This window comes from Andrographis paniculata, unplaced genomic scaffold (assembly GCF_009805555.1).
Source record: "Andrographis paniculata isolate CXL003 unplaced genomic scaffold, ASM980555v1 Contig65END, whole genome shotgun sequence".
Classification (NCBI taxonomy): domain Eukaryota; kingdom Viridiplantae; phylum Streptophyta; class Magnoliopsida; order Lamiales; family Acanthaceae; genus Andrographis; species Andrographis paniculata.
Window position 1 is genome coordinate 5,340,477 of NW_026137601.1, and position 144,179 is coordinate 5,484,655.

At 34.4% G+C, this 144,179-nt stretch overlaps 8 protein-coding genes and 1 long non-coding RNA gene across 18 annotated transcripts; 4 read left to right on the forward strand and 5 right to left on the reverse strand.

Moving 5' to 3' along the window:
• Positions 1-3,193: 3,193 nt before the first annotated feature.
• Positions 3,194-10,262, reverse strand: LOC127262413 (F-box/kelch-repeat protein At1g57790-like). The gene is made up of 2 exons (XM_051291079.1): positions 10,066-10,262; positions 3,194-4,364 (listed from the first exon to the last, which is right to left on the reverse strand). The coding sequence occupies exons 1-2, from the start codon at positions 10,260-10,262 to the stop codon at positions 3,194-3,196; spliced, it is 1,368 nt and encodes a 455-aa protein (XP_051147036.1).
• Positions 10,263-22,034: 11,772 nt separating this feature from the next.
• Positions 22,035-22,943, forward strand: LOC127262414 (F-box/kelch-repeat protein At1g57790-like). Its single transcript, XM_051291080.1, has one exon. The coding sequence runs from the start codon at positions 22,035-22,037 to the stop codon at positions 22,941-22,943; it is 909 nt and encodes a 302-aa protein (XP_051147037.1).
• An 8,601-nt stretch (positions 22,944-31,544) lies between these two features.
• On the forward strand, positions 31,545-32,066 carry LOC127262415 (F-box/kelch-repeat protein At1g57790-like). Its single transcript, XM_051291082.1, has one exon. It carries the CDS (start codon positions 31,545-31,547, stop codon positions 32,064-32,066), a length of 522 nt encoding a protein of 173 aa, XP_051147039.1.
• A 163-nt stretch (positions 32,067-32,229) lies between these two features.
• Positions 32,230-37,397, reverse strand: LOC127262017 (uncharacterized). 2 transcript variants are annotated; one of them, XM_051290488.1, is made up of 5 exons: positions 37,332-37,397; positions 37,042-37,116; positions 36,911-36,942; positions 34,754-34,825; positions 32,230-32,561 (listed from the first exon to the last, which is right to left on the reverse strand). In XM_051290488.1, the coding sequence occupies exons 2-5, from the start codon at positions 37,092-37,094 to the stop codon at positions 32,413-32,415; spliced, it is 306 nt and encodes a 101-aa protein (XP_051146445.1). In that variant the 5' UTR covers positions 37,095-37,116; positions 37,332-37,397; the 3' UTR covers positions 32,230-32,412. The 2 variants fall into 2 exon arrangements, 1 of the variants encoding a protein (XP_051146445.1); XR_007841050.1 differs by lacking the exons at positions 32,230-32,561; positions 34,754-34,825 and adding an exon at positions 34,989-35,184.
• Positions 37,398-39,649: 2,252 nt separating this feature from the next.
• LOC127262416 (uncharacterized) lies at positions 39,650-41,246 on the forward strand. The gene is made up of 3 exons (XM_051291083.1): positions 39,650-39,975; positions 40,083-40,171; positions 40,267-41,246. The coding sequence occupies exons 1-3, from the start codon at positions 39,650-39,652 to the stop codon at positions 41,244-41,246; spliced, it is 1,395 nt and encodes a 464-aa protein (XP_051147040.1).
• Positions 41,247-52,267: 11,021 nt separating this feature from the next.
• LOC127262016 (uncharacterized) lies at positions 52,268-58,168 on the reverse strand. Of its 2 annotated transcripts, XM_051290486.1 has the most exons (4): positions 58,125-58,168; positions 53,891-54,893; positions 53,367-53,448; positions 52,268-53,193 (listed from the first exon to the last, which is right to left on the reverse strand). In XM_051290486.1, exons 2-4 carry the CDS (start codon positions 53,911-53,913, stop codon positions 52,903-52,905), a joined length of 396 nt encoding a protein of 131 aa, XP_051146443.1. In that variant the 5' UTR covers positions 53,914-54,893; positions 58,125-58,168; the 3' UTR covers positions 52,268-52,902. The 2 variants fall into 2 exon arrangements, with proteins under 2 accessions (XP_051146443.1, XP_051146444.1); XM_051290487.1 differs by lacking the exon at positions 58,125-58,168 and having other exon boundaries at positions 53,891-55,076.
• Positions 58,169-65,419: 7,251 nt separating this feature from the next.
• LOC127262293 (uncharacterized) lies at positions 65,420-71,826 on the reverse strand. 8 transcript variants are annotated; one of them, XR_007841113.1, is made up of 6 exons: positions 71,281-71,826; positions 70,573-70,754; positions 69,957-70,444; positions 66,649-67,057; positions 66,061-66,306; positions 65,420-65,796 (listed from the first exon to the last, which is right to left on the reverse strand). It is a non-coding gene; the product is annotated as an uncharacterized LOC127262293 (long non-coding RNA). The 8 variants fall into 8 exon arrangements; XR_007841112.1 differs by having other exon boundaries at positions 65,420-66,306; XR_007841115.1 differs by lacking the exons at positions 65,420-65,796; positions 66,061-66,306 and having other exon boundaries at positions 67,057-67,180.
• Positions 71,827-98,075: 26,249 nt separating this feature from the next.
• Positions 98,076-100,899, forward strand: LOC127262514 (uncharacterized). Its single transcript, XM_051291228.1, has 3 exons — positions 98,076-98,698; positions 100,153-100,266; positions 100,354-100,899. Exons 1-3 carry the CDS (start codon positions 98,603-98,605, stop codon positions 100,504-100,506), a joined length of 363 nt encoding a protein of 120 aa, XP_051147185.1. The 5' UTR covers positions 98,076-98,602; the 3' UTR covers positions 100,507-100,899.
• Positions 100,900-105,520: 4,621 nt separating this feature from the next.
• On the reverse strand, positions 105,521-109,985 carry LOC127262417 (F-box protein At3g56470-like). The gene is made up of 3 exons (XM_051291084.1): positions 109,783-109,985; positions 108,307-108,844; positions 105,521-105,645 (listed from the first exon to the last, which is right to left on the reverse strand). Exons 2-3 carry the CDS (start codon positions 108,704-108,706, stop codon positions 105,521-105,523), a joined length of 525 nt encoding a protein of 174 aa, XP_051147041.1. The 5' UTR covers positions 108,707-108,844; positions 109,783-109,985.
• Between the last annotated feature and the right edge of the window lie 34,194 nt (positions 109,986-144,179).

The window sequence follows — 144,179 nt, forward strand, 5'->3', positions numbered from 1 at the left end:
TTTGTAACGAGATTTTTTCGTTCCTAAATTCTCTTTTTCCGTTACTAATGATATTAGAGACGGAATTAGAGATGGAATTACGTTAGCTACGTGAACTTTAGGAATGGAATTCCGTTACAAATATACTATTTTTTTTGTAGCGTGTATACAATAATATTGTTTGTTTTTATAATATTCTAAGCATAAAGTTTATATTTAGAAAATATTACAAACATATTTCAGTATATTGTTTTATTACTCCAGGGGTGACCCATCGTCAAATTACCACAGAGTAAGCAAGCTTAACCTCTTATTCAACCTCAGGGATATTTCATCCTCCCTGAATCGTATCACTATTCAACTCCAGGGTATTACACATACATTAAAATTTCTCAAAAAATAATTTAGTTTTGTAATATTTTGTTTGGTTTTGATTTGAGATATTTTATTTTATTTTATATTTTTTTGTGTTTGAATTTTAGTTTAAATAATATTTTGATATGATATTTTGGAAATAAAAATAGTTTTTATATATATTTTTTAAATCAAGAACATAACAAATTCAAATCAAAGGCAAACCAATCCTTATCTTTATTCTTTCTAATTTAGTTTCAGGTTTTTCTTATGCAATTATTGCGTATCAAATAAATTCTATAGTAAAAACAAATAAAAAAAAAATACCATAAATATGTTTTATCTCTTGATTTCAAGCACATTGAAATATATCTTATAAACAACAAATATCAAAATATAATTTGAGTACAACAAAAATCGAAAATTGACAAAACCTTAGCACCAGAATTGTATTCGACAAATGCCAAAAAGCACACAAATAAGACAATCAAAGCGCAGAGCAATGCACTCGAAAAACACAATAAAGGTACAAATCAAAGTGAGGAATTTCTTCAAAAAATTTCCCCAAAAGGAGAAAAATAACAGAAAACAAGTAATAACTTAAAACATGTAAATAAATTCATTACAGTATCACCCTTCAATTCCCCAAAATTGATTGCAAGATCTCATATGGAAGCTTGAATTCCCCATCTGGCATGCCTTCTCGACTTGGAACAATATTTTTGCTCTTGGACAGCCACAGAAAATCGGCAAGAATTGAATTATACAAATAGACAAGAATGAAAAGGATAATAATACTACTTGATGAAGAAGATAGCGAAAAGGCAACACAAGAAAATAAGAATAGCAAGTATAATTTAGACATTAAACAGTTAACTTTTGGTGTACAAGATGAATCAGTTTTACAATCCATGTTGAAGACTAAATTTTTTATTACTAATAGTATGATCTAATATCATATTGAATTTTTTTAGTACAGTAATAATATATAATTTGATATTTTCAGTATATATTAAATAATATTAGTATTTTAATATTCGGTATATCAGTAATATACAAATAATTCTATATATTGGTACCAAAATTATTATTTTAATTTTTAGTATTTGGGTATGAAATGATATATATCGATATTGTACCAAAATTTCGGTATGATATTAATATATACATTTATTATACAGATTGTTCAGTATACGAATTTTCGCAAAAAAATTCTTAGCCCCCCTTTATTCGAGTTATCCGGTACAATAGAAAACTAAGTTTTATATTATGAGAAAATTACTAACACAACAAGTATATTTGGTGCATATAATTAGAATTATAACAGTAATAATACAAATTAAATATTTGATGTGATTTTTAAATCAATCTTAATATCTATTTAATAAAAAGTTTCGAATGATATTTTTAAGAATAAATAATAAATACAAAAAATCCAACCCAAAATCTATGTAGAAGGCTAATAATTTTTAGACATCTTTTACCATTAAATTTCATAATCATACTCACAATCTAGTGATATTAGCAGGGGTAATTTAAAAGAAAAAATTTTAATTTATTTGCAATTCAAACTTTTAGTACTGAAGAAATAAAATCTTAAATATATTATAACTATATATCTCTCTTGATTTCAAGCATCTCGAAATACATATCCAATAAACAACAAAAATTACAATATGATTTAATAACAGTAAAAACTTAAAAATGATAAAAAAAAAATTAAAGACCCGAATAACACTCGAAAAATACCTGGAAGCACACAAAAAAAACTCGATCAAGCCGATAGTTGCTTTATATATCACCGAGATAAGATATATACCTTTACATGCATGCCATATTAATTGTCCCTACATAAAAGGAAAATTCCAAATGTTCGTAGGTCATAAGCATTTCATTATGTGATATAGAAGTTGTGTAGTAGTGCATGTCGGTCGCATATTTTATACTTACATGTCGCACATATAGTTCATGAAGCCGTATCAACGGTGGCCATCTCAAGATTTAATTTGCATTGATCAACATTTGTTAGGTCATTTTGTTTCTGAACCTGATCCATTATTTTCAATATAATACTTGCAGGAACTATGGAATAAAGCCTCATCATCGGAAAATTTCCCCCAAGTTCAAATAGACAGGCCGAAAAGTGGGATCTTCCAGTTGATCTTCTGGAACGGATCCTCTCGCATCTAAGCCTGGTAGACAACCCGGGGGAAGTCTGTCCGAGCAGCCAGCAATCACCTCGGGATCATGGATTACTCATGGATGGATGAAATAAACAAGTTCTACGAGCCGCTTAAGCGAAAGTTGCAAACATAAACTTGAAAAGTTAAAAGTATATTTTGGGTTTTGTCGTTGTTTCGATAATTGTATTTGAATATGTTTAAGATCAAGAAATATAGGATGTTGTATGATACATTTTTTTTTTTTTTACTATATAATATATATCAGCACATTAACTTTTGTTGATTTATAAGATAATTTGTTTCTATTTTCTATTTTTGTCCGTCTTACGTAACTTTGTTATTTTGTTTTTAGAAATATAATTATACGACTTTAATCGCATTGTAATTAAATTTTATAATTTTTTTAATATTAATTAAACTATTTAGTTATGCTAATCTTAATCTACAATTATTTTTACTATACAATAATTGGTTTTCTGATACATTTTTTTTAATTACTTACACATCATATTTTAATTAAATTCACGTGTCTACAGTAGCACACCCAAATTTCATGGGATGGAGGGATTAGTAAATAATCAAAGCATAGGTGTATATAATGACAGAAAATAACATAATAGAACTTAAAATAAAATCTCATGAACTAAAATTTTAAGCAAAGCATATGTCGTTGCGTCCTAAGCAACGAGCTCCGTTCCAAAGGCTTTTAGATGCATCCGCCCGAATGCTGCCGCAACATCCCGATTCATACGGGCAACGTCGTCTCTTTCTTCCATCACCGGAACCTCACGATCGCCAATGTCCATCCATACGTCGTCGTAATAATATTCCGTCTTCCACCTGTCCAACTTTTGCATTTTCCTATAGAATTTCTTGAGTTTCATGGAATAGACAAGACAGTGCCTCCCATCATCCACACACTCCGGGAAATAAATGCAGTTTCTCATCGGATTGGGGAGTTCATCCCGGACGAGGGATGTCGTGGTGCTCGCAAAAAAGGTTGCGCCATCTAAGTGCTTTACCCTCTTCCATGTGCAGCTGATCCCATCCGATTTGTAGACGATGGGTTTCGCCACACCCCAAATGCGCACTAGAAAGAATTCGCTTCCGTACTCTGCCATGTAGAAGCTTTTCCCCCACCCATAAGAGGGGACAGATTGGGCGCATCCGAGGGGCTCGTATGGGAGAGCTCTCCAACTACATTTTACGGGATCAAACTCGCCCATATAGCCATGGATGTTCATACAATAGAACTTCCCGTTGCGAACCACGACATTTATCCAAGTGGAGGTTATGGATCGATGTCTTTTGTTATCATACTCGACAAAGGTCCACAGCATATCCCCCGGGCGCCAAATAAGGACATCGGGAGAACCAGGCAAGGAGGTAATGGGCAGCAAGAATACAGCGCAGTTAGGCGACATTGGCGGGGCTGAGAAAGCAGCCATATCGATCAGAACAGTAGGTAGGATCGTTGGGAGTTCAACAACCTCATCTGATTGAGGATTGTAGAAATTCATCGCGCGGGCAGCATTGTGATAAAACAACATCCAACCGTCCTTCGCGTAACTGACTATGCCTTTAGGTCGATTAGGAATGATGACCACTTTTGTCAGGCAGCGAGAGAGGTCGCAGATGTCAAAGAACTCATCGTACGCTTGGACGTTCACATTCATCGGAGGTCGGTTTGTCTTTTTGAGAGACTTTGCTATGTCTCGCCATTTTCGACATACACAGCTAGCTCGAGCTCTGTCCCCAGAGCATAACAAGGACATGATTTGTTCTACAAGCTCTCCAGGAAGGTCTAATTCCAACTTCTCTGGTTTCTGGACAGTTTTGGATGACGATCTGAAATTGGAACAATCAAACCAGAGTGAGTTACAGATCTTGCACAACAAATGATGAGTCAAAATCAACTCCATAGAAATAAAATGCTCAGATCGACATTAACGAAGAATAATTAAACAAAGAAAAACCAATCGATCTACTAAGACGAAGCAGATCCAAACCCTAGGCAGCTTTCAAATGTGCAAAGACAACAACTGCACACCGAATCCGACAAAGTAAATTCAAACAATTAACAATCAACCACAGCTAAAGAGGAGAACATATAAACTGCAGCTAGTGATCTGAATCAAGTACTAATTAATTTACGAAATGAAGAAACCATACGCTTTCATGGATCGATTGCTCCTCCTTTCAGACATGATTGCGAGATGAGATGAACTGAGCAGCGGAAAGCACAAAGCGATTTCAGTTTCACCGAGGAAGACAGATTCTATACAACTCTCTCTGGTCGGAACAGGACGTCGCGCCTCCTTCCATATATATGGAGACTTCTGGAAATGCTACCCAGTGACCGGTGCATTACACCGGGTTCTCTCCACACAGACATTTTTGTTTTCTTTTAATAATGATAATTTAACATAATAACAAAAGGTAGGGTTTTTAATAAATAATACTAGCAATTTATTTAATTACTTGCCATTTATTTCAAAGGGCTTTGTAATTACAGGTAACTTACTTACTGTCTATATTTGGTTTCAAAATTTTGCATTTAAATTGTAGTTACACTAATATATTATTCTTTAAAAGATTATGATAAAATAATATTAACAATTAAATATGTAAATTACATAATTAACTTGTTTTTATTTATATATGTGCGAATGCTTAAAACAAATAATAATATTAGTATAAAAAACATACGGTGTATATATTCTATTTAGGGTTTAGTGTGTTTATAATTTATTTTTGTTTATTTAAATATTTTGTATTAACTCCGCCATTGAAATCTTCCATTTGAATTTTAAAATCATTACCATATTGTCTTTTAAAATTTTCCACAAATAATTGTACTATACACTCAATGTGGTGAATAAATGGAAACAATAGATACTCAATTGGAATTCATCCAATTTTATGTCTTACATTTTATTTTAAATGAAAATTTGTTGTATACTAGGTTAGTAAGGTCATCTTTATTGGCATGTAGTTTTTCAAAAAGGGATTGGTTATATTTTAGTCAATTAGAGTCTTCTAGAAGATTAATGATTTGGTAGGTTTAGATAACTATTTGATTTTATCCATAGGTTGTATTGTTTTTATTACAGTCTATCGAGTGGTGTTAGGAGTTCTGTTTTTGATTATATCTTGAAAATTCAAATTTATTAATGGAAGATCTCGACTACATCTTATTATGGTCACTTCTGGAAAATTCAAATTTGTTCAATTGTATCTTGCGTTTGGGAGGTGTGTTAAAAAATATATATTATATTTATGGTAGTCATCCGATTTAAAGAGATCCCTTGCCTTATTTATCCCCAATTTCTTCAGCAAAATCATCTTCTTCTTCTTTGAAATTATGCTTGAAATTGTATGCCATCGGATTACCTTGCTAGTGTTTGATCCAACTAATATTCAGCTAGTCTTGTAGTTCATTAATCACGTTAGTTTTCAGCAATAAAGATGACATATTTGATCAAATATTCTTTTAGATACATTCGCTCTTAAATTTGCTTGTGTATAGGTAAGGTTGTCGTCTTCGGCACGTGGTGTGTCCTAGTTAATGCTCATGTGTCTATACGTAAGCTCACATGGCTTCCAGATATACCTCATATAATAATTTCACTAGCATGATCCATCTTGGATAATGCCATTTCAAGGCACAGATTCCTCAACTTGCTGTATCACAAACTTCGTTTCTCGAGGTTCCTACTATTCCGGAGTTACGACTAAATATTCTTCTAGTTCATTTAATACATGGATGCCATCTTTATAAAGGTAAAGTCGATAGTTGTGAAGGAATAATGGTAAAGTCTAGTTGCTTTATATGATACTGAGGTAAGATAACTTTACATGTATGCACTGCATTTATCTGATCATATTAATTGTCTCTACATAGAAGGAATGTGCCAAATGTTCCTAGGTCAAAAGCATTCCATTAATTATATTATAAAGAAGTCGTGTATTATTTTATCTTCATCGTATATTTTATACATACATGTCCACACATAACGGCGGCCATCTCAAGATTGATTAAATTTGCATATTTGTCAATCAATATTTGTTAGTTCATTTTGTTTTCTCAATCTCATTATTATTTTCAATATAATACTGGCAGAATCTCTGGAAAAAGAATAAAAAAAAAAGTGACAAATCGAGTCTCAAGATTGAGATTATTCCCAAAAGGCCAAGTAAATAGGCTGAAGAGTCGGATGTTCCAGTTGAACTGCAAGAACGCATCCTCTCACGGCTAAGTCTCGCAAACAACCTCCAGGCATCCGGCGTCTACCAAAGATGAATGGTTGTGGCCAAGTATTTCCGAGTAGCCAACAATTAACCACCTTTGGATTATGTACGACTCATGAATGAATGATGTAAAGAGTTCTATGACCCACTTAAGAGTAAGTTGCATTACCTCTTGCTACATTGGATATAGTACATACTGCAATGACACTTTGTTAAAATTTTAACATATTCTTGGTATGACTTGTGATATATTTTGTATATTTAAATATAATTTATTGTATAGATCTAATGTGAAATTACAATAGGAAAGAATATATATGGAGGACTTAAGTATTCCGCGATCCATCTTCAGGTGTCTAAAAAATTGACATTTCCAATGAAAAAGATATATTTTCAATTGTATCTTTTCTGAAATGGAACTTCTGTATTTCTATAAATAGAGGAATGTCTCATACTACAAATTTATAGTCTCTTCACCTTCAGTTCTTTTGTTCTTGATTTTATTGCTTGAAATTAACATTGAATCTTTGTATTATTTCAATACAAATTTTGTGAAAGCAGAGGCAAAAAAAGGTTAGAAATATTATATTCGAAAAGTGAACTTACACGGTATAAAAATTGCCCAGACTAGAACTGCCAAGTGAAATAGCTGCCTTTTTAGCCCCCTACCGAACACTCCTGCATTGTTATTGTACTAAGGCAACTTCATCCCCAATGGATCACAATCAGCACATATTGCCCAAAAATTGAGGCTGCATAGACCAATAATCATTTCGAAAACTTTGAACCATTTGTCACTAGCAGTTTGAATCAATGGACTTCTTTGCAACAGACGTTACAATTCTGAAAATGGTGTCTGGTCCGTCCTCCCCTACCAAAGACCTGAATGCATAAGGGCAAACCGGCTCGACATAGGCGAGCGGGCAATGTACATGGTGCAGCGTGGAGGCGGTGTTTATATAATGTATTTGTTGTGTGCTTTCGGGTGTTTGTCGAATGCAATTCAGTTGTTCAGGTTTTGTCATTTTTCGGTTTTTCTTGTACTCAAAGTATGTTTTGATTTTTGTTGTACTCAAATTAGGTTTTGATTTTTGTTGTTTATAAGATATATTTCAATGTGCTTGAAATTAAGAGATAGAACATAGTTATGGTATTTTTTATTTCTTTTTACTATATAATTTATTTGATAAAAAATTGAAAAAATTGCATAATAAAAATTTGAAACTAAATTAAAAAGAATAAAGATAAAGATTGGTTTGCTTTTGATTTAAATTTTTCATGTTATTGATTTAAAATGTATATATAAATTATTTTTATTTTCAAAATATTATATCAAAATATTATTTAAACCAAAAAAAAAAAATTCTCAAATCAAAACCAAACAAAATATTACAATGGTTTTTAAAAAAAACTATTATTTTTGAAAAATTATAATGTATGTAATAAAACAATATACTGAAATATGTTTGTAATATTTTCTTAATATATAATTGATCACTACAAGAAATTATCAATTTTGTAACGAAATTTTTTCGTTCTTAAATTCATCTTTTCCGTTACTTGAAATTTAAAAATAGAATTCCGTTACAAATATATTATTATTTTTTTTTTCAGTGGATGCTTAGAATATTATAAAAGCAAATAATATTATTATATACATAAAAATTACAATATAGAAAATTATTACATATCTGAGAAAATTATTACAAATACAATTTTTATTTTTTATTATTTATCTCCAGTATCATGTAATATTTTCAAAATATAAAATAATACTTCTTTACTTGTTTCATATTCAATTTTTAGACAACAACTTTTACTACTATTATTTTTAAAATTTTATTACCATATGAATTATAGTAGGAGTAATATAATTATTATGAATTCTATGTATTATTAATTTTTTAATTATATGTATTCTTAAAAGTCCTGTGAAATTAAGGTTGCACGTGTCAGTGTCTTTATAGAAGTACATAAGCCTCTCTGCTCATACCTGTGTTTGAAAACAGCAAATCTTTTGCTGTCCTCACGTTCGGTCCCATCGCAGCAGCAGCAGCGGCGCTCCATTTTCTCTCTCCTTTTCACAGGTACTCAGCTCTATACACTTCTCCGGCAATCATGCATGTTGAGCTGATGAAAATTCTGAGATTGTAAGTTTTCTTCATTTTATTGTTTTGATTTTTCATTTTTTGAGGCGATTTTTGGTTTTTTGTTTCTTTATGGCTTTTTTCTCCAGTTTGGCGATTTCAGTTGGAGTTTCTTCTGGCATTTAGTTGTGCTGTTTTTGTTGTGATTCAATGTTGTTTATGCTTTAGACGTAGAGGTTGATTATCCTTGGATTTCTTTTTTTTTTCCTGGTTAGGGTTTTGGGTTTCGATTGTGATGCATCTGCAGGTTGTTTTCTTTTGTTGATTCTAATACTTGTTGGGTGTGGATGTTAATTTGAGTTCACCATAGAACTCATTTTTTGTGCTTGTTCAGGGAAGCTTGATTTTCCACAATTCTATTCAGCAAAATCATAATCTTCTTCTATGCAATTATGTTTGAAATGTATGGCATTAATGGATGAGCTGCATTCATCAATTGGAAGGTTGATTTCAATGTAGATTAAAAATGGTTTTGATATATGCTAATTTAGTCCTATTATATTTCAGAATACAGTTTTTGTTTTGGAAAATAACGATGTTTATATGTCTTAGGGCTTTTTTTTTTTTTTCATCAACTTGAAACACTCGCTTTTCCCGCAAGAAAAGGATTTCCAATCTTTGATCCACCCAATCAACTAGTCTTGTAGTTCATAAGTATTCATGTTAGTTTTACAACGGTATAACGGTTCTATTTTTTTTTTCTTGTTTACGATGTTATAACGGTTGAGATGACATATGTGATCGAAATTCTTTTAGATACGTGTCCTATTTAATGTGCTTGTGCTACAAGGTATAGTTGTTGTCTTTCGCACGTGGCCGTGTCCTAGGTAGTTGTGAAGGATAACGAGAAAGTTGCTTTACATATTAGAAGATAAATAAGATCACTTTACATATATGCTCGTGTTTATCAGATCATATTAATTCTCCACGTAGATTGGAAGTGCCAAAATATTCGCAGGTCATAAGAGTTCCATTTTATGATAAAGCATGCAGTGTATTAGTGCATTTAGGCCGCATAAATTGTACATGTACGTCCCACATTTAATTTTCTTATTTATGGTCTGACATTTGTTAGTTCTTTTTGTTTCTCAGTCTAATCAATTAATTATTTTCAATATAATATTTGCAGGATCTCTGGGAAAAAAAGTAACGAATCGAGCCTCAGAATCGAGGATTTTCCGAGGAGGCCAAATAAAAAGGCCGAAGAGTCGGATATTCCAGTCGAACTTCTGGAAAACATCCTCACGCGCTTAAGCCTGGTAGACAACGTCCGGGCATCCGGTGTCTGCCACAGATGGATGGCTGTGGCAAAGTCTGTCCGAGTATCCAACAAGCACCCTTGGATCATGTACCACTCGTGGATGGATCATGTACCACTCGTGGATGTATAAAACAAACGAGTTATACGACCCGCTTGAGCGCAAGTCGAATTACCTACGGCTGTCCGGGATAAAGTACAGACTCGTCTGTTACTGCAACGACAGTTGGCTGTTGCTCTACAGCCATGTACGCCTTTCGCTTACATTCTACAGCCCGTACACTCAGAAGGCCGTTGAATTGCCGCCAATGGATTTTCCGAGTAAATTAGCCGCCTTTTCAGCCGCGCCGAACACTCCCGGCTGCATTGTGATTGCACTAATGCAGCTTCAGCGTCATGTGATCGCATTCAGCACATATCGCCCCGGGGATGCCGCATGGACTGTCAACCATTTCGAGAACCCGGAAACCGTTCATCAGCAGCAATCCGAATCAATGGACTTTTTGCAACGGACGCTTCTACTGCCTTAGCCAAAGCGGCCAATTGGGATGTTACGATACCGATAATAGTGCCTGGTCCGTCGTCCCTGTCAAACGACCCGAGTGCGTAAGGGCGAACCCGCTTGACATAGGCGAGCAGGCGATGCACATGGCAGAGCATGCCGGGGATATTTATTTGATATACGCTTACCCGTTTCTTAACCCTTTTGTACATAAGCTCGACAGCGCTGCAAACGAGCAGGTGGAGATCGAAGACCTCGGCGGCCTGACCATTTTTGCTAACTATATGACCTCGTTTGTTCGGACAGATATGATAGGTATAATGAGAAATAGTATTTATTTCTCGAAGGTGACTTTTTACGGGAAGCGCCAAGTTATATATTCCCTTACGCAAAAGCAATTCTTCCCCGGACAAGAAGGCTACAATCTATGCAACGAGAAGCCGTATGAGAACATATGGATCGATGCCCCCGACGACCTCTCTGAATTGATTAATTTTGTAGTTATATTTGTTGTTTCTAATGTTGAAGGAATTGAAGGGTGATATCGTGAAAGATTTATTTACTCTGTTTAACTTGTTACTTATTTCGTAAAAAAATTCTCTTTTTGGAAAATTTATAAAGAAATTCCTCGCTGCGATGTGTGCCTTTACTGTGTTTTTCGAGTTCATTGTTTCGCGCCGTGATTGAGTTTTTTGTAAGCTTTTAGGTATGTTTCGAGTGTAAATCTAAGTGTTCAGTTTTTATGATTTTTAGGCTTTTGTTGTTTATAACATGTATTTGGATATGCTTGGAATTAAGAAATGGAGCATGTTGTATGGTATTTTTCATTTCTATCTAACTGTAGTATCTTTAAGATTTTATTTTTTCAGTAATAAAATTTTGAATTGCAAAATAAATTAAAATTTTGTTCTTCAAAATTACCCGTGCTAAAATCACGAGACATTGGGTGCGTTTGGCAATTAGTTGACAGCTTTTAGCTGTTAGCTGTTAGATGATTCAATTAGCTGGTTTGACTAGCTCATTCAATTAGCGATTTGTATTAAAGTGTTTGGTAAAACAACTTTTTGACATTAATTGTTTATACATAAATCACCATTAAGGACATTGACATGTTATTTTTTTAAATATTTATTATGACAATTTTGTTATTAATTATTGAAAATTATAAAAATAATATATAATATTTATTTTTATTATTATTATTTAGATCTGAGAAAATTATTTTTACTAAAAAATAATAATTTATTATTGAAATTATGTAAAATATAAAATAATAAATCTTTCGTATATATATTTTTATTATGTTAATTATTATTTTAATATATATAAATAAATTAATAACCTTTGTTTTTTCTATTTGATTTAGTTTTAAAAAATTATATATTTTACAAATAAAATAATTTATATCTAATAATTAATAATAATTTTAAATTTACAAAAATAAAAATATAATTTAATAAATTAAATATATTAAAAATAATTAATAAATACTGCTATAAAAATATATTTATATGTAAAAAATAAATAATTAGGTTTTAAGGATAAATAAGGAATAAGCAAAATTAAAATGAAAAAGCTCTTTCAAAACGCTGGATAGACGAGCTTTTTAGAAATTAGCTTTTTGGCTCTTTCAAAAAGCTAATTTACCAAACATCTAAATTAGTTTTTTAACTGGTCAAACAGTTAAAAACTGTTCAATAAGCTAAAAGCTCTTCAAAACGTATTTCCCAAACACTCTCTTTGAGTATGATTATGGAATTTGATGGTCCAAAATGTCCAAAATAATTATTGGCCTTCTACAAAGATAATGGGTCGGATTTTGTGTTTATTATTTATTTATTTATTTTAAAAAATATCATTCGAAATTTTTTATTAAACATATATTAAAATTTGATTTAAAAATAACTGAACAATTTAACGTTAGTTTAATTAATTAATTAATCATATTTAAATTTTGATTATTTTTTAATTATCTTATATAATTGAACTAACCTTACATTGTGGCCCATTTTTCTCCCCCATTTTTCTCCCATGAAGTCTATCACATTCAAAATATATGTGAGAAGTGGTAGAAAAATCGCAATGGACGGTTTTTCTTTTAATTATAAATACTCTGACATAAAGTTACTAAACCTACTCTCAGAAAATCAGAATACATCATCGCTTTTTTGAGAGGCAGGGTTTGGCAACATCATCCTAGGGTTACAAGATCTTGCAATATCTTCACACGGTTCCAAAGTTTGGAAATATCTTCCAAAGGGTTCCAAAATTTGGCAACAGGTTCCAATCTACTGTTCTTGAAGAAGAAGATCTTAAGAACAAATTTAATTTTTAGCAATGGTTAAAGAAAATCAGAATACACCATCGTTGTTTGAGAGCTAGGGTTTGTAACATTATCCTAGGGCTACAGGATATTGCAATATCTTCACAGCTTCCAAAGTTTGGCAACATCTTCCCAAGGATTCCAGAGTTGGCAACAGGTTCCAATCTACTGTTCTTGAAGAAGAAGATCCCAAGAACAAATTTAATTTTTAGCAGGCTGGAGGTTTGTTTAAATTACGTTATTTGCTTCCGCTAATATATTTGATTAGATGTTTATCTTCTAACATTTGGTATTAGAGACATTTTTGCCTCTGTCTTGCTTTGAATTTTCTTCTCATCAAATTCTTGATCAAGATTCGCTTTAATTTATTATTTGAAAATATTTTGTTTTTTGCGATATTTTTTTGATCAAGATCCGATCCTTCAATTTGAGAAAATTTCATTCTGTTTTTAGGAAAATTGTGAATTTTATTTTGAAATTAATTTATACAAAATATTAAATTACTAAATTTTTCCTGCGTTCGACAGAGTGTTCAGATTCTTCTGTAATGTCTTCTGTGCACATCATATATGCGTTAATTTATATGCGTAATTAATTACCTTGAGGAAACTTTTTCGTGTTGAGTATTCAGATATTTTATTTACCAATGGATCTGAACTACATTGGTGTGAATTTTCATTATTGCTTGTCGATTTATCATAACCGACTTCCACTGCGTTTGCATTAATCGAACTCATTACTGCTTTATTTGTGCAATTTTTTTTTCTTGAAAGAAGTAATTTTTGAATTCGAAACCAAATTAAGATGCATGAATTGACATATTTGGAATGAACGTTGTCCGAGATTCAATCTGTTTTATCTTTAATGACTGATCTTGATCCACTTATTGGGATAGCAATGAGAATAAAATATATGTGGGTTTCTTGTGTGCAGTTATGTATAACTTATGTAAATAATTTTAAATTTATGTAGATTGTGCTACGATAATGATTGTGCTCAAAGAGTTATGGATTATTATTGCTATTAATTTTAATTTGGATAAAATTTATCTCATTGGTTATGAATCTTGAAACCCATACATATGTGTATTTTAGATATTATTATTATTTAATAATATATGGAATCTAATGAAATAAGACATGCATATGTTTGGTTATAGCTAATTTGGTCATAGCTATTGTCTGTCTGACTGTCTGTCCACTTTTGATTATGTGTAACTATTCTTGAAATCAGATTAAGATATGAGCGGCTGCCATTTATTTATTATCGTAATTTCTGGAAATATTTTATGGAATTAGAATTATTCTAATATATTTTAGATATAATTTGCTCCCATTGAAAATTTTATTTGTATTGAAAACATATGATTAAATTGATTATTTAAGTATAAAATTATATGTGTGTGAATAAGGGTACAACTATGACGTACAATCTTGGGTGTTTATTTATTCATTTATACATCTATTTTGTGTAAATCAATTTATTAAATATGCATCCATATTCATGAGTGTACAATTATAGTTGGAATCGCACGTCCATATACGGCAGCTCTTAGTTTAGTTTGTTTATTTAATTTTGGTCAAAATAATTTTGCAATTTGGCAATATATAATATTTATATGCAATTATGACTATGAATTTGCAATTCATGGGATCAGTTTATGGAATCATGCAGATCAATTTATTTGATATTTGTATCAATATAGTGTTTTGATTTAATCAGTTGATTTATAAACATAATTGTGAATTCATTTTGATCCGCTTAATGATCTAGTTAAATTTGAGATACATAGCATGTATTTTTTACTGCATGCATTTGTTCAAATTCGACTATAAATATTCATTATATTAAATTTATAGTCTCTTTGGGTGACATATTTTTTCTGTGTGATTCCGCTGCATTTAGTATTTTATGGACTATTTGATTATTTTGATGAGTACATAAATTAACTGTTGTTATAGCTTTCATATGTATTGGACATACATAGTTTATTTTAAGGTGAATTTAATTAGCAATAAAGAGTATAATGTATTTTATGAATTGGTTGAAATTGTAGTGTTGCCAAAGTAGCATCTGCTGTGTAGATCGATTTATTTTATATGTTAGAAGGTTGTGTATGTAATTTATAAGGCTGCTGATTGACCCAAAGACAAGTCAGCGATTAAGTAGTTACATGCATATTTAATGACATTGAATGTGGCGATGATAATTTGGTTATTTGTCTGTGAACAATAGATTGTCCATAGATGGAGTATTGTTCGACACACTACTTTATTGTTAACTTTCGATTGTCAAAACAAATTTGTCGCTCACGAGTCAGTAATTTGTCCAAAGACAATTGCTGATGTTGCTCGATAACTTGTAATAAGATTGCTAATTTATTTTATAAATTCACATACGGAGCACTCAATAGCTTAAGACGTGTACTTCAGATTGCATGTCTATGATGTTTGTGATTTATTTTGAATTTTATTTAATTGGGGAATAGCCACAACATCCTCGATTAATTAAACATTTTATTCATGATTTATTTGAAATCACATTAATAGACATCGATTGTAATTATCATGTACAATGTAATGAGATCTACCCACAGGAGTCTTGTTATATTTATATGAGTAATTAGGATAAAATATCAAATTGTATTTCTTAATCTACCCACGGGAGTTAATAAAAAGAACACAATTTGATAGTTTTATTGTTAGGTTTTGTTTGAATCTAATTGAGTAAAACTTTAGCCCACAAACAAATTTTAAGTCTTTAGATTCATGTCTTAATATATTTACATTGGTAGAACATGTAGTTTACTTGTCTCGTTTATTGATGAGCATGTATATTTAATCTTGGAGCGTTTAATCCTATGAATTTCTCTGAGATTAAGTGTGATGTACACGAATTGACTGGTGATAATTACGAAAGCTGGAAGGAAAGGATCCTCTTTCATTTAGGCTGGATGGACATTGATCATGCCAGTCATTCAGTTCTCCACCATGAGATTCACGGGTGTGAGGAGTGTGCGCGAGCACATAATGCGGATGCGGGATATTATCCTACAACACACATAAAGATAAATGATCTATCAATGAATTGATGACCATGAGTGTTCAAGAGGATGAGAGACTATTGATGAAGGAAGGTGAGAAAATTTAGTCTGTAAGCTTAATAAATCCATATATAGATTGAAGCAAGCCTCCCGCCAATGGCATTTGAAATTTCATGATGTTATCTCTCCATTCGGCTTTGAAGAAAACCTCATGGATTACTATATATACCAGAAGGTTAGTGGGAGTTGTATTTGCTTCCTTGTGTTGTACGTGGGTGATATTTTGCTTGCAACTAATGATAAAGGGATGTTATATGAGGTACCTTCAAGGTACAAAGGATTTCATGCTCATGTATAGACAAACTGATGTCTTGGAAGTGATTGGCTACTCCGATTCGGACTACGCTGGCTGCATTGATACTCAGAAATCCACATCGGGTTATGTGTTCATGTTGACTGGTGGAGCTATCTCTTGGAGAAGTGCGACGCAGCCTATCACTGTTACTTCCACTATGGAGGTTGAGTTTGTTTCATGTTTCGAGGCTAGCTCACATGGTGTATTGTTGAGTTTGTTTCATATCCGAGCTTAGAGTCGTTGACGCTATTTCTAGACCGATTAAGTTGTACTGTGACAACTCTGTTGCGGTGTTTATGGCTAAAAAAAAATAAGAGTGGGAGTTGAAGTAAACACATCGACATCAAGTATTTAGCCTTAAGATAACGTGTTAAGGAAAATAATGTGGTCATTGAACACATTAGTGCAAAGTTGATGCTTGTTGATCCCTTGACTAAAGGCATGCCACTAAAGAATTTCAGGGATCATGTAGCAAGTATGAGTCTTGATTCTACAATGCAGTTTATTTGCGCACGTTGTTATTTGAGACTCTTATTCAGTTTGATATTTTCTCGCGTTATTGTGTACATATTTGTTTATTATTGAGAAAACTCGCTTAAGTTTAACCCGGAATAAATATAAGATTTATTCATTAAGTTGTGAATTTAGTTTGAGATGCTTGGCATATCGTGATACATGGAAGGTAGCATTCGTTTATAGAAGACCTACTGCCATGATTCGTATGTAAAGTTTCTCATTATGTTGTGATGGTTTGAATGGGCCAAGTAGAAGAATGTTAGTTTAATTAATTAATTAATCATATTTAAATTTTGATTATTTTTTAATTATCTTATATAATTGAACTAACCTTAAATTGTGGTCCACTTTTCTCTCATTAATTCTATCACATTCAAAATATACGTGACAAGTGGTAGAAAAATCGTGATGGACGGTTTTTCTTTTAATTATAAATACTCTCACATACGGATTACTAAACCTACTCTCAGAAAATCAGAATACACCATCGTTGTTTAAGAGTCAGGGTTTGGTAACATCATCCTAGGGTTACAGGATCTTGCAATATTTTCGCATGGTTCCAAAGTTTGACAACATCTTCACAAGGGTTCCAGAGTTTGGCAATAGGTTCCAATCTACTATTCTTGAAGAAGAAGATCTAAGAATAAATTTAATTTTTAGCAATGGCCGGAGAAAATGAGAATACACTATCGCTGTTTGAGAGCTAGAGTTTGGCAACATCATCTTAGGGGTTACAGGATCTTGCAATATCTTTACATGGTTCCAGAGTTTGGCAACATCTTCCCAAGGTTCCAGAGTTTGGCAACAGGTTCCAATGACTGGAAGTTTGTTTAAATTACCTTATTCGCTTCCGCTAAATGTTTATTTTCTAACATTTAAATGTTTAATTTTTTATATAATTCTATCATAAAATATTTTTTGAAAAGAATAATATATTACTATAACTAAAATATGAAATGAAATTTTTTTTAAATAAATATATATAAATAATAAAATTACCCATATTATAGTATTACAAAATCGTATGAAATAAATACATGGCAACTAAATCAAATTATCTGTATTATTTATTAAAAAAACCCTAACTTTTCAATGTTATTCCGCTAAATTATAATTATTTAAAAAAAAAAAAGGTGTGGAGTGAACCCGGTGTAATGCACCGGTCATTTCCAGAACTCGCTATATAAGTGGAAGGAAGCGCTAACATCACTCTGATCTGTCTTCATCGCTGAAATCGGTTCCGTGTTTTCCGCTGCTCAGCTCACCTAATCTCATCTCGCAATCATGTCTGGAAGGAGAAGCAATCGGTCGATGAAAGTGTATGGTTTCTTCATTTCGTAAATTAATTAGTACTTGATTCAGATCAGTAACTGCACTTTACCTGTAATTGATTGTTAATTGTTTGAACTTAATTTGTTGGATTCGGTGTGCTGTTGTTGCCTTTGCACATTTGAAAGCTGAGTAGGGTTTGGATTCGTTGGAAATAAGGAGTTGTGGAAGAGAATTATAGTAGAGAGAAATTTTATTTAAAAGAAACGTTGATGCTTTCTTATTTTTCAAATGCGCATACTACATGGGTATTTATGGAAAAATTATTTGTAGTAGGTAAAATTTATTAATACATTGAGAATAATAAAAGTTTGTTCTTGAATCTTCACTGCCTTGAGAATTGGTGCGTTGGAATCCTTATTCTTTTTATTTTGGGATTGCAAATTATATTTAACACCCCATCTTAATTTGTAATTCCAATATATTTCTTGAACGGTTGAAACTTTTCTTCGGTGACTACCTTCGTGAGTGCATCGGCAAGCTGTGCTGTGATTGCAAGAACAACTCTTATTATTTCCATTCTAGCTACAGGTGCAAATGTCTCCGTAAAATCCACTCCAGACTGTTGATACCCCTTTGCCACAAGTCGTGCTTTGTACTGTTGTATAGTTCCATCTTCATTGAACTTGGTCCTGAAGACCCATTTCAATCCAATCGCTTCTTTTCTTCGGGAAGATCCACCAACTTCCATGTTTGATTCTTTTCAATACTTTTCATTTCATCGTCCATCGCATTTTTCCACACTTTGTCTTTCATAGCTTCTTCAAAAGATTGTGGCTCGCATGCAAATAACGCAACATTAGATGAGTTATAAATTTCATCTAAAGAACGATACCTGCGTGGTTCTTCATCCGAATCCGATTCTTCTTGCTGAGAGTTACTGTTTGATGAATCAGTAATTCTTTGGGACGATTGTTGTGGAAGAAGTGGGTCGAGCTCAATGAAGGTTTCTGTTGTTTCTTCTTTATCCCATTTCCATGTCGCGGTTTCATCAAAGACAACATCTCTTGATAGTACCAATTCCTTTGTTGATGGATTGAATAAGCGATATCCCTTTGATTCGTCGCTATATCCGATGAAGATAAGTTTTTCTCCTTTTCCATCGAACTTCTCCCTATTCTTGGATGGAATTAAAGCGTAGGCAATGCAGCCAAAAACTTTCAATTGATTTACAACGGGTTTCTTATTGTGCCATGCTACGTACGGTGTCTTGTCTCGCACAGCTTTCGTTGGAGATAAATTCAGAATATGCACAGCGGTGTGAACAGCTTCTGCCCAGAATTCATTCAGGAGATTTTTTTCAGTAAGCATGCTTCGCGCCATTTCTTCAATCGTCCGGCTTTTCCTTTCTGCTACACCATTTTGTTGTGGTGTGTGTCGGACTGTGAGCTGCCTTTTTATCCCTTCTTTTCTACAAAACTCCATGAATGGCTTGAAGATGAATTCTCCTCCTCTATCAGTTCTTAAGCACTTTATTGCAAAGCCACTTTGTTTTTCAGAAAGTGCTTTAAAGTGCATAAACCTTTGAAATGCTTCCGACTTATGCTCTAGGATGTACACCCACATCATTCTCGTAAAGTCATCAACAAATAAAAGAAAGTACCTTTTATTTCCCAATGACGGTGTTCTTGTTGGACTACAAATATCTGCTTGCACAATTTCAAGAGGTGTACATGCTCTCCCTGCAACTTTCGGAAATGGGAGCCAATGCATTTTTCCATATATACATCCTTCACAAAATTTTTCATAATTTCTGATTTTTGGAAGACCGACAACCATGTCCTTCTGCTGTAGAAGCTGCAAGCCTTTGAAATTGAGATGTCCATATCTCAAATGCCAAAGGTAAGTGTCATCCTCGGCAGCAGTCTTCAATGCAAAATGCGACTCCATTTTGAGAGGAAAAAGATTGTTAGCCGTCATCTCCACCTGTGCTACACAGTCTCCATAATTTTTGTCGAAAATTTCACACCTTCCATTGTCAAAAATCAGCTTGTATCCATTTCTCATCATTTGCCCAACACTCAAAAGATTTTGTGATATATTGGGCGAGAAATTTACATCATGGATGAATTTGTCACCTTTTTTGGTTTGAATGGCAACAATTCCTTTTCCTTCAATCATCACCTTCTTTCCATCACCGAGCTTAACATGTGAGGAGTAGCTTCTATCAATTTCATGGAAATCTTCTTGATTTCCAGATAGATGGTTGTTGCAGCCGCTGTCCAAGTACCACTTCGCGGCTGATTTTGTACTATCTGATCGGGAGATAAATAGCTTACATGATTCATCCCCTGCTGAGAAGTGTGTCTCTTTCTGCTCTTCTCCTTGTTTGTTCTTTTGTTTATGCCAACAATCTTTGTTGGCATGGTTTGGCACCTTGCATGTCTTGCATCTCCACCAACAATTTCTTGATTCGTGGCCTTTTCTATTGCATACGTAACACTCTACATCTGATTTTTCAAATTCACCTTTCCCTCTACCCCTGTTCTGAAATTTTCGGCCTCGCCCTCTCCCGGGTGCTTGACCGAAGGAATATCCCCCTCTTCCTTGTTGCAATGAATTCTTGAAAATGTGTGTCTTTACTTGAAAAGCCTGTTCTAATGGTTGGTTGTTGTAGTTGCTCATTCTTTGCTCATAGGCTTCCAAGGTTCCCATAAGTTCGAATTGAGTGAGTGTCCTGAGATTTTTCGTCTCAATGATGACAACAATGATGTGCTCAAATTTCTGCGGCAAACTTCTCAGAATCTTCTACACTACTTATTTTTCTGCAACTTCCTCTCCGCAACTTTTAATTTGATTGATTATTTCAGCGACTCTTGAGAAGAAATCGCGTACCATTTCATTTTCCTTCATAGACAATGTTTCAAATTGTCTCCACAAAGATTGCAGCTTTCTGGTAATCACATTTTCTGATCCTTGAAACTCTGTTTTCAGAATCTCCCAAGCTGCTTTTGCTTTCTTAATGCCAAAAATTCTGGGGTAGATAGGTTTACCAACAGCTCGCTGGATAAACGCTGTCGCATTTCTCTTCACATTTTCCTTATAATTTCTCTTTCATTTCTTCTGTCCAATCTTCGGTTGTTGCATCTGGTGGTTCTTCATAACCATCTTCTACAACATCCCACAAATCTTGTGAGATGAAAATGGTCTCCATCTGCGAACTCCAGTAATCGAAATGTTCTCCATTGAAAATGGGAATTTGGGCACCGGTATAATTGAAAACTGAATTTGACGATGAAGTCATCTTTTTTTTTTTAATAATAAAACCTAATGCTCTGATACCAAATTTGTTGGAAATAAGGAGTTGTGGAAGAGAATTACAGTAGAGAGAAATTTTATTTGAAAGAAACGTTGATGCTTTCTTATTTTTCAAATGCACATACTACATGGATATTTATAGGAAAATTATTTGTAGCAGGTAAAATTTATTAATACATTGAGAATGGTAAAAGTCTGATCTTGAATCTTCACTACCTTGAGAATTGGTGCGTTGGAATCCTTATTCTTTTTATTTTGGGATTGCAAATTATATTTACCAGGATCTGCTTCGGCTTAATAGATCGATTGGTTTTTGTTTTTGTTTAATTATTCTTTGTTAAGGTTGATCACAGCATCAGTTGTGTTTGAATTGTTCCAATTCAATTAATTTCAAAATCATTAATGTCGTTGATTTCTATGGAATTGATTTTGACTCATAATTTGTTGTGCAAGATCTGTAAATTCTCACTCTGGTTTGATTCTCACAAACGAGAAAACCTGGAATTAGACCTTCCTGCAGAGCTTTTAGAATAATCATGTCCTCGTTATGCTCTGGCGACAGAGCTCGAGCTAGTGGCGTATGTCGAAAATGGCGAGACATAGAAACGTCTCTCAAAAAGACGAACCCGCTTCCGATGAATGTGCGCGTTCGAGAGAACAATGACTTGGTTCATATCTGCGACCTTACCCGCTGCCTCTCAAAGAGGATCATCTTTCCAATTCGACCTCATGGCGTAGTCCGTTACGCCAAGGACGGTTGGATGTTGTTCCACGATGACGATACCCACGCGATGAATTTCTACAATCCTCAATCAACTGAGGTTGTTGAGCTCCCAAAGATACTATCTGATGATCTGGTCGATATGGCCGCGTTCTCAGCCCCGCCAACGTCGCCAAACTGCACCGTATTCTTGCTGCTCCTTACCTTCCGGGATGAGTCTCCGGATGTCCTTATTTGGCGCCCGGGCGATATGGTGTGGATCATTGTCGAGTATTGCAAAAGACATCGATCCATCACCTCCACTTGGGTAAATGCCGTGGTGCGCAACGGGTACTTCTACTGTATGAACATCGACGGCTATACCGGCGAGTTTGATCTAGTAAAATGTAGTTGGAAAGCTCTCCCATACGAGCCCCTTGGATGCGCTCGATCTGTGCCGCTTTACGGGTGGAGGAAAAGCGTGTTCATGGCAGACTATGACGGCAAATTCTTTCTAGTGCGCACTTATGGCGTGGCGCAACCCATAGTCTACAAGTCGGATGGGATCACCTGCACATGGAAGAGGGTGAAGCACTTAGATGGCGCAACCTTTTTTGCGAGCACCACGACATCCCTCATCCGGGATGATCTCCCCGACGCGATGAAAAATTGCATTTATATCCCGCAGCATTCGGGCGGATGCATCTACAAGCATTTGGAACGGAGATCCTCGTTTAGGAAGTAAAATTTTTTAGTTTATGGGATTTTATTTTCAATTTTATTATGTAATTTTGTGCGATTATATTTACTTATGCTTTGATTATTTAGTTAATGTGCTAATATAAACTATGTAGAAAAAAAATGAAAAATATCATACAACATCCTATCTCTCTTTTTTTTTTTTGAATAATACAAAAATTTGCAGTCGTTGCCGAAAGTGCGCAGTGGGTAAATTCTCGTCCAAACCTAATAGCCTGCGACGTCCTCTATCTTGATTTCAAGCACAATGAAATACAATTATAGTAAAAACAAAAACCAAAATGTAATTTAAGAACAATGGGAACCGAAAAACAATAGAAAGCAAGCACCAAAATTGCACTCGACAAACACCCCAAAGCACCGGAAAAACACAATCAAGACGTAAACAAACGCACACCCAAAACACCATCAAAGGCAGAAACTGAATTGAGCTATTTCTTGCAAAATTTTCCAAAAAAATAAAGTAAAGTGTCATGAAATAAACAACTTAAAAATACATAAATAAATCATCACCCCATCAATTAATTCCTCCAATGTAAAAAATTAACAAATATGACTGCAAAATTCCCCAATTCATAATACTACATACGTCTCATCTGATTAAATTTCTAAACAAATATCATATCAAATAATTATGTATTCTCACAAAAATCAAATCAAATGCTAATTTAATCTCTATATTGTTCTTAAAAAATCCAACTGTGTGTTTGTTCTGTGAAATGGTTGGAAAAAAAAAAATTTATGCGAGGAATATAAAATTTTGTAATTAATAAAAAATATGAATGTGTACAGTGTATTAACTCTTTTGGAAAACGTGTGTGAGAAAAAAAATAAAAAGAACACACTCTACTCCAAAATTATGATAACATCTATTAAGAATAATGAATGAAAATAATATTCCTACAGATTCTCATTACTGAAATTGCATATAAGATCGAATAATTCCCCCCTATCTCGTACTGACATCCTTAAATGTGTTGTGCTTCACAACAATCAACACATCAATTAGGCCATATATAAAAATTTAAATTTTAATGCAAGAACATAATAAATATTAAGCTCCTAAGAAATTAAAAGTAATGTAATATTAATGTCGCAACTTTCTCGATGTGAATAATAATTCATACTTCAAGATCCAATTTCAAACACTAGACTTTGATTGTAGAATGAAATATAGACCGATTCAGTCCTATCACAAAACTTAAATCCCGAATATAAAATCAAAGTAGCAATTATCTCCTAATGGAATTTCCTATTTCTCGATGTGAATAATAATTCATACTTCAAGATCCAATTCCCAACACTAGACTTTGATAGTAGAATGAAATATACACCGATTCAGTCCTATCACAAAACTTAAATCCCGAATATAAAATCAAAGTAGCAATTATCTCCTAATGGAATTTCCTATTTCTCGATGTGAATAATAATTCATACTTCAAGATCCAATTCCCAACACTAGACTTTGATTGTAGAATGAAATATACACCGATTCAGTCCTATCACAAAACTTAAATCCCGAATATAAAATCAAAGTAGCAATTATCTCCTAATGGAATTTCCTATTTCTCGATGTGAATAATAATTCATACTTCAAGACCAATTCCCAACACTAGACTTTGATTGTAGAATGAAATATACACCGATTCAGTCCTATCACAAAACTTAAATCCCGAATATAAAATCAAAGTAGCAATTATCTCCTAATGGAATTTCCTATTCTAAGGCAAGAAAGAAGCATATCAACAAAGGGTGAAGGTAACTACTGCTGCATTCAGATTGACGATTTTTTTGGATTCAAAGTTTATTCCTCTTCTGATCCCGCCAATCGATCCGCTTTATTTTCCTCTTCACATGGCATCTCTAATTTTCCAACCCCATCACAAAGGCTGTAGGTATTGTTGCAGGGGCTGTCCACGCCAAGCCCAGATTTAATTTATTATCTGTCCACGCCACCTTTAATTTTTTGTTTTTTGTTTTTCTGCGACCTTCAATTTTGTTTTCCAATATGAAACATACAACCAAAACCTCATGATAAAAAAACGAACTAGAAAGAAAATAATTTGGTGACACAATCAGAATTAGTGGTTTAAGTTTGGAGGCTGCTAGGCTAGGTATTTACACACACATAAAATAATAATTATTTATAGGTCAAACGGTGTCCGATGGGCTAGATGTACAAAATTCCTCTAAACTTCAGCTTGAGGCTTCACAACACAACAATTATAGCTTAGGAAATGATCATGTATCTAACAAGTACCATTAGTTCCTAAGGTCAAGCTTTGTTCCAAACGCTTCATGGTGCATCCGCGCAAACGACAACCACAATTTCCGATTCATTTTGGACAATCTCTTCCCTCTCTTTCATCTCTGGATCTTCACTGATGTCCATCCAGATGTCTGGGCAAGTTCTTCTAACCACATAAGACGGATGGCGCTGCAATTTCTTATAGCACATATTCAATTTCATAGATATACTTTGCAGTGCCTTTCATTATCCACAATTTTTCTGGGAAATACACACAATTCTTCATGACATGCGGGAGATCATCCCGGATGAGTGATGTGACGGTGCTTTTGAAGAATGTTGCACCGCCTAAATTTAACCTTGTACCATCGTGAGCTAACTTCATCCAACTTGTAGATGTTGAGAAACCGGTAGCCACTAGTTTGCGCTAGAAAGAAGTTGCCTTTGTACTCTGCCATGAACATGTAATAATCCCAACAAACCTTGTTCATATGCCGAATGGATTTGAGGCGCTTGCAGGAGCGAGCTCTCCAAGTCCGTCTCACCGGATCAAAAATTCCGATATCACCAAATATGTTGAAACTGTAGAAAATTCCATCGCGAACCACAATACTCTTCCATGTGTAGCTGCAGGATGGATTTTCATCTCGGTTGTCACCAACAATTTTCCAGGTGGAACTGATGGATGGGTGTTCATATTCGTATTTGAAATATGTCCACGCCATATCTCCCGGGCGCCAAGTAATAGCATTGACACAAGCCTCGGTTCTGGAACTGTGAAGTAGGAATACCACACAGTTTGGCGAGGTTGGAGGAGCAGTGAATGCAGCTCTACAGAAATTCAAATCTATCTTTGGGAGCTCAATCCAGTCAGCAGAATGAGGGTTATAGAAATTCATGGCCCCGATATCCGAATCGTGGAAAAGCATCCAACCATCCTTGGGGTAACTAACATCACCACCAGGTAGATTTGGATGTGGGGTAATGTGTGAGCGACAAGAAGCAAGGTCGCAGACAAGAAAGTTCTTATAGATATTATTGAAATAAAGAAACTTGGGAGGGCGGTGGATCCTTTTGACATAATATGCAACGTCCCGCCACTTTCTAGATACAGTACTTGCTCGTGCTCTACCCTTAGAGCTTAACAAGGACAGGATCTGTTCTAAAACATCGGAAGGAAGGTCCAACTCTTGTTTTCGCGGCATCCTAATCCGCTTGCTGGCATTGCTGCAAGATCTGAAATTAAACAAATGATCCAAGAGTGAGAATGTACAGAGAAACTAGCATAAATTAGCTAAGCGCAATATGTGACAAGTCAAAATTGATTCCATTGAGCATGAAAACAATGAGTACAAACACTTTGACAACCACGGGATAAAGATGTTTCATTTCTTATCGTAATCAATTCATGCTATTTTTAGAGGTTGGCAACCATTTTACAACTGTTTGGATCAAAATTAAATGATAATGCTTTGGAAAACTAGGAGCTTCAACCCGAAAGGCATCTTCCGATAATACATTCTTTATTAAAATGGTAAATATAATAGCAGACAATCACATTGTTACAGTGATCTTGAATTAAAAGTCTTATTTATTGATCATACTACTCAACTCATCTACCAGGACAACAAAATGGAAAATGCCGTATAAGACAACAGCAAAAATTGACCGACACGCGCGTAAAAGGTAACACATATTAAAGCAAATTGTTCGCTCACAAATATCAACTTTACCAACCAATTATAAATATACTAGAAGAGTACTAATTGTCTTGATCGTAACCAATCCCCTTTAAGAACAAAGATACTGAATCCGAGACCTAGAGGATAACAAGTTTTCATTCCATATAAAAGCTAAGGAAGAAAAATAGATGTTTAACTCCAATTAACTATCCTATTATTTCTTTTTAATCTTTCACTCATTGAAAAGTCCAATATGATAATGATTTTGACAAGTCCATTGGAAGACTTCAATTGGGAAATTAATTAAAGATTTCAATTAAGGACAATTGATGCTCAAATCGTAATACAAAATGATTAAACAAACTGATCAATCAGTCCTAAACCCTTATGTGGGTTTAAAATGTGGAAATCCATCAGCACCTCGCCGAATCAAACAAATTTGAACACAAATAAAACTGAGACAGACCATCAGGCAGATCCCAAAACAATTATAAAAAGGAATACAAAGCTTAGGATTTCGACAGATCCCCAAACCCTATTTGGTTCACACCATGAGGCAGTAATTCAAACCCTAACTAATTCGTTGAAGGATCAATATAATCAACCACACAAAAGAATAAAGAAACTGCAGTTACTGAATGAGTTTACAGAAGGAAGAAACCATACGCTTCGGACTTAGACAGATTCTCGTTTGTTGCAGTCATGATTAAGGCTGAGCAGTGGCGAGAGAACAGAAAAGACCGACAGTAAGAAATCCTTTCAAAAGGGCGACCCGATTACTTCTCTTCCTTATATATATATAGATATTGGGCCTTCTCGCAGAAATGCTGTAAGTTATGTATGTTATGTCAACTATATGAATAGCAGGGTAAGACAATGACTTGATAGAACTTCCAATCGCGAAACACTGTCCATATATTTTATTTGACCCTTTACGCATTAGGTATCAGGAAATAAGTACGAGGATAATAAGAAGTTTTCACTCAATTGTTATAGGCGTTAACAATAAGTATTAATATTTGGAAAAAAAGAATGATCACTTTCTTATACACGAGAAGAAAGAAACCGTAAAGGCCAAGCGTTGCCTAGGTACATAATCCGGGAGTTTTCAAGAGTTTTGAATTAAAATTAATAACCAATTCTCTAGGTTATTCAAATTCAAATCTTAAGAAATTGAATTTGATAAACTCAATTAAAATAATAATTTTCATTTTAATTTGAATAAATCCAACAGCTTATTCTGCGATCTATTTTCCCAGTTTTTGACATCAGGAAAGCTTGTCCGAGCACGTACTCCACGCGACCCGTCCCAGACTCGTCTTAACCTTGACATCCCTTGGCCTAAGAATAATTTCCGACTATACCAAAATAACCAACATTCATCCCCCATTTTGGTGTAACCCTTGAATTATTCATAAAATTAATCAAACTCATCAAACAAACGCATAAATGAAAATATCCGAACGATTGAATTTTCATATTAGTACCTAACAACACATTTATTCGAGAATCAAGGTATCACAAGGGATTGGACCTATCAACTCATAAGAATACATGCTTGTAATGTACACAAGTGTTTACAAATCCTAACATTAATCTTGACACTTTCCAGCCCTGTGTCCCTATCCTTCACAAGCACATCGACATCAAAGTTCTTAAATGTCTTGAAACGGCAAAACTACGTACTTGTATAGGCGATTTCTTTAAATCTTGCTCCTGCAATGCAATTTTTTAAAGAAATCATTGAGAGAATAATTCTCAACTTAACCTTCTTACAGGATTGAACGTTTACCTTGGGATGATTATTTAAGAAACGTTCCAATCAACTAAAGATAAGCTTTCCACATTGAATTCAACTTCTAACATCGTATTAGAAGGGAATTGGGTGTCTCGTCCTTAGATGAATTTAATGGACTTTAATCCCATCCCGACAGATGACTTGTGCACAAGTTCTCTAGCTAATCCTTTCGTCAAGTGATCAGCTAAATTTTGTTGTGAACGAACATATTCTACCGAAATCACACCATTATTAAGAAGTTCACGAATCATGCTATGTCTCACGCCTATATGTCGAGACTTTCCGTTATAGATTACACTATAAGCTTTTGCCATTGTTGCTGAACTATCGCAGCATATAGAATTGGGTGAGACCGGTTTTGGCCACAATGGAATCTCATGAACCAAGTTATGAAACCATTCATCTTCCTTTCCGGCCGCGGCCAAAGCAATAAATTCAGATTCCATTGTCGAACTAGTTATATAAGTTTGCTTCTTTGATGCCCAACAAATAGCAGCACCTCCAAGCAAAAATACCCACCCATTCGTAGATGAGTGATCCTCTATATGATTTATCCAACTAGCATCCGAGTATCCCTCAATGATCGGAGGAAACCCACTATACGACAAACAATAATTTATTGTGGATTTCAAATATTTAAACACTCTTCTAAGTGCTTACCAATGGTGTGTACTTGGCTTACTTGTAAATCGACTTAGCCTTCCAATGACATAAGCAACATCTGGTCTCGTGCTTATCATTGCGTACATCAAAGAACCTATGGCTCTTGAGTACTCGAGTTGGCACATCGATTCTTCAGTATTTGGCATAAGTTTTGCACTTTGATCAAATGGGGTATTAACTGGATTACAATTCTCGGTGTGAAACCTTTTAAGAATTTTTTCAACATAATGCGATTGCGTAATTACAATCCCGACATATTCTCTCTTGATTTTAATCCCAAGAATCACATATGCCTCCCCATATCCTTCATTGCAAACTTGGAAGACAAAAAATCTTTTGTTTCATCAACATGACTTTGATCTGTCCCAAAGATCAACAAGTCATCCACATACAAACATATTATAACACCTTCGCCGGCATTATTAAACCTATTGTAAACACACTTGTCCGATTGATTTAAAACAAAACCATTGGACAACACAATTTCATCAAACTTTTGATGCCATTGTTTTGGAGCATATTTTAAACCATATAAAGACTTAATGAGTTTATATACCTTATTTTCGTTTCCCGACTCGATGAATCCCTCCGGCTGCTTCTTGTAAAGAGGACACGTATCTAAAAGAATTTCGATCACATATGTCATCTCAACCATTATAACATCATAAACAAGAAAAAATAAGAACAGTTATACCGTTGTAAAATTAACATGAATATTTATGAACTACAAGACTAGTTGATTGGGTGGATCAAAGATTGGAAACCCTTTTTTTGCGCAAAAGCGAGTGTTTCAAGTTGATTAAAAAAAAAAAAAACCCTAAGACATATAAACATCGTTATTTCAAAAAAGAAAACTGTATTCTGAAATATAATAGGAATAAATTAGCATATATCAAAACCATTTTTAATCTACATCGAAATCAACCTTCCAATTGATGAATGCAGCTCATCCATTAATGCCATACATTTCAAACATAATTGCATAGAAGAAGATTATGATTTTGCTGAATAGAATTGTGGAAAATCAAGGTTCGCTGAAGCAGCACAAAAATTGAGTTCTATGGTGAACTCAAATTGACATCCACACCCAACCAACAAGAATTACAATCAACAAACGAAAACAACCTGCAGATGCACCAGAAATGAAACCCAAAACCCTAACCAAGAAAACAACAAAAAGAAATCGAAGGATAATCAACCTCTACGCCTAAAGCATAAACAACAATGAATCACAACAAAAAGAGCACAAGTAGCTGCACGAAGAAACTCCAATTAAAATCGCCAGAAAATTTGAAAAATCAAAACAATAAAATGAAGAAACCTTACAATCTCAGAATTTTCATCAGCTCAACATGCATGATTTCCCTTTTGAAATAAAAGTTTTGGCAACATCATATGAAATAAATAAATGGCAACTAAATCAAATTACCTGTATTATTTATTAAAAAACCATAACTTTTCAATGTTATTCTTCTAAATTATAATTATTTTAAAAAAAAAAAGTGTGGAGTGAACCCGGTGTAATACACTGGTCATTTCCAGAACTCGCTATATAAGTGGAAGGAAGCGCTAACATCACTCTAATCTGTCTTCATCGCTGAAAACGTTTCGTGTTTATTTTCCGCTGTTCAGCTCATCTCATCTCATCTCGCAATCATGTCTGGAAGGAGAAGCAATCGGTCGATGAAAGCTTATCATTTCTTCATTTCGTAAATTAATTAGTACTTGATTCAGATCAGTAACTGCACTTTACCTGTAATTGATTGTTAATTGTTTGAATTTAATTTGCTGGATTCTGTGTGCTGTTGTTGCCTTTGCACATTTGGAAGCTGAGTAGGGTTTGGATCTGCTTTGGCTTAATAGATCGATTGGTTTTTTTTTGTTTAATTATTCTTTGTTAAGGTCGATCAGAGCATCAGTTGTGTTTGAATTGTTCCAATTCAATTAATTTCAAAATTATTAATGTTCTTGATTTCTATGAAATTGATTTTGACTCATCATTTGGTGTGCAAGATCTGTAAATTCTCACTCTGGTTTGATTCTCACAAACGAAAAAAGCTGAAATTAGACCTTCGTGCAGAGCTTTTAGAAAAAATCATATCCTAGTTATGCTCTGGGGACAGAGCTCGAGCTAGCGGCGTATGTTGAAAATCACGAGACATAGCAAAGTCTCTCAAAAAGACAAAACGGCCTCCGATGAATGTGCGCATTCCAGAGAACAATGACTTGGTTCATATCTGCGACCTTTCCCGCTGCCTCTCAAATAGGATCATCTTTCCAAATCGACCTCACGGCGTAGTCCGTTACGCCAAGGACGGTTGGATGTTGTTCCACGATGACGATACCCACGCGATGAATTTCTACAATCCTCAATCGACTGAGGTTGTTGAGCTCCCAAAGATACTATCTGATGATCTGGTCGATATGGCCGCGTTCTCAGCCCCGCCAACGTCGCCAAACTGCACTGTATTCTTGCTGCTCATTACCTTCCCGGATAATTCTCCCGATGTCCTTATTTGGGGTCCGGGCGATATGGTGTGGACCATTGTCGAGTATAGCAAAATACATCGATCCATCACATCCACTTGGGTAAATGTTGTGGTTCGCAACGGGAGCTTCTACTGTATAAACATCGATGGCTATACTGGCGAGTTTGATCCGGTAAAATGCAGTTGGAGAGCTCTCCCATACGAGCCCCTTGGATGCGCTCGATGTTAGAAATTAAATTCACAAAGATCGGGAATATGAAAAACAAATCTGAACGATTTCTTTGATTAAAAGAAACAGATTGATACACTTGTTTGATAATCATACAACCATGTGCATACAATACATCCTACAAGAACAATGAATACAATCTTATAATTATAATAGACACGACTTTCAACACTAACAGAAACAATTTTAAATTTGAATTATAAATAGACATAACTAATTAGGAAATTAATAGAATAAATAATAACAAATTATAATATATAACTAATTATATAATCAATCAAATGCATAATCAGAATTACACCCAACACTCTCCCCCTTAATTCTGCTTCATATGCTCCCGATGTCGTTATTTGGCGCCCGGGCGATATGGACTGCACGAACCATCCTCATAGTATCTGTATAATTTGCAGAGAACCAATTTGGAAAACTGCAACAAATTGTTGCAGTCTTTGCAGAAATTGATAATTAAGTATTCATCCTTGTTGTCCCAAAAAACTGCAACAATTTTCGGCAGCAATTGATAAATAATACTTCTTATTGTCACAGGAAACTGCAACAAAATTAAATTTGTATAAATAGTTCGACTGCATTCTTACATTTTTCTGGTAATGGAGAGAGTATCTATCGTTCTTATTAGAATTGATCAATGATGAGCGTTAACTTTGAAAATATATATGTATTTGAGAGTAGCGAATCTTGAATTTTCATGTATTTTTTATTTGAAATAAAAAATTAATACACTTTAAATCTAAACTACTATCTAAATAAAAACAAAATAAAAAATTAAAGGAATACATCCCAATAATTTTCCGATATATGTAAAATAAGAGGAGTAATTAAAATAAATTATTTTTTATGTGTCAATATAATTGGTTTTTTCATATAAGATTATCAAATTAAGACAAATATTGAACTTGATGTTAAAAAATAAAAAATTGTTGAATAATACAGAGATAAGTCTGAAACATAAGTAGAAGATTTTTGACAATATTCAGTCTCATATTTTAATTCCAAAAAATCAAAGCCTGGCCATATTTCCTAAACCTGTCTCATTTCTTTCTTTCTTTTTGTTTTTTTAGTATCTTTGAAAAATATTCTTATTTCATTATTTAGTAAATAATTATACCATTTATTATATTTTTATTACTATAAAAATATTTCAATCAAAACCTCCCATACATAGAAACCAATGCCTAAAAATTTCGAGCACAAATTTGAGAGGAGGGAGTAAAATAGTGCATCCCATCACTATTTTCAGCTGAAATCAATCCCAAGAAAGGACACACTCCACCACATATAACACAAGAAGTAATGCCAACTTGCCAAGGATGACAGTTCGGATCGAATTCCACAAGAATAAGTAACAAGAATATTGTAGATTTGGATAGAGTAAGGGATGGATGACTATATATATATCTATATTAATGGAGATAAACTGGACTATCTTGAATTGAGAGGTAGTCGAGAAGGCAACACGAGAGATCAAGCTCACGTATCACAATCCTCTAAACAAGCTGACAATACAAGCTAAGGCAAGAATAGTTCCAGTACTATTCGAGAGGCCACGACTTGTTTCAAATAATTCGAAACAACTCGATTTGAGGATATGAAGCTGTAACCGAATCACTCAAGATTACACTTCAAAAATGCACAAGAATCGCTCTTGAAAAAAAACCAGTTTATAAAATCTCTTTGTGGAATGAATAATCTTACAATGATAATCATAGGTCCTTTTATAGAGGAACCATGGAAATTTAAAAACAAGAAAGTACACTCATATAGACCTAGCTTAGTTTTGAAAGCAGTTTTCCACTCATCTCCTTCTCTCATTCTTATCTGATGGTAACCACTTTAAGATCAATTTTTGTAAAAAGAGCAGCACCCTGAAGTTCATCAAGCATATCATCTAATCTAGGAATAGGATGTCTATACTGATGGAGCGGTCGTAGACGAACTTGCCATGGAATTTATGTCTGCCTCTTGTATGGAGCTTTGAGTTCCCGCTGATTTTGAGACATTCTCCATAGCCATCATTTCTTGAACATGGTTTTTTTGTATCACTTCCTGATCCGTGTGGGCTTCTTGGGGGGTAAGGGGAGTCAAAGTGATCTTTTTGCCCTCATGTGTGAGCGTAAAAGTATTTTCCTTCCCAAAGTAGGTGACATTGCGATCAAATTGCCAAGGCCGTCCAAGTAGTATGTGGCAAGCCTGCATTGGCACAACATCGCATACAACCTGGTCCATATAACCACGAATTCGGAAGGTTACCTCAACTTGTTGAAGCATCACATTCAAGTTTAAATGTTAGTTCAAAGTTCGGGAGTTTAAGAATTGGGGCATGAGTTAACAAATATTTCAGCTTGTCGAAGGCTTGTTGTGGTTTATTTTGATCGTCGTTGTAGAGTTCAGCAGTGGCATCCATTTGAAGTTTGGCACACTTTGTTATTGCCAATTGAAATTTACGGGCTCGGCTCCTAGTGATTGGTCCAGGAGGAATTATGATTGGGTCCGATTCCGTCATGATGGTCACATCAAGAAGCCAAGGAGTCATAAAAGCTACTCAAAATAGGGCATAAATTCAGCTGTGTATCCTGTCGATATCGATATCGTCGACTACTAATCGAAGAGATGTGTTCGACTTATAATAGAATCTATGCATTATATCGATACTAATAAGCTTAAAATACCTCCATGGATGAACCACTTTACGCGATCATCTTTGAAGCCACCAAAGTCGTCTGCAAGATCATTCAGGCTTTCTGCAACGAGTGAATTAAATGAGCGACTGCAACACCCCGGTTGGCTCAAACCAGAGCGTTACCGCCACGCCACACTGGAAGGCTCGTTCATCAACCAACGAGTCCTACGTTGTGGCGCTAAGGCTAATATAACCATTACAAAACAATTATTTAGATATTTAGAATTAAAGTGTACCGGTTTATCATTTAAATAAATAAAGTTCGAATAGAAAACATAAATTAGAAATAGTTCAAAAGGCATTAGTCTTTAAACATAATCGTTGAATTTCAAAACATTTTAGAAGGTAAAGTAGTTCTAATTCCCCCGATGAATCATATGACGTGAATGCATCATTTAGGCATAACGGAAGTATGATCACCTACAAGATCGTAAGAAAAGTGTCAACACACGGTTGAGTAAGCGCAATTAATCGAAGATAAATTAATACGGTATAATGCCACAAAATCATTTGAAGAAGATAGTCGAATAAGAGGACACGTATCACATAAGGGAAACTCACACATACGAGTCTTTTAGCGCCTTCGTTATGTCTCCTTTTCATTCTCAAATAATAGTGATGAGCACATCACGAAAAAAAAAAAAAACTCCACTAGGCCTTAATCAGGGCCGGCTCGACCCGGTTTTCCAATCTTATTACTTCGTTTGATACGTCACATAGTTTCACATAACAACCATAGGGTCCGAACCCTCAAGGAAAACTCCACAATGTGTAAATAAGGGTTCGAAATCCAAAGTACACGTAAATCAATTTATTATTAGTTTGCAAGGGGTGTCATACGGCCCACAACCCTCTAGTCTCCAATATAACATATCAAGAGGGGATTGTACGCAATCCATCCCTCCATCACGGATGACGGTCTAAAGACTTTCATCGAATGACGGGCACCTCGGAATCACCCAAAAGGGGAACCCGCCATCTCGATCACTCGACTTAGCCCATTCGAAATCTAGTTCAAGGTTAGCTAGTTATCCTAAAATACCGATATACTCTCACATGTTTGCAAGGCACAGAGGTGGAAGGCTATGCCTTATCATCCAAACAATCGACGAGTTGATCGGACTCGACGGGTAGTTTCAATTACCAATTTGACCAAATACTCAACATGCTCTTAGGCAAATTTCAAAAAGAGTGTTTTGAACTCATAATATTCCAATTGTCAACATTTAACCATGCAAAAATAGGATATTAGACCCAACAAGTTCGTTATAATCTCACTTTATTTCGCGAAATAAACATTCGAAAAATATGTCAATCGCAATAGGCATAGTCTAACTCCAAAAATCATAATATTTAAATATAATCGTAAATCTTTTTCCAAAAATTATAACTAGGTTAGGGCAAAATTAGGGTTTCAACCCTATCCCATAAATTTTACGATTTTCAATTTAAAATCCACTAATAATCTTCACATAAGCATTATAATTAACTTTCTAGAAGAAATTGTCAAAACTTAACACTTTTAGGGTAAACCCATTTGGCAATAATATTGAAAAAGATATCAATAGAGGGGTCAGGGATTAGAACATATCAATTTATCTAAGATTAATCCCACTTATTTTTTTTATTAAACATAAAATACTTAGGCCTTTATTAATTATCTTACCCTACTTGGCCCAATTTTAATTTTTTACTTATAATTTAAACTCAACTTTTTAATTTATTACACTAAAAGACCAAAATAAATTATGCTCAAAATAAAAATTTTCCGACTCTGACAAACTTCCGGCAATTATTTTATGAGTAGCTAGCTCAGTTTTCTCTCAACCAATTTTCAGGAAAGTTTTAAAGTAGGCAAAAAATTTTCATTCCACAGATAACCTAAAAGCAGAGTATTTATCACCCAAACCTGGTCCTCTTAAATTTTAGCTTCAGAAAAAAAATGTTCATAGAAAATGATATGGCCGAAAGGCAAAGCAATTAGTTTGCCTGTGCAGCAAACATGCTGATAGACTAGCAATTCAAAGCGATAATCCGAAATTAAATCCATGCCTAAATCCGCCCATGGATACATACAATGAAAACTAAACCTACACGAAGAATATGAATTAACAAAATAAAATTAGAGAAATAGCAAAGTACATACCCTTTTTATCCCATATCTGTAATGGCTTGCTCCTGAAGAATGAAAAATCATATTTTAAACTCAAGCTCGCATTAACTAAACATACAAATTAGTGGCACGCCCAAGCATATTAACATGATAAAATTGCTTACCCAAGGCTATATAAAATTGAAAGAAACCCAGATTGAAATGTATTCTTAAACATTAATCCAGAGGAGAATTCAGCACTGCAATAAAGTTGAAAAAAACAAAAAACTGGGTAACTCGTAGCATTAAAATCTGAACGTACACAAATATATCTAACTTTAATTCGCCTTTGTTCTCGAACAATGACTTTTACTCTTCGTAGGCTTCTCGACGGCAAAATACATCAAATTCTATTAATTAAACCATCACTACGCTTCCGAAATACCGAAACAAAGAGCGATCGAGAATAACTTACCTGGAAAACCCTACTAATCAAAGAGAAACGGAGAAAAACGAACTCGGGGAATCGCAGTCTCTTCAAATCACAATTTGCTAATAAAGAGACATCGAACCCTAAATTACAAATAAATCCTCTACAACTTTCGTACATTATATTTCAACCCCTAAACTTAGATTTATTGTCCCTTCGATTCAATTGACACTAGTAAAATTTATAAAATCATATACTCCATATGTCCCAAAACTATAGTCTTTTGGCACGAGATTTAAAAAATATTGATATTATATTAATAACTGATAAAAAGTAAAGATAAATGACTTTTTTGTCCTTGTGAGTATATTAGTGTAAAAAATAGTGGCAATTCTGTAATAGTAATGAAAAAGTAAAATAGTTTTACGGTGAAATGAGATTATTGTTTTGAGAATGACAAAAATGATAAATAGGACTAATGTATTACGATGGAGAGAGTAATATATAACATTATAGGAGTATTTAAAATTTTTTTATTTCTATTTATTATTAATAGATTAATATTTTTATTTATATTTAAAATTTTATATTTCGAAAAAATTGTTAATCTTAATTATAAATAAATAAATATTATTTGAAATTGTTATTTTTTTTATTTATTTGTATCATTTAAAATTTTATTTTTTATAAAATAATATTTATATTATATATATTTTATTGGTAAATATTATTTTTTGAAATATTTAAAAACCACTACAAGAAAATATCATTTTTGTAACAAAATTTTTTTGTCGCTAAATCAACTTTTTCCGTTACTAATGACATTAGAAACGGAATTAGGAATGGAATTACGTTAGCTACGTGAACTTTAGAGACGGAATTCCGTTATAAATATATTATTTTTTTGTAGTGCACATAGGGCGTGTTTGACAATTAGTTGATAGTTGTTAGCTGTTAGATGATTCAATTAGCTGATAGCTATTAGCTGATTCAATTAACTGGTTTGACTATCTAATTCGATTAGCTGTTTGTATTAAAATGTTTGGTAAAACAACTGTTTGATATTAGCTGTTTCTACGTAAAATGACAATTGAGGACATTTCTATTTTATTCTTGTTTCTAATATATTCAATTATGTTCTTTTGAGTTTGGAATGTTTAAAATTTGTTGTTATTAGTTATTGAAAATTGTAAAAGTGTTATAAAACTATTTATTTTTATTACAATTAGATTTAAAAAATAATATATTTTTATTAAAATATATAAATAGTTTTTTTTATTGAAAATGATGGAAAATATAAAATAATAAATTTTTCATGTATACATTTATTATGTTAGTTATCGATTAGTTCATTATAATTATAATTTTCAATAAATTTAATTTATTTAATTTATTTTTAGTATAAAATTTATATAATGTAATTTTAATAAAAAAATAAATTTTTAATATTTATATTTTTTATTTTATGTTGATTTTAATAAATTTATATATTTTAAAATTAAAATAATTTTTATATAAAAATTAATTATTTTAAATTTATAAAAGTAAAACTATAATATAATAAAATATTCTAATATAATTAATAAATAATCAAAATATATTTATTTGTGTAAAATGTATAATAAATTTTTAAGGGTATATAAGGAATAAAAAAATTTTTACAGAAAAAGCTATTTCAAAACGCTGAGTAAGTTAGCTTTTCAGAAATTAGCTTTTTGGGTCCAAAAAGCTATTCCAAAAAGCTAATTTACCAAACACCTAAATTAGCTTTTTGACTGGTCAAACAGCTCTAAAAACTGTTCAATAAGTTAAAAGCTCTTCAAAAAGCTATTTGTCAAACACCCTCGTAGTCTAAATTTATTTCAAAACTTGTCAAGTTATGGAAAGAGAAGAGAAGTAGGGAATTAAGAAGATTGAAGACGATGGTAATAAATTGGGTTAGGTTATAATGGACCTATTTCTTTCGTTGTTGTATTTTATTTGGTTGGTTTAGGTTTATTTTTCTTGGGCCAGTCCATTAGGTTGTCAGAGTTTGTTAGAGGTAGATTCTTTGTATATATCGTCTTCTTCCATTTTCCAGTAGTTGTATTTTCCATTTTCTTCATAGTATCAAAGCACAGGGGCATTGGGATTACTGCTCTGTGATTAAAGGATTATTATTTCTCTTTATCTGATTGGGAGTTCTCAACCTTGAATCATGTCAACTGATTCTTCCGCCTCTGATGTATAGAGCTCGAATGTAGCGGCTCTAGTGGTAACATCTATGGCACATTTGGAGTTTTCATCCATCTGATCAACCTGGTATAAGCTTGATTACTAACCAGCTCAATGATACTAACTACCTACTGTGGAGTAGGGGGATAATGCGTGCCCTGATTGCAAAAGGAAAAGAAGGTTTTATCACGGGTGAAATCTCTAAGCCAAATGATGCAACTTCAGCCATTGTTTGGAGAAAGACTGACAATATGATACTTCAATGGATCCTCAACTCTATTACATCTCAATTGACCGATGTTTTTGGGTATGTGAGCACCAATTATGAACTGTGGGAACTACTGAAAGAGAGATACGGCCAGTGCAACGGTCCCCTAATCTACCGTCTTCAAAGGGAAATCTCTGGCTTATCTCAAGGTGGACTGAGCTTGGCTACCTACTTCACAAAATTGAAGAAACTAAAGAATGAACTAAGGTGCTTGGCTCCCATGCCTGAGACCAAAAATGAGATGATGAATACATCAACAAACAAGACATCATTGATTACTTGATGGGGTTAAATGACTCTTATGATGCTGTAAGGAGTCAAATTCTGATGATGGACCCCCTCTCATCTCTCAACAAAGTGTATGGAATACTATCAAGTGTAGAAAAGCAACAAGAAATACATGGTATGCTTCATGAAACACATCCCACTATATTGAAGTTACAGATAAGAGAAAGATTAACAAAAGAAGCATAATTTGTGAGCATTGCAAAAAGACAGGTCACAACAAGGATACATGTTTCAAGCTAAATAGAACACCTGACTGGTATAAGGCCATACAAGAAAGGAGAAAGAGGGAAATGAAGGGAGCTTACACTGTCACAGACCAACAGGCTGCAATGCAAGTTGCTGATGGCAGTGGTTCTTCTGTCTCCAATCCATTGCTATCCACTGATTCCCTAGCTGAGTTAATCCATAGAGAAATTCAAAAGGCCTTTATGAAGGCCAAAACTCCACTTGATCATTTGAACATGCTTGAGGTGGAGCATGTTGGTAAGGAGTTTGTGAATCTTTATACAGATTTTGATGATAAATGCTTATGGATTCTTGACTCAGGTGCTACATGTCATGTGAGCAATAACTTATCTCTTTTTAAACACTTAAAACTCTTGAATAAGCCAGCTAAGATTCACTTACCTAATGGAACAACTCAGCTTGCAACACACACAGGGAGTATACAGCCAAATCAGTCAATTACTCTTTATGATGTTTATTATATCCCTGACTTCAAATACTGTTTGATCTCAATTCATAAGATGTGCCTGGACTCTGATCTATGTGTGAACTTTGTGGCTAATTCTTGTTCTATTCAGGACCAGACAAGTAGATGTGAGATTGGAAAGGGGAGACTAAAAGGGCATCTCTATTACTTGTGGTTAAATCCCTCACTGAAAGTTATGGCTGCTGATGAAGAAGTTTCCTGGCACTTCAGGTTAGGTCATCCATCCAATAAAGTGTTACAACAATTATCCAAACCTGTTTCTCCTAATGCGCCTTGTGATGCTTGTCATTATGCAAAGCAAAAAAAACTCTCATTCAATAAAAGTACTTCTTATGCCGACTCTTGTTTTGAGTTGATTCATGTTGACATATGGGGTCCTTATAGTCAGGCATCTTTGAATGGTAGTAGATACTTCTTAACAATTGTGGATGACCATAGCATAAGCACTTGGACTTATTTGATGAAACTGAAATCATAGGCTCCAATCATACTTTCAGTCTTCATTAAACTTGTTCAGACTCAATACAAAACCAAGGTCAAAATCATAAGGACGGATAATAGAGCAGAGTTTTTGAGCCATAACTTCCAGAATTTGATACAGGAAAATGGAATTCTACATCAGAGATCTTGTCCTTATAGGCCACAACAAAATGGAAGAGTTGAGAGAAAAAATTATCACATCTTGACAGTAATGAGGTCTCTGCTATTTCACTTGGGACTTTCTGCTATATTTTGGGGAGAAGCTCTTCTTGTAGCAACTTACATTATAAATTTGCTTCCTACTCCTGTCATTAACTGGAAATCTCCTTATGAGGTACTCCACGGATTCACTGCTAACTTGGAAAATTTAAGAGTGTTTGGATGCTTATGTTATGCATCAAACAATGATCCTTCAAAGACAAAGCTTGACAAAAGAGCTGTTAAGGGCATCTTTGTAGGATATGAACGGGGCACAAAGGGATATAAGGTGTTTGACCTAGATCCAAACAAAATACTAATTATAAAGGATGTTGTCTTCTATGAGCATATATTTCTAGGTTTCACACATCAATCATCATCGCACTCTTATGCACAACAAACTGATGTGCTTTCTAGCCCAGTGAGGTTATTTGAAGATGATCAAGTAAGAAGAATGAACTTTTCAAGTCCTGCAAATTCTACTGCTGATCCAACTATTGAAAAAGTGAGGTATGAGGTCATCTCAGAGTCTGTTGTTCCCCCTGAACCCTCACTCTCATCCAAAGATGTTGTTGGTCATGAATCCTCACTCTCATCCAAAGATGTCACTTCTGGATCTGCTAAAACAACGACTGAAGACAGTGTACCTGCTACCCTTGAGATGGAAGGGAGACAACCAAGAATCACAAGAAAGCCATGCTGGATGAAAGATTATGTGTGTGCTCATGACACACTTGAAAATGCAACAGAAGAGCCCCTCACTTTCTTAGAGGCAGCTAAGAAACAAGAATGGATTGAAGCTATGGATGAAGAAATAAAGGCATTAGAGGCGAATGAGACATGGGAATTAACCTACCTTCCTGAAGGTATGAAAGCAATAGGGAGCAAATGGGTATTCAGAATTAACATGAATAAGGATGGCTCTATAAATAGATACAAAGCAAGATTGGTGGCAAAAGGTTACTTGCAAGTGCATGGAATTGAGTATGATAATTGCTTTGCACCAGTGACTAAAAGCGTCACTGTAAGGCTTGTACTTGCCATAGCTGTCTCAAAATGATGGATTGTTCAACAAGTGGATATCAACAATGCATTTCTTCATGGTACATTGGACGAAGAATTGTATCTTAAACCTCCACTCGGCTAACACACCAAACCAGGGCAGGTCTGCAAGTTGAGGAAATCTCTCTATTGGCTCAAATAGGCTCCTCGTGTATGGTATACAACACTTACTAAGAAAGTACTCCAGTTTGGATTTGAGCAGTCCACTCATGATCATTGTTTATTCATTAAGCATGTTGGGACTGACCTACTGAATTTAATAACATATGTGGATGACATATTGTTGACAGGCTCATCTCCTAATCTCATTCAGAAAGCAAAAATATTTTTACATGAGGCCTTTACAATTAAGGACTTGGGAGAGGCACACTTCTTTCATGGCATAGAATTCAAACATCGAAAGAATGGTTTGGCCTTATCTCAGAGACAATACATATTTGACATATTGGAGGACATGAAAATGGTAGATGCAAAATCAGTGTCCACTCCTCTGCCAGCTGGATTGAAGCTATCATTGGAAGATGATGATGAACTCAAAGAGCCTTCTCAGTATAGAAGGCTTATAGGAAGACTACTTTATTTGAATTTTTCCAGACCTGATGTTGCATTTGCAACACAACAGTTGAGCCAATTCATGGACAAACCTACATCATCACACTGGAAAGCTGTTCTCCACCTACTTCGATATCTTAGAGGAACAATGAATCATGGTCTTGTGTTTGATGCAAATTCCTCACTTCAGCTAGAAGCTTATTGTGATGCATATTGGGGCACTTGCTCGGACTCTTGAAAGTCTATAACTGGGTACTGCATATTTATTGGATCCAATCCCATCTCTTGGAAAGCAAAAAAGCAGCCTACTGTAAGTATCTCCTCAACTGAAGCTGAGTATAGAAGCATGTGTACCACAACATGTGAACTCCTTTGGATCTCGAACATCCTCGGTGCCTTAAAGGTGACTGTTTCATTGTCAATTCCTCTTCATTGTGACAACTAATCAACTCTTCACATTGCAAAAAATCCTATATTTCATGAGAGAACCAAACATATTGAAATAGCATGTCACTTGGTTCGATGCCATTTTCTTAGAGGTTTCATTACATTGGTGCATGTACGAAGCAAGCTCTATATTGTTGATATATTTACAAAAGCTCTACCTGGACCATTATTCAAAAACCTTCGTACCAAGTTGTGCATGGACACGCTCGGTTCGAGGGGAGGGTGTCAAGTTATGGAAAGAGAAGAGAATCAGAGAATTAAGAAGATTGAAGATGATGGTGATAAATTGGGTTATGTTATAATGGGCCTATTTCTTTTGTTGATGTATTTTATTTGGTTGGTTTAGGTTTATTTTTCTTGGGCCAGCCCATTAGGTTGTCAGAGTTTGTTAGAGGTAGATTCTTTGTATATATCTTCTTTTTCCTCAGTTAATCAACTGTAAGATATACAGTAGTTGTATTTTCCATTTTCTTCAAAACTTGCTCCACCACGTATAAGAAATAACATTTGGATTTAGACACGGGAATTTATGTACATAGAATTAAGTAAAAATTAGGTGATGTGACGAGAGAAAAAATATATATTTATTTTTTATTTAAATTGTGTGATGGAATAAAATGTATATTAATTATTTTCTATTTTGAAAATATTGCAGAATATGTGAGATATACCAAAATAAAAAATATTGCAAAGTATGTGGAATGGAGAGTGTAATATATATGAATTATTATTTTAAAACTAAAACAATATTACTCAAATGATGAAATAATATCTTAATTCAATATTAGTAACAAATTAAATTTAATTACCTTATATACTGTATTACCAGTGAAAGAAGTAATTTCAACCGAGACTAAGGGTATTTTATATGACATATTCAAATAGATATGATGGGGATAACGAGGGAAAAAAAGAAAAAAAAAAACTACCTCCGTCCGACTCTAAGGGTCTGATTTACTTTTTGCGTGTTGATATTTGAATATTAATTATTATATCAAGACATAGTACAAATTAAGAAAAAATTAAAAGTGTCTTATAATACAGATAGAAAATGACGTTTGTACAAAAAAATTATATTTTTAATGTTAAGTATAGAGGCGGACGGAGGGAGCATTTATTTTTCGAAAGTGATATACTAATGAAAAGCGCCTATCGTATATTTCCTTACTCGGAAAAGATTCTTCCCCTGAAGGGACGACTACAATCTTTGCAAAGATGAGCCTTATGAGAATATCTGGATTGAAAGGGCTTGGAGTTATGGATTTTTTTTTTTTAAGAAAAAAAAAAAAATTAGTATTTGATTTTATTTTCATGATAATACATAATTATGTGATATGGTATTTTTTGAGAAAATTAAGCATGAGAGGTATGTAGTGTTTTAAGTTGTGGAATTTTGTAGTAATATTTGTTGGTTTTTACGTTGGAGGAATTAATTCAAAGGTGATGATTTATCAATGTATTTTTAAGTTATTTATTTCATGGCATTTTCACTTTTTGGAAAATTCTCGAAGAAATAGCTCACTTCAATTTGTACCTTTGATCGTGTGTTAATTTCGTGTGTGTTGCTATGTGTCTTAATTGTGTATCGGGTGCTTTTAGGAGTTTGTCGAATGCAATTTTGGTGCTTGCTTTCTACTATTTTTTGGTTTCTATCGTTCTCAAATTATGTTTCATTTTTTTTGTTGTTTCTAGAATTGTATTTGAATGTGTTCGAAATCAAAAGACAAAGGATGTGGTATAAAATATTTTAATTTTTTACTATATAATTTATATCAATACATTACCTTTCAGTGATTTATAAAATAATAGTAAATAATCAAATATGAGTAAACATCATCGCACAAAATTACATAATAAAATTGAAAATAAATTCTCATAAATTAAAATTTTACTTCCTAAGCAATGAACTCCGTTCCAAATGCTTCTAGATGCTTCTGCCCCCTTCTAAGCAATGAACTCTGATTCATACGGGCAATGCCGTCCCTTTCTTCCGTCACTGGAACCTCACTACCGTCGATGTCCATCCATGCGCCACCTAGAAATTCCATCTTCGACCGCTCCAACTTTTGCGTTTTCCTATAGAACTTCTTGAGTTTCATGGAATAGATGAGACAATGCCTCCCATCGTCCACACGCTCCGGGAAGTAAATGCAGTTCTTTATCCCATCGGGGAGATCATCCCGGATGAGGGATGTCGTGGTACTCGTGAAAAAGGTTGCGCCGTCTAAGTGCTTCACCCTCTTCCATGTGCAGCTGATCCCATCCGACTTGTAGACTATGGGTTGCACCACGCCATAAGTGTGCATTAGAAAGAATTCGCCGTCATACTCTGCCATGAACACGCTTTTCCTACACCCGTAAGACGGGACAGATCGACCTTATCCAAGGGGCTTGTATGGGAGAGCTCTCCACCTACATTTTACCGGATCAAACTTGCCGATATAGCCATCGATGTTCATACAGTAGAAGTTCCTGTTGCGAACCACGACATTTATCCAAGTGGAGGTGATGGATCGATGTCTTTTGCTATACTCGACAATGGTTCACACCATATCTATATGTATATTTTTTATATTATATAAAATGTTATTTTCTAAAAAATAATATTTATGTTAACTATATTTTGTTAAAATATAAATTTTAATATAGCTCCATGTATATTTTAAATTTATTTTTTCAGTCAATGCATCACAAGACTAATACTACAAAATTACATAATAAAATTGAAAATCAAACCCATGATCTAACATTTTCCCAAAAGATATGCCTTTACTCCTAACCAACGAGCTTTGATCCAAATGCTTTAATATGCATCCGCTCGAATGCTGCCGCCACATTCCTATCCATACGGTCAGTGTTACGTATTGTATTGTGTTGTTTGTTAGGGATATTTTTTGAAATAAAAGGAGTTTCATGGTGACATCTTTCGTATCAATTTTTTTTGTTACGAACTAATTTCGTTACACAAGTCCTCTGACATTAGTTCTACTTTCGCAGCACATAAAATAAGGATTATAAAAATTAGATAACAATTTGTCTTATTATATTAAAAAAATTTATTTAATATTTATTTGTATAAAATTTGTGTAATTTAGTTCTTTATTTAGAATCAAATACAGGCAAACGGGTGTTTTATATAAATAGGGGGTGTTCTAGGCAAGGAAGGGGGTGTTTGACGCAATAAATAAAATATGGGGGATTTTGTGAATTTTACTAAAAACACAAAGGGAGTGTTATAAAATTTATGTTTAAAACAAAAAAGAGAAAAAAATAAGTAACCAAAAAATGGTGTAAAAGAAGGGGAATGACTAATGGATGCCATTTATTTATGCGCATTCTCGATCACACTATCCGGCAATCGCATATCATGAATGATTTTGTTGGATTTATGCGCATTCTCAATGTTGTTTCCCTATGAAATAATTAATGATGCGGCCCTTTAAAATTTAAACTTTTAGATAAGATGATCGTTTAACACTTAACACAACATATAAATAACCAAATTCTTAAACTCAAGAAAATAAAAGAAAAATAATAGTTGAAGTTTAAGACAAGTAATGTTACACAACCATTATCTACAATAATCAATATCTCAAGAACATGACAGGACCTTCAGGGGCATCAATCCAAAAGTTGTGAAGCAGTTTAGATAAGGTATTAAGTAAAATGTCGTTTATTATTTATATATCTTTAATTTTAAAAAGTTTAATTAACTCAAAGTTACATTAACTAGCAAAAACCAAAAAAAAAAACAATGAATGCATCCCAATGTTTCTTCTCAAATTGTTGGTCTGTTCTTTACATTTCCATTGCAGCAGCAGTACCCCAAATTTCCTCTCTATTTTGCAGCTAATCAGCCTTCGACAGTACTTAGGAAATCATGCATGTGCCATAAATCATCCAAGCACTAGAAATTAAATGGTTAGTCCAAATCAATTCCATAGAAATCGAAATTAATGATTTTGAAATAGCAGCTGATGCCCAAACTGTAACACAGAAAAATTATAGAACCAAAAACCCATGGATCTATTAAGACGAGGCAGATCCAAACCCCACGCTGCTTTCAAATGAGCAAAGGCGACAACAGCGAAACAAATCGAACAAATTACACAACAATCAAATTTACTAAATTTGTATAAAACATTGATTGTAAGCATATAGTAGCAAAAGAAATTTATGTTGGACAAATCATATTGCTTTGAAATTTTCTGACAATTTAGGATGAAATTAAACAAGTGAATCCATAGCTGCTATTCTTTAAGTGTGTATTAAGTAAAACCATGAACATAGCATAATAGTCAACAAATTACTCTTACAACTTCAGCTGTTATTGCCTCTGTTTACTTTGCCATGACTTCTTGTGTGGTCGACCGTAGAATTGATGCACCTAGAGAGAGGGGTTGGAAAAAAAAAAGTTTAAAATCCTATGGTGTTAAAGAAGTACTATAGAAAAACGATGCAACTTCCAAGTAAGAGTATTAGATATCGCCGGAAAATTTGGATGGACATCAATTATTTATTAAAAATAATTATGCAGATTCTTTTGAATTTTATTTAGGAGGGGCTAGAAATAAATTCGCTATTGAATAGAATTCTTTGTTGATAAATGATTTATTGAAGCGAATACAAAAAATATATTTTACTTAAAAGGGTATTAAAGTGAATATGAAAAACCCTTCTTTATTAAAAAAAGGAACATTTAGTTTGTCTAAAAGACAAAGAATCATTATATTCATAACATCATTCTATTTGCATCGTAGGGGCATGTGAACGCAATGCTCTAGATAACATCATTCACTCAATATAGTTAGCTTACCTTTGTAAAGCACCATGCAATTGTACTTGTTCTTCTATTTTACATAAATACTTTTTTTTTTTTTTTATTTTGAGATTAATATTGTAGCATATAGAATATTTAGTTAACTATCCATATATTTAACATCATGATGATCGATGTTTTTTGTATAAAAAGTGTCGTACCTCTTGATTTATAATAGTAAATTCATGAGGTTTCGGTTGTATATTTCATGTTGGAAATAAAATTGAATGTTGCAAAAAAAAAAAAAAAAATTAAAGGTGGCGTGGTCAAGGTGATTTACACAATCAATAACCCCGTTGGAGCATCGGAGTTGAAGAGGAGTAAACAGCTTGCACCATAGCTGTAGCAAGTAGAAATTGAAATATATATATACGTATCTATACATATAATATATAAATAAATAAGTAAAGATAAATTAAAGCAGGGCTTGGCTTGAACAGCTCCTGCAACAAATACCTACAACTTGGAGATGCAATGTGAAGAGGAAAACAAAGCAGATCGATTGGTGGGATCAGGAGAGGAATAAACTTCGAATCCAAAAAATCATCGTTCTTAAAGCAGTAGTTACCTTCACCCCTCTCTATTATTTTTTGCCGTAGATTAGGGAATTTCATTCAAAGATTGCTACTTTCATTTTAGATTAGGAATTTAAATTTTGCTATCTATCTATATTTCATCCCGCAATCAAAGTCGAGAGTTGGAGATTGGATAAGTATGAAATTGTTATTCACACCTACGAAGTTGAGATATTAATTTGACAGTAGTATTGATCTCTAAGAGCTTAATATTTATTATGTTCATGAATAAAATTAAAAAAAAAAAAAGTATTCAAGTTTGATATGCAATTTCACTAATGAAAATCTATCTGAAGATTATTTTTATTCATTAATCTTAATATAAGTTACCATAATCTTGGAAAATAGAAAACTCAATTAAGAATTTATATGCTTGAATAAGAGTAATATTGAATTGATGATGTCTTCAATAAGAATTTAGATTAGAAATACTCATGGTCTAGTTTTAAATGTTTCTAATGTGTATTAAATTGTTGCATACATCAACTATTTAAAAATTTTAATTCAATTTGGATAGAATGATAAAATTGGTTGGATCAAATTCATAACTTTATTTTCTATGTTCTCAAGTTACAGATGAAATATTGATTATCGTTTGAACTACTTTCCTACAAGGTCTTCTGGTATGATTTAACCAACCAAAGTAAATTGCAAGCTATTATATCAGCGGGCCAGGTTGTCATAACATCAAAAATAAAAATAATAATAGAGCGAGGAGAGGAAATATAACAAGATACCATTTCCGCTTAAAGGCCCATTATATATATATATATATATATATATAAACGGAAAAGAAGTAATCGGGTGGTCCTCTTGAAAAGAATTCTTACTGTCGGTGTTTTCTGTTCTTGTGTTCACTGCTCCGCAAACCCGCCGTAATCATGACTGAAACAAACGTTTTGTCGAAATCCAAAGTGTACGGTCTCTTCATTCTGTAAACTCATTCACCTCAGTAACTGCAGTTTCGTTATTTTTCGTGTGGTTGATTGTTGCTTCAACGAATTAATTAGGGTTTGAATTACAACCTGATAGTGTGAAACCAAATAGGGTTTGGTGTGCTAGAACTTCAAGCCTTGTATTTATATATATATTGTTTGGGGATCTGCCTGATGGTTTATCTGAATTTCGTTATGTTTGATTTGGCGAGGTGCTACTGGCATTACACATTTAAAATCCACATTAGGGTTTGGGACTGCCTCACTAATTTATCTGTTTGTTTATTCAATTTGGGCATCAATTGTCTTTGAACCCCTCAAATGAGGATCTTTAATTATTTTCCCAATTGAAAGGAAAGAATAAAAGAAAATAATAGATACTCTCTCCAACTTCAAGCATGTATTTTTATTCCTTGTCTTTTATGTGAATAGAAAACTTGTTATGCTCAAGGTCTCAGTTGCAGTATATGTCCGTATATGTGTTTATTGATTTTAAGATAATTTTGTATTGATTTTAAGATAATTTTTTGTGGCCGAATTTCATTTTTCTGGTAATGGGACTTACAGTTTTTTACCTCCTATTAAGAAAGGCAAAAGATGAAGGAAGACACAGATTGGTCTTTATAAGAATGTGAATGGAGAAAAAATGATTGGTCTAATGTATTCTGAGAAGTAGACAATTAGGTAATTTTTCAAAACAAATTTGGTCTATTTAACCAAAGTTTGGATTCTCTCACGCCAATTTATATTAGCAATATTTATCCATCCAATATATTTGATACTCTATTTAGAAATTATAATTTTTTTAGCAGATAAATGAAAATTATGATTCTACTCTTAAAAGAAATACTAAAAAGTAGATGGACCATGTGTTTGATCCAACAGCCATGTACAATCCACACAATCAGCTCAAACCGCCAATATAGACTAACAAAATCCATACATCAAATGCAAGTTTTAGAATTTCAATCAAGCCATTGGGGTTCCGGTAGCCACCACGTTGAGAAATATTTGGCAATATGATGACTTATCTAATTATAAATTTCTAAGGGATGGGATCATATGCTGATTTGAAAATGAAATCGCTGAAATTAATCTCCAACTCTAATCTTAAATTTAATCTTTTTAATTAAATAAATAATCTAATAATTAAGGGCCATGATTAAATTCAGCCATGCTGAATTAGAATTTTCAGCATAGTATCCCTATTGAATTTCTAATATCTAATGTACACTATAAAATGCTAATCTTAGATGACACAATATTTTGTAAGTTTAGAGTAGAATATCAACTTATTAAAATAAAATATGAAACATTACTATCACAATATAAAATACCAAGATGTTAACTTTAAGTTCCAAAATATAATTATTAATATCTAATTAACACTATTAAGTTCTCAAAATCAAGAAAATTAGATATAAAATGAACAAAATAAATTTCGATAAAAAGAGAAATAAACATACAAAATAACCTTACATATACTTACCAACTACCGGAGTGATGGTGGGTGGAGAAAATAGAGGCAAATAGAACAAGAAGGGGAAAAAATGCACCAACAACCTAGGGGTTTTTGTCGGTTTTTAAATTCAAGTTGGGTTTGGCGACCACAACCCTGGCCTTCTCTGACGGTTAGACGAGCTTTCTTGTGATACTGGTGCACTGCAAGGAGGCCAGTGCGCCCTGAAAACCTTGATTATGGTCTAAAATAATTCTAGCATACTAATACTATATATTGCTTATGGTCACCACAAAGAATATTTTGAGTGTAAGATTAACTGCTAGAACATGAGCACCGTATACAACCAACAACAACATCCTCTAGAATAAATATGAAGTGAACATATTAAGTCTACCAACATCATATGCACAATTGAACTCTACTATGGTGGAACATCAATTGCCATGACCAGAACCAGAAGCACCACCCAGATTTTCAATATCGGCGGTGATGAGAGGCTTTTTATGTGGTTCGATCTAGTTTTCTCATAACTCATCGTTGCCGAAGGGTGAGCAACAAAGTGGGATCTGCAATGGAAGGAAAGAGAATGTGATAAAAGACATATTTCTACGATGAACAAGCTACATGTATTTATTTCAGCTTATAATTTCACAAAAAGACGAAACAAACAGAACATGATCACATGCGGTGATAAAGAAACTCCTGCCACATTTAATGGAACACTTGATGAATAAGAATTGTCTTCAATTACTATTACCTTGACACACTAATGGTCAAGCCAAATTGATGCATGCTATTCTAATTTACCAAATAATTAAATGTATAGGTATTAGTTAAGGAGCTTTAGTCATTAAATTCAAATCGACATATTTTGCTAACTTGTAGATTTTAATGCTGCTAGTAATTCCTGAATCAGAAATTAATTTTATATCATATTTACTAATGCCAATTGAAAACCTTCTTCAGGAAAGGAACTAACATGTTCATGAGATACTGTGATAAACAAACTCCGGCCACAATCAATGGCACACTTGAACTAAAAATTTTTTCAGTCATATATTTCCTTGACACACTAATGGCTAAGCTAAATTTAAGCACGCACTTCTAATTTTCCGAATAATTACATGTATTGGACAAAATCATACAATTCTATTTCTTGACGAAATCCTGGGCGCTGCTATAATGGGCCCATCTACAATATCAGCAAATTGGCTTCCATCAGGACAAAGTAAGGCTGTACTAATCATTCCTTTACCGCCTCTTTGAATCCCATCTTTCTATAAGATCTTTCATGTCCCACACAAGCATTGTCCATTTTTGGGTTTTTAAAATTTCCATTGCTATTCAGATCCATAGCTGCACAGCCCCCCGTCCTTATAGGTAACGTCGATCATGCATACTTTTTATCACCACACTTGTAGGATGAAAAGATGACATAATCCCACAGCATCAAGCCCTTTTCCTTCGCAAATCCATCCCAGCTTCGAGTGAGCTCTGGCTGCTTTTCCAACAGCAGTACAGGAACTTCCAGGATCTCCCGGAACAGTCGAAGAATACAATCAGCAAACAATCACCAAACCTTGCAGTGTAAGACCCATTTCTGATCATGCCAAGGAGAGCTTGGGTGCTGAACTGGCTCTGGAAGTTTGGCTCCTTGAGAATGGTGGCCATCCACAGGATGTTCGGGTGGATTTGTCTGCTGTGGAGTCGAATGGCGACACTATCATATGCCATAGCGGCTTCATTTTCGGATCTAGAGGTTCATAGCTGGATACGCTGATGATCAGCATATATCTGTGCGCCCCAGTGCCCATTGACTTGGCACGCCACACCTTTGAATTTGGAAGCTGAGGCCATTGCAGGATGGGAACTGCTGCCGGAGTCAGATATGTCACCTGTAGACGAGATTTTTGCTGTAGTGTTGGAAAAGTGGCTCTCAAAATCAATTACTAGTGTTGAAAAACTTGGGCATTTAAATGCTGTTACACTAACTACAGAATCAGTAACTAATTTAATTGCGACTTTAGTGATACAAATTGAACACATTCTTTCAATAAAAGTAAATAACCTGTATTGAAGTGGCAACCATCATGGGACCTTCTATAATACCACCAAATGGAGTTCCGCATTGATAGAATGTGAAACAGACCCTACACACACGTAAAAAAAAAAAAAAAAATTATAATTAAGGATAGATGACCAACTAGAAAACCATGTTCCTAATCAAAAGATACCAATAATTTATACTTGAAGCGTAAATGTTTAGTTATACTTAAAGAAAGTAAAATTTATAGCATGGCGTGGAATTGGCCATATAACTGATAAAACATTATTCCAAAATTGAATATAAGTGCAACAACAAAAAGAAGTAATGCCAAGGGCAAATAGTTGAATACTTGAGTACAATGTCAGTCCAAATGAAACATTTTCTTTAAAAGGACAGATGGATGAACAAAATACAGATGCACATACCCAAAAACTAAAATAAATATATAAAATCCAAGAAACTACAGGTAACAAACCAAAGGTAACCTCCTACCAATAAAAAGAAATAAAAAAAATATCAATATAGATGTAAGTAAATTAAGAAACCTCAAATGTTGTGCGTTTGCCATGTTGCCATGTTGCACAGGTAAGTTTCCACTACTTGTTATCACAAAAACGACGCCAAGTTTGTTGTCATAACATCAATTATTTTTCTTAATACATCCTGAACCAATAAATTCACTACATTACAAATGTGTTAACAATTAAAAAACAATTTAACACACAAATCTGTTAGCAAGAGTGAGGAACACCTACACTTCAATCTCTACTATTAGAGAAAAACCACATCGGTGTACACAGACAACGAAATGAATGAGTAATCGCTAAGGTCACACAGGACCACAAACTAAGTAAATCAACACACGAATAACCAAGGAAAGCAACGTCTTCCCACAGGAACGCATCCAACACTTCACAGTCAATCATAAACCAACGGAAATCAAGGAAATAAGGAACGATACAACCAGATTTGGAGTGAACCAGAGGTATGTATCACACCAGTTGCTTTCCATAAGCCTTGTACACCGGAAATTCAAGGTACATCACATCAACTCACTGGATCAGATTAGTAGCCTGCGAACAGAAGAGAAGTGACAGAAACTCTAACAATAACATGTATAAGTGATGTATTAGCAAAGATGAAGTGAAGAAAGATTGATACGAAGATCGATTAGAGTACGAACGAATGATGGATGCGTAATGAAGCGATTCGAGTAATCGCGGGTAGATTGTGCACAAGTGAGAACAGTGTATGGATTAGAAGTAAAGAGCGATGGGTGTAAGGTGCTTTGTGTGTGATGGCGAGTGTATGAAAGAGGATGATGGCGACTGCGATAAGTGCACTGTGAAGCAGTGTCTGGAAGAAGAGGGCAGCGGGTGGGGGTGCAGCGGCGTGAAGTGAGAATGAAGAAGATGAACTCTATTTGCCCTAAGGGGCTGGTATAAATGTATATATGTATATATTCTCACAATAGGCTGGCCCAAAAAGTGTATGGCCCAAGCATCAATTTTAACACCCTCCCTCACTTGAAGGGCCATCCTTAGCAACCTGAAACAAGTCAAGTAGAATGTTAAATTTGCATAGATGAGCAATTGAATGACTTCCTAAACTCTTAGTTAACATATCTGCACGTTGATTCCCAAAGGGAACAAACTTTGTAGATATTACTCCATTTACTATATAATCCCTAACCAAATGACAATCAACCTCAATGTGTTTTGTATGTTCGTGAAAAATAGGATTTGCAGCAATTTAGAGTGCAACTGTATTGTCATAAAATAAGTTAGCAAGTTTATCAAGAGAAACATGTAAGTCCTTTAAAATACCAAGGATCCAAACAATTTCAGAACAAATAGTAGCCATGGCACGATATTCAGATTCAACTGACGAGCGACTCACAGTCGACTGCTTCTTGCTTTTGAAAGAGATCAAAGAATCTCCAAGAAATATGCAGAAACCTGTTACAGACTTTATTGAAATGGGACATGAAGCCCAATCAGAATCGCAGTAGGCAGAGACATGCAGTTTTTGAGAATTTGAAAAAAGTAAACCTTGACCTGGGAACCTTTTAAGTATTTCATAACTTTAAGAGTAGCAGCAAGGTGGAATCGTTTAGGTTTATGCATGAACTGACTTAAAACTTGAATAGAAAATGCTATGTCAGGACAAGTCATAGTAAGATATATCAATTTTCCAACAAGTTGTTGATAAACAGCAGGGTCAGACAAAAACTTATTGCTTTTAGTCACAGTATTATCAAGTTTCAAGTTTTGTTTCATTGGAACAAGGGCTGATTTGCACCCCAAAACACCATATTCTGCAAGCAGCTCCAGGGTGTATTTTCTCTGACTAAACACAAGGCCCTTACTACACTCAATTTCCTCTATTCCTAAAAAGTATTGAACTAAACCAAGATCCTTAATTTTGAATCTATCATGCAAGAATTGTTTAAATAGATAAATAGCGCCTATATCATCCCCTATGATTAATATCATCTACATATACAAGTGCAACAGTGATAAGACCATTTACAGGTTTAATGAACAGAGAATAATCATGAAGAGATGAGTAAAACCAAACTCTATCATTGCTGTTTTCACTTTTTCATTCCATTGGCGATGGGCTTGCTTTAATCCATAAAGAGACTTTTTTCAAGAGACAGACATTGTTCTTAAACAAGTCAGGATACCCTTCTGGAGGTACCATATAAACTGTCTCATTAAGATCTCCATGTAGAAAAGCATTATTAGCATCTAGTTGAAAGATTTTCCACCCCCGACAGATAGCCAAAGAGACAACACAACAAACTGTAACCATTTTAACTATAGGTTAAAATGTTTCATGAAAATCAAGACTCTCTCCCTGGCTATAACCTTTGGCAACAAGGCGTGCCTTGTATCATTCAACACTGCCATATGAATTATATTTTATTTTGAAAACCCACTTACAGCCAATAGGTTTTCTATTACTTGGTAAATCTGAAAGAATCCAAGTATTGTTCTCAAGTAAGGCTCGCATTTCAAGATCCATGGTTTTCTTCCATTTTGGATCTTGTAGGGCTTCACTCACATAATGTGGTTCAATCGATTTATCAAGATTAGCAAGGAAACATGTGATTGTTGAAGAGATTAACTTTGGGTTTTGATAGACCATGGTTATTGGATATCTCACACTAGCGTGTCCAAGAGACACTTCATAGTCTCTCAAATAGGTTGGAAGCTTAGAGACTCCATTAGACTTGCGCCTGCTTTATATTGCCTCAGAAGAGAGAGTGTTTGTGTCTGGTATGTGTTAGTCCTCACCAGAACCATCTGTGTTGCTGTCCAATGTTGCAGATTGTTGTGAGTCCAAGTGAGAGTCTTGGTCATCAACAACAGGTGCCATCAATGGACTGCCTTCACATGGTTGAAGAATATCATCATAGGCACTAGTAGGGGGTGCTGGAGTACAGTTTTCAAACTGCAGAGGTGAAACTAGAGGAGTATCCTTGAAAGAAAAAATGGACTCATGGAATTTGACATTACAAGATATAAAAACAGTATTTGACTCAAGATCCAACACCTTGTATCCTTTTCTATTTTGAGCATAACCAACAAAACAACATCTAATAACGCGTGCTTGAAACTTATCGGTGGGATTTACTATTGTTGCATAACACAAGCAACCAAACACTTTTAGCCTAGACAAATTAGGCTTGCACCGATGAATTAACTCAAAAGGTGTTTTACCACCTATAAGAGAGGTAAGCATTCTGTTTATCAAATAAACAGCAATAAGAACAACATCTCCCCACATAAACAAAGGGCAATTACTGTGGAACATAGGAGCACGAGAAACATTGAGAATGTGATGGTGTTTTCTCTCAACAATTCCATTTTGTTGAGGGGTATACACACAAGATTTTTGGTGAATAATTTCTAGAGAGGAGAACAGAGAGGACATGGAGCTATTTAAAAACTCAGTCCCATTATCAGAGCGAAAATATTTTGTTGTTTTTCCAAACTGAGTTTTTATGATAGACAAACTCTGTGATACAACCACTCACATCAGATTTAGCAGCAAGTAAGTACACCCACACAACGCGAAAAAAATCATCCACAAGTGTTAGAAAGTATTTGAAGCCTCCTCTAGACTCAACTCGATATGGTCCCCACACATCTCCATGAACGAGATCAAAGATTGAAGTGGACTTATGATCACTAAGAGGAAATGGTGTCCTAGTTTGCTTGGCTAGGTGACAAACATCTCAGACAACACTTTTCTTACAAAAGAACTTGAGGTCAGATTCTAAGAGACTTAGATTAGCATCAGAGGGATGCCCTAAACAAAGATGCCAAAGATCATATTGATCAAAAGAATTTACACTACAGGATTTGTAAGAGGATGACACTTCTACAGGTAATCTATAGAGACCATTATTGAGCTTGGCAAAGATCAGACTTGAGCCATCAATAGTACTGTGGATGGTGTAGCCATTCTTAAAGAAAGAAACAGAAAGTATTCCAAGGGAAACAAGCTTTCCTATTGACAACAGATTGAGAGTGAACTCTGGAACAACCAAAATATTTTCAAGAACAATGTTATTCCTAAATTGGAATTTCCCACATTCAATAACCCTAACAGTCTTTCCAGTAGGTAAGGTAACAAGCAGAGGACCACTTGAAAGCTTTCTAACTTCAGAGAGGATATTTCTTTCAGCTACCATATAATTAGTAGCCCCTGATTCTAAAATCTACTCACAGCACATAAATGAATTACAAGAAAAAGTTGAGGATATACCTGCCATATTGAGCAGTGAGCTATCTTCTCCCTTTTTTTCATGAAGTAACCTAATCAATTCATCACAGATATCTGGAGTTAGCGAAACATTAGCTGATGAATTCTCAGTACCAACAGTTAAAAATTGGCTAGATAAAAAAATTGCAGAATTAGCCACATGTTTATTTTGTCTAGGAATTTGTTTTCTATCAGGATAGCCAATTAATTGGTAGCATCTCTCAACTAGGTGACCTGAACGACCACAGTGAGAACATTTCAGATTTGAATTTTTTTCATTTGATCTGATTGTTTTCTTAACAACAAAAGCACATGTTTTTTTAGGTGTTTCTGTGATTGCACATATTTTTTTGTGTGACTCTTCTTGTGAAACTATGTTATAAGCCTTAGACACAAAAGGGGAAGGGTCCATAGCAAGTATTGTGCTCCTAACAACATTATATTTATCATTTAAACCCATTAGGAACTGCACAAGTCGTTGAGTTTGTTCATATTTATCTAGGGAATACTTGGCAGTACACATGCATATGTCAACAGCCTTAACAGAAGCTACACGATGCCAAAAAACTCTCATATTTGAATAGTATGCACTTACACTGTCATTTCCTTGAGCACAATTACATAGTTCTTTCAATAGAGCATATACATTGGCTGCATTACTCTTTCCATATGTTTTCTTAATTTCCGTCCACATATATGAGGCTTTGGTACGAAAAACAAGAGTTCTATAGATGGATTTATTTACATAACTTAATATCCAAGACATGATCATAGCATTACACATGCTCCACCTTTTAGACAATTCAAGATCAGTAGGCATAGGCACATTACCTTCAACAAAGTCCAACTTATTCTTTCCTAATAAGGCTATAGTCATCGCTCTATCCGAAATTATATAGTTCTCACTACCGGTAAGTACACATGAAACCAAGGATGCACTAGATGAATCTGAAGTAGGAAGGTAAAGAGGATCAAAGTAATTTGGACTCACTATATGAGGAACATTAGATAAACCTGAAGTTTGAGCAGAAGTCTCACCCATAGTGACTAGAGTGAAAGAAGAAACATACCAGTTACAATGGTCAGCTACGACCTCTTATAGAGACCTGCCATTTACTTTTACACCTGGAATTTCCTAAACACTTAGAAGGAAGATGAGACTTACAGAACTCTTGTTGAGATCATACAGTACCTACAAAGACAACGAGAAGTGTGTTAGACAGCTCTGATACCATGTTAACAACTAAAAAACAATTTAACACACAAATCTGTTAGCAAGAGTGAGGAACACCTACACTTCAATATCTACTATTAGAGAAAAACCACATCGGTGTACACAGACAACGATAATGAATGAGTAATCGCTAAGGTCACACAGGACCACAAACTAAGTAAATCAACACACGAATCAACAAGGAAAGCAACGTCTTCCCACATGAACGCATCCAACACTTCACAGTCAATCATAAACCAACGGAAATCAAGGAAATAAGGAACGATACAACTAGATTTGGAGTGAACCATAGGTATGTATCACACCAGTTGCTTTCCATAAGCCTTGTACACCGGAACTTAAAGGTACATCACATCAACTCAATGGATCAGATTAGTAGCCTGCGAAGAGAAGATAAGTGATAGAAACTCTAACAATAATATGTATAAGTGATGTATTAGCAAAGATGAAGTGAAGGAAGATCGATACGGAGATCGATTAGAGTACGAACGAATGATGGATGCGTAATGAAGCAATTTGAGTAATCGGGTGTAGATTGTGCACAAGTGAGAACAGTGTATGGATTAGAAGTGAAGAGCGATGGATGTAAGGTGCTTTGTGTGTGATGGCGAGTGTATGAAAGAGGATGATGGCAACTGCGATAAGTGCACTGTGAAGCAGTGTATGGAAGAAGAGGGCAGCGGGTGTAGTGGCGTGAACTGAGAATGAAGAAGATGAACTCTATTTGCCCTAAGGGGCTGGTATATATATATATATGTATATATTCTCACAATGGGCTCGCCCAAAAGTGTATGCCCCAAGTATCAATTTTAATAAAATGGAAGTGATAGGAATGAAGTATAGTTTAACCGATATAGAAAGATAAATATGTTAAGCACGATCATCGTCAAAGCAAACAATGAATGTAGTTCATTTATGTAAGTACATACTAAATGAGCATCACGATTTATAGCAAGTGCAATGATCTACAGTTTCACGATGCGTGGCACAATATTATCCGATACATATATAAAGGCTTATAATGCAAGAAAATCGTACAAAAGTAAATAATAACACTTAAAACACATGCAATCTCAAAAGTTGAGAATATGAAATTATCAGTATCTTGAAATATATAACCTCTCTTCGTGACAATAGTCATTTTGAAGTTTCCGAAACCGGAAGAACCTGCAAGCACAATTTGTCGGGATTAGTGTTTTAAGTTGGATCAATAGTCATTTTGGGTGACGGTCACGTGCGTTTTTCTGGCACCAGAGGGCAAAAATAATGTTCGGAGTACACATAATGTCCTGAATTGCGAAAGTGGAAAAAAAATGTTCGAAAATGATAATTGGACCTACATATAGGGCATTTTTTGCAATTTTTTTTAAATAAGTGTTCATTTATTTCAGTATTGCATCGGAGCTATCGATTGAAATCGCATTCCGGCAACTGTAATAGGTCGTGAAGTAAGAATTTATCTCAACCGTCATGGTGTTCAATCACAAAATATTTTGGCTGCTTGCAACTTTGATTTGCAGTTTATATATGTGCTTAGTGGGTGGGAAGACTCAATACATGACTCAAAACTTTTAAATGATGCATTATCAAGAAGAAATGGACTTCAAGTGCCTCAAGGTAACATAGTTATTAGGGAAAATTGTAAAAAATGCCCTGTATGTAGGTCCAGTTATCATTTCCGAACACTTTTTTTCCACTTTCGCAATTTAGGACATTATGTGTACTCCAGACATTATTTTTTCCCTCCAGCGCCGGAAAAACGCACGTGACCGTCACGTCCGCCTTCGTGGCATGGCCGACGCAAACGTGGACGACGCCATTGCTGTGTTGTAGTCCGCGTGGTCGTCGGACAGGTGACGTGGAATTATCTTCTTTTTAATTTCACAAATTAGGACATTATGTGTACTATAAGTATTATTTTTGCCATTTGGTTCCGAAAAAACAATTTGTTCTAGGGTCGTTGGATAACTTACGCGGAATTATTTTTTTAAATAAATTATAACTTTTAAAAATTTTAATTTGGCCCGATTGGACCAAATTGCAAATAACCAACTGGACCAAATTGAAATAAAAAAAACTTAGAACAATTTTTTTTTCGGCACCAAAGGGCAAAAATAATACCCGACGTATACATAATGTCCTAATTGCGAAAGTAAAAGAACAATAATTCCACGTTACCTGTCCGACAACCACGCGGACGACAACATAGCAACGGCAGCGTCCACGTATGCGTTGGCCATGCCACGAAGACGCACGTGACAGTCACGTGCGTTTTTTCGGCGTCGAAGGGCAAAAATAATGTCCGGTGTACACATAATGTCCTAAATTGCGAATGTGAGAAAAAAATGTTCGAAAATGATAATTTGACCTACATATAGGGCAGTTTTTGCAATTTTTCCCTAATTTTTATTATATTTATATATTTTTTAAAATAGTGACAAGCTAACTATTTTTTACTATTAATTTTTAGGTATATATTTTCTTGTGGATTGTGGATTTGCTAACCTGCGTCAATTTTTAGCTCCATAAAGTGGTGTTCGATATTATTTAAAAGATTTTGGTGGTCAACATCGTCATCCTAGAAATGCAAGTGAACTATTCAATCTTCATAATGCATCATTAAGAAATTTGATTGAGAGAATTTTCGGTATTTTTAAATTGCTATTTACATTTTCTAAAATCTCCCCTCCATTCCCATTTCAAACATGCAAAGTTAGTGTTGGCTTGTGATGGATTACATAATTTTCATGGAAAGAATGCCGATCTGATGATTTTCCAGTCGAATATGAAGATCAAGATTCTCCTTGATGTAGAAGATGAAAATTTAGAATTTTTTTTGTCAAAGTGAACTACAACACAGAACATAAGCTAATGCATGGAGAATAACTATTGCTAATACTATGTAAGAAATGAGACGGGGTAAAATGGTGAGGAAAATATAGATGGTGAGAATGAAGATGAAACTAATGAATAATTTAATGTATTTTTCTGACTACTGTATTTTTTGTATTTTTATTTTATTATTTGAATATTTTTTATTTACAAATGTGTTTTATATAAATTATATATATATCAATAAAAATGATTATTCCACAATCATATGAAATCTATATAAATTCATTAACAATCCAATCAAATATATAAAAATCCATTTAATTAATAAATAAAATTCATCAAACTCTGCGTAGACTATGTAGATTTTCTAAATCTACACAAATCCATAAACTTTTTAAAATCCAATAAATTTCTATAAAATCTCAAATGAATACACACACCTTAGACTAAATGTTTTACTGCTTTTCCTTGACTTAAAATCCAACCTGAAAAATCATCGGTATAAAAGAGTATAAATTGTATTATAAGAAAAATTGGGCTAGAGTTGATCAGCTTGTGCACTATGCGAGTCCCTGAGGGACATTGAAAGTGGAAGAAGCGGCATTATCGAGCTTTTTTATTTGAAATTTTCTAATTTTAAGCCAAAGTGGATATTTTTTATTTTTTGGCTTGGAATTAAGCTCATTTAATCTTTTACATTACCTTTTTTTTTTTTTTTTTTTTTTTTTATGTGAGTTATAGGGAATTGTATAGAAAAGATAATAATAATGAATGTGTATAATTTATTAATATTTTTGGAAAAACGACCTAATTGTTTTACGGCTTTTCCTGACTTAAAATCCGACCTAAAAATTCGTCAGTATAAAAGACTAAATGTATTATAAGAAAATTTGCGGTATTTATATCCTGTCTTATATAGAAATATATGTGGTATGGATTATATAATGTCCTTCAATCTCCCTATATTGTGTTATATAAAATTATATAATATGTTATGTTACATATTGTATTAATATTTATTTTGTGCATTATATATTGTGTTGTATATAGCTATTTATTGTGCTATTGTGCCGAAATTAGAATATGTTATGCTATATATAATTATATAATATTCTATCAAAATATATACCGATTGGATCAAATTAGAATCATACTAATTTGACACCATCACTACGGTAATCGATGCTTAATAAAAATTATACTTTTTTGGTAGGTTGGTGAATTGGTTGGTAAGTATAATGATATATATTAGCAAGTTTATGGAATATGTCATTAATTAATATAGTAAAATTAGGTGAATTAGGTTAAATATTTTGGAATTTTTATACTATTTAACTGTTTTTTTTTTCAAATATCACATTAAATACTTTTTACTGCTGTTGAACTTAGTTCTCAAGCAAGATGGTAGTGTTTTCTACTATGTTGTAAGTCACGCCTACTACTACTACTATTATTATTATTATTATAATTATTATTATTATTATTATTATTATTATTATTGTTGTTGTTGTTGCTGTTATTATTGTTGTTGTTGTGTTGTCGTTGTTTTCGTCGTTGTCGTTGTTGTACGTCAATAGTTATTTTAATATTGTATGTAATCCAATATTTATATGGTGAATAAAATAGGCCAACAGCAACTCGTGGAGCACAAAAGTTACCGGGAATAACTCACATATATGGACGAAACCAAGAAGGGGCTTGGAGGTGCACTTGACCCGAAGCCTAGAAAAAAAATATATAAATTTTAATGTAGAAAGTAAAATTTTTAAATTTAATTTATGAATTTTGCCCCATCTTTCTCTTCTCAATTCATATTTAGTATTTTATTTTACTTTTTATTTTATTATCTTAAATTTATAATAATCTATAACATTTTTAATTATAAATAAATTATATCAAAATACAGTTTTTTTTTCATTTAAATAATATTTTTATTGATATAATTTTAAAAGTATATGATATAAATTATATTCTCTCGATAAAAATTAATATTCAATACTAAATATTATTTTTTAGAATACAATCTCCATAATTCATATAAAAATATACTTCAAAGTAAAATAACAAACAAAAGCACCTACAACGTTTTATGTAAAATATTAATCTTGTACCGTCTTTTCTTTTTTTCATCCATTTTTTTTATCACCCCCTTATATTGTCAAATGGTATCAAAGATGCTAAGATGACATCCAATTCGTGGAAGTGAACTGACGAACAAGTTCTTACAATTTTTTTCCAACCACAAAAGTTATTTTGGTTCAAATAAAAAATGACTGTTCACTTCATGATTAGAAATAAGATGAATCAGACTCATGACCGTTCACTTCGATCAATCCCATGCTCCTCGCAAAATTTGTTGAAGGCATTTGAAGTGAATTCCCTCGTTGATCTGTTCTCATTGCTTTGATTTTTAGGTCTGCGTTGTTCTCAACTAAAGCCTTGAACCTTTAGAATGCATCAAATGCTTTGGATTTTTCCTTCAAGAAATAAACCTATGTCTTGCGACTATAATCATCAATCAACAGCAAAAAAAAATTCTTGTTACCGAATAATGCTGGAGTGATAGGACCACAAATGTCTGTGTACGCCAATTGCAAAGGCTTCGTGGCACGACTTCCAGATTCCTTTGGGTAACAATTCCGAAATTGTTTTCCCAAAATACAACCTTCACATAATTGATTTGGATGATTTATCGAAGGTAAACCTTATGCCATTTTCTCCAATGTCATTATCTTCAGCCCGTAAAAATTCAAGTGGCCAAATCGTTGATGCCAAAGCCACGAAGGATCTTCAATAGACATGTTCATGCACTTAACGTGATCTGGATAAATGTTAAGTTCGAACATTATGTTGTTTGTCAACGGAACCTTTGCAACTAGCTTTCCATTTCCATTTCTCATTACCAGCCTATTGCCCTACATATGAAACTCATATCCTTTTTTCAATAATTGGCCCATGCTTAAAATGTTGGACTTCAAGTCTGGTACATAATAGACGTGAGATATAAACTCATGTTCTTGATTCTTCAATTTGATTAGAATATCACATTTCCCTATAATTGGCACCTTTGAACTATCTCCAAAAAGAAATATTTCCTTTCACAAATTCATCAAGATTGGAGAACAAGGATTTGTTTCCAGTCATGTGATTGCTAGCGCCGGAGTCAACAAACCAAGTCTCTTGCGTTTTTTCTGATTCACCTTTGCAAGACAATAGCAATGTGGATTCCTCTTCTTCTTTAGTAGCCTCCATTTGGTTCACCTTTTCAACTCTATTTGAGTTAAATTTGTAATCTACTGCAAAGTGTCCAAAATTTTGGCAGTTGTAGCATTGGATGTTATTCTTCCATCCGCAACCTCCATGAAAACGACCCCGTCTTCCTCGTCCTCGAATTCTTTGTTCATGTGAGTCCATTTTAGCTCTACCACCATGGTTTGCCTTCATTCTTCCTCGTTCAAAACCGCGGCCATGACCATGACTTCGTCCTCCTCCTCTGCCTCTTCCTCTGTTGTTTCTGAATTGCTCATTCTCATGTTGTAGTGATAATTTCAATTGCAGCACCTGGACAAACGGCTCTTCTTGTCGTTTGATTCTTTCCTCATGGGCCTGTAATGACCCCAAAAGATGATCAATAGACAAGTCTTACAAATCCTTTGATTCCTCAATTGCAGTAACGACATAATCAAAATTTGGATCCAATGATCTGAGAGTTTTCTCATTCACTCGAACATCATCGATGGTTTCGCCATATCTCTTCATCTGAGTGACGATGGCAAGGACTTGGTTCACATAGTCTCCAACACTTTCAGAACCCTTCATTCTCAATGATTCGAATTCTCCCCTCAATGTTTGTAATCGAACTTTGATTACCTTATCTTTTCGTTGACAAGGATTTTGAAGAATCTCCCAGGCTTCCTTCGTCGTGCTTGCCAATGAAACCTTTTCGAAGATGTTGTCCTTCAGACATATGTGAATGAGGGAGAGAGCCATCTGGTCCTTTTTCTTTATTCTGTTGTGTGCATTTCTTTGTGCTACTGTCATCCCTTACGTAGTTGCAGATGAATCATAGCCTCTGTCAACAATATCCTACACTTCTTGCGATCCAATGCTTTCATCCTGATGGACCAATGGTCATAATTTTCTTGAGTTAGTTTTGGGTTTTGAAATGGTAGAGTGCTATTCATTTTGATGCTTTTGTGGCAGTGGTGGTGGTGGTGGCTTTGATACCACTTTGTTGGATTTGGAAGAAGAAAAAATTCCAATAACTGACGGGGGAGTGGATAATTCAAAAACTTGTCTTCTCACTCCAATAACACTAATACACAGACATTATAAATAGCAGTTACAAAGCAACCAAACAGTCCCTTAACACATAACTCAAACATTGAGAAACTAAACGCACAACACACAATAATTAATACATAATTTAATGAGAATTTTAACTCAAGTTTATATTACCAACATAAGCTTGCCTTCTCAATCCAGGCATTGCTTTATCGGTGGGAGTACTTTCCAGTTTTATGCATTGTCCTTCACAACTTCATTTTGGTGCTGCAGAAAAGTGTTACGCTATGTAGCTGGAACAATCTTGGATTATGGTATAGCCATGCATCCAATTTCAAGTTGATCGGTTATACGAACAACGATTGGGCAGGTTGCTTGGAGGACAGAAGAAGTAAGAAGTTGGAGTTCATAGAAGCAAGAATCGACAGCACTTTCAATGTCTGAAGCTAAATACATAGCAGCGATAACGTCAGCTTGTCAAGCAGTTTGGTTACATCGTATTCTTGCAGATTTTGTTCAAAATCTGAACCAACTGAGATCTTTTGTGACCACAACGTAGCGATTTCCATGCGAAGAATCCAGCCTACCACCGAAGGACAAAGCACATTGATATTCGATTACATTTTATTCGAGATATTGTGTCAAGGAATTTAATAGCAAGTCACTCCCTCGAGACAAGCATGTTGACTTCCGGTCGAAGCTTGCACTACAAGAAAAAATCATTTTTGTAACAAAACTTTTTTGTCTGTAAATCTACTTTTTCCGTTGCTAATGACATTAGAGACGGAATTAGGAATGAAATTACGTTAGCTACGTGAACATTAGGGACGAAATTCCGTTATAAATATATTATTTTTTTGTAGTGTTGGTGTTTGTACTTCTGAATCAAGGGTGAGTATTAAGATATGATTCAAAATTAATAAGGATATAGTTTTATAATTATTATTTACTATATTTAGTTTTAGAAAGTGGATTTTATTAATATCTATTCCATATTTATTTTTGGATCCTAATTTCAGTAAATTAAGACATATTTTCATTGAATAAAATTAGATTTGAAGCTTATCCAAGAACAGCCCTGCACGCTCCTCTCTCTGCTCTACTTTTTCTTCATCGTCTTCAGTGTGGTCTTGTAGCAATTTTTCTTGTGATTCGCAACAATCATTCCATTTATCTAGTGGATTTATCCTCGCTTGCGGTTTTTCTATATTTGTTTTTCCACAAAAGTACATTACTTTTTTTCTTATCTTGCAACTTTTTTATGCTTCAATTGTTTTCGATCCACTTCTGCAATTTTTTTAGCACGCTTTTTAGGCTAAAAAATCCTATCACCCAAAAATCTGATTAAGAAAGTTTCTTTTGCAAGAACAGCAAGAAAGACGCATGCAGTGACTAAGGGTTTACAATGATTTTTGGATAATGTCAATTGAAAATAAAAATGTACTCCCTCCTCCATCCATGATTTCCCATTTTCATCTGATGAAATCAATATATTTATTTTTTTTATTAGTAATTGTGGCCAAGTTGGTATGACCCCCAAGACTATGGGTTCAAACACCATGATGCCTTTGATCAGTCAAGCCTATAGCACAGGATTTTTCTAAAAAAGGAAAAAAAAATTGTTAAAATTTTCTTTAATAATCATCGAATCGTTTATACTACAAAATCCACACAAATCACATAAGCAAGAAAATAAAGAGTTCATCAAATACTTATTTTTTATTTTTTTATATTATACTATAAATCAATTTTATATTCAAAATATCACATAAACACTATTTATATCACATCATACAACTATTTAGATTCAAATTTTTTTACGATTCAAAATTCAAACCTAAACGAAACTAAAATGGCCAAGTTTAGCAAAAGATGTTGTGAATTTATATTTAGTTACTAAAGTTGCTATGTAAATAATATCTATATATCTATAACAATCAGAAGAGTGCATAGCCATTAATGTTGTGTCAAAATAATCTTTGGTTAAAACAATTTTCATTCGTCAAGTTTGCCATTGATTGTGGTAGGAGTTTATTTATCACCTATATGTGATCGCGTTGTGTCTCTTTCTTCTTTCTGGTACGTAGTTCTGTTCTCCATTCTCTATATTTGTCAAATACTACTCTGAAACAAATATATGTAGCCAGCTCACTAGAAGTTTATCTTTTTTCACATTCTATTTCCTTCAATTGCATATCGAACTTTGTTGCTCGTCCGACATGTAAAGCATATATGGAGGGAAAATTTGGCACTCTGATAACTTGTTGTAAATTGAGAGTGTTATAGTTGAGTTGTTGGTAAACTTAAAATGTTCTCCTTATATTCATTCTGGAGGACAAAGTTGTTTGTTTTATACGACGCTAATGTTCGATGATGCTAACAAAATCATGATCACATCTCCGGTCTAAAATTAACATTCTAGAACATGAGCATCATATACAACAAACAACATTGTCCTCTAGAATGAATATAAAGAGATTATTAAGTTTACGAACAACTCAACTATAACACTTTCAATATACAACAAGTTATTAGAGTGCCAATTTTTCCCTTCATCAATGTTTTACATTTTGATTGATTTATTTCTCTTATCCTCAACTTAGGATGAGCAACAAAGTTGGATCTGCAATTGAAGAAAAAAGAATTTGAAAAATAAACAAACTTCTAGGATGAACATGCTATATGTATTTATTTCATAGAAAGATCTGACAAACACAGAGAATAGAGAATATAACTATACATGAGAAAGAACAAAGAGAATCATCACGATCCCATACCCGTGATAAACAAGTCATGCTACAATCAATGGCACACTTGACAAATGAAAATTGTTTTAAAGTTAAAGATTCCATTGACACACTAATGGCTAAGAACTATTTTAATTATTTTTGATATATAGATATTATTTACATTGCAACTTTAGTAACTAACAGAAATTCACAACATCTTTTGCTAAACTTGGCCATTGGTAAAAAATTTAAAAATTGAAATAATTGTACGATGTGATATAAATTAGTTAGTATAGTATAAAAAATAACTATTAGATTTGATATTTTTGGGGGGAAAATAATGGTGAATAGTAGAAATCAACCAAATCTTCCAACCAAACACAATTAATTTTATCACAAATTTAGTGATTCAAATCCAAGAGATTCTTTCAAGAAATGAACTAATTTGTATAGGAGTTGCAGCAATCATCGGACCTTGTATTCTAATGCTGAATATATTTTCATCAGAACAAAGTAAGGTTGTATTCATCCTTCCTTTCACTTAGAAATCCATCTTTAAATGGAAAAAATGTACCGACCATGGAAACAATTTCAAAATAAACCGACAAATATACAGACATATATATTTTTTTAAAAAGGCATTAATTAGATAAATAAATAAAGAGATGACAAAACACAGGTAAACAAACTAAAAGGTAGCCTCCAATCAAACAAGAATGGAAAATCAATGTAGATGTCAATAAATCAAGAAACCTCATATATTATGTGTTCGCCATGTTCCACATCGTGGCAGTTTGTGGCGAGTGACAAGGTCCCACCTGTTGCTTACATGGAAACAACCCCAGGTTCTATTATTGCAAGTAAGTCATACAAAACGGATTAAAACACTTAATACACATGCAATTGTCAAGAGTTTTCAAAGATTAACTATCAGTATGTTGAAATATTTAACCTTTCATTTCTTGACGGTGAGGATATGCTTTTTGGTACAACCTGCATTCTCAATTTATCAATAGTGTTTAAGGTTTGATGAAATTCGAATACTTAGATCACAATTTAAAAAATGCAGAGACATAATAAAAATCTATGGAAAATTAGATCTTAAGCTTTACATTCATTAATATTACCTGAGAGTATGGGCCTGAGCTTCTAGGCTGGCGCAACAGTCATGTTTTTGGGAGTTATCTTTATGCGCCCCATTAGTCAACTTGAAAGATTAAACCTTCAACTTTGAAAGTTATCTGTGTAAAACAATAAAAAATATTTACAATACCTAAAGTGGACAATAAAATCAACCAACCAGAGACAAAGTTCAGAAGATCACAATGTTAGATAGAATAAACTCTATAAAAATGGAGCACAATCATACCTCCGATTAAGAAAGCGAGAAGAACAAGGAAGAACACGGAGACAATGACTTTACAATAAGAGTTTATGATAAGTTGCACAGGTAGGTGGATTGTGACGCTTTGATAAGATCGCACGGGTTGTAATCACAAACACAACCCCAGGTTTAGTTCTAGTAACATCCATTACCTTTGTTAATATATCCTGAAGAATATTTTAATAAGTTCACTACATTACAAGTGGAAAGTGATTGGAATACAACAAGCTGTTATCAAAGTAAATAAAGTATAGTAAATGACTATGCAAAGACAAATAAATTACAGAGCATCAGTATCAATGCAAACAATTGATGCAGTTCATTTATCTATCTACATAATAAGTATGAGCCTAGCTATTAGTGGCCAATGCAATGATCTACACCTTCAAAATGCATACCATAACATTATAAGATACAAGTAAACAATGAATAAAAACACTTAAAACAAATGTAATGTCAAGAGTTTGCCTAACAGAAATGATCAGATTGTTGAAAGATTTAACCTCTCCTTTGTTGATAGTGAGACTATGTTTTTTGAATATTTCGGAATTGGTAGAATCTGAAAACACAATTTTCCATGAGTGTTTATGGATCAAATCAAATTCTTATACTAAGATCACAATTTAGAAAATGCAAAAATATAATAAAATCTTTGGAAAATTAAATCTTATGCTTTACAATCAATAATATTACCTCACGCCTTGAGTCTGGATTTCCTAGCATACTGGAAGGTCTACCCACCCCTCAGTTGTTGGGGTGGAGTATGCAGCCAGCACCATTGCCTCTTGACTTATTTCTTTATATGTGCTATAGTTCAATCCGAAAAATTAAACCTTCCAACTTTGAAATGTCATTGGAATGACAATATGGAGTGATAAATCGATTTTCACAATGAAAACCATAGGAAATGAAATGAAAAACTAATGTAACTCAGCCCCTAATACACCTACTAACATACGATTCGAACACAAGATGCCAAGAACCAACACCCAAAGATGGAAAAAAAACAACTTGCTAGACCCTATCCTCTCGCAAATATCGATCTATAACTATTTCGAAGACAAACCCTAGATTTATTTGACTTACAGTGGACAAGAACACATCACTCACAAAAAACACAAAAGTACAATCAAACAAAGGGTGAAGGAGACGTGGTCAACCTGCTCATCACTGAAAATAAGAAAGCAAAAAGGCACAAGGCTCTCTCAACTCAGTAAAGTGTGTATTGCTCTCAAACTTAGGTATTTTACAAATGAGGGATGACTCCTCTATATATAGACATTATAATGGATTGGGCCTAACAAATGCTACAGTATGTCCGGATAATTTCTATCTACATAAACATATGGATAAGGATGAAATATGTCTATTGGATAGACATCAACTTGGTCAAAGGCCAATCCTGGTATTTCTGGAATGTTCTAGAATGTTTTGGGCGGTTACCATTAGCCCCTCCATTCCGTTAGCCTTTGTGAATCAGTATGTCGTATGTCGCTTGATGTTGGTCGCAAAAAAATCTTCAAACAGACGGATGTGGATTAATAAGTGCATCAGCTAGACAAGTTGGGCCTTAGAAAATTGTCTTGGTTCTTACACTTGGGCTTTAGATCAATTTGGACCACAAATATCACATAACGAAATTAAAAAATAGCAGTAAAGAAATTTCAAAAATTTCAATACATGATTAAAATTTACAACTACACAAAGAAATAAGTACTACATATTAATCATATGTTTTACAGTATATACTTTTGTTCCAATATTATCATGTTTGATAACAATCAATAAAAGACATTATATATATATATCTGTCTAAAGAAGGTTGCATATGGATTTAAAGAGGACAAGGAGATAAGCAATGAAACCAGTTGTTGGTATAGATTTGGATTGTTATTAAGATGAGGCTCAAGTTTATTACTTGGATTATGATAGTAAAACTGTAGATTTTTATGAAGAGCATTCTTACAAATCAATGTATAGATTGTGTTTGTTATAGCACATTGAAACATCAGATTTAACCCCCAAATCCACGGGCAAAGGTGGAGCAAACTTTCACTATCAAGAGAAGAGTACAAAATATGCTCGAATAGATGATCAAGAGCCCACAACTCTCAATCTCCCAAAAACACCCTAAGGGCAAAACAATAACCCAAAAATATATATGAAAAGACTACTTGTCTAATTTTGGTATGTCTCAAAACCCAACCCAAGATTACTAATTTATAGTAAAAGCTTATGGCTAATTTGTTACCACAAGCAATGTGGGACAACTATTACTTAAAACTTTAAAACAAACCAATGTGGGACAAAACCACATAAAAAATTTCCACCTTGGCGTGTCCAACATTGTGAGCTTGCTCCACCTTCTCCACAAAAGCCCCATCGGGCTAAATCACCAACACTAAACTCCAATTCAACTCAAACATTGTTTGAACTTGAGGACTACAAAACATTTTGTAAACATATCAGCAGGATTCTCCTTTGTATCAATTTTTTTAACGCAAACTTTCTCTTCAGTAATGATATCTCGGATGAAATGATATTGCACATCGATGTGCTTTATTCTGTCATGATGCCTTTGGTCTTTAGTCAACTGTATCGCACTTTGACTGTCACAAAGAATAACACTAGTACTCTGATGTAGACTGAACTCGCCCAAAAGACCTTTCAATCATAAACTTCTAATTGCTCCTGTCACTGCCATATATTCCGCCTTTGTAGTAGACAATGCCACAATTGGTTGTAAGGATGCTTTCCAGCTAACTGCACAACTGCCAATACAAAATACATAGCCTGAGAGAGATCTTCTTCTATCCAGATCGCCAGCATAATCAAAATCTACATATCCAACCAGAGAACTACTATTTCTTCCAAACTCCAAACAGACATTCGAAATACCTTATAAGTATCTCCGAATCCACTTCACAGCCTGCCAATGTGGTTTTCCAGGACAAGACATATATCTGCTTACAACACTGGCTGCCTGCGAAATATCTAGACGAGTGCATACCATTGCTAACATAAGACCGACGACTGCATTTGAATAGGGAACCCGCGCCATTTCTTCTTCCTCTTCAACTGATTGTGGCGACTGAGCAACTGATAATACTGATTAGCAAAAGGGACACTAACTCGTTTGGCATTGTTCATGCCAAAATGCTCAAAGACCTTCTTAACATAGCTTTCTTGAGTCAAGACCAGTTTTCTCTGTCCACGATCACGTTGGATATCGCTGCTCCCAAATCCTTCATTTCAAATTCACTACTAAGTTGCAACTTCATATAGTGAATTTCGGATATATTCTTGGCAGCAATAAGCATATCATCAACATACAACAATAGAAAGATGCGAGTACCTTCGGCTAACTTCCGAAAATACACTTTATTGGCCAATGGATATGAGTGATTCCAATCTACACAATTCGACATACAAAGCTTCGACTTTATGATAATTCAAACAGCACTAACATTTTACAAATGATAAACGATAGCCTCATGCCTAACCGCGATTTGCCATCCCCATAAGCCATCAAAATATTAATTTCAATTTTGTGCACAAATAATAATTCCAATAATTATTATTGTTGTCAAAGCATTTGACCTACGCCACGTATAATTGAAGTCAAATTATATTTGAAAATTCTTAGAATGTGCACAAGTGATTATCAAATAATCACTAATAAACCAATTCTCATAAAAGAATTGCGAACCAACCATTCACAAATTAATTTATACAAAATTAATTCTAGTAACACCAGAATTCATTCTCCCAAATCATTTCCATCTGAATAATCATTGGAAATACTAGATTGTATTATCCTCAAATTTAGACAGCTTTCCAAATTTATTTTCCATATCCCCCAAAGTATCGTATCCAAGATCTTTCAAAAATATCGTATAAGATTGTTGGATAAATAATCCGGATTGAATGAAAATACGAACAAATCAAATTTATACTTTAGTCGCGTAGAGTCGCTTTCATTATACGATATTTCAACCCTATTAACGCCCCGGGTTACACAAAATTCATATGAGGATAAAACAAAACAACACTCGAATTTTAGGCGAAAAATCGAGCAAGTAAAAGTTGGAAGATTATTTGCACACACAAATTAATTCTGCAGACAAGAATCTGCATAATTTTTTCTTTTTCTCCTTTTCAACATTTGTGAAAATAAGTTTTATATAATGAAATTTGAAGTGTCTATTCGAGAAGAAAATATGCACATTTCAAATTTAAAACCCAAAAGTTGTTAATTGAAAATTTGCAACTTTTAATTTCAAATCTAAGAGATTAAATCTCTCAATTAAAATATATAATTTAATCTGAATTTTGAGTTTTTTTATTTAGAAATTAATTTAATTGAATTCCTACTTTTGAAAATAATAATTTCCAAAATATATCACAATATTTAGAAAATACGTGATTTTTCATACTACATCAGTATATAACCCTCCAGGCGCATGACTAAACCATTCATCCATATACAAATTCATTTAATTATTAAAAACTTCATTCAATGTCGTATAGGCATTCTCGAGAGCGCACCCACGCGACCCTTACGAGAATAGCTCGACACGACATTCCTTATCTTCGAATAAATCCAATAACAACAAAATAACCAACAAGTGCCGCACTATTGATAGATGCATCATAGTTTTTCTTGACAGTGAGGATACTCCTTTAAATCCTAAATCACTTTTAAGAACCTACCTAGCGTTGATTACCCAATAATCACACGATCTTATGTTGATTTTCTCAACCCATCTCTCCAAAACAAATAGAGAAACTAAAATCAGGCAAGCAAATCAATTGAAGATGATAAAATTAAACTCGAAATTAATTAAGTTCGGAAGCAACATTGATCAGGACTAAACCCTAATCACTGAACAAGAGCAATAGTGCAGCAGCTGAAGAGTGCAATAACCTTAATCCGAAAATGGAGTTTTTTTATGCCTTAATCTACCAACAATAGTCTTGTTAGTTTACAGATTTTTATAGTATTAGGTAGATATTTCAGAAGGTTGTATATATAATTTTTATTTATTTATATTTTAAATTTATTCTATATTCCTCTTTATTTATTTTCTTTTATATTATCTAACCTACAAAACAACTTACAATTTACTATACCTATTTCATATACATTCGTACATACATTTCATTTTTTTTATTACTTTATTAAAATTATTTTGTATATTTTTAATTTAGAAATACTTTTTTATACTCATTTCATTATGTTACTTCAATTTTTTACCGTTATTATAATATTATATTTGTTTTTGTTTTTTCTTTCAAATAAAAAATTCACTATTCAATTTACAAGCTGGGTATAAAGATACATTATTTTCTCTACAAAATATTATATTAAATACTATTTAAGAAATATAAAATTCTATTTTGATAATGTTATCAGTATCACACTATAGGCTGATCAAACCGCATACTCAAACATGTTAAACACTGGTAGATCAAGCAGTGCGATGTGCTCAGTTATTAGGGTTGAAGTATTTTATTTACGTCTCCAGAAGTATTATGTTTGTGTCTTTTAGTTTAAACAGATAAACAATGCTCTGCGACCAAGAGATCTGATCTTTCATAATATCTTCAACTTGAGCTAGTTAGCATTTTTATGTATTTGTATATATGGACAGGCATCATAAGGAAAACACCAACAGTCATGGAGTGTTTACCTCGTTTCTGCAGAGCCTGCATCGACAAAGCCATGCGCCTCGGGTATGTATCATCATCTTCAACTTCTCTGTTATTTATGTTCTGCTACTGCTACTGATTGTTGATCTTTACCAAGGAACAATGAATATCCCGCTTGTCGCACTGTGCGAGCCGCCGTTCTCTAAGAGATGATCCAAACTTTGATGCCCTGATTGCTGTTTTGTATCCAGACATTGATAAATACGATGAAGAGGTAACAATTTCCAATCAAGAACCATAAAGAATGTTTCCTTGGATGTTTCTTTTTCGCATCATAATCATCATCATCAATGTATATTGTCATTGCAGGAACTGGCTTTCAATGAAGAGGAGGTGGATCTCAACACTCAGGTCAATGATCTTTATGTTAAAGAGGAATGGACGAGGATCATACACAGCTTCTTGTTTTGCACTAAGTGATAAACAAATTATGTTTCATGGCAGGTCCAAGCTTCTATTTGTTTGATAGCAAGAATATGGAGAAAACAGCTTGTATACGTTGTGGAGCCAATTGGACAAGAGACAAGGACCGCACGTATGGCAAAGATTCCCACTTTCATGAAGGACTATGTGGAAGAATAGATCGAGTGGATTATTTCAATTGGGTTGAAGAGGTGTTCACGTTGCCTTGAGGCACCCCACGAAGCTGTTTGGATTGATGCACCGGAAGATGATTATTTTCTTGAGGGATCTTCTTAGCTAGTCGGTAACAAGTTGTAAATTTGTTGGTTCATCTTCATTGTTTGCACTTAATTCAACATTGGAAATTAGGAACGTATGTTGTAGGTTTTGATTTTTTGTGGTCGACCTATCGATGGTAAGTATTTTGTTTGCCCAAAGCACACAAGTCACTCAACAGGGACATATTGATCTTCCGGTTGATTGACAATTGCAAGTTATAGCTAACTCCATAAAGAATGGTTTGAATTGTTTCTGAACATCAAATATATACGCATATATATATATGTATAAATTCCCATGGAAAAAATGATTCATGTGCTCTCTACACCAATGAGACATCATCTGATTGTGATGAATTATTGAATCTCTTTAGAACAATGATTGAATGTTTCTTCTATTTTGAATGAATTATAACAATGGTAGGACTATTTTATTATTCAACAAGATAATGATAGAAAAGTGGATGATGTACAATGAAGGTTTGAGGTTTGTATATATATATATATTACAATAAACTCAAAAAGTCTCTTCTTAAAGCCTCGTAACCAACTTATTAAATTTTTTTGAATTTCAAATTTCAAATTCAAAATTCGAATTAGAATTTTAATTCAAATTTTCAAATCTGAAAATAAATTTCACAATTATTTCAGCACATTAATTTTCAACTATGTGTACGCTATAATTGATTGTTTCATATCGGATAATGAATTCTTTTTCCGGACCACATTATGGTGACCTCATTATGAATGATTGACTACATTAGATAGGTACCCCATCTGCTCTTAATTAAATCATTTTCTGATTTGTGCAGATCTTTTTATTGTTTTCTTCCATGGCATGCCATGAATGACGGAAGTAGTGTTGTCGGTATACCAGAAGACGCTCTCGCGGATGTCAATATTGACCAGTTTCTAACATTTATTATATGTCTAGGATGTTGGTTAATTAAACTGATCATATGTAACAGGTGTAATTTGTACATGCAAATCAACATATATAGCAATAGGAAAATTAGCCTTTGCCTCTGTTTTAGTGCTTATAACTTAATGAAATAAGTGCGTAGTTTGCCTAGTAGCTTGCATTGAAATTTTATCCTTGTATGACATTTTCACAGGCGCAGTATGGAAGGGAACCCCAATGGATATAATATAAGATCATCTTCATCTCGTTGATGAGTGAAAATTTTGCAGGCATAGTGTAGAGAACCGCAGCCCAATACATATAATAAAAGATCAGCTTCATCTCGTTGACGACTGTCACCCCAAGAAGCCATTTCCCCTTATTCTTGAATACAGTTGTATTGTCAAATTCTCGTTGCCTAGATACTCCAGCTTTAGTTATGTAAACTGGTGATGAGCTCAAACTCCTCTAGCATATCTCCCAACTCATATGAAAAGCATATAACATCACAAAAATTGATACAAGTAACGTTTCTAAATAATTAGCAGAGCGTAACTCCTGATAAACATGATGAAATAATTACAGCTTCATATACAGTGTTCTTCTAATAGAAAAATCTTAGTAGTAAACAATTTCATTTGGTAAATTTGGAGGAGATTATAGAATACTACCAACTAAATTAGTCATAAATTTATGTTTGCTACACAACAATTCAAAAGTTTGATTCATTCAGTAAGTCATATCAGTTATGGCTTGATTACTTATTTTATGCTAACTAATCTTTAGGTTGTAAATAAAAGTAAACTATTAATTCATTTATCAATATGCTTCTCTTGCTGACGAAACATATATGTGTGAATTTCATCTAAAAAATTAATTTTCAGCTTTTGATAAGTGAATAGAAACTGTGGAGTTACAAACTTAGAGAGAATATTAGTTGGGTTGAATATAATACCAAAAACCATGGTGTAAAGTTCGATCCATTTGAAAGAAACCTTTCCAGGGTCAACCTGAAGATCACGCAAACATGCATATTTCCACACACTATCCTCTGTCATAATGCGGTTGTACCATTAGCAGGTCACTTCAAGCATCACTAAAGAACTTCCATCAAAACTATGCAATCTATGTCTGTACTCCTCTTCATACCTATTAACAGTCATGATGCACAGAAAGGTTATGGAAATGAGCATATTTCTTGCTGAATAACAACACATGTTAATAATATTTTCATTTAAGTCATCAACAGAGAGTTTACTCTTAACTAAGTTTTAAATAAACAATTATGTTTATGTCCCACGGAGTGACCTCCAAAATTGTTGGAATATCAAAATGGAAGATCAGAGAGTTGGCTATGTCCTGAAGGATACTTTGGATCATTGAGGGAAATAAAGAACCCAAGATTCTCTCATATGACCTCATTTATTGCAAGTAGAAAGAAGTTCAATATTTTCGTAACACAGCATTTACGAAAATTTCTTCCAAGTAATACAAATAAATAAGTTCATTCACTACAAAGAGCAGCAAAAAAACAGATAAGATGTAGCTCTCAAAAGCTCCAACAAATCAACATATGCTAATGTCATTGTCTTAACTTAATTTTCAGCTAAATTAACTAACACTCTTGTATCAATCAATTAAGCTCCTAAAGCTACAAGTAATTCAAAATTCAGTCTCCGCTAAACAAATCTCAGATTGCAATATCAAATTTATACTCGATATTAAATTCACCTTAATTTAAGCATAATGGAATCGATAATCTGAATTAACTAAGATAAGAACTCGTCAACAAAGAAACTCAAATCGTAGCTTGTAAACAACTTGTATACTAACAAAAAATTGAGTGAGGAATAAGGTAAGAGGATCTGGGAGATGAATAGCTGCACATTGATCTCTTTTCTCTTTCGCTTCCCCATTTTTACCATGAAGATACCACTATTGAGTGAGTATAGATAATAGAATGTTTTCAGGAAGAGATCATCGTTCTTGCACACACAAACAACAACAACAACAACAACAAACATCGGATGTAATATTACAGTTTCCTGATAACGAAGTCACAACCGGGACGATTCTTGCTGCAAATAACGCTGACAACGTGGGCGTTGGAGCCAAATTGGAGTGGGTTCCTGGCGTACGCTTGATTTCCGGCTCCCTTGAAGCGGTGACGACCACCATCGTGTATCTAGAGTTACAATGATGTTATTTGACTAGGAACAATAACTATCTATTTATAAGCACCTCTAAACACCCTAAACCTATTTGTTATTAATTAGGAAAAGTCAAAAGGAACACTGCCAATTAAAACAGCCCTTTCGCTTTGGTTTCGGGTTGGGTAGACCTCTAAATCCAAGTCACGTTTCAACAATCTCCATCTTGATTTGGAGTTTCTCTAACCGTCAAAGGTTCGTCAGTATCTCTCAGTCGTCTCCTTCCTGTCAGATGCCCCAAGAGGACTTTAGCTCCTGCGAATATTCACCAAGTTCAAGCAGTGCTCGAACTTCTCCGTCGGTAGCGCCTTTGTCAACATATCACGGATTTTGTTCTGTAGAACATCACGGATAAAATTCAACCTCACATCCATATGCTTGGTTCTCTATTGATACACTGGATTTTTAGCCAAACTCAAAGCACTCTGACTATCACAGTATAACACCGGTTTCTCCACCTTCAGACCCAAACTCTGCACCAGACCATGTAACCAGATACCCTCCTTAATACCTTCAATCATTGACATGTATTCCGCCTCAGTCGTCGATGGTGCAACCGCATGTTGTAAAGTAGACTTCCAACTGACTGCACATAAAGCAAGTCAGTGATCTTCGTTTCACCAAGTCACCCCCGTAATCAGAGTCTGCATAGCCAACCAGACCATCACCATGGCCTTTATCATCATATACCAGAAAAATATCAGATGCTCATTTCAAATATCGCAAGATCCACTTTACGACTCCCCAATGAGCTTTACCCAGATTAGTCATAAACCTGCTCACCACACTAACCGCATAAGCGAGATCCGGTCTCGTACATACCATCGCATACATAAGACTTCCAACTGCACTTGAATATGGAACCATCTTTATGTAGCTAACCTCTTCATCTGTAGCCGGTATAGTGCTCCGATTAAGTTTAAAGTGTGCCGCTAAAGGGGTACTTACCGGTTTCGACTGATCAACAGAGAATGCCTGCAGAATTTTCTCAATATACTTTTCTTGAGAAACCCATAGCCGTCCAGCTTCTCTATCACGCCAGATCTCCATACCCAGTATTTTCTTTGCCGCACCCAAATTCGTCATCTCAAACTCACCATTTAGTAGAGCCTTCAAGTCATTAATTGCAACCATGTTTTTAGCTGCAATTAACATATCATCAACATACAACAGCAGATACAGAAAGGAATCAGTAAAAAATTTCTTCGAGTAAACACAGTTATCAAACTGATTACGAGTATAACCATTAGAAACCATGAAAGAGTCAAATCTCTTGTACCATTGCCTCGGAGACTGCTTCAAGCGGTATAGAGATTTCTTTAACAAGCATACCTGGTCCCCTTTAGAATTGTCGAATCCCTCCGGTTGAGACATGTAAATCCGTTCTTCTAGATAACCATGAAAGAATGTTGTTTTTACATCAAGTTGTTTGAGCTCCAGATCAAAAGCACCCACCATTGCCAAAAGAACCCGTATGGTTTTGTATTTCACCACAGGAGAAAAGACTTTATGGTAATCGATTCCTTCCTTCTGTGAGAACCCTTTTGCCACCAGTCTCGCCTTGAACCTAGCATGTTCAACACCAAGAATTTCCTCATTTCTTTTAAACACCCACTTGCATCCCACTAGCTTCACCCCTTTTGGTAGTGCAACAAGATCCCAAGTCTTGTTCTTTTCAAGAGACTACATCTCTTCATTCATTGCCATAATCCAGGTTTCTGCATCTTTACTCACCACGGCTTCTTTATATGTCTGTGGCTCATCAGAGCCAAGATCATCACCAACCGCCAGTGCATAAGCCACATAATTCATGTCACATGTATTGACACATTCTGCAAACCTAGCTGGTTTCTGAATATTTCTCTTTCCCTTTCTTACTGTTATGGAATCTTCAACCACAGTACCAGCGTCATCAGCTTCCCTATCAACTGGTTTCCCTTGTGGTTTTGACTGATTTGGTTGATTGGATTGATCAATAGTATTATTCTGCTGCTCTTCCTCTAACACAACTCTGTCAAGAGTCTCAAACTACACCCTCTAGTCAGCACCACAATCTTCTGTACCTGCAATACTTTCACAACCTCTACTCTGATCAAGCATAGCGGATTCATCAAAGGTTACATTTCCGTTAATAAGAAATTTACCAGGATTTTTACCTTTTGTACACCACAGTCGATAACCTTTGACTCTTGTTACATACCCTAGAATTATGCATTTTACCGCCCTCGGCTCCAGCTTACCATCATTCACATGACCGTATGCAGGGCATCCAAATATTCTTAGATTAGAGTAATCAGAGGGTTTACCGGACCATACCTCTTGAGGAGACTTTAAGTCAATTGCAGTTGATGGAGATCTATTAACCATATAGCTAGCAGTGTTAACTTCTTCAGCCCAGAATTGCTTAGATAAACCAGCAAATATGCGCATACACCTAGCACGCTTCATGAGGGTTTGGTTCACTCGCTCTGCAACTCCATTTTGTTGTCGTGTGTGTCATACAGTGTTATGCCTCACTATAGCTTCTTTCTTCAGAAATCATCATATAGAGCGTTGTAGAACTCCAACACATTATCAGTTCTTAGAGTATTGACCTATTTACCCGTCCGTTTTTCAACCATAGTCTTCCACTACTTGAACTTCTCAAACACCTCATCTTTAGTCTTCAGAAAGTACAACCAGACTTTTCTAGAATAATCATGTACGAAAGTGACAAAGTAAGAACAATCGCCCTGCAATTTCACCGGAGAGGGACCCCATAAATCTGAATGAACATACTCTAGAATTTCTTTTGAAGTGTGATGACCGGTACTAAACCTCAGCCTGCATTGCTTCCCTTTTACACAAGCCTTGCATAATTGAATTTTACCTATCACATCCCCACCAAATAAACCCTACTTGCTCAACACAGACAACCCTTGCTCACTCATGTGACCCAATCGACGGTGCCATAAATTTTTCATGTCATCATGTTTATCCAAGGACTGGGATACCACTGCCGTTCCCATCACTGAACTTCTCTGTAGAAAATAAATTTCATGCTGCAGTTTTCTCTTCATCATCACCAAAGCACCTTCTAGAACTTTCACCCACTCACTTTCACCATGATATTTTAAATCATTCTTGGCTAAGGTGCCGAGAGAAGTCAATTTCTTTTTGAGTTCAGGAACATACCAACAGTCAAATTTCCTGACAGTACCATCATGCAATTTTATCTGTACTATCTCGCTCCATTTTATGGCTAGAACCCCATCATCACCTAACTTCACCGTTCCATTCCACTCCTTGAAAGAAGTGAGTAGATCATGAGAGAACGTTATATGGTGAGAAGCACCGGTATCCATAATCCAGGAATCAGCAGTACTAACACTACACAATGTCAGAACTTCACCAAAGTCCCCATCATCAAAATTGTCTTGTACCACAACAACACTGTTGCTATTGTTACTAAAATCAACTTTTGTATTTCCCTTATTCTGCGGACAATCCTTTTTAATGTGCCCTTTCTTCTTGCAAAGATAACACTTAACTTTGGTAGAGGATTTTGATTTTGAACGCGACCTCCCATTCCCGTTACCCCTCTCCTGTGCAGAACTCTCTTCCAGAGAAACCTTTCTTTTCAATTCTTTGGACATTAGGGCATCTTTCACATCATTAACAGAAATTGTAGTTCTATTGTATAGCATAGTATCTACAAAATTCTCAAATAAACGAGGTAGTGAACACAGTAAAATTAGAGCTTGATCTTCATCATCTATTTTAACCTCAACCCCTTGAAGATCAAGAATAATACAGTTAGATGTATCAAGATGATCCTTTACCTAAGTACTTTCGGACATCCGGAGGGTGTAAAGACGTTGCTTTTTATATAGCCTGTTCGTAGGAGAGTTGTTTTGGTACTTCTCACATACTTTATTCCATAGCCCAAAAGCCGTCGTCTGATCTACAACCTCCCGTAACACCTCATCGTAACTGACAGCAAAATCGCAGAATGAGCCCTTGCCAAAATCTTTTTATTCACTTCCTCCTTCGTGTCTTTAAGAAACTTGTCTTCTCCCTCCAACGCAGCCGCACATCCTTGTTGAACCAGAAGTGCCCTCATCTTGACCTTCCAGAGTGTGAAGTCATTCAACCCATTAAACTTCTCTAGATCAAACTTGTACGAGGACAATTTCAATCAATGAGATATGACTCTGATACCACTTGTTATGAGAAAACGAGAAATAAAACAAATAAAGAACACAGAGGTTTTACCTAGTTCAGTGACAGTGTGTCAACCTACGTCCACAGGCAGGAACTGGAGATATTTTATTATACTGATTACAAAGACTTACAATCATGTCATTCGACTAGGAACCATAACTATCTATTATAAGCACCCCAAAACACCTTAACCCTAAGCTATTTTTTATTAATTAGGATAAGCCCAAAAGGAACCCTGCCAATTGAAATAACCCTTTCGCTTTGATTTCGGGTTGGGTAGACCTCTAAATCCAAGTTACGTTTCAACAGGGAGAATGGGTTAAATATTTAAGAGTATGAGTACTAATATGGTAAGAAAAATGGGTTAAGACTTGGGAGAATGGGTTAAGTGTTTGAGAGTACGAGTATTAATATGGTAAGAAAAAAGATATAGTGAGAGGGTAAGGCTTTCATTTTTTCTTATTAATAATTCAAATGATTTCAAAAATAAATCAATTTTTGTTTTTATCATAACCAATTAATTTTTTATATCAGTACTGTTGTGTTTGGATTTTTTTTAATTTGAAATTTGTTTTATTTTTATATTTTTTATTACGATTAAAATTCGTAATAAATATATTTACTATGATATCTCGTTATAATTGTATTTGTTACAGATTAATTACATATTCAAAAAAAAAAAAATGTTGATCAAATCAAAATTTTTTTGTCACGAGACATCTCGTTAAAAAAAGCAGTTATTGCTACGGACATATTGTTACGAACAGTATGTCAGCTACAAATAAGCCATTTTCTAGTAGTGTCTTCGAGTCTTTCTTCCCTTTCTCTCTTAATTGTTGATCTTGATCTACCGGTTGTGTCTCCACAAATCCATTTTCTACCAACTCCCACAACTTTTGAGACTTGAACAATGTTTTTATTTTGAAGCTCCAAAATTGATAATTAACTCCCTTGAAAAATGGCAATTGGGATGGTCCACTCCCGCCTGATCCATTGTTCTGCATTATGAGCAATGTTTTCTTTTAATACACTATTTTTCTCTTGAGTCCCTAGATTTGAACTTGGATATTTTGGTGCTTCCTTTGATACCAAAATGTTGGGTTTTTTATAACTTTTTTCTATTGCAAAGAAAAAATACAGCCAAAGAAGAGTATTGATGATGCACGAAGAATAAAAAAAGGTTGATGTAGTGAGCTACACAAAGCAGAGCAGATTTCATACCAAGGTAAGTTACTGCAATTTTATTTTTGTATCTATATATAGATAGACAATGATGGAGAGGATATTAAGGCTAAAATCTTCTACTAAGCAATGCCAAACATCTTGCCTAAAATTTAGATAGACAATAATGGTAGAAATGCTAAATTCAGGGCTAGACGATAGCAATTTAATTTATTTGGGTGAATTCAACAGTTAATGCTATTAATGATGGATTTGAAATCTTTCTAACTTCAAATATATTCTAATGTGAAAATTGATTCATGCAATCTTAGTTCAAATGAGACATCCTAAATTTTCTTTTTACTTGCAAAGCTAATTTGCCTGATTGGTACGTAAATGAAGAATCATCTCTCTCAACTTCCGTATTTAATTGTTACATATATTATGCTTAGGATAAATGTGTCTGGATATAGGAAGGATGTCTTTGGTTAAATGTGTTATTTAGGTTGAAGTGTGTGGGTTGATTAACTATTGAGTGTTTTTTTGGAGATTTAAAAATATCCTTTTAAGATAAAAAATAATATATGCATAAAATGAATATAGTATCGTGCGTGTTCGTGTCCGGATCGAACTCAGAGAATATGCGAATATCCTATATTTAATTAGAAAAAAAAAGTACAATGAGTTAATAGTAATTGAAGAAACTGAAAAGATAAATTTCAGAAATTAACTCTAACTAAAAAGTGATAAAATATACATATCTCAAAAATAATGAAGCGAGGCGTGTATGTCTGACTTTTTCGTTCCTTAATGGCTAGATTTCCATAGATGAAATGAACGGGATGACGATGGTGTTATAGCGAAAAATATATGTATAATTGCGGGGCGGCTCGGAGGAATGAGCGTGATCGCATTTGCTCGCTTAAGCCGATTCTCGACTCCGTTGGTACTTGACCTAAGAGGATTTACAACGAGGCTTCAACGACACCCAGCGAAGAACATTATAAGCAAGAAATTCTACTGTCACTAGAAATTCTATTGTGATCTATGCCCCATGAATTATTCTTCCAACCGGTCCGCTAGTGGCTCTACCCCTCTAATACCTCTATTTAATCGGAATCGAATTCAGAACAGCAACTAAGCAGGTCGACAAGGCTTTCGCGTACTTAGCTACGTTGAACTACCCGGAATCTGTTATCAATTAAGGTATAGTAGTACTCATTCCTATTATTCGAATAAAATTATTGAACCTCCTTAGAACAACAATTGAATGTTTCTGCTTTTTCGAATGAATGTCATACATGCTGTAAATCCTAATAGATGCTGAGTGGTTGTGTTATAATTGGTTGTTTGAGTTCAGATAATCTATTGGTCTTTCCAGAACTGCATTACTCTATTATTAGTGATTGGCTGCATTAGATAGTTTCCCGATTTTTTCATTATCAGTTTTTAATTAGATGCTTTTTTCTTCATGTGAATTGTTTATTGTTTCCTTCGATGGCATCCCGTGAATGACACAAGCAGTGTCGTTGGCATACAATTAATATGACCCTCTAGCTTTGACGTCAACATAGTGTAGTCATGAAATATTATTATGTATAGGATGCCGGTAAGTTAAACTTTTGTGTAACAAAGTGTAATCAGCACAAACAACTCATTGTATATACCAATAGTTCAATAGTTGAATATAAGCATTTACCTTTGTAATGCTTTCATACAAAGCGGCATAGCAATCGCATAAAAAATGGAAATGCATCTGTGCAGTCGTAGCCTTTTCTTACAAATAACTGAAATATGTTTGTGTTCATTCTTGTAGCTTGCATTGAAAGTCTTATCTCTACATGTTTGGTAGCTTCTGCATAGTGATATTTTCTCACATAGGAATCAAAATCTTCTCTATATGTGTACCAAGTCTTTGTTGCTTTATTCTTTCAAACATCGAATAATTTTGTATATTTTACCATTTTACAATAGATTTAATCAACATGTTAGGCTTATCCCATCACTATTGGGGATTGTCAAGCTTGTCTGAAGATTAAAAGAACCACTACGAGGTAAGGCTGGAACATACATTTTCATTTGGGAGAAAGAAATATCAATTTCATCCCTTACGAATATTTCCATCGCGTACAATATTCTAAGTGGGGTGTATTCGAGGAAGCCAATGTAGGATTTTGATGGACTTAAAATAATTTAGGAGTATTCAATTTATTTTTTTTAAAGTCAATACAGGTATTCAATCTAAATTTTTAAAAATTCTTTAAATCTAGAGGTATTTAATTCAAATTTTTAAGAGTCTTTTAAAATCGTACTGTATTCAACTATCTACGACTTTAAAAGTTTGTACATTTTAATGGATTTTAATTAAAATTTATGAAATAATTGTATGGCATAAAATATCTCCTCGTGAATAGAGTTTTTGATGGATTATTAAAACTATATAAGTATTATTATTATTATTATTATTAATATATAAGTGATAAATATTATAATAATATTAATATTATTATAATGTTTTAATGTATAATAATTTTAAAATAAAATATACTAGAGAATTATTATCAATATGTATTTTTGTATTATAAATATAATATTAAAAAAATACTACTATTTTATCATAATAAACATGTATTATTGCCGTCCTCCATTTTCAATTATCTACTATACGATATTGTCATTACAGTGAAAGTACACTAGATATTTATTTCATCTTCGTTAAACTGTTAATTTATATTTATTTTTTTAAAAAATTTCTTCATTATTGGTATATGCGATATTAGACAAATATTTTGCTATATTTTAGATGGTTTTTGGATGCGAATTTTGTATATATGCTCCTAATGATGTGTTTTTTAACTTTCTACTAGGCGTTGAGGAGTTGGCAAATTTTGGGCATATTGGAGAGAAAAGCAGAACGCAGGAAGTCTTTAAGCATGATCACGAAGCAGGAAAAAAAAAAAAGAAAATTGCAAAAAGGTCCTCCGAGGTTAATTAGCAATTTTAGAATTGTTTGGTTTAAAGTGCAAAGAAGATCTTGGGATGGACTTAAAGAGACATGATTTTTTTAATTGAAGAGGAGAAGAGAAGGGGACTACCACGTTCTCTACCACGATCTCACATACAACCTATTTTTGAGAGAGAAGAGAAGCGAAGGAAGAACAGTACGTACGAGAACTCTGGAGAGCAACGCAAAAGAACTTCCGGGCACCCTTTTTCTTCATTTATAGAATTGGTTTGTTGTCGATTTTTAAACTTGAAAGCATGATGAACTCTTTGATTTATTTTATATTTTTAATTGCTATGGATTGCGAGTAGTGTAGGTATGAATTGATTTTCGGGATTGAAATTGTGAGACTTGGTTTCGATTAAAATTGGTGTTCATCAATGTTGGGTATTTTTAATTCTTCTAATTGATAAGTTTAGAAATCCTGAATTGATTATTGCGCACGTATCAATTTAGTATTTCATAGCTATATTGGGGATTGGCATACGAAATTGTGTAATTTTCCAATTAGCATAGCAACCTAGAGAAGAACACTCTAGGGAAGAATTAAAATCAGTTTTTAAAAAAATCCTCGTAGGAGCTTGTTAAATTGAATTGGGCCTTTCTAGTTTTTACTGCTGTCGAGTTAGAAAACTACGGTCGTACCTAGGATTCTTTCCCGATTAGAGAAATAGCTAACGGTCGTACCTTAGCAATCGATAAAGTAAGGAAAGGTTGGTTGTGAACGCATGTAGATCAACTTTAACCAATTTATCCAACTAGTCGATGAATTTGACTTTTAGTCGATGATCAAATTTCGTATCCCGAATCAAATTTCGTATCCCGAATGAAAAATTCATGCTTATGCTAGAGTCTAATCATCTTTGGTAATCCGCCGTGCATTTTATTTTATTTTATTTAGTTGAGCGAATTTATTTTCTCTTATTTTAGTGTGATAAATTCAACCCCCCCATTATATATATAGTATAATTTTAGATAACCGAGTATTCAATATTATTATTGTTCCCTGCGGAGACGACCCTACTCACCGAACTACTGCATTTTGCAAGTTTTTTATGGTGTAGGAACTGATACTTTATTTTGCAGCTTTTACGAGGCGAGCAATTTTGGCGCCGTTGTCGGAGAATAGTAATATGATTTTTGATTTTTGGTTGTTTCTTTTATTTATTTAGCTCTAATTTTTGCTGAATGGTTTATGCCTGAACTAGTCGTACAGGTCAATTAATCTTTGATTCAGAGATTGAAAGAACTGCACGTCGTTTTCGGAAAAAAGCTAAAGAGCAAAAGAGGGCCGAGAAAGAAGTTGAGTCACTGGGACTTAACTTAGCTATCCAACTAGCGGATACCTCTACTTCTGACGAGGGTGAAGAGCACAAGGAAGTTGAAGAAGTTTTGATAAATCCAATGGCACAAAGAACCTTGAGGGAGCTAGCTGCTCCCGACTTAATTCGACACCCTTTGTGTATTACTTTTCCTGCTATAGCCAATAATACGGCATTCGAACTTCAATCTGGAATAATTCATTTATTGCCGTCTTTTCATGGCTTGGCAGGGGAGGAACCACACAAGCACTTGCAGGAATTCGATGTGGTATGTACGAGTATGAAACCTCCAGGAGTCACTGAGGATTAAATAAAGCTCCGGGCTTTTCCATTCTCTTTGAAGGATGCATCTAAAGATTGGTTGTTTAACTTGCCGGCCGGGAGTGTTATCACATGGATGAATATGAAGCGTAGATTTCTTGAGAAGTTCTTTCCCGCATCCCGGGTTGCGAATTTGCGAAAAGAGATTTGTGGCATCAAACAAGTATCATAGGAGTCCTTATACGAGTATTGGGATAGATTCAATAAATTAATTGCCCGATGTCCCCAACATCAAATTTCTGAGCAACTTTTAATCCAATATTTCTATAAAGGACTAACTTCTATTGACAGGAGGATCATCGATGTTGCCAGTGGAGGCGCTTTAATGAATAAGACTCCGAGAGAAGCTTGGGAATTGTTGAATGATATGGCCATGAACTCTCAGTAATTTGGGCCGAGGGATGTCGTGGGAGTGAAAGAAGCTGTTGAGGTAAGTTTTCATATGCAACAACAATTGAATGAGCTAACTGCTTTTGTGAGGAAACCTGCTGTAGGTAATGCTCAAGTGAAGCTGTGTGGAATTTGTGGGAGTGTTGATCATCCCACGGATGCTTGTCCCACACTAAGAGAAGAAGTGGAAGTGAATGTTGCAAGTTTTGCACCAAGAAGGGCTTATGATTCATATTCAAACACATACAATCCGGGATGGCGAGACCACCCCAATTTTCAATATGGGAATCAGAATCAACAATCATTTGGTCAACAGCAACCACCGGGTTTTCAACGATAAGCACAGCAGCAACAACAAAGGACTATGCACTAGGCTCCCGTTCCTGGTAACTCTTTGCATGATATGGTGAAAACAATTGTCTCTAATGTTTTGCAATTTCAGCAAGAGATGAGAACAAGCATAAAGAACTTGGAAGATCAGATGTCTCAAGTCGTGAAAGAGTTGCGTGAGATGAAAGAAAAGGAAAAAGACAAGCTGTCAGCTCAAACCCACATAAACCCGGGCAATGTTAGTTCAATGATCTTGCGGAGTGGTAAGGAGCTGAAGGGTTCGAAGGTGATTACTGAAAAAGAGAGAGGTGAAGAGGAGATTGAGAAAGAGATTGAGCATGAAGTGAACAGACTACTGATCAGGTAATTTCTGATCCTTCTATTCAATCCAATCCAATCTTAATAGTGCTCCATTTCCTCATAGGTTAGTGAAACCGGCTACAAGCGATAAAGACAAGGAGATCATGGAGATGTTTAAGAAAGTAGAGCTAAGCATCCCTTTACTTGACGCAATTAAGAAAGTCCCCGGTTATGCTAAATTTCTGAAAGAGTTGTGTACTAAGAAGCAGAAGTTGAGAGGGGACGAAAAGGTGCTAGCTGGAGAGACTGTGTCCGCTGTGCTGCAAAGGAAATTGCCACAAAAATGCGGAGATCCAGGTATGTTTGGAGTCCCGTGCAAAATAGGTAAGATGGAAATTAAAAGGGCTATGTTGGATTTAGGAGCAGCTATAAATGTTATGCCTAAGTCTATTTTTAACTCTTTGAACATTGGGCTTTTGAAAGAAACGGGGATAATAATTCAACTTGCCAATAGAACCAACGCTTACCCTGAAGGGATAATTGAGGATGTTCTTGTGCAAGTGAATGAGTTAATATTCCCTGTTGATTTCTATGTTCTAGATATGCATGATGAAAATTCACCTAATCCCTCCCCCATTTTGCTTGGACGGCCTTTTATGTGCACCGCACAAACAAAGATTGATGTTAAAATAGGGACACTGACTATGGAGTTCGAAGGTGTAAAAGTTCATTTTAATATTTTTGATGCAATGGGATATCCTGTGGAGCCTAATACTTTGTGTTGTGTAGATGTTCTTACTCAAAATGTGCAGGAAGTCTTTGACTTGAGTGGAAAGGATGAATTGGAGGTTGCACTCACAAACTGCTTGGACATGAACTCTATGGATGAATTTCCCATAAGTGGTGCATTGGAAGGAATAATTCTAGCTTTGCAATCTCTGCCGCATGAACCATTAAGGTATGTTGTGGTTAATTCAGTTTTAGCAAAATCTGATAAGGGGTTGTTGCCATCTGTTGTGCAGGCACCAGCTTTGGAGATGAAACCATTGCCCTCGAACTTGAAATATGCCTTCTTAGGAGTTGGAGAGACATTACCAGTAATCATATCGGCTACATTGTCTTCTAGCCAAGAAGAAAAGTTGATCCGAATTTTGAGAGAGCACAAGGAGGCTATTGGATGGACATTAGCTGACATCAAGGACATTAGCCCATTTCTTTGTACCCACAAGATTGTGCTTGAGGAAAATGTAAGGCAAGCTCAAAGGAGGTTGAATCCTGCTATGATGGAAGTCGTAAAGAAAGAGATCTTGAAGCTCTTGGATGCTGATATCATCTATCCAAGGAGGTGGGAGTTACTATAGAGGCTGACCACGATGGTAAGTTGATACCGGTTCGGAAACAAACCGGTTGGCGTCAATGCATCGACTACCGTAAGCTAAATTCAGTCACAAAGAAAGATCATTTTCCATTACCTTTCATTGATCAAATGGTTGAGAGGTTAGCGGGAAAATCTCATTTTTGTTTCCTAGATGGTTTTTCAGGTTGTTTTCAAATTGCCATCGCACCAGAGAATCAAGAAAAGACGACATTCACATGTCCTTTTGGCACTTTTGCTTATAGGCGGATGCCATTTGGCTTGTGCAATGCCCCTGCGACATTTCAGCGGTGTATGGTAAGCATATTTTCTGAATATGTACGTAAGATTATTGAGTTTTTTATGGATGATTTCAGTGTATATGGAGATGATTTTGACACTTGTATAGACAATTTGGCAGTGATTTTAAAAAGGTGTAAAGAAACCAAGTTAGTGTTGAATTGGGAAAAATGTCAATTTATGGTAGAAGAGGGAATAGTTCTTGGACATTTAGTTTCATCAAAAGAAATAGAGGTAGATAAAGCCAAGATTGATATTATCTCTGCTTTACCCTATCCCACTTCGGTGAGGGATTTGCGTTCATTTTTAGGGCATCCAGGATTTTATCGTCGGTTCATTAAAGATTTCTCAAAGATGGCTGCTCCTCTTTTCCGATTGTTACAAAAGGATGTTCAATTTGAGTTTGATGAAGAGTGTAAAAAGGAATTTGACAAGATTAAAGAGTTGTTGACATCACCGCCCATCATTCAACCACCAAATTGTGATTTACCTTTTGAGATTATGTGTGATGCAAGCGCACGGCAGTGAGGGCTGTACTTGGACATAGAAGTGGAATGATTCCATGGGCAATCTACTATGCATCAAAAGCACTAAATGGAGCCCAATTGAACTACTCCACTACTGAAAAAGAACTCTTAGCCGTCGTTTTTGCTTTAGAAAAATTTATATCTTACTTGCTGGGTACTAAAGTAATTGTATTTTCTGACCATGCAGCTTTGAGGTATCTAATGGCGAAAAAGGAAAGCAAGCCAAGGCTTATACGATGGATATTACTCCTACAAGAATTTGATGTGGAGATTCGAGATAAAAAAGGAAGCGAAAATTTGGTAGCTGACCATTTAAGTCGTCTTCCTATGGTTCATGATGAATTACATTTGAGGGAGTATTTTCCGAATGAGCAATTACTTGCTATTTCTTGTTCTTCTCCTTGGTATGCTGATTTAGTAAACTATCTGGTCACTAATAAATTCCCTGCAAGATGGACAAAAGCAAAGAAAGACAAGCTGAAAAGTGATGCAAAATACTATGTTTGGGATGATCCCTACTTGTGGAAACGATGTGCGGACCAAGTTATTCGACGTTGTGTTGAAGACAGTGAATATGAGTCCATTTTGAAATTTTGTCATTCATTAGAATGTGGAGGTCATTTTGGCTCCCAACGGACTGCAAGAAAGGTACTCGATAGTGGATTTTATTGGCCTACATTATTTAAGGATACTTATGAGTTTTGTAAAGCATGTGATAAATGTCAAAGAGTAGGCAATATTTCTGCTAGAAATCAAATGCCCCTAACACCGATGTTGTTTGTTGAGGTATTCGATGTGTGGGGTATGGATTTTATGGGTCCATTTCTACTTTCACATGGTTTTTTGTATATCATACTTGCTGTTGACTATGTGTCGAAGTGGGTGGAAGCAAAGGCTACCCAAACTAACGATGCTAAGGTTGTTGCAGATTTCCTGAAATCTTTGATTTTCACTCGTTTGGAATGCCTAGGGCAATAGTAAGTGATCGAGGCACACATTTTTGCAACAAAACCATTTCAGCGTTGTTTCGCAGGTATGGAGTTCTTCATAAGGTCTCCACGTCATATCACCCGTAAACAAACGGGCAAGCAGAGGTTTCCAATCGAGAGATAAAGGGAATTTTGGAGAAAATTGTGAGGCCAAATAGGAAGGATTGAAATTTAGGCTTAGAGGATGCGTTGTGGGCATACAGAACTGCGTACAAAACTCCACTGGGGATGTTGCCCTACAGGTTAGTCTTTGGTAAGCCTTGCCATTTACCTGTTGAACTTGAACATAGGGCTTTTTGGGCGATTAAACAGTGTAACATGAATTTGAGTGAAGCTGGAGAATGTAGGAAATTACAGTTGCAAGAGTTGGAGGAGATTCGAAACGAAGCTTACGAGAATGCTATGATTTATAAAGAGAATAGTAAGAAATTTAATGATCATAATATTTTGAGGAAAAAATTGAAAGTTGGCCAAAAAGTTTTGCTCTATCATTCTCAACTTAAACTGTTTCCAGGTAAGCTTCGCTCTCGATGGATAGGTCCGTTTTTTATTACTAACGTTTTTCCGCATGGTGCAGTTGAGATTCAAAGTCTAAGCACGGAAAAGAGGTTTGTTGTGAATGGGCATCGTCTTAAACATTACTATGAGGGGTTCCAGAGCAAAGAAGTGGAGTGCGTAGTTTTCTTTGAGCCGCATGATTAGCTTAAAAGATGTTGTGTCGAGCCAACGACAATAAACGAAGGCGCTTCTTGGGAGGCAACTGATAACTCTTGATTTTGCCATATTTTATACCTTATATTTATTTATTTAATTATTTATTTATGTCGAGTTGGTATTATTTATGTTAATTTATTCTAATAATTGTATTCAATTTCATATTGTTTGTATAATATTAATTTATTAGTTTTTAAGTGCAATTTATAATTATTTTGGTGTATAAATTAAATTAATTGATGTTTTCTTGAATTATATTTTTTGGCATTATTTATGTGCTATTTAATTATTTAATTTTGGCTAAATTAATTTTATTATTTATTTAAATAAATATTTATAAGATGTTCATTATTTATATAGGTGAAATAATGCTTGAAAATTGATATAGGAGTCCAAAACTGGCCTTAAAAAATGAAAAAATGGCTTCAGAAGCGAAAAAAACAGTCACCGGCGTGAAAGTCAACAAAAGTCAACAGTCAATGCCAGAAAGTCAACGCACGAAACTCAAAGTCAACCGAGCGCGGAAGACAAGCGTCGGCCGCGCGGAAGACAAGCGGCGGCTGCATAGGAGTGCGCAAGCGCGGAAGGCAAGCGAGCGCGGAAGGCAAGCCGCGGCTGTATTTATGAGCGCGGAAGGCAAGCGACGGCTGACACGGAAGGAAAGCGACGGCTGACACGGAAGGCAAGCGACGGCTGACACGGAAGGCAAGCGAGCGAGGAAGGCGAGCGGCGGCTGTATTTATGAGCGCGGAAGGCAAGCGACGGCTGACACGGAAGGCAAGCGACGGCTGCACGGAAACAAGCGACGGCTGACACAAAATTATGAGCTGAGCGGAAAGCCATACGTGGAAGTGAGCAAAGTGGCGGCTGCATTTATTGCCGCTGGTCAGCGGTGCATTTACTGCGCCGCCACAATAATTCCTACACAGAATTCCGCTGCATTTATGTGTCCTGCACCCTCAGCTCCTGCATTTACTACACTCTCTCAGCTTCCTTAATTAAAATCCTGCACTACTTTTTAGCCAATTTTTGGCTATTTTTGTGTAATTTTTATTCTAGAACCTTCTAGAAAATAGGTAGTTATTAGTAATTATATTAGTAGCTATTTTTAGAGTTAGTTATTTATGGTTATTTTTAGAGGTAGTTAGTAGTTATTTATTCGCGGTTGTAACCGCCAAGCTTCTAGAAGCTTTTCCCCCTATAAATATCCCCTCTAATTGTACCATATATATATGATACACCATATATATATATACACACACCATATATACACAATAATATACATTCTATTTTCTCCATTTCTTTTCTTCCGTATTTTTATCTAGTTTAATAATACGAGATTTTCGGTTTTGTGTCGCGAGCAAACTGATTTTCTCCCTCTTTTTCTTTTAATTTAAGCATAGTATTTTAGCTAGTAAAATTCCTATCATATTTCTCCACCTCACCTTTACCCAAAAATTCCATGTTCGATTTGAATTGTTCAAGTTGGATTTCGACAAGGTTGCGGAAGGGCGATAGAAGAATTGACTATTTCAGCCCTGTTATGCGCCAAAAGCAGTTTCCGGGTAGTTCAACGTAGCTAAGTACGCGGGAGCCTTGTCGACCTGCTTAGTTGCTGTTCTGAATTCGATTCCGATTAAAGAGAGGTAATAAAAGGGGTAGAGCCACTAGCGGAACTGTTGGAAGAATAATTCATGGGGCATAGGCGGGGGTCTATTGGGTCACAGAGATTCCTAGTGACAGTAGGGTTTCTTGCTTATAATGTTCTTCGCCGGGTGTCGTTGAAGCCTCGTTGTAAATCTCCCAAGATCAAGTACCAACCGAGTCGATAATCAGCTTAAGCGAGCAAATGCGATCACGTTCATTCCTCCAAGCCGCCCCGCAGTTATACATATATCTTTCGCTATCACGCCATCGTTATCCCGCTCATTTCATCCATGTAAATCTAGCCATTAAGGAACGCAAAAGTCAGACACAAACGCCTCGCTTCATCCTTTTCGAGATACGTATATTTTATCGCTTTTTAGTTAGATTTAATTTCTGCAATTGATCTTTTCAGTTTCTTCGATTGCATTAACTCATTGCACTTTTTCTAATTTAATAAAGGATATTCGCATATTCCCTGAGTTCGACCCGGACACTCACCGGTTAAAGAGATTTTTTATTTTTGACGAAGTTTTTGGAGTTACTACACGAACACACACGACACTATTTTTATTTTATACATATATCATTTTTTTTGTATCTTAAAAGATATTTTAAAAACTCTCCAAAATTTACGATCAGCAACCCAAGTGTTTTAATTTTATTTTGTGTGTTTTTAGTTTTGTTGTGTTTCAGAGTCAATTTCATGCCTTGTTTTTGGTGTTTTGATAACAGGTGAAATTTTTGTGGTTGAGTGGAGCAGAATGGGAATGATTCTTAGGCGTGGCCACGCATCCAGTGTGTTGTGATTGATGAGAGGGAGAAATTTTTAAAGAAATCAGAACGTACAACTTCATTAGGCGTGATCACGCCTAATGAAGTCTTATATTCTGAAAAATTGTGCAAAGAGGGTTTATTTTGGGAAAATTATTATTATTATTATTATCAAATTTAATATTACTATATTTATTTTTATTTCTATAATAAATATTATTAAAGCTATTAATTTTATTTTATTTTTATATATATATACTCGTAATATTTTTATAAATATTTATTATTTTATTTTTTAATTTTTTATTTTTAAATTTTATTTAATTTTATTATATATATATATATTTTGTTTCTATATTTATTATTATTATAGTCAATATATTTATTCTTATTATTATATTTATTACTATATCTATAATTATAATTATTATGATATTTATTACTATATTTATTATTGTTTCTATAATTATAATTATAATTATTATTATAGTAATTAAGTTCTAATTGTTTTTATTTCCATATTTATTACTATATTTTTTATTATAGTTATACGTTATTATTATTGCTATATTTATTATTATTATTATTATTATTATTATTATTATTATTATTACACCCTTTAAACCCTAATTATTTTTGTGTCTTCCTCTTTCACAGCCGCCCGATGCGCTCTTGTCTCCGCTCTCTCCTCAGGCCAGTTCGAACCGTTGCACCTTCGCTAGCCGCCGCAGTCCAGCCGGTTCGTGTATTCCACCGCTAGTAGCACCTCCTCCGCCGCGCGCTGCTCCCAATCTCAAACTACTCCTATACGGTTGTTCTGCGCTGCCGCTGATGATCAGCCGCGAGTCACCGGTGGATATTTCAGGGAAGTCATTTACTCTTGATCTATATTGCATTCTTTTAAGAAACCTCTATCGATTATTGCCTAGATATTATATAAAATAAGTTGATGATGAATAATTTTAATTTGGGCGATTTTCGTAGAGGCTCTTTGATGTAATTGATAAATGGATGCATATAAATGATTGAGAATGATGTTGTGATGGTGAAATTGTCGACACATGGAATACATATTTGAGATTTATGTTTGGTATCGGGTATAATTGCTAGTGCAAATGTTTTGTGGAATTTATTGAGGAATTGTAATTTTATTGTTGAATTCTTTTGCGTGAAGGCACGATGGGCAAGGTGCAAGAGTTGGATCCCTCCTACTACCCCGACCAGTGCGAGTCTAGGGTCTCTTTCTTAGTGGCCGGTCGCCCGCACCTATTCCAGGTAAGTTTCTTTTCTCCTTTCCTTTATTTCATCTTTGTTCTTGCAATAGGGACATTGTCTCAATTAGGTGTGGGGGGAGATTAGAACTTTTGATGCTATATAATGCTTTATTTTGATATACTTCCCTGCATGTCTTCTTGTGTATTTTGAGCTGAGGTTGTAGTGCTTACTTAGTTCATTAGGATCTTGTCATGTTTGTTGATGAAGTTAGATGACGGGTGTGCTTAGCCTTCTAACAAGGAACCCTTAAGTGAGTTATTTGAGCCTTATTTGAGCAAATTCACTCATACATATCATATATGCTCAATTTTTTTGGATTGTGTGTGAACATATGTTGTATTTGACTACCTAGAACTTGCTTGCTTATACTTATTGACTCCACGTTTATTGAGAATTGATGGGATTAAAATGATAAGGCACTAGGTTTACCCTTGTTGGCCTTAATTTCATACCTTCACCCCTATTATCCCCTAGTGAACCAAAGTTTGAGCTTAATGTTATTATCCTATTTTTCTTGGTTCATATTTAACCCAAGCCGATATGCCTTTTTCTTGGAATAAGCCGAACGTTTACTTGAGCCCATGGGAATTCGAGGGATTGTTCTTTGATTCATTACATTAGATTATTTAGACTTGCATATCATCAGTATATTATTCGATAGTTGCATTTGAAAGTTCTCATATATGTGGCACAATTATAAATTCATATATATTTTTGCCAAAAGTATTTCATTGACCAACCTCCTATAAAAAAAAACACTAAAAAAAAAAGAGGTGTGAAAAAAAAGAAGAAAAAGAAAAAAATATTCCGAGTCCTAAAAATAAATAATAAAAAAAGGGGACTCGTGAAAAGAAAAGTGAGTATGATGTTGTCTTGCATTGATCAAATCTTGGGAAGTATTGTGTTGTTCTTGTTATGTTGTTCTTATTCATACGTGTGTGCGACTTGCGTTCATTTTAATGTGATGATTTGATAGATTAATTCATCGGTCCCATTAGCCATTGATATCCCTTTTTCTACCCCAACCATGGCCCCATTACAACCCTTTTATTAAGACCTTTGATTATGAACATATATTTCCTGATGAATTGTGGAGTTGATTTGATTTACTTGCAAGCCTATGGGGTTCGTCGTTTACTTCATGTGCATTGAGTGAATATAGCCTAAACACTTGAGGGTGAGAGCTTTTACTTATATACATTCCTCATTTAGTGAGGTTAGTTGGTTCTTGCATGCTTTGAATCCGACGTAGTTGGCAGCATGGTTGAGTGACTTTTGCGCTAGTGAGTATTTCAATTCTTGGTTTGGATATATGCTTGAGGACAAGCATGGGATAGGTGTGGAGGAGTTGATATGAGCGATATTAGACAAATATTTTGCTATATTTTAGAGGGTTTTTGGATGCGAATTTTGTATATATGCTCCTAATGATGTGTTTTTGAACTTTCTACTAGGCGTTGAGGAGTTGGCAAATTTTGGGCATATTGGAGAGAAAAGCAGAACGCAGGAAGTCCTTAAGCGTGATCACAAAGCAGAAAAAAATGAAAATTGTAAAAAGGTCCTTCGAGGTTAATTAGCAATTTTAGAATTGTTTGTTTAAAGTGCAAAGGGGATCTTGGGATGGACTTGAAGAGATACGATTTTTTTAATTGAAGAGGAGAAGAGAAGGGGACTACCACGTTCTCTACCACGATCTCACCTACAACCTATTTATGAGAGAGAAGAGAAGCGAAGGAAGAACAGTACGTACGGGAACTTTGGAGAGCAACGCAGAAGAACTTCCGGGCACCCTTTTTCTTCATTTCTAGAATTGGTTTGTTGTCGATTTTTAAACTTGAAGGCATGATGAACTCTTTGATTTATTTTATATTTTTAATTGCTATGGATTGCGAGTAGTGTAGGTATGAATTGATTTTCGGGATTGAAATTGTGAGACTTGGTTTCGATTAAAATTGGTGTTCATCGATGTTGGGTATTTTTAATTCTTCTAATTGAGGAGTTTAGAAATCCTGAATTGATTATTGCGCACGTATCAATTTAGTATTTCATAGCTATATGGGGGATTGGCATACGAAATTGTGTAATTTTCCAATTAGCGTAGCAACCTAGAGAAGAACACTATAGGGAAGAATTAAAATCAGTTTTTAAACAAATCCTCGTAGGAGCTTGTTAAATTGAATTGGGCCTTTCTAGTTTTTACTGCTGTCGAGTTAGAAAACTACGGTCATACCTAGGATTCTTTTCCGATTAGAGAAATAGCTAACGGTCGTACCTTAGCTATCGAAAAAGTAAGGAAAGGTTGGTTGTGAACGCGTATAGATCAACTTTAACCAATTTATCCAACTAGTCGATGAATTTGACTTTTAGTCGATGATCAAATTTCATATCCCGAATGAAAAATTCATGCTTATGCTAGAGTCTAATCATCTTTGGTAATCTGCCGTGCATTTTATTTTATTTTATTTAGTTGAGCGAATTTATTTTCTCTTCTTTTAGTGTGATAAATTCAAACCCCCCCCCATTATATATATAGTATAATTTTAGATAACTAAATATTCAATATTATTATTGTTCCCTGCGGAGACGATCCTACTCACCGAACTACTGCATTTTACAAGTTTTTTATGGTGTAGGAACTGATACTTTATTTTGCAGCTTTTACGAGACAAGCAATTATTATTATATAATTATTCAATAAAATATCTCCCATTAAGTAGAGTTTTTGATAGATTTTAAAAATATATTATTATTATAATTATTGTTGTTGTTATTTTTTTATACATGTTGGATATAATTCAACATACTTAATTATATTAGTCAATATATGATCATGGTATTACAATATAAAAAAAGTTAATGGTTAATTTATTTTAATTAATTTAATTAAAAATATTGGCACTTTTTTAATAAATTATTCAGGTCCTAAGATATATCAACAATGCATTAGTATATGATATAAATATTTACTTTTTCATGCATAATATTAAATCCAATAATATTTTAACCTAAACATCATCAAATCTCTCCATCCATCAGCACATATATATATACATACATGTACGGAGGTTGATCCAGTACCGATGGGTGCATCCATCAGCATATCATACTGATACAATATAAGCCGTTCCTCATAATAGATTACAATCGAACGTTTTAGATTAAATAGGAGTAAGATAGTAATTTTAATTTACAAAAGTTGCTGGGTTGAGGCGATTTTTTCATTCTCCCTTCATTATTTACTTTCTACTGAAAAATCTTCCATCGCTCTTTGTCTTCAAATCGTCTTCTTCAACTTCTTCAACTATCCATCGTTATTCGAGGCCGGACGTGTTCATGGAGGTGATTTCGTCATCGTTCTTCGTGTCTAAGTTTCTGTAAATTATGTCATGTCCATCGTTTTATATGATTTTAGGTTAAACATTTCTCCTCTTCTATCTTATTTAAGTTAAATCATTGTCCAATCATTGTTTCTCTACGTATTGTTATAGTTTGTGAAGAAGCCCTATTTTAACCGTGGACCCGTCTCCGTCTCTGCCTACGAAGACACCACCAGGATCTCCTCCTCCATTCAGCAGGCTCTTAATAGCACTGGAATTGCGCTTAATCATGTCCTTGTAGATGAATTTTGAGATTTGTTGGAGTTTTATGCTTATTGTGTTGTTGAGTGGATGATTTTTAGTTTTTTGGGTTGTTGTGGTGAGTATTGAACAGTGGGATTGAGTGGTTTTTGGCTTTTTAACTGCGATTTATGTTTATGAGTAGCCTTTATTTTGACTAATTTATTGTTGGTAGACTTCTGTGTACTTTTTGTCTCTTTTTGTTGTTACGCTGGTGTTGTAGGAAAAGATGGAATTGTTAAACATGGTGTTTTTATTGTGTTATTAGCAATACTTTTATTCAATTAATGTTTTATTTGTCTCATTATGTTGGTTCACTGAAGCTCTGTTTATGTTGTTCCTTAGCAATAATTCTATAGATAGTGGACAAATTGATGATGAGTTTTGATTTCATGTAAGTAAATTCCTACTTCATGATATTGAGAGAGACATTTGGAAGTTGGTATCAAGTTGGAGCCAAGCAACTGCAGATTTCTATATTTGCATTTGTAATGACATTTCATCCATTTTTCGCATGCTACGAGGAATCTAAAACTTGAAATAGTAATGCATATTAAATCCCAATTTCTGATTGAAAATGTGAGTTTGTTGCTTGCGGTTCTGTTGGAATGTTTAGTTTGTCACTAGTGGTTCTGTTGGAATGTTTTGAGCATCTATTTCAAATAAGAGAAAATAGCAACTAATATGCGATGTAGCCTTTCCTTTCAGGTAGTTATTGATTGTCTGTTTGCTTTTGAAAGTGTCTTCATAAAATGTCGTCGTGTTAATTTGTGAATCTATTTGGATCCAATTTGATCTTATAGTTTTTCTCCATGCTTAGGTGCCAAGGATGAGAGTGACAAGAAAAATTTGGTGGTTATGTTATTTTGGGCAGTTGACAATCCAGCTAATGCAAATTATTTGTTAATTTCTGGAGATCGAGATTTTTGAAATGCTCTTCACGAGCTGCGCATGCATCGCTAAAAGATTCCTCTAGCACAACCACATAAAGCTTCTGCCCCACTTCTTGCTGCTGCAAAGAATGTTTGGCTTCTAGTGGTGTCTCCATAGGTGAGGAAGAGGTTGCACGCGAGGGAAAAATTTATTGTTATGATTGGTCTGTTGACTTTGATGAATTGAATTTGAATAGTTTGTTGGTATTGATCGATGGATTGAATTGAATGGGTGATTGGTCAGTTGACTGTGTATTTTTGTATCAATTTCTGCTTAACAGTTATGCTGCTTGTTAGAATAGAAAATGTTTGCCGGTATCTAGTAAAATGTTTAGTTCAGTATATATAAATGCTAGCAAGTTTAGAATGGTAGCAATAAAATGTTGAATAACATTACGTGAAAATGCTTGATGATATTAAAATAAAATGCTGAATTCAGTAAATGTAAATTCTTATCCATCATTTCATATTTTTGTTATTAGGCAATATGTTTTGGTGGAAACCATATTTAGAATGTCCATTTTGAGGTATTTTCTGGATAACATTCATATTATATGATACTACATTAACTTGCTAAACACACTTGTAGAAAATGTTTATTGGTATTCAACAAAATGCTTGGTCTTGTATATGTAAGTGTTTATTATATTTTGTTCATAATATTTTGCAACCAAATCATGTATGAACTGACCAAAAATCAATTTTCTTGTTTTTATCATTCATCATTCTATGCTTTTTTTGTTTCTCAGAATTGCTAATTCAATATGCATTTGTGTAGGATGTTTTTGAACTGTGCACAACTTGTTTGTAATTGTCTATCCCGTGCAAAGAAATCCTGTTGTTCTTCTATGATTCTCCACCACTCTTTGAAATTGATGAAAAAATTGAACAATGTTATTGTCTGGCTGGGGAATGTAAATGAAAATGTGGATTGATGTATTATAAAATGCTTTCCCAAAAATAGCATGATGCTGAGTTTCATATTTAAGGCCATCACATATTATGAGTAATACAATACAAAATGCTATTCCCTTCTTTGGTAAATGCTGATGTTAATTGAACGGTATGGACATTATTTTTATTAAACAGTAATTTCAATGTTTTAATTGGAATACGATTGCTAATGCATATTTAAGAAATTCTTATCACACCGGACCGGATTCTGATGGCTTTGTTAATATCTAAAGTTTGAAAAAAAATTAATACAATTAGATTAACACAATTATATAAACTATTATCCGAATTTGACTAAAGACGCCATAATCCAATCCAATAAACTGAATCCATTAAATTCAACCAAATAAATCACAGAAGATATTCAAAATTTCAAATCAATTTTCGAAAAGTAACTTACGCGATTGAGCGATTTCCAGTTCCACAGCGTCTGAACTTGGCGAGGACGCTGATGCATCCGAAATCGCAATCTCTTCGATGTTTCCACTGCTTGTTGTGCGATTGATTGGGTTGGAATAATAGATAATTGATTTTGCTCATCCCCGTCGATATCACCCATTAATTCTATTGAAAGAGTGCGTTTGTTTTTCCCAGCGAATGCTGCATCAAAGAAGGAGAATGAGGCTTGAGGTAGTTATGTAAATTAGGAAAATTACTATTACAACCTTAATTTAATACAAGCCATTGGATTAAAAATTCTAATTCAATCGCTAATATGCAATCAGCATTATGCTCATTCTAAAAATTAAGCATGGAATCTCAATCCTACTCCATCCGCGTATAATGATTCATTTTTCATTTTTTGTCTATCTAAAAAAGGATTACATGTTTTAAATTTTACAATTTATATATTTTTAAATTTTTTAATTAATCTAATTAATTATTTAATTTTACACTACCAGAAATTTGTTTATTTGCCTCGTAAATACCTTTGGAATCAATTCCGAGACTATCAAAAGATATATATAATAAATATAAAATCAATTCAATTTGTTGCTTCAAAATTTCTGAGACTATTTAAAAATTCTAAACTATATTAAACATATAATTTATTATATTGATTAGATTTGGAATTTCTGCACCTATTTTGATAAGTCTCGGAATTCCCGAAGCTATTTTGATTAGTTTCAGAAATTCCAAGACTACTAGTCTCGGAAAAATCTCGTAATTTCGGAACCTATTTTAATTCGTTTGTTTTATTCATCCACTAGTGGTACATGATCCAAGGGTGCTTGTTGGATACTCGGACAGAGTTTAGGGTTTAGCCACAGCCATCCATCTGTTGTAGACGCCGGATGCCCGGAGGTTGTTTACCAGGCTTAGGCGCGAGAGTATCTTTTCCAAAAGCACGTCTGGAACATCCGACTCTTTGGCCTGTTTATTTGGCCTCCTGGGAAAATCCTCGATTTTGAGGCTCGATTCGTTGCTTGTTTTCCTAGAGATCCTGCAAGCATATTGAAAAATAATTAATTGATTAAATTGAGAAACTAAATGAACTAACAAATTTTGGACGATAAATATGATAATTAAATGTGTGATGTACATGTACAATTTATGCTGCGTAAATGCACTAATACACGACATTCTTTATCATAATATGGAACTCTTATGACCTACGGACATTTTGGCACTTTCTGATTTCGCTTTCCGCTGCCTCTTTCGACCCATGATTCCGATGGCTCCTCTAAAAACCTAACACAGATGGCCGGCACTCAGATACTGCTGCAGCGATTGACGCTGATGAGGGTTCTGGAACCTGTAATGTATCGGCTTGGTAGTACACATATATATAAGAAGACATGTACCTCGTGCATTGCGCCCACTCTAAATGACGTCGTATTATAATTTTTATTTATTTATTTCATTATGCTGTAGGAAAAATAGCCTCGATGGCGTCGTCTGTTATTATCTGAAGAATATTTGTCACTCTTCGATTTCCAATGTGTTTTATTATTTAAATTTTTTATTAATAAATAATTGTTGAATTAAGATTTTTGTAATAAAATTTAGATGTTAAAATATAGTAATTATTTTTTTAAACGTAATTTTCTGTTAATAGATTATATATACACAGTTTGTTTCATATTGCATTTCTCGTCGGCAAAATTCCCCATAAATATTATCTAAAAAAAAATGGAATTCTTAAATGTGCGACCTATATGTACAATTTATGCGGCCTAATTGCACTAATATATGACATTCTTTATCATAAAATGGAACTCTTATGACCTACGAACATTTTGGTACTTTCATTCTATCTAGAGAATTAATATGACCGAATAAACATGGGCGCATACATGAAATTCTAGAAAACTCAGAAAAACTTACGATTTCACTTTCCGCCCCCTCTTCTCCACATGATTCCAATCCTCCTCCAAAAACCTAACATGGCCCGCCGGCACTGACACGCTGCAGCAATTGATGCCCACGGGGGTTCTAGAACCTGTAACGTATAGGCATGGTAGTACACACATATATAGGAGAACAACCTCGTGAGTTCCGTCCACTCTAAACGACGTTGTATTTTAATTATATTTATTTTATTAAGCTGTGGGAAAATTAGCCTCGATGGTGTCGCTATCATTTTCTGAAGAATATTTGTCACTCTTTGATTTCCGATATTTTTTATTATTTGATTTTTTTTTAATTAATAAATAATTGTTGAATTAAGATTTTTGTAATAAAATTTAGGGTGTGTTTCTTTAGGGGGTTACGGGAAAATTTGGGTTTGGGTTTAGTTTTTATTTGATTTTGAAATTAGTTTGAATTTATGTGTTTCTTTTGTGTTTTGGGTTTGGGTTGGGTTTGGAAAGTTTTTTATGTGTATTAATTTGATGGTAATGAATATAATAATGTAAATGTGTATTAATTTGTATAACTTGATTATAAATTTATTTTATATCTACATATATATTTATAAATTTTTTTATATTTGTATTATAAAATTTTTTATTCTCTATGATTATTTTATTCAATTATAATTATTATAATTTTTTATTTATAATTTAGAAAAACTTAAAAAAAAAAAGAAAAAAAATGACAGACGGCCAGGCTGTGTCCCCCCAAAACCTAACAGCCCAAGTTTGGCAAACTTGGGCCGTAGAAACACACCCTTGTATGTTAAAAAATAGTAATATTATTATTATTTTTAATGTAATTCTGTTTGTTTCACATTGCATTTCTCGTCGGCACAATTTCCCATAAATATTAACTAAAAAAAATGGAATTCTTAAATGTGGACTTACATGTATAATTTATGCGGCCTAAATGGACTAATGCATAACATTCTTTATCATAAAATGGAACTCTTATGACCTACTAATATTTTGGTACTTTCATTTTATCTGGAAAATTAATATGATTGAATAAACATGCGCACATACATGAAATTCTAGAAAACACAGAAAAACTTATGATTTCGTTTTCCGCCCCCTCTTTCTCCCCATGATTCCGATCCTACTCCAAAAACCCAACACGGCCGGCCGGCACTGACACACTCCAGCGATTGACGCCCACTGGGGTTCTAGAACCTGTAACATATAGGCATTGTAGTACACATATATATATAGGAGAACAACCTCGTGACCCACTCTAAACGACATCATATTTTAATTTTATTTATTTTATTTTATTAAGCTGTAGGAAAATTAGCCTCGATGGTGTAGGTATCATTTTCTAAAAAATATTTGTCACTCTTTGATTTCCAATATTTTTTAATTATTTGAATTTTTTATTAATAAATAATTGTTGTATTAAGATTTTTGTAATAAAATTTAGATGTTAAAAATAGTCATTTTCTTTTTTATGTAATATTATGTCAGTAGACTATATAATATGTCAATGATGCTTAAATTACTGTAAGGTTTACAAATACTTTTTTATTATTATAATGATATTTTATGTATAAAATTAGACTAACTGATTGGCTGGATTAAAGTACAACATAGATCAAAATAAAACTAATGCAAACATAACAACACAACATTGAATTTGAAAAGAATGCTTGGATGCTGAGCAGCAAGGGGGGCAGGAAGGATACCCAAAGCAGACTTTTCAACGTCGAAAAATCCCAAATAACCTCTTTTGTTCAGACATCAGAAAGTACCTTCATAGTAAGCTATCTGTTTGAAACCCAATTGGCCAGCCTGCGACAGAACATTGAATTCGTAGTTCTTCCATTCTTTATCTGTAGGACGGCAAATGCTGATACAGACGGTGTTGCCCCACCATTGTGTTACTGAGAATACGACGCAAGAAGGCGAAGTTGGCGTATCTGAAAATGCCGCAACTTCGCTGTTCCGATTCAGTTTAGGGAAGCTAACAGTGTTTCCGCTATACGGGTGGAAGAGGAAATGGCGCCGGCTTACAAGGCAGAAATAGCGAATCCAATCATCTTTGCAATAGTAGACAACGTTGCTCTTCATTGCCGGAACTTTGAGGTAATAGGATATGCGGTCAGTAGGGTTGTAGAATTCGCAGAGATCGTGCGATTTTGGGATAAACATAAGCCATGGGTGCTTGCTCGCTTTCCTGACAGATTGGCCAGCAAGCAACCACTTTGTACACAAGGGAGCTTGCAATCTCCATCAGGCTCGCCTTCTCAACTTGCCACAATATTTTTTCCCCGGTAAGCCAAAGCAGATCTGCAAGAATTGAATTATACAAATAAACCAGAATGAAAAGAATAATAGTACTTGATAAAGAAGATCGCGAAAAGGGAACACAAGAAAAAAAAATTATGAAGTAGAATTGAAAAGTTTTCCAGTTAAATTTCAAAGCTTTGCAACTCAAGACATTCATTGTACAAGATGAATCAGTTTTACAATCCACGGTGAAAACTAAATTTTTTACTATCACGATCAAGTAAGGCGAAAACAGTACAATTATACCTTAAATACTTTAATTGTCAGTTCATCTTAACATAGGAAACCATATATATCTTGGACATGACAAATAAAGATCAACAATCCTCACTAAATGTAGTGTGTCCTTTTGATTTTAAATGAAAGAAATAATACAAATGCTCATTAACAACATCATAAAACAACCTTGACATATTAGCATGATAGCACAAATCGAGATATGTTTATCAGAGCAACTATCACTTCCAATATAACAGCTTTAAACTTACACGCGCACGTGTTCAATGTAATCCAGAGCTTTTTTAACCGTTTAGATGTAACTAATAACCATTTAAAGCAACTTTTTGCCGATATTCATTGTTGATATGGTAAGACTTGCAGCCAATAAGATTTTCTTGATCTCTTGTGGATAAGAAACATAAATACAATCCACATGCCGTATACGCATCATTGGGGAAACCGGAAGCCACATGCCATATATAAAAGCATCTGTTATGAAAAATATATGAAAGGATCTAAAATTTTATTAACGAAATCGAGTCAAAATATTGCACCTAGTTTTTGTTTTGGAAGGCTAAGCCCCAAACCAAGTTGGAAACACAAAAATCTACACGAAAACACACCCAAAAACGTGACAAACACAAGAACACCGGCCTACTACCTACGACACAAGAAATATATCCCCCACAAACAAAGATACAAGGCTAAGAGAAACCTACACGTTGAGAGAGCCCTTGCGGCTCAAATCAACAACACAGGGAGAAATAACCATGCCAAGGAACTCCAAATATAGGAGGAAGGCAACCGTTGAAGAACCATTGGAAATCGTCGCCGGAAGGATGCTAGAGAGATCGGCAGAGAGGAGGGCTAGATAAGGTGAGTAATGTAGAGAGAAGATTATGAGAGCGAAGTGAGTGACGGCTTCCTTCCCCCCTCTATTATATAGGTAGGTTAAAAAGAAATGGACGGCCATGATCTCAACCCTAGATCCAACGGTTAAGATCTTGTCTAATAAAAAGGGACGCGGGTCAAAAGTGGGTCACGGGTTGCAGGCATGGGTTAAGCTGCGGGTTGCGAGCTGCGGTTATGGGTTAAGGTAAGTGGATCATGGGCCTGGGTCGTATGTCTGGGCCCAGGTGCACTTGGGCTGCGAGAATGGGTGTATTTTGTGTATAAAATGGGGTGGATCAATTTGGACAAAAATCCAACAAATCCTCCACCTGATTATTTTGTCCGAGTGGATGGGGTACATCATCGCCCCTATATTTACCTGCACAAAAGAAAAAAAAAACATAATGTTAGTCAGAAATATTAACTTAGCCTTTCTACTACTCTAAGTAGTACAGGGCTAATCAAAGGTATCACAATGTATGTATTTCATAGAAGATACAAATTTGTTTGCGGCCAAAACTTTAGTACCTATATCAGATGTGTTATACTCAGAATGAATCTTTTTTAACTTTAAAATTTCTTTAGATACAATATCATATATAAAATGAAAACGCACGTCAATATGTTTGGTTCTATCATGGAATACAGAGATTTTACGCAATTGGATTCCTGACTGACTATCCGAAAAAACAGGAACAACATGCTTAATTAACCTAATTAATTGATTAATCCTTTCAACCATAATGCTTATTTTAAAGCTTCAATTATTACAACAGATTCAGATTCTGTTGTGGATAGAGCTACAATTGTGTTGCAATTGAGATTTCCAACTAATACATGTTCCACACAAAGTAAAAACATAAGAAGTTGTACTTTTTCTGCTATCTCTATCATTTGCATAATTCAAATCCACAAAACCTTCCAATTTAACACTTTCAGTATGTTTACCAAACACAAGACCAATATTTATTGTACCAACTAAGTATCTAAAAACCCACATCAATGCATGCCAATTTTCTAAACCAGTGTTCGACATATACCTACTTGAACAACTAATATCATAAGCTAAATCTGGCCTAGTGCTAACCATTAAGTACATTATAGAACCTATTGCATTAGAATTTGGCACATGGTTCATGTTTTCAAAATTAGATTCCGACTTAGGACATTGATCCCTACTTAACACAAAATTAGAAGTAATAGGAACAGAAACAGATTTAGCATCACTCATAGAAAACTTCTTAAGAATCTAAGTAATATAAGGAGACTGATTCAAAAACAGTCTCAAATTCTTTCTATTCCTAGTGATACACATGCCGAAATCACTTTGGCATCACCCAACAGATTCATGTATAAATTATCACAAAAACACTTAGTCACTGATCAGGAAAACAGGTTGGTTTTTTAGAGTCTTAAAATACAAACAATAATAAAATTTGCTTTTAATAAAATCAAGATTTTTCATACAATTATCAAATTTGATATTCCATTGTCTGGGTGACTGTTTTAAACCATACAATGACTTATTCAACAAACAAACATGATTCATTCTGTTTTTATCAACAAAACAATCATGTTATTTCATATAAATTTTCTCATTTAATTCACCATGTAAAAAAATTTGTTTTAATATATAATTGTTTTAGCTCTCAATCATAAAATGCAATTAGAGCTAACATGACTCTAATAGTGCCAAATTTGACAACAAGGGCAAAAATTTCATTATAATTTATTCATTCCTTTTGGGTAAAACCATTAGCTACTAATCTAACCTTAAACCTAATTCAATATTATCTTCTTGTTTAAGTTTATAAATCCATTTACAATCAACAATTGAACAATTATGAGGTTTAGAGACCAAACACCAAGTTTTATTATCATATAATGAATCCATTTTTTCTTTCATTGCTTTTAACCACTGATTTTTATTTTCAGAATTCATGGCTTTCATAATGTCTTAGGTTCATTGCCATCTAAATTCTCAAATACACTAAAAGCCAAAAAAGGTAAATCAAAATCACCAAGCCTAATAGGTAACCTAAGGATTCTCTTATCCATATCTCTAGTCAATTGGTAATTTTCTAACTCATTTTGATTACTACCATCAAAATCAGATTCATTTTGACTATTATTACCAAAATCAGATTCATTTGATTTTCAGAAATGCTATTATCATTTTCAATAACAATTTCCTCTCTCACATCAGATTCTACACGAATTTCAGCATTATTTTCAATATTTTCTGTCTCACCTATACTAACAACGTTAAACTCCACCTCATTTGGAATATTACTAAACTCTATATTTTCAATATTAATTTCAGATTTATCCAAAACAGATTTTTCAATATTTAAATAGGGTCTCTCATTTTCATTGAAAATAACATCTCTACTAATAACAGTTTTAAAACTAGGTCTAGATCTTAACCACAATCTATAACCCTTAACTCCTTCCGGATAACCCAAGAAAATACATTTGTCAGCTCTAGGGTCTAATTTGTCAGTATTGACATGTATAAAAGCAAAACACCTAAATACCCGAATATTTGAAAAATCAATTTTCCTACTGGTCCACTTAAATTTAGGACAACCACCATTCAAGGGAATTAAGGGTGATCTATTGACTATATAAGCTGCTACGAGCAGCTTCCCCCAGAAAATTTTAGACAAACCGGATGAAGCCAAAAGGCTTCGAACTCTCTCCAAGAGAGTCGGTTCATCCTCTCTGCCACCCCATTCTGCTGGGGTGTGTAGGGGACAATCCTATGTCTATTTATACAATTTTCTTGACAAAAATCATCAAATCTAGAGTTGCAAAATTCTAAGTCATTATCAGTTCTTAGATATTTAATTTTCTTTCAAATTTGATTTTTAATTTTGATTTTCCAAATTTTGAAAATATCAAACACATCAGATTTATTCTTTATAAGAAATACCCATGGTTTTCTAGAAAAATCATCAATAATGGATAAAAAATATCTAGACCCACCATGTGTGGGCTCACTAGGTGGGACCCACACATCAACATATAAATAATCCAACATAGATTTTTAGATAATTCACATTTTTCACTAGGGGATGGGAAAATTGGACCCTATGGTTTTTACCATACACACAATTATCACAAAAGGGCATTTGATTGAATTTTACATTTCCTAAGGATCCATTTTTATGTAAAATTTCTAATCCTTTATTATTTAAGTGTCCTAATCTCTTATGCCACAAATTACTATTCTCTTTAACATATTTTATTGTGTTTACAGGCATAATAATTGGTTCAGCACAAGTAGCGTACAAATTATTACGTTTTACAGCTTTAAACACAACTAAAGATCTTTTAGTAATTTTCATACAATCATTTCCCCATTTTCCCACTAATTTTAAATCTGATAAAACAACACAAGATAACAGATTATTTGATAAACCAAGAACATGTCTCACATTGTTTAATTTTAGCACAAAACTAGTGTTAAATTTTAAATTTACACTACAAATTCCAAGCACATTAGAGACGCTATTATTAGCCATGGAAACAGTGCAATTTTCTAAAGTTTTGTATTAAAAAAAAAAACACGATTTTAATGGAGTCATATGGTAAGTGCATCCAGAATCAATAACCCATTCATTCATACATACATTGTTCACATTCAAACAGTCGACAGTAACAGTAAAGACATCACCACAATTTCGATCAAGTAATGTTATATTGGCTAACTCATTAACATGTTGTTGGCTACCATTATTATTACTGTTTGTAGTGTTATTACTCTTCTTCTTAGGATACTCACCTATAAAATGGTTAGGATCACCACAATTATAACATTTTCTACCCCATTTATTTGGAATTCTAGATCTATTGTTTCATCTGCTTTTAGATCTATATTTATTACGATTATTCTGGTTTTTATTACTATTATTACTATTTCCAGAATTACCTTTTTTATTTGATTTAAAAGGAGACCTACCTCTAGTATACATGACTTCACCCTTATTGGACTTATGAATTTGTAAGTCTAATTCTTTAGATTTTAACCACTTAATGACTACATCTAATGTCACAAAATCACGCCTATATTTAATAGCAGATTTTACATCCATGTATGAGTTAGGTATGACATTTAACAAAACTATAGCACTATAATCATCAATATTTTTTATCACCAGTAAGTTTTATATCTTGTATTAATTTTGAAAAATTATCCAGATTTTCATCAATTGTTTGACAAATCTAGTTTAAAACTAATTTTTTTCCTAACAAATACAACCTACCAGGAAGTGAAGTTTGAGTGTATAGTTCATCCAATTTGTTTCATAATGCCAAAGCAGATTATTGTTTACCTACTTTTCTAATTACATGATCTTCTAAGTTAAGTATTATAATAGAGTAAGCCATTTCATGTAACTCAGCCCTACTCTCTAGAGGAACTTGAGCTACATGATCCAGCTCAATTGCTATAATTCTTCTTTGAGTGAGTAAAATGTTTCTCATTTTTTATTTTCAAATTGCAAAGTCCATTTATCCATCAAAAGGTAGAATATTAAAACTAGAGTTACCAGCCATTTTGTTGTTTTAATAAAAACAGATTTTAATTTCAAAAGACCAATTATGTTTTTAATTTCAGAAAATTATTTATTTTAATTTTCACAAAAAAACGGAATATATGGCAAGCAAATCACACGGAACAAACAAACACAAATTATCACACACAACAGATAATCGCAACAAGCAATTAGGCAATCAAAGAAATATATCACCTAACTATTATAACATACATTCGTGACTATTCAACCGAGGTACTCGAGAATCACTCACAAAGTGAGGATCGGAGTTTAGTAACCTTGATTTCACAATAACCTTTACAATTTATTTTTTGGGCGCAAAAAAAAAATTAAATGCAGAAATTAATTCAAAAACACAAAAACAATAAACAATGTGAGTTAAGGGGTTACCCTTGTAGCACAACAACAAAATTTTTATTTTCCTACAAAACAGTAGGAGAAACAAAAAAAACAAAACCTATTATCTTTTTCTAGAAAATAGGGGTTAGCCAAACAGTTTATCAAAAACAAAAAACAACACAAAACGTTTCTCTTCTAACAAAATTTTAGAATCCCCGAAACTGATGGACTGATATAGAAGTCGACACAAACGAATAAGAACAAAAAACAAGGCTTAAAGATTTTAAAGATTTCAAATGAGATTTAGTTTGAAAATAAAAAGATCTTCAAAGATATTTACCAAACTTTTAAGATTAAAAAAAATTTAGATTTTGACTTCCCAAGAATAGATCCACAAGGATCTTTAACAAAAATTTACAAAACAGAGGCAACTAACCCGATTTACACTTTATATTTAAAGAAAGTTTGAAAAACAAAATTCGTTTATAAAAAATAGAAACGGTTTTGTAACAAATTTACCAAACTCAACTCAAACTTAACCAAACTACACAGATTTGTAGCTATTAAATCTAAATATACTCAAATCGCACTCGACCGAGGCTAGAAAGCACAGATCGGGTGAGATTCAGGCCGGTATTCAACAGATCTACAAGGAAAAGAATAAAAAACACTTGAGAAAGTTCTATTCAACCAGATCCTTTGTAGATCTAAAGATACAACCGAAAAACCCCAAAACAGAAAAGAATACTCGATTTCAAAAACAAAAATACTCCCTCCGTCCCATTGAAAGGTTACCATTTTCTATTTTCGTCCGTCCCAAAACAAGGTTACCATTCTCTAGCCCTCCTCTCTCTCGATCTCTCTAGCCATCCTTCCGGCAACAATTTCCGGCGGTTCTTCGACGGTTGCCTTCCTCCTATCTGTGGAGTTCCTTGGCATGGTTATATCCCCCTGTGTCGTTGATTTGAGCCGCAGGGGCTTTCTTAGTGTGTAGGCTTCTCTTAGCCTTGTATCTTAGTTTGTGGGGGATATATTTCTTGTGTCGTAGGTAATAGGCCGGTGTTCTTGAGTTCGTCGCGTTTTTGGGTGTTTTTTTGTGTATAAAATGGGGTGGATTAATTTGGACAAAAATCCAACAGAATTATTGGCGAAACCGAAAGCCACGTGCCAATAAGACAACATAAATACATACCGCGTAAATGCATCGACTTTTATGTGTATGAAGACAATTATTCCTTCACATTTTTTGGCAGGATTGAGATCAAATGACTTTGGAAAAGCTAGTGTATTTTGAAGTGTTCCCTATTCAAAAAAAAGAAAGTGTTGAATGCATCTTTAACAGAAAATATACGTATTCGATGTAGGGTTTCTTTTTTTTGGAGAATGAAACATTCTTCATTTTGATTTTTTTAGCCTGAAAAACAAAATCGAAAACACAAACAACCACACCAAGTTTCAATCCAAAAATAATAATCTATGAATTCCAACTATCCCCCAATTTTACATTCATTCAACTTCCAATCGATCCAGTGCAAGCCACAAGCAACAACAACAACAATTGAGGGTATATACACTACGAAGACTAAAATGAACATGTTTTTTTTAGCATCTATAAAAATCACAAGCCGAAGAACAACCAGTAAACTCTAAATCTCGTCAACCTCAGATGAAACAAAATCAAATAGACAAATCATCGAACAGCTTTGAATCAGTAAAGTACAAGAGAATTACCGAACCCTAAAAACCCCATCACTAACATCAGATTTCACACAATCGCATTAGTTCTAACCCTACCTCCCAATTCACATTCGACAACTTCCAATCAAGTTAAACACAGCTTGCAATCAGCAGCTTACAAATTAACTAATCCATAAAATTCTAGAAAAATACAGAAAAATTAACTAATCCATAAAATTCTAGAAAAATACAGAAAAATTAAATAATCCATAAAATTAACTAAACAACTTGTTATTATAATTTTATTTATTTATTTTATTATACAGTGGGAAAAGCCACTATGATGTCGCCTGTAATTTTTTTAAGAATATTTGTCACTCTTCGATTTCCAATATTTTTTATTATTTATTTATGTTTTTATTAAATAACTGTTGGTTTAAGATATTTGTAATAAAATTTAAATGTTAAAAAATAGTAATATCCTTTTTTATATAATATTATGTTAGTAGATTATATAATATGTCAATGATGCTGAAATTATTATAAAGTTTGCAAATACGTTTTTATTATTATAATAATATTTTATGTATAAAATTAGACAATATTTTATACTACGGCAATGGTCTTCTTGAGTTTTTTTTTTCTCCTTAATTCCTTAATATATATAATTTTGATAATTTTCTATAAAAATGCAATATCTACATTCACATTATTATTTAAATGAATTAATACAAATCCATATATAATTACGAGATGTATTTAGTTAAAATACCATTATACTATCATTTTTAATACTTTATTATGGTATTGTTTTGATATTATATTTAAGTTTTATTTTAATAATATAAATTCTGATATTCTTAAGGCAAAAGTAACTATTTAATACATGTTTTAAATAAGGACACATACAAATTAAATATAGTGTATTTTTGTTACCATTAATTGATTGAATAAATTGAAAACAATAATTACATCATAAAAATGAAATTATTTGAGGCTCCTTTATTAACAAATCATTCACAATAATAATAATAATGATAATAATAATTATAATAAGTGTTCTCTTATTTTTACATTGATACTATTTACTATTTAATTTATTAGTTTAAACTTGATTTTTATTTCTTTTTTCTCACATTGAATTCATAAATGTACTTTATCTGCTTTAAAAGATGAAATAAATAACTTTTATCTGGATCATATAATGAAAATGTATAATTAATATAAAAATTGCTATTTAAAATTTTGAAAAAATTACTTTATCTATGTATAAATTTTACTTTTAATCATTGCATTCTCCCCCAAATTATTCTTTTAATTAAATCATACATATTTTACTTTTATTTTTGTTGATATATATATAGTATATATATATTTTATATATTGATATATATATTCTACCTAATATATCTCTTGTATAAATATAATATTGTACCCTAATTGTGTACAATGAAAATAGAGTTTATTCCATAAATCGTAACATGGTATCAGAGCCTAGGCTAGGTCTCGAGTTCGAGTCCCGCCCGTCCCCATTTGTGGCATATGCATGTGCAAGTTTCGCAGACCCACTTGCACCTGAGGGGGCGTGTTGAGGACTCCCGTTTGCGGGATATATAACTAATAGCTTAGTCTCCCTAACAAGTTCGAGCTTTTAGGTGAGACGGTCATTAGTTTCCGACATGGTATCAGAGCCATGCTTTTTCCCAACTAAATCGAAACAACCCACGAATTCCAGATAGCATATTTCCGATCACTTCCGACCGTCACCGCCACCACCATCGCCTTCGCCGTCACGAGACCGGCCGGACGCCGGAACAGTTTGGCGAACGGCGGCGCGTGAGAGTCACACGCGCCCGACGTGTTTTTCCGGCCGGACGCCTCGCCGGCGCGTGGGGGCGCGTGCGGCGGCCGTTGGCGGCGATCTTTGCACCGTCGTGTTCGGAATTTGATTTCCTCCGCGATGGTATCTTCACTTCCTCGGTTTGAGCAGTTTTTTGTATCCGGTTGACTTTTTGTGTTTCGGGTTTTGATTCGGTTTCTTTCGTTTCGGCTTTCGGCTTGAGGTTTGAGATTCTGTTTTCTCTTGAGTTTCTATGGAAAAGATGGATGTACATATTCCGATCAATGTTGTTTTGTCTGGAGATAATTACAGTTTGTGGGCACAATCGATGAAAAGTTTTTTGATAGGTCGGAAATTGTGGCGAATTGTTACGGGAGATATAGTTGCCCCCATTGCTCCAGTCTCTATAGGAGAAGTTACGCCTACCGCCACAGTTGTTGAATCTTATATTGAAAAATTGGAAGATTGGGATAGTAAAAACCATCAAATTCTCACTTGGTTGCGCAATACTTCCACTCCGGCGATCCATGTTCAGCTTGCCCAATTTGACACTGCCAAGGCAGCGTGGGATTTCTTGGCAGTCCGCTTCCGTGCTACTAGTTTGGCACATTATTATCAGTTATGGAGCACTCTCCACGATCTAAAACAGGAACCAGGACAATCTATCAACGACTTCCTTGCCCAAGTGCAACCCCTTTGGCATCGGTTGGATCAAGCAGAGATCAGTCCTGATCATCTTCGCCTCATTCAGGTCTTAATGGCTTTGCGTCCAGAGTATGAGGCAGTTCGTGCCTCTTTGTTACATCGGCATCCACTTCCTACCTTGGATGCAGCTATTCAGGAGATTCTGTTTGAGGAAACTCGTCTCCACCTAGCTAAGGCTCCTCAGCTTGACTCTGCTCTTGCGGTCACTGCCCGAACTCCTACTCAGAGTCGTTCTCATCGTTGCAAAAGATGTCAGTCCTCTGATCATGACTTCGGTCATTACCTAAAGGTGGAGTGTCACTACTGTCATGTTTTAGGCCATACTATACAGTATTGCCCCACTAGACCACCTCGCTCTGGAAGTAGTAACTACAAGCCTCGGAATTCTCGTGGACCTCAGTCTGGTACCTCCTCTGTCACAGCCTCTGCTGCGCCTGCGCCTGCGCCTCCTACGATTCAGGACCTGGAAGCTCTTCTTAAACAGGTTCTATCTTCCAATACCGCCATGTCTACCACATCAGGTAACTCTCCTTGGTATTTTGATTCTGCTTGCAGTAATCATATGACCTCTGATATACGCCTTATGACCTCCACATCCACCGCACCATCCTTACCCCCTATCCTTACTGCCGATGGTACCCATATGCGCATCACCCATACCGGACATACATCCACCTCATCCTTATCCCTCCCTGACACATATTGTATCCCTCAATTAACCTTAAATCTGATTTCCGTTGGTCAATTGGTTGATCAAGGTCTCACCGTGTTATTTTCTTCTACTGGTGTGCAGGTTCAGGACGCGCAAACCGGGCGGATTCTTGGGAAGGGCCGGAAGACGGGCCGCTTATTTGAACTTACGTCACTCCAGGTCCCTCGTCCCTCTATCTCAGCTGCCACCACCTCTACACCATCCTGCCTTCAGTGGCATCGTCGTCTCAGTCATGCGTCTTCCAATAAAGTCAGGTCCTTGATTAGTCAGGGTAGTTTGGGTTCTGTTAAGTTTGAGTCTTTTAATTGTGTAGATTGTTCGTTGGGAAAACAACCTGCTCTGTCGTTTCCTCATAGTACTTCCATTGCGGATACTCCATTTTCTTTAGTTCACTCGGATATTTGGGGACCTTCGCCCACTGTGTCTATGAATGGTTCTCGTTATTTTGTGATTTTATTTGGGGACCTTCGCACAGATAATGCTCTCTTCCTTCGACGTGGGTCAGCTGGAATTACTATTTTATTGCTTTCTGTGGATGACATGATTATTACGGGAGATGATGCATCAGGTATCTCCGAGTTGCAAGCTCATCTAAACCGCCACTTCGAGATGAAGAGTTTAGGGCCTCTTCGGTACTTCCTGGGACTTGAGATCTCCGACACCTCCGACGGATATTATCTCTCTCAAGCCAAGTATGCCTCCGACCTCCTATCTATTGCCGGTCTCACTGACTCCAAGACTGCTCCTACACCTCTTGATTCTGACTGTCGTCTTACTCCGATGGACGGCGTTCCCCTTGATGATCCGACTTTGTATCGTCAGCTAGTGGGAAGTCTCATCTACCTGACTGTCACTCGACCGGATATTGCTTATGCCGTCCATATCGTCAGTCAGTTTATGTCTGCTCCTCGGACGACTCATCATTCTGCTGTCCTACGGATTCTCCGGTACGTCAAAGGTACCCTGCTTCATGGACTTCATTATTCCGCTCGATCCTCCTTAGTTTTGACCGGGTATTCTGACGCTGATTGGGCGGGAGATCCCTCTGATCGCCGCTCGACCACCGGGTTTTGCTTCTTCCTTGGCGACTCGCTTATTTCATGGCGCAGCAAGAAACAGACGGTTGTCTCCCGGTCCAGTGCAGAGTCTGAATATAGAGCCCTTGCCGATACCGCTGCTGAGCCTCTATGGCTTCGCTGGCTTTTGGCTGATCTTGGAGTGCCTCAGCCCTCTGCCACTATTATCCATTGCGACAGTCAGAGCGCCATGAAGATTTCGACAAATGATGTCTTCCACGAGCGTACGAAGCATATTGAGATCGACTGTCACCTTGTACGTCATCACGTTGCTCATGGAAGCATCTCCTTGTCTCCTATTTCCTCTGCTGATCAGACGGCCGACGGATTCACCAAACCTCACCTTCCCGGCCGTTTTCAGTCATTTTTGAACAAACTCAAGTTGGGCTCCACCGTTCCACCTTGAGTTTGAGGGGGGATGTTGATATATATATAGTATATATATATTTTATATATTGATATATATATTCTACCTAATATATCTCTTGTATAAATATAATATTGTACCCTAATTGTGTACAATGAAAATAGAGTTTATTCCATAAATCGTAACAATTTTGTTTTAATTATAAAATTTTGAACTTTAAATTTAATAATATTTGAAGGAAAGTAATTAATAGATATAATATTTTTAATAGGACATAAAAAATAAATGTAATAACTTAAAATAGTAAATAATCATTAAGAATTAGAAAAAAAATGTAGATAAGTAATGTTTGAATAGTTTATGTTACTTGATAAGTTTTAATACACTGAGGAAGTATTTAATTTTCATTTTAATTAGAAAAATATTTAATATATTTTGGTGATTCAATGTTAACTTCATAAAAAATATTTAAAAATTTTATTTTGATTATTTACTATTATCTCATTAAACTCGCTATCTATTTTATTAGTACAAAAGTAATCTGTATATTATGAGAAAAATACTAAGACAACATTAAGTATATTTGGGTGTAGATAATTAGAATTATAATTGTAATAATATAAATCTACATATTTGATGTGACTTTTAAATCAATTTTAATATATATATTTAATAAAAAGGTTCGAATGATATTTGAAAGAGTAAATAAATAATACACACAAATAAAATCCAACCCAAAATCTATGTAGAAGGTCAAGAATTTTTGGAAATTTTGGAGAATTAAGTTTAATAATAATATACTTAAAATCTCATTATATTAGCAACGGTAATCTTGGAGAACAAAAAATTTAATTTATTTGCAATTCACATTTTTATCATTGAAAAAATAAAATTTAAAGATATTATAACTACATAGTAAAGACAAATGAAAAAACCATACAACATGCTCTGTATCTCTTGCAAGCACGATTGGAATATCCAGAGATCTTGCAAGCATTATATTGAAAATAATTAATTGATTAGAATGAGGAATAAAATGAATTGACAAATATCAGAACAATAAATATGCAAATTAAATGTGCGACGTACATGTACAATTTATGCGGCCTAAATGAACTAATATGCGACATTCTTTATCATAAAATGGAACACTTATGACCTACGAACATATTGGTACTTTCATTCTATGTAGAGATTAAAATGTTCGAATAAACACGCTTGCATACATGTAAAGTGATCTTTTTTCTCTGTTTTATATAAAATGATTTTCAACTTTACTGTTATTCCTTCACAATTACCTAGGACACGGCAAGGTGCCAAAGACGATAACCATACCATATCACGTAAGCACATTAAAGAGGACACGTATCTAAAAGAATTTCGATCACATATGTCATCTTAACAATTATAACATTGTAAATAAAATAAATAAATAAATAAAAAAAAAACGTTATACCGTTGTTTAATAACATTGTAAATTATGGTATATGTAATAGCATCAATATTAAAATATTTGTCCACTTTGTATTTTTGGATGTATGTACTTATTTGTTTTATTTTTGTTGGTTACATAAAAAATAATATGTTATGTAGAATTGTAGATCTTTTGTAAATAAATTAAATATATACATTATATAATATTGTCTTAATTGTATTTATTATATTTTTTAAATAGTATTTATAAAAACTTAAGCGGACAAACCCTTTTATACATATAATAACATTATTTGTTTTTATAACTTTCTAAGCATCAGGTCTATATTTAGGAAATATTACAAACATATATTGTTTTATTACATATGTTATAATATGATACATAATAGTATTTTAAAAAACATTGTAATCTTTTGTTTGATTTTGATCTTAGAATTTTTTTTTTGTTTAAATAATTTTTTATATAATATTCTAAAAAATAGTGTATATATATATATATTTATCTAAGAGCATGACAAATTCAAATAAAAAGCAAGCCAATCCTTTTAATTTGGTTTCAATGTTTTATTATGCAATTATTGGAAGTTTTATCAAATTAATTACTCCATCCGTTCTACATATAATGATTCACTTTTCATTTTTTTTCTATCTAGAAAAGGATGACATATTTTAAATTTTTATAATTTATATACAATTATTTTAATCAATTATTTAAATTTCACACTACCAGAAATTTGTTTATTTGCCTCGAAAATAGCTTTGGAATCAATTTCGAGACTATAAAAAATATATATATAATAAATATTAAATCAATTAAATTTGTTGCTTCAAAATTTCCAAGACTATTTAAAAATTCTAAACTATTTTAATTATATAAAGTATTATATTGATTAGTTTCGGAATTTCTGCACCTATTTTGATTGGTCTCGGAATTTTCGAAGCTATTTTGATTAGTTTCAGAAATTTCGAGACTTCTAGTCTAAGAAAAATTTCGTAATTTTGGAACCTAGTTTAATTCGTTTGTTTTATTTATCCACGAGTGGTACATGATCCAAGGGTGCTTGTTAGATACTCGGACGGACTTTAGGGTTTAGCCACAACCATCCATCTGTGGTAGACACCGGATGCCCGGAGGATGTTTACCAGGCTTAGGCGCGAGAGGATCTTTTCCAAAAGCACGACTAGAACATCCGATTCTTTGGCTTGTTTATTTGGCCTCCTGGGAAAATCCTTGATTCTGAGGCTCGATTCGTTGCTTCTTTTCCCATAAATCTTGCAAGCATTATATTGGAAATAATTAATTGATGACACTGAGAAACAAAAAGAACTACAAATGTACAATTTATGTGGCCTAAATGCACTAATACACGACATGCTTTATCATAAAATTGAACTCTTATGACATACGAACATTTTGGCACTTTCATTCTATGTAGAGAATTAATATCATCTGATAAACACGGGTGCATCCATGTAAAGTGATCTTAATTATCATCTATCACAGCCATTTTCAATCTACATTGAAATCAACCTTTAAAACATAATTAATTGCATAGAAGAAGATTATGATTTTGCTAAATAGAATTGTGGAAAATCAAGGTTCGCTGAAGCAGCACAAAAATTGAATTCTATGGTAAATCCAATTAATATCCACGCCGAACAAGCATTAGAATCAACAAACAAAAACAACCTGCAGATGCATCAGAAATGAAACCCAAAACCCTAACCAAGAAAAAAACAAAAAGAAATCGAAGGATAATCAACCTCTATGCCTAAAGCATAAACAACAATGAATCACAACAAAAAGAGCACAAGTAGCTGCACGAAGAAACTCCAATTAAAATCGCCTGAAAATTTGAAAAATGAAAACAATAAAATGAAGAAACCTTACAATCTCAGAATTTTCATCAGCTCAGCATGCATGATTGCTGGAGCTCTGTACAGAGCTGAGTATCTGTGAAAGGGATAGGGGAAATGGAGCACCGCTGCTGCTGTTGCTGCTGCTGCGATGGAACCGATGGTGAGGAGGGCGAAATATTTGTTGTTTTCGGACACAGGTACGAGTGACACGCGCGTGCAACCTTAATTTCATAGGACTTTTGACAATACATATAATTACAAAATTAATAATATATAGAATGCATAATAATTATATTACTATAATATATATGGTAATATAATTGTAAAAATAATAGTAAGAAAAGTTGTTGTCTAGAAATTTAATATGAAACAATTAAGGAAGTACTAATTGATTATTTAAAGACTTTTTAAATTTAATACTCGCCTCCACTAAAAAAAATAGTATATTTGTAACAGAATTCCATTCCTACGTAGCTGTAATTTCATCCCTAAATCCGTCTATAATATCATTAGTAACGAAAAAAGTGGATTTAAGAACAAAAAAATTTCGTTACAAAATTGATATTTTTTGGTAGTGCTCGTTGATATATGATGCAACATTTCGTTTTTGGTACAAAAATTTAACTGCGTGGCATTAAATATAATAAATTGAAAATAAGGTGATGTTATTAGACAAAAAAGTGTATATTCTTTTTTATTTTAATAGTGTATATTCTTTTATTTTTATTTGAACGGTATGATAAAATAAAGTGCGATTTATTATTTTAAAAAGACTTGTATTAAAAATATAAAAAAAAAAATTTGTAGAGTTTTTGTAATTAAATTTAGTATACATATTATATAAATATTATGTTAATACGAGTATATTATATTTAATAGGGAATTTTTGTCATACAATATATATTAAGTGAATAAATATTTTTAGTTTTTTGAGATTATGTAAAAATTTTCTATATGGTAATTTCAATGTATATAATAATATTATTTATTTTTATAATATTCTAACCATCAAGTTTATATTTAGACAATATTACAAACATATTTTAGTATAGTGTTTTATTACATACATTATAATTTGTCCATAATAATAGTTTTTTTTAAAAAAATCATTGCAATATTTTGTTTGGTTTTGATTTGAGAATTTTTTTTATTTAAATAATATTTTGATAGTTTATATATATACTTTTTAAATCAAGAACATGAAAAATTTAAATCAAAGGCAAACCAATCCTTATCTTTATTCTTTTTAATTTAGTTTCAGGTTTTTATTATGCAATTTTTTAGATTTTTTATCAAATAAATTATATAGTAAAAAGAAATAAAGAATATCATAACCATGTTCTATCTCTTGATTTCAAGCATATTGAAATACATTTTATTGACAACAAAAATCAAAACATAATTTAAGTACAACAAAAACCTAAAAATGACAAAACTTGAACACCTGAATTGCATTCGAAAAACATCCGAAAGCACACAAAAAATACATTATATAAATACACCGCCGTCATGCTGCACCATGTACATTGCCCGCTCGCCTATGTCGAGCCGGTTCGCCCTTATGCATTCAGGTCGTTGCGAGGGGAGGACGGACCAGACACCATTTTCAGAATTGTATAAATGGACAACCTGATCACTTCCTTGTATAAATGGACAATCTGATCTGCCTGCCTTTGCCTCCCACTCTCGTATAAGTAGGTTGTCAGACATGACGACTGCCTGTGTCGTCAAGCCGTTCGTCGGCCTCTATTGTTATTTCGAACCCTTTTATGGTTAGATTACACTCTTTCCATCTTTCTGCGTCCTTCAGCATCATAGAAAGTGGGTAAACTTCCGGAGAATAATACACGGCTTCAGCTGAATATACCTCCATGGGAGGATCTGTTTCGGCTTCCACAGGTTCGACGTGATTCCCATTCCAGAACATGACTTTCTGGTGGAGAGTGGATGGCACACACTGGGTGGTATGAATCCAGTCCCTCCCAAGAATAGCTGAGTAGGTTGGCCTCCCCTCAACGACAAAGAAGGCCATTTGATCCGTTCTGGTCCCAACCGTCACCTTCGCTACTAAAACACCTGCAGCTGTATGTGCATTGCCAGTGAAGTCGGTTGTCCGTAATGATGTTGGAACTAGATCGTTTCGATTTTTTCCTATTTTTCTCAAAGTGGGCATGGTCATGATATTGACCGATGCCCCCCATCCACCAGGACCTTACTAATTGTTTTTCCATCGAGATAAACGGTAAGGAACAACGGTTTAAGGTGACGGGTATCCTCATCCGATAATTTCTGGAAAATCACTGGATCCGGAAGCTTTCCTAAAACGTTATGTTCTTGTTCTGCCCAACACAATGGGCCGACTTCTTCCAGCAAGATATCCCCCTGGAGGAAATCAGGCTGGGATGAAGGTGCCTCAAACTCTCGAGGTAATATGCCGACTGTTCCGACCTCGAGATCGGTTTTAGATTGTTCCAGATCTCCGTCGTCTGCAATAATATCTAGAGTGGTTTCTGAGGCCTCGTCGTACATGAGGGCGTCAATCTTAGGTTCGTTTTCGGATATCAATTTTTCCCCAATCATTACTATGAAATTTGTCTCTTGGGGAAACTCGACCCTTAAAAAAACTCCTTTTGGTCTCCATTCTTTCCGAGTTTGGATGTGATGGCGCAGATCCTCAGAGTCCAGATCTAATCTTTCTTCTTTCTTCCCCCCAGATTGTTGGCGTTGTACGTTAGTATCTCTTGTATGACGAACTACTTGCTGCCTTCCAGCCTGCTGCTCAAGGCAAGCGGCTAAACCCTGTTGTTGGGCCCTTCTTTTTTGAGTTCTGGTAGGGAGCTGGTTCGGTCGGTCTTTATGATTTCGTGCCCAGCTCCTGTCGACTGGAGCCTTTCCAGGATGTCGAGTTTGGTGTGGTGTAATCACTACTTGGTCCACGGACGTTACTCGCCAAATTTCCCCTCCTTTTTCGAAACTAACTTCAGCAACTGTATCTGTAGGGGAAAGCCTATCCCACACTGAATTCCTTCTCGGAGGTTTAATTACCCTTCCGAGTCTCTCGAATACTGGTTTTTTATGGCTTGTTCCCCTGCTGTCTACTCTAAACTCTGATCCGCCCTTTTTGAACCTAGCAAGACGCATTCCGACGATTTTTATCGGCGCAGGGAACGGCTCTGTGTCTATTCTCATGTCAGGTTTCTCGGCCAGCTTGAGGCAGCCTTCTTTGATTGCTTTCTGAACCGCATTTCGGAAGGCGATACAATTACCAATCTGGTGACCGTACAACCCGTGCCACTTGCAAAATGATTTTCCATTCAGCTTTTCTTCAGATGGCATCTTTAAGACGAAGCTAGTTATCCTTCAGCAGATGCTCGAAGATCTGCTCGGTTTTTGCAATATCGAACGAATAGGACAGCTTTGGGTTAACGTCTTTCCGTCGAGGGGGTTTAAGGGCTGGACACACGTATGCTTTCCCTTGTGTGATTTCCGCTAGGAAGGTATCTTCTCCTTCCTCTGCCTCCTCGAGAATCTCCTCTGGAGTAAAAACACAATGGTTTGTGTTTCGAAACTTTTGATTTTGCGCTGCTTGGGCCTCGCTTACAAGATATTCAGCCTTTACAGCTTTAGAGATCAACTTTAGGAAATCGTGATATTCCTGGAGAGCGAGTTTGTCCCGTAGCTGGTGCGTCATATTATCAATGGCCATATTAACCACCTGATTCTCTGGAATACGGACTTGGCACCTAGTTTCTTATCTTCTGAAGCGCTCCAAAAACTGTTCCACGGATTCGTCTCCTCGCTGTCGTAAATTAGTCAAGTCCGAGACAGTCACTTGTGGGAGCGGACTGTAAAATCGTTCGTGGAAGACTCTTTCCATGTCCACCCAGGTGCGAATGGAGTTCGTAGGTAGCGAGGTATACCATGAAAAAGCTGGACCTGTAAGGGACAAAAAGAAGAGTTGGAGTTTGTACCAATCGTTGTTTCCGTACTCCCCTCCGCACTGAGCCGTGAATCGGCTAACGTGTTTGATCGTAGAACGGGCATCTTCTCCTGAGAATAATATGAATTCAGGGATCCGAGCATTGCGACGTAGTGGATGATCCAGAGGAATATACCTCGGGAAAGGACGTTGGTAATGAGGTCTAGCCGGTAAGCGTATGGGGTCTCCGGAAATCCTTCGTATCGCATCTTCGATTGCCTGAGGATTCAAGAGTGGTGGTGCCACCTCCGCCTGCCCCCCAGCCTGTTCTGGAGGTGCTTGGATAGGTGGTGGGTTCCGAATTACCGGCTGTGGAGGAGCTTGGGGGATCGGTTCCCTCGGTGGGAAACGAAACCTAGGGGCCTCTGAATTTTCCATTAGTGCTGATGTCTGCTGTATCGGAAAATTACCGGGGTTGGCCTGAGCAGTAAATTCGAAATTTCGCTGCGGTCCGTGACCAGCAGCAAATGATCCGTCGGCAGCGGTGGCCTGGCCCCCAGCACCTTCTAATCCCCAAGCTGTCCCTGAAGAGACTGGGGCAAATGAAGATACTGGAGTTGCGGACGGCCCTGCCCCCCAAGGGTTGCCGATTCCTTGTCCGGCTGTCGGATATCCCTGAGGGGTCGGAACAGGAGGCGTCATGTTCGACACCGTCCCTGTTGTCGAGAAGTTCGGGTTCGAATTCGAGGCGGTGGCACTGACCCGAAGGTCATCGCACTCCCTCCTGTCTGGGGCTGCCCGGTTATGGTCTGCCCTGTTACTGCGCTGGATTCCCCAAGCCTGCGGACGGTCGCCGGCGGCTCTCCGGATCCAGTTTTCCCAAGGATCGAAACATGACCGTAACTGAGCGCCTGAGACGCTGCTCCGGGATTAGCCGAGAAGACAGGATTTGGCCAAGATTCGGACAGGTTGGAACCTGTTACGGGAGCCTTGCCTTTTCGAAGTTCTTCTTCTCGGTGCAATGCAAACTCTGTTCGTATGGCAGGCTTGAGTACATCCGTGATGTATCTAGATATTTCAAGAGCCGATTCGTGGAGAGAAGACTGAATTTTCCCCCGAATTTGCTCGCGGAGCACACTGGCAGGGAGGCTGACGATAGGGTCAGATCCTCCGATCATAGCGGAAGTTGCATCCCACGGGGGTACTTCGTGCGCAGGATGCGACGAAGAGTCGCCGACTGTTTCCTTATTCTTTGACATCTCTACGACTGTCGGCAGCGTCAATTTCCTTTTCCAAAGTTGCATGCAAGAATCGCGAGACGTTGGTGTCCCACCAGGCGTGCCAATCTGTTGTCGTAAAAAAATCGCCACCGACGGCTTAATCGGAAAAGCCTATCGGAATTGATCTCTTCGAAGGGTTCCCTAGCCTCCTCAAGAAAGGATCCGGGTTATCTCGCGATTAACGGAAAAAAAAAAAGGTAAATTGAACTAGAAATAAGCTGAAAATTTAATTGAAATTAATCGAAGAAAGCTGTAAAAATTCTGAAAATACTGCGGAAATTAAATTGCAAAGAAGAAATTAATGTTGAAGAAGATGATTGCTTGTCAATGGCGTCTCCACTTCCTCCTTTTTATTCCCTAAACCTGGTTCGGATAAGGGTTTAGGGTTTAGGGCTCTTATCCCTTATTTTTCTCAAACCTCCCCACACTCTTCTCTCTTTCAAATTATGCTTTATCTGTTTCTCCGTTGACCACGCATTTTATTGATCTGGGCCTTCTTGTGGGCCATATTCTCCCTCGGTTGGGCTCCCGCTTGGGCTGGCCCTTTGGTCAAATTTTGGATTGTACAGGTATATCAAGGGAACGATGAGTTATGGACTCTTTTATCGTAAGGGAGGCAATGGAAGATTACATGGGTATAGTGATAGTAGCCATGGTATGGATCTAGATGATCATAAAGTTACAGCCGGCATGACATTTTATTTTTCAGGCAACCTTATCACTTGGTGTTTGCAGAAGCAGCGCACTGTTGCTCTATCCTCTTGTGAAGCTGAATTTATGGCTGCAACTTCAGCGGAATGCCAAGCATTGTGGCTACGTAACTTATTGGTAGACTTGACTGGTTGGGAAGCTCAATGTGTTAAATTATACGTGGACAACAAATCTGCCATGTCCATGATGAAGAATCCGGTCTTTCACGGAAGAAGTAAACACATTGATACCAAATTTCATTATATTTGAGAATGTGTTGAAGAGGGTTCGATCTATGTAGGACATATTAGTGTAGAGGAACAAAAGGCCGAAATCTTGACCAAGACACTACCCAAACTAAAGTTCCTAGAGATAAGAAATGTAATGGGAATTGAAGATCTGGAACACATGAAGCGGGAGAGAGTGTTGGGAGTAATTCTAATGTACAGGTTGATTATATAATTAGTTGTATATTGTAATATTTCATTATTTATTCCATTAATTTCCTATGTAGTTATGTCTATTTAGAATTCAAATTCAAAAATGTCTGTTAGTGTTGAAAGGTCGTGTCTATTAGAATTATAAGATTGTGTCCATTGGTCTTGTAGGATGTATTGTATACACATGATTGTATGATTATCAGACAAGTAGTAGTTTGTTTCTTTTTGAATCACATAAATCATTAAAATTTGTTTTTGCATATTCCCGATCTTTGTGAATTTAATTTCTAACACAGGGTTTGGTTTCAGGGCTTGGTTCTGCTGAGCTGATTTCAGGTTCTCCAAGGCTGTTATGCTCTTTTCAAAGATATGCGAAAAATGGTGCTTCTTGAGCTCGATCAAGCGCTTCTTGAGATTTTTTAATATAGAGACCAGATTTAACTGGGGAGTCCCTCTGAAATCAATAGTCCAGGCGGTTTGGACTGTGTCCATGAAGGATAGATGACTAATCCACATGTTAAAGAACCGGAAGGGGGATCCCTTCCTAATGTCAGGCTCAAAAACACTCACAATAGCCAGCGACTGGTCAGAGAAAGGAGCTGGAAGGAAGGAGGTTTGACTAGAAAAGTTTGCAGCAAGCCAAGCATGATTGACCATTGCTCGATCGAGCTTTACCCAATATCTCTGGTTCGTCCATGTGTACTTACAGCCAGAGAAGGGAATGTCCGAGAGTCCTTAAGTCGAGACGCAGTAAAGGAGGTCCTGGTAGTAATAGGGATGGACAGAGTCGCCGTTATGGCGATCCGAAGGCTTCAAAATCGAGTTGAAATCCCCAAGGATGATCCAAGGTAAATTCTGGTTAGCTCCCAGATTTATCAGACTGTCCCAAAGCCATCTATGCTTTGGGACAGTCTGATAATGTTGTTTATTTTAGTTCTTTTTCGTAATTTGTAAATTTTCCACATGTATTTTCTGAAATATATGTTGCAATCTGATGAACTGAGGGAGGTGGACATTGCTTTTCTATTGCTTCATATTTGCTTACCTTGTATGTTTCCTATTTTTGCTTTCTTGACACCTTTAACTCAATATCTCCCTCAATATATGTTTACAAATTTATTGGTATTTGATCTAGTGTAAGTATGCAAATACTAATCTTCTATATGTTCTCTACCAATAGTGGATTTCTGAAAGTTTGTGAGTTGGAAGACTTTTCAACGATCCCTTGATTTCCTATGTTTATTGGTTCTTGCCAGGTGTATGTTTAAGAACGGGTAAAATTAATGCTTTGTGTTGTTACACATTCAAGATCAATATGTCATATATATATATATATACACAAGAAACACATGAATTAAACCAAAGAACTTAAAGAATCTTTTATTAAACGAAAGCAAATTCTTGGACTCAGGTTACCCAATCTAAAATCGATCCTAACACCCAGTCCCATTCCTGAGGTTTCATAGGCTTGGGGCGAAATTCAAATTATGGGCCCTAAAATATATCACAATAATTTTTTTTAATAATAAAAATGTAAATAATTAAATAAAATAATTTCTTCTAGCATTTTTAGATGCAAATTCATCGATAATAGTATCAATATTAATTTTTTCTAACATTTCTTTTTCAATACACAACATAGCCAAACCATTTAATCGTTCTTGAGACATACACGATCTTAAATAAGTTTTTAGTAATTTTAATTTTGAAAAACTTCTTTCGGCTGATTCTACTGTTACTGGTACAGTTAATAAAATGGGATAGGCTATGGAAACATTAGGATAACAATCAGCCGCTCGAATAAATTCAAGAATTTCAATAGGTGACATTAAGTTATCAGGTAAAATCATTCGTAGAACTTTTAATTCAGCAATCATTGTCAATATCAGAAATATTATTATGAGAAAAAGTAGTTGATAAAACAGTACAACATTCTATTAACTCCTTATTGTCTAAAGATTTTAATTTTTGTGAATTAAATAAAAAACCAAAAATGCTATTAAACATTTTCAATTGCATAAATCTATCATTTAATGAAGTAATGGCCATATCTACTACAACTAAAAAAATAATTAATTTTAAAATTTTCTTCTTCTGATTGTACTTGTTTATTTTGATCACTATCATCAAATTTTCTTTTTCTAAAAATACGATGTTTAGTTGGAAATACGCATTCGATATCCATGATTAAAGCAATTTCTTTTGCAACATGCATACTATTGAAAAGTCCTTCATTTCTATATTTTTCAAAAAATAATAAAGCATCCTCTATTTGTTTCATAGCCGTATCAATACTTACAAATTCAGATTGTAATTTTTTACTCACATTATTAATAACAAATAGAATATCATACCAAATAATCATACCAAGTAAAAATTCATAGGATTCAAGTGAACTAATCAAACTTTCAGCTTCACTTTTTGATTTAGCATCGTCACATTAATTAATTAAATCTAACAAAGCTAATCTAATTTTAGGAGTTTGAAATCTAATAGCTTTAACACTTTTAATTCTACTTTCCCAACGAGTGTTTGACAAAGATTTTAAAGTAAAATTTGAAATGTTATTGAGCAAAAATTTCCATATTTTTGTCGAGCTTGAAAATAATGTATATATACGTTGCACAATTCCAAAAAATGATACTGCTTTTGTACAAGAATGTGCCATATCACAAAGTGTAAGATTAAGACTATGACAAGCACATGGCATATATAATGCTATAGGATTTATATCAAGTAATCTTTTTTGAACTCCTTGGTGTTTACCTTTCATATTAGATCCATTATCGTAACCTTGACCCCTTATATTATCAATATTAAGATCAAGGTATTCAATTGCATTTTTCAATTCTTTAAAAAGTCCTAAACCACTTGTATCTTCTACTTGCAAAAATTGTAAAAAATATTCTTCTATTTTAATTTTACTACTTGACATATCTATACAACGCACAATTAAAGTCATTTGTTCTTGGTGACTAATATCCGGGGTACAATCTAGAATTATTGAAAAATATTTTGACTCTTTAATAATATTTATAATTGAACTTCTAACACTATGATCCAATAAAGAAATTAATTCATTTTGAATTTTGTGACCAAGATAATGATAATGAATTTCATTATTTTGAATACGCCTTGATATGATCTTGCATAACTATATCAAATTCAGCAATCATTTCAATTATTTCTAAAAAAATTACCATTACTGTTTTGATAAAGTTTTTAATTCGAACCTCGAAAAGCTAAATTATGTTTAGAAAGACATTTTACAACAGAAATTATTCTAATTAAAACTTGTCTCCAACGTTCCTTTTCTTTTGTAATTTCTTTTTGAATATCTTTATCAATTGTTTGATTTTTATTTAATCTTATTTTTAATTCATTCCAAGTATTCATATATGTTATATGTTCAATACTATTTTTATGTTGTTTAAGTCTTTCGGCTAAATGTTTCCAATCTTTAAATCCATCATTTGCCAACAAACATTTACTATTATTTTTCTTAAACATTTTACAACAAAAACAATATATTTTATCTACATGTTTAGAATAAACTAACAATTTTCTATCACTAGTTTCTCTATTATTTAATTTTCTAGAGTAATGGACATATGAAAAATGTCTGGAAGTCTTATCTAAAGGAAAAGTAAGACCTAATTCTCTTCTAGGTCCATTTTCAATTAAAATATTTTTTTTATACTATCCAGATTATCCCAATTTTTAGGATCATAAATATCTAAATAAAAAATATCACTATCATCAAATTCTAATCCTATTTCATTATTATTATTATTATTATTATTATTATTATTATTATTATTATTATTATTATTATTACTAGTACTATTATTCTTATTATTATTGATAATATCAATATCGACAATATTTTCGCTATCTATATTTTCAATAGATTTAGAATGTTCAATACAATCATCATTTAATTCATCAAAACTCGTAGAATAACCTATATTCTTATTGAAAAATTTATCTAAAGCTCCTTTTTGTGATTTTATTAATTGTTCTTCTTGTTTTTTTTTTTTTCTTTTTTCACATCCTGATAAATGGTTTTTAGATAGCATTTTAAAAAATTTATAAATATAAATAAAACAATAAAAGAACAACATTACCTGATGAATTTTCCTCTTTTTTGCTTTACTGCCAATTTTTATTGTGTTCCTTGATACCTGCATTGAAAAAATAATAAATAATATATATAATTGGTAAAAAGATATAAAATTTCAAGATTTAAAGGTTCTAAAAATTAGACATATAAATGAAACAATAATATATACGTAAGACAATTAAAAACATAATAAAATAATAAAAGAGTTTAATCCCTAAAATAAAAAATAAAAAGTTAAACCTTGTTAGTCGTTACATTGATTGTACGAAAAAAAATTCTGAGAGATTTAGAATTTGAATTTTCTTCTTTCTTTTTTTTGTCTTTATCTTGTACCTGCAATAGAGAAAATACCATACAATAAATATTAAAAAATCAAATAATATACATTAACAAAAATATACACTATTAAAATTTTAAAACAATAAAATCTAACATTCACTTTGTTATTCTGTACTCTGTAGAACAAAAAAAAAATAATCTTATAAAAAATTGTAGATTGCAGAAACAAAAAATCACAGTATGAAAATGAATGGATGCAATATGAAGACGGAGAACAGAGAAAGAATGAAAGAAATAAGAAAATTGGCATATAATTTAAAAGAAATTTATAAAATGAAAAAAAAGTTCAAACAGTCTAAAAGAACTATGCAGAGAGCAACTTTGCAACTTCCTTTTAAAATTCCCATAGAGATTACATAGAAACTACCACCACTGTAACTGCACGCCACACTGTTTTTTGACTTTTTTTCAATTATAAATTTTTTTTTATTTTTATTTTTTAAAACATCTGATATATATATACATATATATATCTACATGCTGATGGGCCCTTTTGCATTTTGGGCCCTGGGCGAGGGCCCCTTTCGCCCTGGCCCAGGGCCGGGCCTGCTAACACCCACTGTAATGCAAAATAACAGCCCAAACACAACCGACATCCACGGAAACGCAACAAACATGCGAACCAAACCACGATCTAAGGAAAACAGTAACGATTTAAGCCTAATCCTTCCCAACAAACAATATAATCAATACACTGTAAAGGAACGCTCGAAATTGTAAATCGAACCAAGGAACAGCCTCAGCACAGGCTGTTTATCAAAGAGCTCAGTCGAACCAGTCGAATCGCCGGACAGATCACCGGAGAAACCCAAGGAAGATCGCTGGAGTCGCCGTCGTCGATTAGGGCTTTTAGGAGAGAAGAATCGCTGGAGTCGGGGAGAGAGAATGTGAGAACGAGAGTGAGTCTGTGTGTGTATCAGACGGGCCCCCTCCTCTCTGCCCCTTTCTATATCGGACACAGAACCGGACCGGGTTCGGTTCTTGGGCGGTTCAGCTATGGACCGCCGGTTTCACAAAGAACCGGATCTGGTTCGGGTTACTGGATCCGGGTTTCGGGTTGTGCGGGTTTGTGCATTACCAGCCTCACTTGTCATTGGCCAAAAAATAACTCCACAATCTCCACCTTTTTGGGCATGGAGAAAGTGGCACATCATGGGTGTCATCACGGTCCGAGCAACGATAGCTTTCAATCTTTTAACCAGCGGACATACTTACCAAGATTAGAATTCTCAAAACAAACAAAATTTCATTCCAACACACAAAAAAAAAAAAAAAAAAAAAAACAGAAACAGTGCTGGAAAAACAGTGCCTTAAAAAAACAGAACCAAAAAAAAAATTTTAATTACAGTTTGAAAAACCAAATTCTAATCAAAAGTATCAATATACACCGTTTTCTTACACAAGTTAAATTTTGAAAACAACAGAACTTTAGTCCCCATGTCCGCAGGGTTATATTCGGTTGGAATTTTTTCAAGTTTCAAAAGCCCTTTTGACACAATATGCGTATAAAATGAAACCTAACATCTATATGTTTAGTTTGGTCATGAAAAACAGGGTTTTTACAAAGTTGGATCCCCGATTGAATATCTGAAAAAACAGTTACATCATTTTCCAAATATCCAATTTCACTTAACAGGCCTTTTAACCATAAAGCCTCTTTTAATGCTCCCGTTATAGTCACATATTCAGATTCGGTAGTAGAAAGAGCAACTATATGTTGGAGTTGAGACTTCCAACTAACACATGAACCACATAGTGTAAAAATATAAGATGTAGTTGACTTCCTAGAATCTCTATCATTAGCATAATTGGAATCCACATACCCATTTAGTTTAATCTCACTTATGTGTTTACCAAAAACTAAACCAACATCAATAGTACCAACCAAATATCTAAACACACATTTTAAAGCATTCCAATGTTCCACACCCGGATTAGCCATATAGCGACTCAAGCAACTAATGGCATATGCTAAATCGGGTCTAGTACACACCATTAGGTACATGATGGAGCCTATGGCGTTAGAGTAAGGAACATTCTTCATGTAAATCACATCACTTTCAGATTTTGGGCATTCATCTTTAGACAAAATGAAATTAGATGCTAAAGGGACTGTTGAGCATTTTGCATCACACATTGAAAACTTTTTCAAAATTTTCTTAACATAAGAAGATTGGTTAAGAAACAACATATTCTCTCTTCTATTCCTCACTATATTCATGCCAAGTATTACTTTTGCATCCCCTAATGTTTCATATCAAATTTTTTACTTAAACAATCTTTCACATGATTTATTGACTCCAAACAAAGATCCATCAACAACATATCATCAACATACAGCAGCAAGACTATAGGATGTTTACATGCTATTTTAAAATATAAGCAATGATCAAAGTTACTTCTAATGAATTCCATAGATCTCATGCATTCATCCAATTTTAAGTTCCATTGCCTAGGGGACTGTTTTAATCCATAGAGTGATTTCTTTAAAAGATAAACATGATTTGTTTTTATTTTTATCAAGATAACCTTCCGGTTGTTTCATGTATATCTTCTCAACTAAATCACCATGTAAAAATGCTGTTTTTACATCTAATTGTATCAATTCCCAATCAAAGTAAGCAACCAACGTAAGCATGCATCTTATAGTGGAATATTTAACAACCGGCGCAAATATCTCATTGTAATCTATACCTTCCTTTTGAGTATATCCCTTAGCAACTAATCTAGCTTTAAATCTAACTCCATTTTCATCTTGTTTGACTTTATACAACCATTTACATTCAATTACAGAATAGTTAGGCAATCTTTGCACCAAATTCCAGGTATTATTATCATATAAAGATTTCATCTCTTCATTCATAGCCTTAACCCATTCATTTCTATGTTTTGAATTTATTGCCTCATAGTATGACTTTGGTTCATTCTCATCTAATGACTCAAACACATTATGAACAAGTGAAGTAACATCAGTCATTTAATCTAGATGGAAGCCTTATATTTCACCTACTTCTATCCCTAGTTAGTTGATAATTCTCAAGATTATAAGGTTCAATATCAACAAGATCTGAAACAGAAACTTCACTTAAATTTCCAGGGCTGCTGCCTGGTCCAGATTCAGCATCTTCGGTGCTGTAATCTGGATCAGCACTGGCTGTATCAAAAACAGCCACATTTGGAGCCAAGTTCTCACTTAATTCAGCCTCTTCCTCGGCTGAATTAGAATGAGTTTGCTCCACCTCACTTAGAGTATTATTTGAGTTACTTATCACTAAATTTTCATCAATTATGGACTGATTTTCTTTCAAACAGGGCATTTCACTTTCATTAAATACTACATCTCGGCTAATAAATGTTTTAAAACCAGGCTTTGAATTTAACCACAACCTATATCCCTTTACTCATTCGGGATATCCTAGAAAGACACATTTCTCAGCCCTAGGCTCAAGTTTATCACTTAAAACACGTGCAAACGCTGACCAACCAAAGACTCTTAGATTGGACAAATCTACATGCCTACCACTCCAAATAGACTCGGGACAAGCACCTTTTAAAGGTACTGAGGGAGATCTATTTATTAGGTAGAAGGCTGTTTTAACAGCCTCGCCCCAAAAACTCTTGGATAAACCCGAAGAAGCTAATAAGCTTCGAACTTTTTCTAATAAAGTTCGGTTCATCCTTTCAGCAACCCCGTTTTGATGAGGGTTGTAAGGGGCTGTTTTATGCCTTCTAATTCCATTTTCAATGCAAAATTATCAAACCAAGTATTGCAAAATTCTAAGTCATTATCAGTTCTTAAGCAATTAATCCTCTTTCCCGTTTGATTTTCAATTGCAATTTTCCAGTTTTTAAAGGTCTCAAAAACATCAAATTTCTGTTTCAGCAAAAAAACCCAAACCTTTCTTGAAATATCATCAATTATGGACAAAACATATCTTCTCCCTCCATGTGTGGGTTCACTTGAAGGACCCCGCACATCCGAGTGAAGATATTCCAAGCAATCTCTTGAAAAAATTCTGTTTTCAGTTAGTTTTTGAGGAAATGAAACTTTCTGGTGTTTTCCATAAATGCAATTTTCACAAAATGGTAAAGCTGAAAGTTTTTCAAGACCAAAATATCCAGATTTTTGTAAAATCTCTAATCCTCTATTGCTCAAATGACCTAATCTTGTATGCCACAGCACAATGTTATCATTTACAACATTAACACACATTTCAGATTTAAATTCGGGCACAACAGTCACCACATAGAGGTTATTCCACAAAACAGCCTTGAAAACAACTAAAGAACCCTTTGTAATTTTCATAAAATTCATTCCCCATTTCCCCTCTAAGCCTAGAGAAGACAAACCAACACATGAAAGCAAATTGTTTGACAAATTTGGAACATGTCTCACATTGCAAAGTTTCAACACATTTCCCGAACCAAATCTTAACATAACAGTCCCTATTCCCATGACTCCACAAACCCTATTATCAGCCATTGTAACATTGCAATTTGAAAGAGTTTTGTAATCACAAAAAAATTCCTTAAAAGGAGTCATATGATAGGTACAAGCCGAGTCTAATAACCACTCATTTTTGTTAAAATCTGTTATATTTGAACAATCAGCCGTTACAGCAAATACTTCACCCACACATTCATCATGTAATATCAAGTTTGCTTGCTCATTCAAAGTAGCATTCATAGGGGCTGTTCCTATGGTCAAATTTTTATTATTGTTTGCATTGTTTCTACCTTTCTTAGGGCAGTTCCTAATGAAATGTGAGGGATCCCCACAATTAAAACACCTCATAATGAACTTAGAGGGTGTTTGTGACCTATTTCTAGACTTACTTCTAGGTTTCTTCTTATATCGACTATTGTAGGAGCTGTTTCCATGTTTATTAGTATTAAAAGAAGAACCATTCTTGTTAGGCCTAAAAGGAGATCTACCCCTAACATGTAGGACTTCACCATGTGATTGTTTGTTAGATTTATTAAGTTGCAAGTCTACTTCCTTACTTTTTAGACCATTTATAACCACATCAAGTGTAATTACATCCCTACCATATTTTATTGCTGATTTTACATCAGAATATGAACTAGGAATGACATTTAACAAGACAATAGAGCTATAATTATCTATTGTTTTATCCCATGTTAGTTTAACATCTTGAATTAATTTGGTAAAAACATCTAAATTTTCATTTATTGACTTTGAAAGGTCTAATTTGTAACTAAAAAACTTTTCTAAAAGATGTATTCTATTTGGAAGAGAAATTTCAGTATACATTTCATTTAACTTGTCCCACAAGTCCTTGGTTGATTCATAAACCCCTAGTTTTCTTATTACAGAATTAGCTAAGTTCAAGATAATACAAGATGATGCAAGTTCATCCAACTCATTCCTCTTTGCAGTAGGAATATTGGCTGCTGGATCAACTTCCACAGCTTTTATTAATCTTTGGGTTACAAGAACGCTTCTAATTTTTTGTTTCCAAATAACAAAATCAGATTTTCCATCAAATGGCTGAATATTAAAATAGTTTTGACATGCCATTTTACAGATTTTAGAGAGTATTTCACTGTATTTTCAAATATAGTCCAGATTCTCACAAAATTGATTTTAAACAATCGACCAGCTTCTGGTTTTGCTTAGGCAAACCAGAATTTGCAAACAACCTCAATTTTGACTTATTAATATCAACCAATCTTTGAGTTAGTTTCTTTTGAAAACCAACTTTTAGGGTAGTTAATATTACTAACTGAAAAACAGTTATCTAACTGATTCACAACAAGACTTGACAACTAACCACTCAACAACCACAAAAAATCACTTAACAAACAGCCAAACAACTAACAGCCACAACAATTTACTTAAACAGCCAACTAAAATCCTCAAGCAGCCAATTAAAACTCTCAAACAGCCAATTTTTTAAAACAAGCACAACACAGCACTCAAATGGCACATTAACAGCTTGTATTTAAATGAAATTCTACCCACTCCTTGCTCCGCAACAGTTCTTCGGCGTTCTTTTCGTAATCCAGGCCACTTCACCTAACAAAACTTGTTCACTGCGCACTTAATACACAAATTAGTAAAGTTTGGATGGTTTAGCTAAAAGAAAACCATACAAATCAACCAATATCTGAGTGATTTCAAGTCTTAATCTCCTACAAGGCTAACTAAAGCCTTTTCAATGAGAAATCAAACTTTTCAAGGGTGTTTAACACCACTTCACGAACAAGTTTTCAATCCAGTAATGTTCTCAAACTAGAATTCGCACAGCCTCAAAACTATTTACAAAAAACCTCTGGTTTTTACAATAAGAACCAGTTGTTCACCTTAAAACTCGAATTTCAACTTTCTAGTAAACTCAAAATGACATATAGGCTCTGATACTATTTATTGTTACACATTCAAGATCAATATGTCATATATATACAAGAAACACATGAATTAAACCAAAGAACTTAAAGAATCTTTTATTAAACGAAAGCAAATGCTCGGGCTCAGGTTACCCAATCTAAAATCGATCCTAACACCCACTGTAATGCACAATAACAGCCCCAACACAACCGACAACGACGGAAACGCAACAAACATGCGAACCAAACCATGATCTAAGGAAAACAGTAACAATTTAAGCCTAATCCTTCCCAACAGACAATATAATCAATGCACTGTAAAGGAACGCTCGAAATCGTAAATCGAACCGAGGAACAGCCTCAGCACAGGCTGTTTATCAAAGAGCTCAGTTGAACCAGTCGAATCGCCGGACAGATCACCGGAGAAACCCAAGGAAGATCGCTGGAGTCGCCGTCGTCGATTAGGGCTTTTAGGAGAGAAGAATCGCTGGAGTCAGGAAGAGAGCATGTGAAAACGAGAGTGAGTCTGTGTGTGTATCAGACCGGGCCCCCTCCCCTCTGCCCCTTTATATATCAGACACAGAACCGGACCGGGTTCGGTTCTTGGGCGGTTCAGCTATGGACTGCCGGTTTCACAAAGAACCGGATCTGGTTCGGGTTATAGAAATACAGAAGTTCCATTTCAGAAAAGATACAATTGAAAATATATCTTTTTCATTGGAAATGTCAATTTTTTAGACACCTGAAGATGGATCAAGGAATACTTAAGTCCTCCATATATATTCTTTCCTATTGTAATTTCACATTAGATCTATACAATAAATTATATTTAAATATACAAAATATATCACAAGTCATACCAAGAATATGTTAAAATTTTAACAAAGTGTCATTGCAGTATGTACTATATCCAATGTAGCAAGAGGTAATGCAACTTGCTCTTAAGTGGGTCATAGAACTCTTTACATCATTCATTCATGAGTCGTACATAATCCAAAGGTGGTTAATTGTTGGCTACTCGGAAATACTTGGCCACAACCATTCATCTTTGGTAGACGCCGGATGCCTGGAGGTTGTTTGTGAGACTTAGCCGTGAGAGGATGCGTTCTTGAAGTTCAACTGGAACATCCGACTCTTCAGCCTATTTACTTGGCCTTTTGGGAATAATCTCAATCTTGAGGCTCGATTTGTCACTTTTTTTTTTTTATTCTTTTTCCAGAGATTCTGCCAGTATTATATTGAAAATAATAATGAGATTGAGAAAACAAAATGAACTAACAAATATTGATTGACAAATATGCAAATTTAATCAATCTTGAGATGGCCGCCGTTATGTGTGACATGTATGTATAAAATATACGATGAAGATAAAATAATACACGACTTCTTTATAATATAATTAATGGAATGCTTTTGACCTAGGAACATTTGGCACATTCCTTCTATGTAGAGACAATTAATATGATCAGATAAATGCAGTGCATACATGTAAAGTTATCTTACCTCAGTGTCATATAAAGCAACTAGACTTTACCATTATTCCTTCACAACTATCGACTTTACCTTTATAAAGATGGCATCCATGTATTAAATGAACTAGAAGAATATTTAGTCATAACTCCGGAATAGTAGGAACCTCGAGAAACGAAGATTGTGATACAGCAAGTTGAGGAATCTGTGCCTTGAAATGGCATTATCCAAGATGGATCATGCTAGTGAAATTATTATATGAGGTATATCTGGAAGCCATGTGAGCTTACGTATAGACACATGAGCATTAACTAGGACACACCACGTGCCAAAGACGACAACCTTACCTATACACAAGCAAATTTAAGAGCGAATGTATCTAAAAGAATATTTGATCAAATATGTCATCTTTATTGCTGAAAACTAACGTGATTAATGAACTACAAGACTAGCTGAATATTAGTTGGATCAAACACTAGCAAGGTAATCCGATGACATACATTTCAAGCATAATTTCAAAGAAGAAGAAGATGATTTTGCTGAAGAAATTAGGGATAAATAAGGCAAGGGATCTCTTTAAATCGGATGACTACCATAAATATAATATATATTTTTTAACACACCTCCCAAACGCAAGATACAATTGAACAAATTTGAATTTTCCAGAAGTGACCATAATAAGATGTAGTCGAGATCTTCCATTAATAAATTTGAATTTTCAAGATATAATAAAAAAACAGAACTCCTAACACCACTCGATAGACTGTAATAAAAACAATACAACCTATGGATAAAATCAAATAGTTATCTAAACCTACCAAATCATTAATCTTCTAGAAGACTCTAATTGACTAAAATATAACCAATCCCTTTTTGAAAAACTACATGCCAATAAAGATGACCTTACTAACCTAGTATACAACAAATTTTCATTTAAAATAAAATGTAAGACATAAAATTGGATGAATTCCAATTGAGTATCTATTGTTTCCAATTGAGTAACCACAACAATTAATTTTTGGACTCATTAAAATAATCAAAGTA

Excerpts from the sequence above, each read along its gene's own strand:
- LOC127262017 (XM_051290488.1), bottom strand. The coding sequence starts at position 37,094 with ATGTTTAAGAATACATTTCAATCTGGGTTTCTTTCAATTTTATATAGC. Across the intron at positions 34,826-36,910 it reads ACAGATATGGGATAAAAAGG|AAAGCCTGAATGATCTTGCA; the intron begins GTATGTACTTTG and ends CACTCGTTGCAG. Across the intron at positions 32,562-34,753 it reads AAAGTGGTTCATCCATGGAG|TTTTTTGGGACAACAAGGAT; the intron begins GTATTTTAAGCT and ends AAATTGTTGCAG.
- LOC127262514 (XM_051291228.1), top strand. The coding sequence starts at position 98,603 with ATGGGCAAGGTGCAAGAGTTGGATCCCTCCTACTACCCCGACCAGTGC. Across the intron at positions 98,699-100,152 it reads GTCGCCCGCACCTATTCCAG|GCGTTGAGGAGTTGGCAAAT; the intron begins GTAAGTTTCTTT and ends ACTTTCTACTAG. Across the intron at positions 100,267-100,353 it reads TTGTAAAAAGGTCCTTCGAG|AGGAGAAGAGAAGGGGACTA; the intron begins GTTAATTAGCAA and ends TTTTAATTGAAG.
- LOC127262413 (XM_051291079.1), bottom strand. The coding sequence starts at position 10,262 with ATGATCCAAGGGTGCTTGTTGGATACTCGGACAGACTTTGCCACAGCC. Across the intron at positions 4,365-10,065 it reads TCGATTCTGAGGCTCGATTC|ATCGTCATCCAAAACTGTCC; the intron begins GTTACTTTTTTT and ends TTCCAATTTCAG.
- LOC127262415 (XM_051291082.1), top strand. The coding sequence starts at position 31,545 with ATGAATGTGCGCATTCCAGAGAACAATGACTTGGTTCATATCTGCGAC.
- LOC127262416 (XM_051291083.1), top strand. The coding sequence starts at position 39,650 with ATGCGTGCCCTGATTGCAAAAGGAAAAGAAGGTTTTATCACGGGTGAA. Across the intron at positions 39,976-40,082 it reads AAACTAAAGAATGAACTAAG|GAGTCAAATTCTGATGATGG; the intron begins GTGCTTGGCTCC and ends TGATGCTGTAAG. Across the intron at positions 40,172-40,266 it reads AAAGCAACAAGAAATACATG|GTCACAACAAGGATACATGT; the intron begins GTATGCTTCATG and ends GCAAAAAGACAG.
- LOC127262016 (XM_051290486.1), bottom strand. The coding sequence starts at position 53,913 with ATGGCAAACGCACAACATTTGAG. Across the intron at positions 53,449-53,890 it reads GCAAACGCACAACATTTGAG|GGTCTGTTTCACATTCTATC; the intron begins GTTTCTTAATTT and ends ACGTGTGTGTAG. Across the intron at positions 53,194-53,366 it reads TGGTTGCCACTTCAATACAG|GTGACATATCTGACTCCGGC; the intron begins GTTATTTACTTT and ends TCTCGTCTACAG.
- LOC127262417 (XM_051291084.1), bottom strand. The coding sequence starts at position 108,706 with ATGTTTATCCCAAAATCGCACGATCTCTGCGAATTCTACAACCCTACT. Across the intron at positions 105,646-108,306 it reads ACAGATAGCTTACTATGAAG|GATCTCTAGGAAAACAAGCA; the intron begins GTACTTTCTGAT and ends ATATGCTTGCAG.
- LOC127262414 (XM_051291080.1), top strand. The coding sequence starts at position 22,035 with ATGTCCTCGTTATGCTCTGGCGACAGAGCTCGAGCTAGTGGCGTATGT.